The 144,179-nt window shown below is 46.4% G+C and overlaps 1 protein-coding gene across 2 annotated transcripts; it reads left to right on the forward strand.

The window, feature by feature from the left end:
- The first annotated feature begins 15,616 nt into the window (after positions 1-15,616).
- P3H4 (prolyl 3-hydroxylase family member 4 (inactive)) lies at positions 15,617-111,438 on the forward strand. Of its 2 annotated transcripts, XM_069634506.1 has the most exons (8): positions 15,676-16,426; positions 77,573-77,722; positions 84,691-84,862; positions 101,097-101,225; positions 102,960-103,105; positions 106,341-106,389; positions 106,850-106,933; positions 110,764-110,900. In XM_069634506.1, the coding sequence occupies exons 1-7, from the start codon at positions 15,920-15,922 to the stop codon at positions 106,927-106,929; spliced, it is 1,233 nt and encodes a 410-aa protein (XP_069490607.1). In that variant the 5' UTR covers positions 15,676-15,919; the 3' UTR covers positions 106,930-106,933; positions 110,764-110,900. The 2 variants fall into 2 exon arrangements, with proteins under 2 accessions (XP_069490606.1, XP_069490607.1); XM_069634505.1 differs by lacking the exon at positions 106,341-106,389 and having other exon boundaries at positions 15,617-16,426; positions 110,764-111,438.
- The last annotated feature ends 32,741 nt before the right edge of the window (positions 111,439-144,179 follow it).

The raw sequence follows: 144,179 nt of genomic DNA on the forward strand, positions 1-144,179 counted from the left end.
CTCAAGGGACAAGGTGACTCTATCTGTTCTACATTCTCACTCAAGGGAGTTAGACTTGCACCTTCAGGGGATCCTTCACCTCCTTTGAACAGGAGCCTGGTTCCAGTGCAGCAAGCAGTGAGGCACTGGTCCAACAGCAGTCAACCCCACTGTTCCTTGGGGATGGTTCGGGGACCGAGTTCTCCTCTGCCTTGGATGCCTTCTGTCTTCACCACTGTGGAAGAGGATTTTCGAATGAACTGCATTCCCAACAGAGGTCCAAATGTGTAACCTTCTTCTTCTCTTGATGGTCCAAAGACTACTCAACGAACGAGGGGGTGCCCCCTCCTTTCAAAGGCGAATCGCCACAGGGTATTGCTCTAAAACCGAGCAGCTGTGAGGGTCAAATCACTGTTATTGTGTTCTTGACCTTATGACATCACACCCGGAGTACCTTGTTTGCAGGAAATGAAGAGGGAACAGAAAAAGGAAGAGAATCACTACAGGAAGCAAGACAGTGGGTCCCATCTCCAAGCCTACCTTCCCTCTCTCACAACTCGAACTCTATCCCCTTTCCATGCCTGCTGCCTTCAAAGGTATTCCAGTAATCAGCACCCCGGTGTGATGATGGCTTTGTTATGTCACTGCTGCCTCTGAATCTCTGTTCGCAGGAAACCCTTCCGGGAGAAGTTTCTATCCCCTGTGGAAGGTGTGTCTTTCCCTACTGGAGAATCAACAAGGTCGCTGGAGAGACATTCAGACTAGACGCTAATACATATCAGCCATGTAACATCTCAGCTTTGCTCACAGAGTTGACACTGTTGTGATATCAGATAGCTGTGGCTTCTTATTTCTGTGCTTTTATCAGTCACCATAACACAACCAGGCATAGTTTATATTTAGAGATGTACCTGCCATCAGACCGATTAACATAGACAATTAATACAATTTAGATCAGAGGTGCAGATGTTAATTTCTACCTCTGCCTACAGTGACTTTGTGTTCCAGCAGCTGTCAGGGATGCACAGGTGACCTCTGAACCATTTGTGCGCCAGTTCAGAGCCGGTGCTGTAAATGTCAGGGAAGTGGTTACAGCAAGGTAAATGTGCTGTGAAGGCATCATGAGTCAGACACAGACAACAGGTTCAAGTTTCAACTCACAGAAGGTTATTAACTGAAATGTCAGGATGGGCTAAAACTAAGGATAGTCTGTGTCAGGAAGTCCAAATCAAAAGTCAGTATGTGTCCAAAACCTATACTTGCCCTTATAATTAACTGCATACAATGTGTAAGGATATCAGCGTCAAAATAAAAAGTGTTCAAAATAAAGTTCTGAGCTTCTTCCAGCTCTTGGCTTGTAAACAGCTTCTCTTTCCCCAATTCCAACACAGTTCACAAAATATCGGGGTTCCCTTCCCCAAGAGTTCAAATCTTCCCGCTCTTCAAAAACAACACATTTGCTTGGGACACTTCCCAACTTTCTTATCATCATTTCTTATCATTGGTTCACATCACAAAAATAGTTCTGCCTCTTCACTTCAAAATCACATGAACAACTGTGGCAAAACTTCAGCTTCCTTATTGTGACTTTTGATGGCTTCTACCAAAAGGGCCACTGAGTCTAGGTGCAGTTGTCAGACCACACGGTCCACCCATTACAGCTCATGCAACCTGTTGGGGTAGTTTCTACTGAGTATTCCAGAGGTCTGGAGGTCTTTCCGACTCCAAGGGCCCCAACCTCCTTACCCAGAATAAATGGAGGACTCAGTCAATGGCAATGGCAAGTTAGAACTGCAGTGTATTACAAAAGCCAACAGGGATCATATAAGGCAATTGAGATTCTCTGGTAATTCTCAGCTCTCCATCATGTGCAGTCAGGTTCTGTACAACTGTGATGTCATCATCTGTGCCCTTGTCCAAAAACCTATCATCACAGAGGATTGGGTATCGAGAGTACTATTACCTATACAGGTTTCCTATAGAGGTTATTCTACTGGTCCTTGCATGTCAGGTAGCTGGCCTGCCCTGCCCCCAAGACACTATTACATTGTTGCAGAGTAATGGTCTTACATAAATTAGTTTTAAGCCCTGTAGACCATATAATCGTTTATGGCGAAGATGAATAACTGCTCCCACAGATCTCTAATTCCAGGGTCCCTCAGTATGGTAAGGACGGACAGGTTTCCCTGTTCAAGTTGTGGGTATGCTTGGGCCAAATATGATACAATAGCTAGTTAATAAACGCTAGGTGAATGTGCTCGAAATTTGCTTGGTCTTCTAACATTGTGGACAAATTGGTTTGAAAAGGTATCAAGGTGGAATTCAATGGGTTACATAAACAGTCATTAAATATTACAGTTGCCTTTCTCAAAGAATATGTGTAGAGAATAAAATAACAAACAGACAGTGTATCTTCACTCTGGATGTTCAGGAAGTCTGTGCCCTAACTCTGCTTCCCTTGAGCGAGTAACCATTGGGTATCCTCCACTCGGCAGTACAAGTTCAAAATTGTCTTGTTCTTCTCGCTGAGGATCGTTGGCTCTGTTGATCGTGTTGCCAGGTGAGGCCTCTGCTTTGTAGGGCTTGATGTCCTAGAGATGATTCCAGACCATTTTCCCTATTAGTCTGACAGCTTTGTCTGCTACTGCTTCGACGATGTGTTCCACCAAATTAGGATGGAATCAACTTTCTCCAATATGGGCAGAAATTACTTGCTTCCCTGTGTGTGTTGGATAGAGTAGCTGTGTCATTTCTGTGTGCAACAATGCTAGTGGCATTACCACTTTCCCTGTGTTATTCTGTCACCATAGGGCATCTGTTGGAGACACTGTATATCCCATTTTGGTCCACAGATCTTTCTCCTACCTGGGTGCAGCTCCTTGCAACTCCATTATCTGAGTTTCTGGCAATACATTGTACCCCTCCTTCAGTACCATTGTTCTTGCATAGTCATGGGCATGTGATGCTGTCTCCATTTCTAGTAGTTTTCCAAAATATGCTGCAAACTTTGCTTCTGAGTCTGCTGTTTAGTTTCCTCTTGATGTGGGGTCTTCCCCTCTTGTGTGAGCTTGACATTTCACTATCTCTATCTGCGTGGGATAATGAATAACTTCAATCAATTTACCCAGTAAGAGTGCATGCTGTACCAGTGACCCATTTACCCTCCTGAAACCCCTCCTCATCCATCACGACAATCCTGAATGTACTGTTGATGTCACATGCACGGAGTCTGAGTATACTGTCACCTCCTTTCCTCTGATGTGCTCCAAGACTAATATTAAGGCAACTACTTCTGCTGCCTGTACTGAATAATGTGATGGCATTCATACACTGACCACTACCTCGTGTTTTCCATCCTCTTTGAGCCTCACTACTGCAGTTCCTGTATGTCTAACCTCATCTGTCTGGTCAATTGTCGAAGAACCGTCAATGTAAAGCACGTCTCCCCGGTCAAGTGCATCCTCCTGTACTTTGCAGGTGTCACTGAATCCGTGTCCGCTTTCAGTGCAGTCGTGTGCATAGTCACCTTTCTCTAAGACTCCTGCGAGAAAAATTGGCGGGTTAACTACTCTGCACCTCACCACTTTGAGTGCTGCATTTGATAGTAACAGCTCATACCCAGATGCTCTCTGTGTTGTCAGTGCGCTCTATGATTTCTCCAGTATTGCAAAGAGGGCATGCTCCACGTAAAGAGTGGTGCTGCACCCCATTGTAGTACCTGCTGACTTTTCCATCTGTGAATGCGGTAGCAGCCAAAGATTGTTAGCAAGTATAGTGTCCTCTCATTACTGGGTCAAGCTTTCCACTGTAGTAGGCTATCGGTTTGTGTCCCAAACTGGTCTTCTGTGTCAGTACTGCTTTCATCACCACCTCATCGGTGTGTGAGAACAAAAATAATTCATTTTTAAAGACTGGGATCCCTAACATTGGAGCTGTGCATATTGCTTCTTTAAGGTCCTCAAATGCCTCAGTCATCTCTGTTTTCCATTGTATTGTTTTGTGTCCCTTCTGTGCTTCATTCAGAGCCCCTAGAAGAGGCCTGGTGTAAGTGCTGTAGTCGAAGACCCATGCCCTGCAGTAATTACACAAACCCAAGAATTGCTGCATTTCCCTCACTTTCGTGGGTTTTTGTCGTGAACCACTAGAACGATGAGCCTGCTCTAATCACTTCCTAGTAGTTGGTTCAGTCGTAGCAAGTGGACCGATGACAGAAAAAACCTTCCCCTCAAGAGCGCAGCTTGCAGGGTAGGAAATACACCTAAGAGGCCAGGGGCTTGGGTGAAAAGTCAGGAGCAGCAACAGAGCTAAAGGAAAAAAGGGATAGGTTACAAGGTCAATAATCAGAGTACTTGATTACGTAGTTCAAAAGTCAACCCTCCCCCACACAACCTCACTCTTACCTGCAGTGTATGGTGAAACTGTGAAGAACCTACTTAACTGTGATAACAGTAAAAAAAAACAGGTACTTGTATGTGAAGGTAGTGAACACTGAAGAAATGTCCCCAAATGTTGTTCTCAATGAAGAAGTCCGAAATCACCTATCCCGAAAGGCACAAGGGCACAACTAACCAGTGTCCATAACAATCCACCAGGAGCAGCAAACCATCCATTCAGGCAATCCAGGAGTGTAGGAAAAAAACGTGGCAAGAAGGGTAATATCAGCAGAGTACCCTTAGTGGAGATGAAAATGGTGCACAGAATAATTCAGCTGCATAGCGTCCAAAAGGTAGAAGGAGCTAGAAACCTGAGGGAACAGCGAAGAGTAGTGAAGGAAGAGATGGTAATAAAAAGGAGCACAGGCAGTAGTTCAGCAAGGTAAGTAAACAGTGGGTCTCAGAGGTATGGATGTGAAGTAGAATGCTCTCACGAAATAACGATGCAAGCTTCCTTAAGGAATCAGACACACTAGTTGCGGTGTCCAAGCATGAAGCAGGTCACGGCAAGAGAGGAGGCAAATGTTCAGAGGGAATTCACAGAGGCGGTGTCAGGGACGAAGCAGGAGTCGGTAACCGGTAAGTTCAACAAAGGGATTTGCGCTCCGGGTCATGACAGTTTTGCTGTCCTGCGTATTGTCTCCGCCCTCTCTGGCGTCACCTGTCGGCCATTTTGTGAGATCACCTGCCCAATGTATAGCACTACTTTCTGACAGTACTGTAGTTTGGCTTTGTCTACCTTGTATCCCTTGTCAGCTAGCACTGTCAGGATGGGTACTTAGTCATTCCTACACTGTTCTTCTGTCATGCTGCAAATCAAAATGTTGTCTATGTACTTTATGACCGTGGTTTCCATCTGTTCATTACCTAGGTCCATCTGGAGGACCCTGTTGAATATGGAGGGTGACTCACAGTACCCTTGAGGAAGTATTGTATGTTTACACTTAGCATTTCTATACATAAAGGAGTCTGGGTGTAGTGGTATAGAGAAGCAAGCATTCTTTAAATCTATGACCATGAAACCGGCAGCTTCTGCTGGAATGATGCACAAAATTATCGCTAGTTTCTCCAGTATTGCAAAGAGGGCATTTTCTCCACGTAAAGAGTGCAGCTGCACCCCATTGCAGTACCTGCTGACTTTTCTACTGCGAATGCGGCAGCAGCCAAAGATGGTTCGCAAGGATAGTGTCCTCTCATTACTGGGTCAATGTTCCCACCATAGTAGGCTATCAGTTTGTTTCCCAAACTTGTCGTCTGTGTCAGTACTGCTTTCATCACCACCCCATTGGTGTGTGAGAACAAAACAAATTCCTTTTCATATTCTGGGATCCCTAACACTGGTGCTGTGCATATTTCTGCTTTCATCTCATCAAATGCCTCAGTCATCTCCTTTTTCCATTGTATTGTTTTATGTCCCTTCTGTGTTTCCTTCAGAGCCCCTAGAAGAGGCCTGGTGTAAGTGCTATAGTTGACTGCCCATGCCCTGCAATAATTACACAACCCCAAGAATTGCTGCATTTCTCTCACTGTCGTGGGTTTTACTGGCCTGCGTATTGTCTACACATTCTCTGGCGTCACCTGTCGGCCATTTCATGAAATCACCTGCCCAATGAATAGCACTTCTTTCTGATAGTATTGTAGTTCGGCTTTGTCCACCTTGTATCCCTTGTCAGCTAGCACTGTCAGCATGTGTACCGAGTCATTTCTACACTGTTCTTCTGTCATGCTGTAAATCAAAATGTTGTCTATGTACTGTATAACCGTGGTTTCCATCTGTTCATTACCTAGGTCCATCTGGAGGACCATATTGAATATGGAGGGTGACTCACAGTACCCTTAAGGAAGTCTTGTATGTTTCCACTTAGAATTTCTATACATAAAAGGAGTCTGGGTGTAGTGCTATAGAGAAGAAAGCATTCTTTAAATCTATGATAGTGAAACAGGCAGCTTCCGCTGGAATGCTGCACAAATTTATCACTGGGTTTGGAGCCAGAGGATACTCTGCTTCTACAATGTGATTAAGGGGAGTAGTCATGTATAAAATGGCATGACCCCCCTTTTGCATTCTTAACTGTATATACAGCTGTGTTGCATGGGGACTCTGATGGTACTAGAATGCCTCTCTAAATCAGTGCTGCAATTGTCCCATAAATGCCCTTGTCTCCCTCCTTTGAGAGTGCGTATTGTTTGACTCTGGGTAAACTTGCTACTGATTTCAGTTTTATTTTCACTCCCCACACTCCTTTCAGCAGCCTCACATCATAGGGACTGGTGGTCCATAGAATATAGGGCACCTTGGCCAGATCCTCCCTGCAGAAGGATGGTGGTGCTTCCAACGCCATTGCCATCCTCTGTGGTACTTCTCTGTAGTGTATCTTTAACCAGTATGTCACACTCATCTCAAACACTGTCTCGTGTTCTGACCTTTCATCTCTGAATAGTTCTTCATCTGTCATTGTGATTAGCATATACCCTTCTGCTACAGCAATCACTGCTTTCCATGTAGTTAGCATGTATTCTTATGCTACAGCGATCACTGCTCGCCATAATCATCCTGTGTCACCCATCCCATGTACTGCTATCCACACGCCCCTCAAAATGACTGCCTCAATCTCTATGGGTATTATTGTCCCTTCTGCCGCATCCATCGGTATGTCTGAATAAATACTCATTTGGAACTTGCCACATCTTCCCTGCAATCCCTGGGAGCCATGCAATTGCAATCTCGGTCCTGTAATGGAACAGCTCCTCATCCACTGGCACTCCCCTCTGTACCTTCCGTCCACAATAGGCTTGCATGATCTCTTGTACATTAAGGAAATGTATTCCTGGTGTGTAGCACATTGTTCTTGTCTGTGAATTAAATGGTCATGCTTAGTCTGCTCATAATGTCCCATCCCATTAGGTTTACAGGTGTCTGTCGAGAATAGAGTAATGGTAAAGATAGATAGTGTTCTCCTTTAGAAAGGGAGACATCGTCTACTTCTTTAGTCCCTGAGAGAATCCTTGAGTATTCATGGCATTGCCTGACAACCTAAATGTTCCCTCTCGAATGCAGGACCGAGTCGCCTCTGTGTCTACAAAAAAGGGAAAAAATGGTTCACCCATCGTCACCCCTATGCAAGGTTCCTCCGCAGGGTTGGGTGTGATCAACAGGATGGAACACATCAAGTCTGTCTGTGGGATATCCTATTGAGGGTATAAGGACATCCCATTCCCTGAAAATGGATTGTTCCCCACCATGGTGACCCCCCCAACTTCCTAATGGGGGCTGTTGTTATGAAGTCCATGTGTGAAACTGTCCCATCATTCGTCTGCATGCTGCTCTGTGCTTGTGACAGCTGCTGTGTGCTGCCTTGGATCTGTGGTGCTTGCATATACTGTGGTATGGGTGCTTACATTTGTGGTATCTGCGCCATGGGCTGGTGTGCTTATGGTGTCGATCCTTGCTGTTGCTGTTGTTGGTCACGTGCGTAATAGCTATTCTCATCTCCTTGATATGCTTGCTGGTACTGTGCTCCCAAATTTGGTTGCATCCCCCTGCTTCTGCATACTCTCGATATGTGCCCCATTTGCCCACACAACCAACATTGTGGTGGTTCTCTCCCTTGGCTTTGGAAACCCCCTGAGTAATCCCCTGCGCCCTGCTGCACCTGTGGCCCATATCCTCGAAATCCCCCTGAGAAGCTCCTTGGATTGTGATGTATCTGCTGCCCATACCTGCATCCTCTCGGTGGCCCCCCTCTTCTTCGGAACCTGTGCTGCATGTTCTACCGCCCCATGAATCCTCCCCTCATGGGCGGCGGTGTGTGTACTGCTGCTGCTGTGTCCCTTGTGCGTTTGCGCTGGTTAGTACCGCCCGTTCCATGGCGTACTTCAATCATTTTTAATGCTCTCATTTTACTTCCTGTCCTCAGCCTTCTTTTTAAGTTTCTCTTGTAATAGCCTTCAATGATGAATGATCATAAGCTGTATTTCTGGCCAAGATTTTGCCTCCATGCCTACTAATTTCTTTAGCTGTTTCTGAACTGGTTCTGGCAGTCCCTGGCATGATATGTAGTAAAATACTGCAACTGTTTTGACCCACGGTTCTCGTGGTTGTCCCAAAGCTCTTGAATAGAATGAATGTAGTGTACAGGGTCTTCGTCTATCTCCATCTTGCGGGACATAATTGCCCCGATGTCTGATGTGTCTGGGTATTGTGCCCTTAAGGCTTGCCATAAGGCAGCTCTGCAATTTACAAACAGCGAACCATTGTGCACTGTGTTTTGGGTTGTCACTCCGGGAAGCCCCGCCCTCTTCCATCCATCATCAGCAGCTTCCCAGAGAATCGCCACTAGTAGTCCTTTCATGTCCCCCACTGCTAACCTCTGTCCTGCTGTCATTCTTCCCATTTCATATATCCATTGCCCAGCACCCGTGGTCAACGCAGGTAGCCAGCATCTTACATTTTCCTTGTCTGTGTGCTTCCATGGTATATACTGAGGTCGCCCCCCTCTACTTTTTCCAGTAGGGGCATCTGTGCAAATCCTAACTCCCCACTCGCGCTCATAGTCATCCGGATCTGCTTATCAGTGTCCCTGATGCCAGAGTATACATCTATGGGTTCTTATATGGGTATTCGAAAGCAATTGTCAGATCGCCCCATAATCCTCTCTCTAGAACATACTATAGCTGTCTCCCCCTTCCTTCATCCTGCGGGGTCCCTGAGTCTCTCAACGTATGGAAGTACACTGTCTGAGTTGTATGATGCTGCTCTTGTTTGTGGTACCTGACTGCCCCGGTCGTTCTTCGTTGTTCCCATATTTATGTCCCCTTCCTATGTTATACTTCTTCCTGCGCTGTCCCCCGGGGACCTATACGTTGGGTGCCCTCTTTTATCGTCCCCACTTTCCCATGCGTCATCTTTTGATTTTGTCTCCATATTGCTACAAAAATTCTCCACAAAGCTCAATCTCCTGGAAGTCGTGTCTTCCCCAGTCTTCCCTTTTGGATCGATCAAATCTATACCACCCCTATCTCCATAGGAGCCCATGTCCATGCCTCCTGCTTCAGTTGTGGCTCTGCTTGGCAGGGTCATACTACCTGCTTCTATGCGCCTGGCTGCTCCCCCTGTGCTTGCGCTGTCTCCCGTGCCTAGTGTCCATCGCTCTCTAATTTGTTTAAGCGCATCTCTCTTCTCCTCCTGTCATGCACGTTCCCGTGCTAGTCGCTCTATTTGCTACTTTCTCCGTTCCCTGTTTATCAAAATTTTCTTCTCCTTCTCACCTGCTTCCCTCTGGCTCTCTCTATTTCTTCTTGCTCTCTTTTCCTCATGTCCTGCAGTTCCCGCTCGTCTCTCTTCCTTTCTCTGCACTCCCTTTCTAATTTCTCTTCGCGCTCCCTCTGCTTTCTCTTCCTCCCTTCTCCTCTCTCTGCGCTCTCTCTCTAATCTCTCTTCTCTCTCCCTCTCAGTCCATTTCCTCCATCATCTCAGCCCAATCCATTGCTTCACTACTTTCCTTAAGGTCTTCTATTGCTTTGATTTCTCCATCTGCCTCTCCATTCGTCCTCCCTTCCAGCTTTAGGAGGATCTGTCCCCCTACCTACTTGTTTGAGGCTATGCCTACTAGCCCCTCCTTCGAGCCCTTTTGCACCTCGCCGCTTGCTCCACTCTCATTGGTCGGCTGCTCTGACCTTTCTGTCCCTCTTCCTTAGTATATGGTGGCAGTTTATATGTCGGGTTTGAGTACCCCTCTGTGGCACTTAGCTCTCGTAATGGGTACATCCCCTGCTCATCGGCTATGTCTTCTGAGTTCTTACTTGCAGGACAGGGTGGAGGAGCGGAAGGTGGGGGCACGTGCCCCTGTACCTCCTGCTGATTCAGCATCCACTGATGCCGCGCTGCGTCCCCCTCTCCCGCCTGAAACATTCTCCACAATTTTAATATTGCCATGCAGCTTACTAGCTTCTTCCCCTTATAGGTACCCTGTATGTGTGTCAAGAGGGATTTCTGCACATCCATGGAGAAACTTCTGCATGCTGGCCATGGTTTTGTCAATGTACCATCTGTGCTTTTGGTCCATTCTACACTATACTTGCAATCTTGTCTGTATAGGGTGTGAGGGTCTTACACAAGTGCTGTAGGGGTGTGTCACCCACGCACTTCCCTTGATACATTGCCCTTCCTTTTACCTGACCTCAAATTGAGGGTTTGGATCATCCGCTGTTAAGGTAGAAACACAGTGTAATCACAATGCCTTGTAATTCACTACAAGCCTGTCTGGCTCCACAAGCTGTCAGGCGTGATCCGGGCACCACCTCTTTCACAATCGCTGCCTGCTCAGGCACACCCACAATATTGCACATGCACCTTCCGTACATCGCCACTGGTTCACCTAGTCTACCAATCCCAAGCTTTCCAATGCTAGCTCCTCACCGTCTCGTGTTCTCCAAATCCTATGTGCAAACCTACGGGTGATGTCACCAATTTACTAAACAAGGTAGTGCTAAGAAGTCAATTACTGCGAACAATGTAAAAACCTGTTGCCTCAGAATACAGACAAGCCCAACACAAAACCCCCCAGCTGTGTTCCTGCCTCCTAGCAGAGTATACCACTTTTATCTTGTGATCGATCTGTACCTGTTGCATCGCCTAGAAAGCAAAACCTCTCCTCAAGACTTTCGAATCACCTTCCGCAATCTAAGTCAGCTCCCTTGCTAACCCTTACAGGGATACCGTCATCTATGACCCGAGCTAAAACACCCAACCCACAGGAAATCCACTATTTACATAACTTCTATCATCCATACCCGTAGTCTAGGTTGTTCACCAGAACCTTTTACCTCTAAACCCGAATGTGCTCCGACTACAAATACTGACGTCTACCTCCACTCTTGTCCCTAGTAACTTTACAATACTAGACAATACTTTGACAATGCTTAAACAATACTGGACAATGCTAAACGATACTCCACAATACTCGATAGCTCCCCTAATCCCCAGTTGCCCTATGACTGGGTCAATACTTACACTCTGTGGTCTGTTGACACTGCTCGGCTGCCGCATCCCCTAAAGCTGCCACTTCACCTTCCTGGTCTGATGGATGCCTCACGGACTTCGGCAGGATATTTCCCAGGCTGGCACTTGATGGCCTTTCCGCGGGGCACACATTCCCTGTCTTCTCGAAATATGCGAGGGGTCCTGCGCCCTCTCAGGTTCCGTGGTGGAGGAGTCGGCTTTGTGCAGGGCTGGCGTAACAAACCATCCTCTGCTACCAACTTGTTGGGGTAGTTTCTCCTGAGTATCCCAGAGGTCTGGGGGTCTGCCCGACTCCAAAAGCCCCAACGCCCTTCCCCAGAATAAACGGAGGACTCAGTCAATGGCAAGTTAGAACTGCGGTTTATTACAAAAACCAACAGGGATCATACAAGACAATCAGGATTCTCCAGTAATTCTCAGCTCTTCATTGTGTGAGCTCAGGATTTGTACAACTGTGGCATCGTCATCTACACCGTTTCCCCTCTGCTTTTCATCAACAAATGTCCACTGCTTTCCCTTGACAGTGAATATTGTTCCTTTTTTCAGGATTATACTTTTCCAACACTTTACCAGGGCCAGTTTGGCCACCATCATCCACTTTGTTACACTTTCTGACTTGTCTGGCCCTTGGCAATACATGTTTCCTCTTAACCTGCAATCCCTGGAACACTCTGCTCGTGTCAATACTTGTTCCTCCTCTCAAACCCTTCTTGGGATTCTATTGGCTTTGCAACCACTTATATTTTAAACAAGTCACTTTGTGTTATTTGTGACTTGTACCACCTTGCTTTCATTCACCCTACTTGGGATTCCATTGGCTTTATAAACACTCGTTTTTCAACCAATTAATTCTGTGGTACCACCTTCATTTCATTCATCCTTGTTGGGATTGCATTGACATTTTTTAAACACTTGTATTTCAACCAATTCATTCTGTGGTAGTTGCCACTTGTACCACCTTGCTTTCATTCACCCTTCTTGGGATTCTACTAACCTTTTAAACATTTGTATTTCGACCAATTCATTCCGTTCATACAAGTTCATGATTTCTTTGGTTCTGTATGGCATTCAGAAATGCTTGTAATGTCTTTCAGTTCGTTCGGTATTCAAAATTCACCTGTTTCAGCATTGAAACTATTTTCAGTTTGTTCAAGCTTTAAAGGCACTTGTTTCAACATTCAAAAGTGCTGTAATGTGTTTTAGTTTGTTCGGTATTCAAAATGCATCTGTTTTGGCATTGAAACTATTTTCAGTTCATTCAAGATTTAAAGGCACTTGTTTCAACATTCAAAAGTGCTTGTGACAATTTCCAGTTCGTTCGATAGTCAAGAAATGCTTTTTTCATGTTCCCGGAGCGCTTAGTGTTCCCTGTTTACACTCACCGGCTTCACGAGGCAGCTCCCATCGGTCCTTTCCTCTTTCCACGTTCACCTTCCACTGTCTCTGCTCTTCCCTCGGAGGTCGGAGAGAGCACCACTCACTCTCCTGGTGGTACACAGCGACCGGAGTGCTTTGGCGCCCCACAGCTACTGCTGCTTGTGCCCGACATTGAGGGTGGGCAGGCCCTCCAGACCTTTTCTGGGTCGGCCCCAGCATCCCATATCCCTGCTCGATATGGCTTCCAGCACCCGTGTCTCCTGCTCCTGTCTCTCCGGTCCGCCTCTCTCCTGCACCAGCCGACTCCAAGCTCCAGCCTGCTGTTTATCCCTCTTCTTGTGCACAGCCCGCATTTTTATACCCATTGGGCTTGCTAAGTGACCTAGGGTGAGGGTAATTTAGTTCAATTTGCCAGGCCATAGTTATAGGGACATGCCTGGCTGCTCCATCTGACCTCCTCCATAGCCCTCTTCTTCGTCTCAGTACCAGAGTGGTGTTTGGTGAGGTTTACATTAAAGGAAGTGTTCATAACTTTGTGTTGTCTCCTCATGTTGGTCTTTGGCTGATATTGGCTTGCATTAACAATATGAGGCTGATATGTGTCTGTATTAAGAATATGAGGTTGATATATATTTTTCTCACCCAAAGGAGGATGTGTCATCCTAGTTGGTCTCTTCTTTGTCCCAGTGAAAAAGAAATATTTCTGGGGAGCATTTTGCAGGGGAGAAAAGGGGAAAGGCTGACAGTAACCTACAAAGGGTATTGGGACAGAAGGTTCCTTTTGGAAAGGGAATGTAGGATACCATGTCTCACCTAAGGACGTCCTCTCCCCACTCCCCAAGTTCACTCCACCCAGGTGATCCTCCCTTGCATATCCACCCCCAGGATCGGGATCCAAAAGTGATGGCCTGTTGCTGGCCACCCAAGAGGTGGATTCTGGGGGAAAGAAGTGAGGACGCCCTCAGGTTGCTCACAGTGCGTACCATAATTTTGGCATTGAGCATTTATGAAAGTGGAGTCTGATTAGCAGACCACCCATTCATAAATAGAGTTACCTGCATAATTTTACGTGAACAGAAATGCACCTCCTACTGGGGATTCAGGCTGGGAACTGCAGGGCTAAACATGCAGCTGAGCGCACCTGCGTCTCCTCACACATGTATTCTTCATAGGTGGCTTGAAGGACTCGCTCTAGCACCACTGCTCATGCACCGAGGAACCAGACAGCTCTCTCTGCTTCCAGGTTCTTTTTGTGGGCTGCGTGGATGCTGGAGGGCCATTGTGGCAAGCAGGGTCTGGTCCGGGGTAGCAGGTAAAAACAACACGTATGTATATATGTATGTATGTGTGTACATGTCTATGCATGCATGTGAGGGTGTGTGTCTAAGTGTGCGTGTGAATGAGTTTATGTGTATGAATGAGGGAGCATATGTTGTATTTTTGCGCGAATCATTGAGAGAAATGAATGGCTGTATGAATGTATGTTTGTTGGGGAGTGGGCCTCTGTTTGTGGGGTGAGGGGTCTATTTGTACAGCAGCAACCAGGGCATTTTTTTGTGGAATGGCTTTTTTTCCCTAGGCATCAATGGTAAAGCAAACATGATTAGTGTTGTTATGTCGCTAGACTAGCCCACGTACGTTGGTGGCGCTAGTCATTCCATATATTCGTAATGTGGCATGGCATTTTTACTGGCACAGCCAACGGGTTTATGTTCTTATGTAGTCTAAGTGGCATATATTGTCAGAGCCAGCACAGATATGTTGTCTTAAAGTTTCAGGGATATATTGGTTCAGCCAGCATGGCCATGTGTGGGCACAGCGGCCATCATGAACATGTTTTTATACTGGCATATGGCATATATTGTAATGAAAATGTGTCAGAAAACGCTCCTATGCACTGTGTTGGCTTGCATCTATATTAGTTTTTCTTGATGCTCTACAAAACGGATTGCCAACTGTGGAGCTTTTTACCCAGATTCTCACAGAAAGTGTGCTGTAAAATGCACCATTTTAACTTCTACTTTTTAAATGTTCTCAGGGGTCGGGTGAGAAGACCCACGAACCTCCCCTTGTTGGTTCGGGATCCCTCGCTATGTTCGGTCATGCCCGCCTATTTGCAGCAACAATTTACGCCCCTACAATTAAAAAAACTGACTAGCACAGGAGCCCAGTACAGAGGACAGCGGAGGTAACCGGGGACAGGAACCTCGATTTGACATCAAAGCCATGTTTACACTTTTCAGCTTCTGACTGTATTTCCCAAACGAGACTTAACAAAGTGGGGTCTGGGAATCTCTCTACCAGCAGGAACACAGCCCAATGACCTGTTCTTGGGTGAATGACCCCTTTCTAATGCTACCAAGTCTTCAGCTCACTGTCCCTTTCACAGAGAAAAATTGTCACAGCATATCAGTCTTTGTCCTGCCCACATGGGCAGTCCAGCACCGAAATGCTAGACCATTCTACTCTGAACAAGAGTACCAGCAGCAACCCCAGGCCTCATCAGTGAGGTGAAGCTGTGCTTCTAAGAACAGTGAGCAAGGGGTCCACGTCTGGATCGCCCTCGTAACTTAGGGCGAGACCCAAAGTTAATGTATGCCAAAACAAAGGGGGGTGTGGGAATCACTCTACCAGCATGAACACAGCCCAATGAGACTGTTTGTCACTGCTGCAGGAAATAAAAACACTATTTGGCTTTTAAGCCATGTACACCGCGCGCTTCACCGCTCACAAGGAAGACTCCTCTTCCTGGCGTCTCCCATTCAACCGGCCAAGATGCGTTCTCTGGGCTTCCTCCGAGCACTAAGACCCTGCAGAATCCTCCTGCTCATCTCCCTCCCACCTTTTTTTAAAACCAAATTTGGGAAGAAAAAAAAAGTTCCAGATGGGCCCCCAAACTTCTTTTTTTTCTTCCAGTCGTTCATTTAAGGAATTCCTGGAGTTTGAAGCTACGTGCGGGGCAGGAACAACACCCGGGGCAAGAACAGAAACACCACCAGGAGCAGGGCGGTAAGAGCAGTGGGAGCTGCTCCAGCCTCGGCGCTGCCAGAAGCATATCTTACACAGCCTACAAGAGGGTGATCGGGTCATAGCACCCTTGGGTGCTGCCATGGACCGCCTCAGCCCCCGTGCTTGCCACTGGGCTCTGCTGGGGACCGTCCTCCTGCTGGGGAACCCCTGCCTCTCTCAGTACGAGAAGTACAGCTTCCGGGGGTTCCCTCGGGCGGACGTGGCGCCCCTAACAGCCACATACGCCCTGGCCATGGAGAACTACGAGGGGGAGAGCTGGAGAGAGACGGTGCGGCTCCTGGAGCATAGCCTGCGCCTGCACCGCCTGCTGCGGGACAGCGAGGCCGCCTGCGGCCGGGACTGCGGCCGGCTGGGGACGCCAGACCTCCCCGACCCCCAGCAGGGCTGGCTCTGGGAGACCCCCGAGGCCCCGGAGGGATGGCACCGGGAGCTTCTCCTCTTCCGCCGCTTGCTGCACACCGCCGTCTGCCTGCGCCGTTGCAGGCAGGGCTTGCCCGCCTTTCAGGTGCCGTACCCAAGCCGGGACACGCTGCGGGACTTCCAGCGAAGGGAGCCCTACCAGTACCTGCACTACGCTCTTTTCAAGGTGAGCCGGGACTTGTGAGCGCCGAGGGCAGGATTCTAGGCGCTAGCTTGGAGAGTCCAAGCGCAATATAATGGCTTCAGCGTGTTAAATGTGGGCTTGGAAATGCCACACAGGCGACAATCAGCCACCGATGGTCTTCTCGAGACCATTAGGTAATATATAGAAGCTACTGAAGAAGGATGTATAGTTGCGCCTTGTGCTATAGGGGCTCAGACCGTTAAATAGCGCTTTAAGAGCTATGTATGTACGGCCTTCTACTTCCTTTACGGTGGATATATAGAAGCTTCTCGAAGTTATGCATGGCTGCCTATTTGCCCTGTTTTTTTAAAAATTCATAGGCGCCTGTTAATTGTCAAGAGGCTTCTAAATTCTATAGTCGATTCATAGCGCTGTATAGCTCCTTATACGGACTTCTGAACTCAAAATTAATATTTCCGTGCGGTTTATAGAGGTTTTCGCGCGCTATATACACACATTATTATGTGGCACAAAGGGGCATAATGCGTGAACTCTATAAAGCATACCCGTGCTACACGGGCACCCTGGTTGCATGGGGCTTTTAAGCACTATGGAAGCGCTTCTATGTGCTACGTTTGTGGTTTGGATGTCTAGATTCTAGGAAAGGCAATGGCCGCATCAGTAATTCTGTATCCAGGGAGAGGCGTTGGGACCGAATCCCCCAGCACTGGCTCCCGTTGGCTCCCGTATCACCTTTCAGACCCAGTTCCCCACCTACGAGCTACCGACTGCACCGTTACATGCACTGCTCCCAGCAAAGCATTCCACTGGGCCTCAGTTCTCCCCAGGCCCGCGCAGGGCAGTGTAACTCGGTCGTTATCCAAATCTAGGCTGGTCAGCCCTATATTTTGCGTTGCACTCTGGGACGTGCAGTCCTGAATGTATCCCAGGAAAGACAACTAAAAGTACCCAGTGGCAAAGCCAACCATCGCTCCACCAGTAAAAAAAAAAACAAAAGTGAGCAATTTGTATTCTTGATCGATCCCTTTCACGCTCCCACATACTATGAAGCGCCTTGAAGTGATTCCGTTTTCAGAGCTACGCGGTGCAAGTGTGTATCTTAATGATTGAATTCTGTGCGCCTCTTCCCAACCAAAAGTAGACCCCATCCCTTAAATGGCATACATATATATTCAATGAAAAAACGATGTTAAAGGGACGTTATGGTTACAAGCAAAACCGAAAAACCCCAAAAATTCGCCAGTTATGGTAAGCTAAGCAACCATAACTCGCAACACCTCCGTGCACTGCTAAGACTAACACCCAGGACATCAAATATGACATCACAAATGTCATTGATTACATCACATATCTGGCCCACTTGTTTTTCTTCACTGACATATCTAGGCCAGGTGGTTTTGTTCACTGACAGTCAGAATATTAACATTCAAAAGGTGCTGTGTATCTTAAACTTGCCATATGTTCTTAAAGTTTGGTCTCAGCTCATGGTGCAATAAGCAGGCCTCTCAAACACAATTCATTTGTATATATGAAGATAAATTTTAATGCTATTAACATTTTCTGATGATGTTATTTCTTTCTTCCTTTAGTTTCCCTGTGTGTGCCTCTGATGTGTATGCTTTGTTGGTCTTCATATGTATTGTTTGTACTATCACAAGTGTGTAGTAAGTCTTGAATTGTTAGCTAGTTATTACATGTTTAACATTACACAATCACCCCGGACATCGTGTTACCAACATTATAAACACAACCCATTGTAGGGACTTTTCATCAAAATAAATTTCACATGTGATTTCATCAATGACATTTGTGATGTCATCTTTGTCCTGGGTGTTAGTCTTAGCAGTGCACGGTGGTGTTGCGAGTTATGGTTGCTTAGCTTACCATAACTGGTGAATTTCTCAGTTTTTTCGGTTTTACTTGTAACCATAACGTCCCTTTGACAATGTTTTTTCATTGAATTTCATAGCTTTTTATTAGTGCAACTTAACCATAACGTCCCTTTTAACAAAGCTTTTTTCAGAGAATTTTATGAGTTTTTACCAGTGCATGATAATATACTTACACAATATAGCAACATTTTTGTCCAATTTACAAATGTTCACCTTACAACTTTGCCATGTTCCACCTTCTAGCATCATTTTTAACACTTCTATACTTTTCCCACTGTTTTTGCTTCCGTTAACGCCCACGAACGTCTGACGTAATTGCAGACCTTCCAGACAGTGCCACGTGACCATGGGCTTGCGTGCCGCATCATGCCGTGTCCATGAATGCGTTTGCACTTCATGTTCGGGTCCTTGCTTCGAGGACAGTTCGGAACTGCATTTGCTGCTGATCTAGGAACTTTCAAGTTCAAAATGTACCCTTGCACAGATCCTACACCTATTCTTACACATCATCCATTAACAATCTGGTACAAAGCACATATTTGGAAGAATAGTAGCATTTTTCTCTTAAAAATTGAATCAGCTATTGCCATCACTCCTCTCCAAGAGCCACCACCACTCAGTGAAATGCACTGAGTGCATTCTCAGTCGCGGACTACCTGGATATTACTCCTACAGGACCACCTCCATGTGCTGCCACACCCAGTGCCTTAAGTGGCACTAGAAATTGAGCCGGGGCCCATCGAGGGAGCGTGGCCTAACAACGGGGTCTTGATGGGCTGTTAGGCCACGCCCCCTTGACGAGCCCCGGCTCAATGGGCTACTGGCACCCCTGCCAGGCAGCCTTTTGTAGAGATTAGCTCCCTCTCCCCCCTATGGGGGAGAGGGTGCTGATCTCTGCATTTATTTTGTATAGGCTTGCCTGGCAGGGGACAGCGCCTCGCCGATTCAGCCTTAATGGTGGTGCTGCCCCTCGCCAGCTGGGGAGGTGCAGCGTCACCATTAAGGCTGAAAGGGTGAGGCCACTGGAAGCAGAGGCCTTTTTCCTAAAGACTGAAACTCCCGCGAATCCGCGGGAGCTTCAGTATTTAGAAAGAAAGCCCTCTGCTTCCAGCGGCCTCACGTTTCTCCATAATGGTGGCGCCGGCCCACGTGCATCCCTTGATTAAAGGGATGCCTCGCAGGTGCAGCGCCACCATTATAGCTGAAAGGCATTTTTTTCTGAAGCCTGAAGCTCTCGCACATGAGCGAGAGCTTCAGGCTGTAGAAAAAAATGCTTTTTCGTGTAGTGGCCGGGGTTTCCCGGGGAGATTAGTGGGCCCCGGCAGGGCCCCGCCTCAAAACGAAATTTCGGAGCCTGCCGGGGCCCAGCCCCGGCAGGCCCCGGCCCACTTAAAGCCCTGGCCACATCAAATCCAACCACTGCAATGCTCTCAGAAAGATTGTTCCTTTCTTAGCACGTAGTAGGCTTTTTTCCTCCACATCATCTTCCTCAACCAATACTGTAACCACACAGCCTACTTCTGTGGGACACAAAATCCCACCAGCTACCTTGCAAGCAATAAAAGAGGCTGTTGATCTATATCTTTCGAAGACAACAGTCCTCTGTATATACTGCAGCACACCACTCTGCAGGGGGAAGCAATTTCAAAGTGCTTTTGAAGCTGTAATCAAGGTGCATGAGAAACAAAAATAAATAAATAACAAGGGCTCTGGACTATTATCCATGCCCTGCAATGGGAGATAAAGGCCATTGTCACCCCTGGTTCCCAAAGCGGGAACCCGGGTTGCTTAAAAATAGATTTTTCTCCCTACAGCGGGGAAGGAACATCCTTTTCCAAGATGGCCACCATGGAAAGGGAAGCCGGCGCTCTGTACACATACCCTCTTCCCTTTCCATGGCAGCTGCACAAGGTGAAGACAGAACCGTATGACCATATCACCACAAGCACATTTTCTTTCCCTCTTCCCTTTCCATGGCAGCCTGCTGAAGGCAAAGACAGAACCCTATGACCATATTGCCAAGCACATTTTTTTTTTCCTTTCAAACCTATCCCACTTTCGAATACCTCTACCACATAGCCGGTCCTAGGTGGACATTACCACTTTAACTCCATTTTTTGTCCCTCCCGGTCATGGCCAGTAGCCAGATTGTCCGGGTCATGACCTTATACCATGACCCGGACAATCTGGCCACTGTCCATGGCCACAGTCCCCAAAGGTATATCACTATTTTTTTGTACCTACATTATGACACTTGTAAAAAAAAAAAAAAAAAACTGTCACATTTGCAAAATTATGCTTTCAGGTCCTTGCCAATGCTCCACACACGAGTTTGCTTAAAATCTGCCCATGTTTTATTTTTTCAAAAGTGTCAAAATGTATGTACATACAATTTATTTATTTATTTGAATTTGTAAAGCGCACAAACAGCCCGCAGACATCGAGGCGCTGGAACAGTGGTTAAGCGTGCTTACTTGAGGGTTACATTGAAGCCGCCCTAGAAAAAAAATACTTGAAAACAATAGTCATATAATTTAGCCCTCATGCCCTCATTTTGACAAAATCCAATCAGACTTTACAGAACCATTCAAGGTTAGGTCTATAATCTTTCTGAAAACCTTTGTCCACATTCGTCAAATGGAAAAAAGTTATAAGCCATCTAAAAATGTTGAGACCCCCCTCTACTTTAGCCCCCTCTTGAGAAAATCCCACAAACTAACATTTAAATCCAGATTTCAAATTGTTTTGCAAACATTTGTGCAGATTCGTCAAAAGGCACCACATTTATAAGCCTTTACATTATTTTGGGACCCCCCCTCTCATTTTGCCCCCTCTTCACAGAATCCCACCAAACTTTGCAAACCCTTTCAGAGCCAGGTCTAGAATAGAATTCCAATATGTCATGCAGTTTCAATGAGTGGGGCCAAAGTTATATGCCATCCAAGAATTACTTTTCACCAACCCTGTAAGTGTCTGTGAACTTCACAGGACTGTTTGCAAACATCTGGACGGTTTGCAGACTTTTACAGTGAAAAACACCTGTTTTTTGGCTCCTTATGGACATATCCCATCCCATCCAATCCTCATCAACCCTCACCTCCCCAGAGATTGTTTAATAAGTTTGACAAATGCAATGTTGTGTTTTTTTTTATATGTTTTTACCACGAAGTCCGCAGACACCGGCCGATGCCTGCGAATCCAACATGGCGGGCATTTCCAAAAATCTGACACCCTTCACGCTTTTTACCATCCAATTAGTGAGTATGTCCGCGGACATCACGTCACTCCCTGTACCAATCGGAGGCCTGTCCGCGGACTGAACAGGGAAATGGGTCCGCGGACCAGACACAGATATCACACTTTTTTTTAACCCTTCTTTTTGGTTGTTAAAAAAAATAAAAATACTGGACGGATTTCCACCAAATTTACAAAAGTTCACTTTCAGGACCAAGCCTCTGCTCCTGCTGCAAATTTGGTGAAAATCCGTCCAGCGGTTTGGGCTGTAGGCGTGAGCAAATTTCATTCCATTCAGTCTATGGAAAAATAAATTGTTTTGGGACCCCCCTATAACTTTGCCCCCCCTGACGAAACCTCGCCAAACTTGCTAAAGGAATTCAGACCGGGCCATATACTTGTTTTGCAAAGTTTGGTGAGGATTCGTCCTGGGGGAGCGAAGTTATAAACTGCCCAAAAAGTGCTCTTCCTATGAGTTCAGCAACTTAACCATAACTACAGGGCTGCTACCGCAGGCCCTGTAATATGTGTATTTGCAAGTGGTGGAGCACCCTTATGACATTGCTTATTAAATCATCACAAGACATCACTGGAAGTTACACCACATTGGTGACAGCCATGACCTATTGTTGCATTAGGCCCTTTCAATCCATCCAATGTAGCCACTAAGGTTGGCCGCCATTGGCCATGGCCTGTAGCTATGTCCACATGCCTCAGGCCCCACCCAGCCATGTTAAATAGCCATAGTGCAAAGTTTGCTCCCATAAAGGGTCCATGCGCAACTAGCCAGACCCTGTGGCCAGGACCAATGGCCACACTGCCTGGGCCATAGCCTAGGGTCATGAGTGGGCCAAGCTAGGCCACCAATAGTAGCCACTGGGCCTGGCCGCAGTGGCCACTTTAACACCATAACTGCATAGTTCAAATATATTTGCGCCCCTCACACTTTGTGTGAAATTAGTTTTGGGAGAGACGGACTCCACAGCGGCAGCACCGGGGCTACTCCAACCCACTTAGGAATCTTGGCTACTGCACACCACACTGAGGTTCAGCCACTAAAGCACCAGTGGGGGAGGGGGGAGTGTTGGTTTCTAACTACAGAAATGGACAACCACAAGGACCAGAAGTCCCTTCAAAGCTGGGAAAGGATCTAACCATTAAAACCTGAGAAGCGAGCATGGGTCTGGAACGTGCTAGGAGAACACCTCTAGAGGTGCCAGGAATTGGAGTGTGCCCCTAACTCTTTGTGTTACTATGTATGGATACGCAGTGCAGGAAATGGCCATAACAAGACGGAGCACTGGCAAAAATTGTCTTGCCTCGAGCAAACCGCGTTTTCTGACAGGCTGCTCCCTAACCCATTCCTCAAGGAGTAGTGCCTGCCTACAGAGACTCGTACACAAACTGCCAAGCCTCACATACAATTTTGAAGCTGTTCAAACTGGTATATATAGGTATATATATCCTGCATTTTACAGACCTCTCTTTATTAAGGTGATTATTGTGTCCAATCAAAACAGAAGAGTCCATTATTTGCTTAAAAGGTTTTTTTAATGAATCTCTGTAAGACATGTTTAACATTTAAAATTGTGGACATTATGTTGTTCCCCTAATGCTTTTTGCTTTTATGCTAATCGCCAGGATTGAGTTATATGTAAAGATACTGTGCTGCACAACCTGGCTGGGGGCCACGCCCCTCCTTTCCAAAGCCCCGCCCCCTCCTAAGAAGTAACGCTTCCCCCAATAAATGCTTTCCATTTCCAGCCCTGTAGATATGTGGATGCATTATAGCTTGATGCACAGGGGATGACGTGATTTTCTCAGAATCACACAATTTTGGTCAAGCGCCGGGATTAGAACGCAGTTCTTCAAGGTCAGCAACTCCTAATGTACCACGCACACGTACAGTGCACTGAAATGTCCTGGCGTTTCTCACCTAAATAAAACGTGCATTGACAAAGCCAATAGCTATGTCTTTTGCGGTTGGGCATTTTATAGGCACCTGCCAGGAATTCAACATTTGCCATACATTCCCATCATGCGTCAGATACTGCCATTTTATTCTCTGGTTCTCACATTATGTGACGTGCATTGCTGACAATCCCATACAAACTACTGCCATCAACGGTCCAGGAACTCGCTCCATTGCCAGGTTTTGCATCCAATGTCTTAGTACTCACACTGTTGCTATCCCGGCTTCTCCATTCATTTGCACGTATCAACCGTTTATAGAGCGGTTCATCATCATCACAGGCTTCTTGCTGCTAGAAAAGAGAACGTAGCAGTAAACAATGGCTTCCCTGTAGAGCAGGGGTGCACAACTGATTTTGACAGAGGGCCGAAAGTACCTTACATGAGGGCTATAGTGGGCCGAAAAGTAATTGTGGGCGGGGCGGTAGGCGTGGCGTGGCAGGAGGCTTTTTCATCCCCCAATTGGTATTAAACACATGGAAAAAGAATATGTTTTTGAGGGGTAACGATTTTTATTTGCATTTCAAACTTACATTTTGTACTACACATTTTCCATTGTTATAATTTATTTCTATTCAGTTATTGTATATCGTCTGTTTAATTAAATTATATATATTTTATTGACCCTTGATTGGACATTCTGTTATTTTGGACTGCTATAGTTTGCTGTTTGGGTTGCCCAAGAGGAGTATGGCCTTCGTACAGTCAGGTTTCCTCAAAAAGCAAAGGATGTACATCTCCTAACTGTGCCTGTTTTTGCTTTATTATTGGGTTCATTCTTGGAGGTGCAACACTATGCCCCATGGCTCCCACCCCCAACCAAACACTATGCGCCATGGCCCCCTCACCACCCCCAACCAAACACTATGCCCTATGGCCCCTACCCCTCAAGCAAACACTATGCCCCATAGCTCCCACCCCCAACCAAACACTATGCCGCATGGGCCTCCTCGCCCCCAACCAAACACTATGCCCCATGGCCCCCCTCACCCACAACCAAACACTATGCCCCATGGCTCCCACCCCCAACCAAACACTATGCCCCATGGCCCCCCTCACCCCCAACCAAACACTATGCCCCATCAGCAAACAAACTCTCAAGCATGCACCCATACAGACCCAAACCCCCCATCTCAGCACACAAACTCTCAAGCATGCACCCATACAGACCAGAACCCCCACCCCCCAAATCAGCACACACACTCTCAAGCATGCACACATACAGACCCTGCATCTCAACATACACCGCACTTACACTCCAAAACAAACATTCTTGCACACCTGACACCCCCCACCCCTGCATCTCAACATACACAAAACAAACATTCAAAACCAACCATTCATGCACATCCGACCCCCCACCCCTGCATCTCAACATACACAAAATAAAATTCAAAACCACACATTCATACACACCCGACAACCCCCCCACCCCAACATACACAACACAAAAATACAGCAAAACAGACCCGACACACAAACACAGACCACTTACCGGAGACGTGCTGGAAGGCAGGTAAACTGGAACGCTGGCGAGGTAACTGGAATCGTACTACGGCTGGCGTGGTCCAAGGCTGAAATGCCTTCCGGCATCAAGCCTTATGGACCACGCCAGCCGTAGTGCTGGCACTCCATTGGTGCAGCACACACCCACTACGTGGCTCGTAGGAGCGACGTGGTGCGTGTGTGCTGAGCCAATGAGGACCAGTGTTTTGTCCGGCCCGGAAGACAACAAAGACTTTCCTAATGGAGGGCGGCCGATGCTGCTTGCAGGCTGCCCTCCATTAGGAAAGTCTTTGTGCCTCGCGGGCCGGACAAAACAGCATGGCGGGCCGCAACTGGCCCGCGGGCCATATGTTGTGCATCCATGCTGTAGAGGAACTGCTTTTCTGTTCTACAAGCAAAGAGAATGGTCTTAAGCATCTTTTTAAAAGAGCCAGTGGTCATTTTGAAGGCTAATATATGCATGTAAAGAGTTCCATTGGAGCGCTGCATGTGTCGAGAAGGCCCCACCCTGTCTTGCCCTTGTAGCCACTGGAATCATCAGCAGCGGGGAATCAACTGATCGCGGAGGTCTAGAAGGCATATCAATCCTAAATGTATTTGTCAATAATCTATAGCTAATGCACCAAGTATCACGATGGACCAGGCATGCTGTTTTCAAAAGAATCCTGCTGGCCAACAGCACCCATTGCAGGCTTATAATTAGAAAGATCTTTAGGTTGGGCAAGACCGCCCATGTTTCCCCCTCTCGCCGTGCCTTGCACTGGTTAGCAGTGGAAGAACGCATTAGATTTAAGGTGGCTTGCCTTATCTTTAAATGCTTGAATGGATCGGCCCCAATATACTTGGAAGATAAGATTCAACACTACCAACCATCGAGATGTCTACGATCTAAGGACTGTTTGCTTTTGTCCATTCCCCCCTCAGTCGGTACAACAAGGGGAGACAGAAGGTTTGCTGTCTTTGGTCCGAAACTGTGGAGCTAGATTTGCAGAGAATCAGGACCCTCGAATCACTCTATCAGTTTCGCAAGGCCTCAAAGACGTTTCAGTTCAGATAAGGGTCTTTTGCAGTTGTTGCTTTTTTTCTGTGCCTCCGTTCCTGGGCTCAGCTTTGCCTCGCATGAATGTATTGTTTCAGCTGTGCCGCTATACGGTTTGGTCCATCATGTGCGCTACATAAATGCACAAATATAAGTGGAGGAGCGATTTGGAAAGTCTCTTATGGATTTTTTAGCAATCAAATGTTTGAAATGTTAACATTGTTTTGTAATTTTGTATATTCCTATATTCTGTGCACTCTCCCTTAATGTATATTGACACAAAAGGCATTGAGCCAAGTGTTTCAATAAAAAAATGGAAAATGAATTGAAATTGCTGTGGTCCTGCTTAGAAAGATGGTGTAGGAGACTGGGCAGCCGCATGTGGGATCAGTTGGTGTGTCCCAATAGACGCCTTGGCGAGCCGTCCGTGCACCGCGCACAGCGTGAAAAGGAGAACAGGTACAGACTCTGACGCCGTGCTCTGATCTTTGCAACTGACTTAATTTGTCTGACTAGCTAAGGTCTTCATCTTGCTGAATTCCCAAAGTCCATCGACTGCTGAGGAACTGCCTCCAAACTTAGCTATTTTGAAGACACCAACTGGCACATTAGCGGGGCATCCTCAGGGATCGGAATTATGGGGCGTTGGATGCCATAAAGCACGTGCTTTTAGCATAGAAGTACCTGGTGAGCTTGATACTAGCTGCAACCAGGAGCTACTTTTGGCTCCCCAGGTGGACAGATAATGAACAAACACACGTTTGTAACTTTAACTGTGTGCATTTGGGATAATACTTGAACATTAGGACACATCTATATGACATTAATGGACAAAATGGTTATTATATTATGTGGAAGTTAGATTTCTGGAACGCTATGTACTAGCGCCTGGTTCCCCAATGGTAGCTCCCGGTCACTGGTTAACGCTTGATAGCCAAAAGCTGCTTTTAGCTCCTGCTCATCGAATCTTAATCTCGATCTCTGAATCCTCAAATACCAGACCAACCAAATCTAGGCACCCGATGCAAAGAGCCATCAGAAGAATAAAGTTGCCAAAGAGGAGAAACGGAAATGGCACCTTCTCCAGTTACTCAACTAAATGGCAGATCACAGACCCTCAGTCAAGGAAGGCAGCAGATCAGACTCAGTTAGGCCCATCCCCCTTCACCCGTTATGAACTCTTCCTCCTGATGGACAGCAGTGCGACTAACTGGGACCCCCAGGTGGATAGTTTATGCTAAAATGAAAGTCATCCAAGAGGCCTGCACAAATCCCAGGTCCCTTTTCTATCTCCAGGAAACCACCTCACTTCTCCATCGCACCTTACACCACCTACACACACAGCCACCGCACAGAGACATAATCCTACGTGTAATTCCCCTTCCACCTTGATCGAGCAATACCACATCTCCCATCCTTCGCTCTATTTCTTTATTGCCCTTGGGTTCTTTCCTCAGCATAAAACACATACCCAAGCATCCCTGCCACGAACCACATACCCGCACCCCAGACTCTGGCACTTCCAGGCTGAAAGGGGCCCCTAGGGGTCCCTCGTGCTATGGAAACTAGGCAATAACCATACACAAAAAGATGCGCCAGACACGAGGTTCAAATTCCCAATGCTAGGGTTTATTGCAAGCAAAAATAGTCTCAATTGGCCAATTGTGGTCTCACGCCCCGTGACGTGAGTTTCCTAGACCTCGAGGGACGCAAGAGAGCGAATTACGTACATCAGTTACATATATACAAAATGCATATCATACAATCAGCAATGTCATGTTTAACACCCCTCTTCATTATGTTCCTTTGAACTCGGGATGACGATGGACATATCCGATGAGTATGACGATTATGACACTTTCCATGTCTATTCTAGTAACAATGTGCAATTAGAAAGTGCGGAGGCATCTTTTAGTTGTTGAACAGAACACAGTGGTTCTGTTCTTGGAAGCAAGCTGCACACGGGGGAAGAGCCACATTCCAAGCTTTGCTATCTATGAGGTACTATTCGTGTCTTGGGAGCCGACACGTTCTAAAGGGTTTTGCGAAGGGGGGCAGTAGGAAGAGCATAATGCAAGCCTTTAGCTGTTTTATTCTACCATCGTACGAGACTGGCTGGCAGCTGTGAAGTGATTAAATACCCTGCAGCTCTCTCCCAAGGCTACAGAGAGGGAGCATGGGCATTCCTCTCTGGGCTACTCATGAGGAGTTTCAACAAACTCTTCAGTCCCGCGACCTTGTCCTTTCATATTCAGACAACAATGTTAATAGTTGAGCAGAGTAAGCAGAATCCACAAGAATTGCAAGCTGCAAAGCAGTTTTTAGACAGAAAGCAATGAGCAATGGTTAACAAGCAAAATGGCGATTCTTGCTACATTTAAAATGGCCGCTCGTTGGTCAAGCATAGCAGTTTATATTTCTATAATTCGGTGCATAAAACGGTTGGCCCACGGCCATCAAGTTACGTCTATCATTCAAATGAAGGGTATTCATTTTTCCAGATTGACAAACCCTCCTTTTGGCCGTATGCCAAACGTCTTATTTATTCATTGTATCCTCCTCCAATGAGGATACGTCTGGGGTATCTATGGCTGAACCATCTTCATCATTAATGTCTATCACCATGAATTGTTTTACTGCTTTTGTTTCCTCAGTGTCTCTGTTATTTTGGCCATGCGTTTGTTTTCCTCTCGACACCATGTGCATACATCCCTTAGTACATCCATCAGTTATTTCAGTGCAGACTATTGGTAAGCATTGTATGCAACAGCAGCATGTTGTGAATATCCCAAGTACCATCATTGGTATCGAAATTAACTTCCATCCCCAAGACTGCAATAATCCCCAAAACCAGGATCCTATCCCCCAACCCCCTTCTTCAGTAGAGAGTGTGGAACTTATGACATGTAATTTCCGGATCGCTTTAAATATCGTAGGGAAGTAGTCATCTATATACACACAGCATGCAGTTTTTACGAGTTTGCAAACTCCCCCACGACCAACTAATATTATATCGAGAGCCATCCTGTTTTGAAGTGCCATTAGTCTTATTCCTTTTTCTTCTAACGTCATATTCAATAAAATATCTGTTGTGGAATCTATTGTTTTTTGTAATATTCCAGACAGTTTTTTTATATTGTAAGAATTTTCTATTTGGGACAAGAACGGTATAAATGATTTGGCTATATCCATTGCTATCATTCCATCCTCGCTACTCCTTTGAGTTCTACCTTTTGTTAGTTTGGCTACTTCTGCTGTCTCCAAGAGGAACACTCCTGGAAACAGCAGACCTAGGTACCATGTACCTCCCCAGTTCCTAGGTAACCATGGAAATGCTTTTTCTCCACATGTAAAATAAACAGGGTCTCCTACGTACACAGGTTCTATTTCGTGTTTTAAAACCACTGTGTTCAGGCAGTTGCTAAACGTTCCTACTTTATAGGAACCCTTTTTCTGTAGACATAGGGGAGCAGTTTTGGGGCTGTGATCCACTGTATAGGCAGGGGGCACAGCATCTTTGTTCCATTCATCCCTCATTCGAAATGTCATTACTGATGTTTTTTCTGCTGGCGGGGTTGGTCTATTTTGCCTATGTAATCTATCTAGTCTTGTTATCTTTCGTGTATTCTTTCTCATGGGTTCTAGTGCAAACACGCAAGCTTTTTGGAATGTGGAACAACCCACGGGTCTCATGATCACTTCCTCAAATTCATTCATATTGGTCTCATCTAGCTGACCCGTATTACTCTTGTTCCATTTCCCAAAGAACATTGCACTTAATGTTACCTCACATGAATAAATCAATGGCAACGGTTGTACATACCAGCCTGGTAAATGGGCGCAAACCCAGCAATCTTTTTTCTTTAAAACCGCATGGGTCATGTTCATGATGAACAACAATGTATTGTTGCCGTATACTTCTCTATGTCTCTCTTCCATTGGGGGCAAAGTACCAGTGATTACATGAACCGGGCTTTCAGTAGCTGCTTTTGGCAAAAGTGTTTCTAATGGGTGTACGTACTCCAGGAACCATAGTGTTATAGCTGTTATTGTTGGTACTATCATACTTAAGAAACACAGGACCAATGTCCAAATCAGTACCTTATTCCTTTTACCATGCTTTTTCCCTAAATTTACAGTCTCTAAATATATTATCTTTTCAGCAGGGGTGCAGGAGGAGGCTGAAACTGGTCTTGACTTATTCTTCATCGTCATTCTTCTTGCTGGCAAAGTTCGTCGCAAATGTCTCTCGTTCTTGATGCCAGAAAAGTTCAACGAAAAATGTCACAGTTCAATTCTGCCAGCCTTTTCACAGCCTAGATCATTTATCCACTCCGAGCAAGATTAGTTCTTTCTCCCACTGCTCAGACGATTTCCGAACAGTTCTTTATTGATAGAGTACTATGTGCATCCAGCTTGTCCTGCTCTGGCTTAGGACACATGTACTCTATCAGCCTTAGTACTTATGTGCGTCCAGCTTGTCCTGCTCTATCTCCTGACACATGTACTTTTATAAGCGCACTGAGGAGCCGTGAGTCTTGAATTGTCCGACTTGCACAATTCTCACACTTCTCTCCTCTACGCCCCTGGCTCCTACTCCGTCCGTGTGTGGAACCAAAGCAAAAGAAAAGCACCAAAGATCTGTGGATCACTTTGCCTGTCGAGGCCGCAAATTATACCGATTCACTCCTGGTATTGTATGATCCGTGAATAATGCCGTTGCATTTCCAGTATTAGGCTCAGAGTCAGCCTGTGGCACAATGATGGGTAGCGATGAGCGTCGTGGCAATAATGTAGTTTCTTTTTTTGGCTTTGGTGCATTTGCAGAAACCGGTGGGCGCCAAAGGGGTACACGCGTTGTTTCTGCTCGTGTTTGCCATGCAGGGTTTGTGTCGCTCGGCAGTGATGTTGTTTCTGTTGAGCACCGTTGGGGCACTTTTCGCCCTTTCCCCTCACTGGCAGCCTCCTCAGGCTCTGTTTCGAGTTTCACTTCTCGCTTGCGCTTTGTTTCAACTTTCACTTCTCGCTCAGGCTGATGCTGTGGCATTGGACTGCAACAGCTTCTTTAGTTTCCGAGACCGTTTCCTTTCTCTGGTCGTCGGAAGTTGTCAGCAGTCCTGGGAATCTTTTTGCATGTGTTTCATGGATCCATGCCTTTCGTCCATCTATTCGGATGTCCGTTTGCGTCGCCAACAGTACTTGGTAGGGGCCGCGCCACCTGGGTGTTAATGCTGTCTTTCATTCGAAATTATTAATCCGGACCCAGCTTCCAGGCTCCAGCGAGTGCCCCGGTCCCGTATATCGCACTGGTAACGCCTCCTGCACCTGCTGATGAATGAAACGCAACTTCTGTATTAAAAGCCCACAGTACGTGCTTAACATAGGATGCTCGACCACACATAATCTTTTGGGCTGCGGTGCGCACCATACATTTGCTGGTCTCCCCATTATAATCTCATAGGGGGAGAGCCCAGTCTTAGCCTGCACAGACGTGCGCATACATAACAGCGCTAGGGGTAATGCATCCACCCAACTCAACTTGCTCCCAGTGCAGATTTTTGCTATCTTTGACTTCAAGATTCCGTTATGTCTCTCCACAAGCCCAGCAGAACTGGGATGCCTGGAACTGTGGAATCTCTTCTCTATCTGCATACCTGCACAGATCTGTAGCACTACTGCGCCCACAAAGTGGGGGCCGTTGTCTGACCACAGGACACGGGGCAACCCAAACCGGGAGAAATACTCTTTTAACATTACTTTTGCTGTGGACATGGCAGTACACTCTTTTAAAGGATATGCCTCCACCCCCTTGCTGAATGCACAAATTACCACTAACACATATTTGTAGTTCTGGCACCTTTCCATTTCTATGAAATCAAAATGGACCACCTCAAATGGCATAGAGGGTGTGCCGAAACTACCTGCTGGAGTCTCGGGTCCCTTCCCTACATTGTGTTGTAGGCACGTAATACAATTCTGCATTAGTCTTTCTGCATTCTTTTTTATGTGCTCATTCTTCCATACTGTGGATAAATGCTGTACCATCTTCTTCGCGCAAATGTGGGTAGGGCTATGCGCCATTATAACCATTGCAGTCACGTAACAATTTGGCAACATCCAGTTCTTTATTTCCTTGTCCACCCAACATCCTTCCAAATCTAACTCAGCAGAGCCCTCAGCCAACCCCTGAATCTCTTCGGTCGTGGCCTCAGCCTGCATTTCTTTGACTGTGGCAACTCCATTCTCTATCATACAAGGTACTTCCTCAGTCTGTACTGTCATCATTTAATTCCCCAAATCTGTGGCTGTTTGCTTCGCAATCCTGTCTGCAAATGCGTTTCCCTCTCCCACTCTACATGTTACTTTCTTATGCGCCTCGCACTTCACTATAGCTAGGCGCTTTGGAAATGTGAGTGCAGACAACAATCGCACAATCAAAGGGCCATGCTGAATCCTGGCCCCATGTGATGTCAAGAAACCCCTCTCAGCCCAAAGTCGGCCAAAGTTGTGAACCACGCCAAAGGCGTACTGGCTGTCAGTATAAATATTCATGTTCAAATTCTCAGAGAGTTCACAGGCTCGGGTCAATGCTATTATTTCTGCGGCTTGCGCCGCATTGTAGGGGATTCTTCTGCTTTCTACAACACTCTTTAGGGTAGTAATTGCATATGCGGCCGCTGATGTGCCATCAGGTAATTTAAAACAAGAGCCATCACAAAATAACTCCCGATCTGGCTCTTTCTGTGGGATATCGCCAAATCAATCCTTCCCTTTGTTTCTTCTTCAGTGATCATTAAACAATCATGGGGTGGTGATTTGTTGTCACCAATTTCTTCTATGGGCAGTGGCATTAATTCTGCAGGATTCAATGCGCTACACCTCATTATTTGGATGTGGGGTGCAAACAAGATGAGCTCATATCTTGTCAGTCTAGCTGAGGTGAGGTGTTGCGTCTGTGTCCTATTTAATAGAACGTCTATAGCATGTGGCACCATCAGAATTAAAGTGTGCCCCAATACCATTCCTTCCGTTTGTTTCACTGACGCAGCAGCCGCTGCGACAGATCGCAAACATCGTGGTAGTGCACGCACTACAGGGTCCAACGCGCAAGAAAAATAACGGCACGGCCTATTTCTACCACCTTGTTCCTGTGTCAAAACCGCCAATGCACATCCTTCACTCTCACTCACAAATAGTCTAAAGATCTTTTTATAGTTAGGAGTGCCTAAAACTGGCGCAGCACACAATGCAGCTTTCAATTGTTCAAACGCTTTCTGACATTCCTCATTCCACTGTAAAGGCATCTCTGCATCCTTTTTAGTCAACTTTATCATCGGCTTCACAATCAACGCAAAATTACTGATCCACTGCCGACAATAAGAGGCCATGCCTATTACAGCTCTCACTCCTTTTTGAGTTTTTGGAATAGGCATACTAGAAATACTTTCTATGCGTTCTGGTGTTAATCTTCTCCCTTCTTTCGAAAGTAGGTAACCCAAATAAGACACCTCCTTCTGATTATACTGGAATTTCTTCAAACTTGCCTTATGACCATGGGTCGCTAAGTGTGTCAATAGTAATATAGTACTTTCTTTACAGATCTCTTTTGTGTCAGCAGCTAATAACAAGTCATCTATGTACTGCAAAAGTACGCAACCTTCGGGTAATTCTAGCATGTCTAGCTGCTCTTTTAGCGCTCTGCTGTAAAAGCTCGGGCTTTCTGTGTATCCTTGTGGAATGCGTGTGAATGTGAATGATCGACCTCCTAGAGTGAACGCGAACAGATATCTACTGCTTTTATCCACTGGAATGCTGAAGAATGCGTTCTTCAAATCGACTACACTAAAGTATTCTGCAGTGGCCGGTATCATTGTCAGTATTGTTGTGACATCTGGGACCAAAGGGAATTGTGGGTCTACCACTTTGTTTAATGCGCGCAGATCAATTATGAAACGATAGGGCACCTCATTGCCTCCTTTCTTGTAAACTGGAAGAATCGGGCTGTTGCACGTGCTACCTGCAATTTCCTCAACCACCCCCAATCTCACCAGGTCAGTAACAATGCTTTTCAATCCCTTCTCACCTTCAACAGAATTTTTATACTGGGGAATTCGTGGTAGTGTGACACCTTCTTTCAAAGTTATTTTTGCTGGCTCTATTTTCAAGCATCCTACATCGTTATCATGCATTGCCCACAGACAGGTTGGTACTCTACGTAGCTCTTCTGGCAACTCCTTTGACATAAATTCCGTCACCGGTGCATCGTGAGGCCACATCGTGAGGAACACCCCGTCTGCTGTACAATGCATGACTGCCCCCAATTGTCTCAACAAATTTAATCCTAGCAAGTTCTCTCCACAATTTTCTGTCAAAAGAAATGGACACTGTTCCGTAAATGGTCCTATTGTAATTGGGACAGCTTCGGACATGGGGTTAATTACTGGTGTACCTGCGAACCCTACAGAAACATTCTTTTGCCCCGACAGTGGTATCTCCGGAACCAAGTGGTGGTCTATCGAGCACTTCTGTGCCCCTGTATCTACAAGGAAATGGTGCTCCTTATTCCCGACTCTCATTTCTACGTAGGGTCCTCTCTGATTCACGGGAAAAGACACTGGTTCCGATCCCTGCCGTGGGCTGTCCTATCGAGAAAATAACACATCGTCCGATGTGTAGTCACCGCTACTGCTATAATACGTGTTTGGTTGTGTATCAAAAATATTCCCATTTCCCCCTCGATGTCCTCCACTCTGATCATTTCTCTGTTGGCCCTGCCCGCCCTGATTTTGGTTCGAAACACTGTGGTTCAATGCCTGGTTCTGTTGCGCTTGGTTTTGACCATAGGATTGGGTTTGAGTACCTCCATTGGTATATCCCTGCTGCTGCTGCATGTTATTTCTGCTTGGGCCGTTTGACCCCTGATGTCCTCTATGAGGCCTTCTCTGACCAAACCCACCTCTATTCTGTAGATGCGGGCATTGTGCTCGCCAGTGTCCTTCCTCCTTACAATACGCACATTGATTTAATCCCAATGACGCCCCATGCATATTATTCAAATTTCCTCTGCCTTGTGCGTTTCCTCTAACTCTATTGTATCCAATGACCTGCTGCAGTAACACCCCTACTATCGTTTGCATCGCTTCTTTTCTCATCTCCAATGGGTACCCATTACATATCTCACTTACTTCCTTTACTGACGTTCTTTTGTTCGACATCCATCGCATTGTTTCCCCTACCCATACCTGCAATCTTTATTTATCACCTATTTGTCCCAGTACCGGCAAATGCTTTGTACCACCTGGAAAAACTCTCGGCCATGATTTTTTCATATTCAACCTTGACGCCTCCTTCCTACCTTTCTTAATAAACTCTCTACTATACTCAGGCGTAGCAAACATCTCAGCATATCTGTCTTCCATTTCATTTTTTACTTCAATGAGTTTGTGCACATGTTTTCTTACATCCTCATCTCTTTGCTCACTGCGTGCTAACTTATTCAAATCAAACAATCGCTGTGGCGGTAAATTCCCAAGTATCTTTTTCCATTCTCCCACCAAAATTTCCCCCATGCATTCCAACACTACCTGTCTCTCGTTGCTTCTTCGGTACCCATACAATGAGGCCAATGCTGCCGTCTCATCATTTCCTTCTATGTACATTTCTGCCTCTTGCCGTAATTCAATCTTTCTTTCTTTGCTGATCGCACTTCGAGTTACCCGTCCAAATCCTGTTCCTTCAGCCCCGCCTCTCGCCTCCCCTGTCTCAATTTCGACTTCGGGAGGGGCGGATGGTGCTGAATCTGTCTCTGGAGCGGGAGGTGCGGATGGGACAAGTGACACAGGTGGCATCTGTGAAGGGCCTTCCTGGATGCTAGGAAATTGTGTGTCCGCAGTCTGCACTTGTGGGAGTGCTCGCGCTGTGGGTGGGGCTTGGGTTAACGCTTGCGTGAGGGGAAGTGCTTGGGCTACGGGAGGGGGTATGAGAGCTACTGGTTGGGCCTGCGCAGTCACTGCTGGCGTGTTTGGTTTCGATTCTGGTTTTGGGCCTCGACTCGTGTTAGTTAAAAAATGTTCCATTAATTCTGCTATGTGTAGTTCCCGCTGCGGGTATATTCTTTCTATGTTCATCTGGTCACGTCTCCCTTCCCGTCTTAGACTTGCCGTCCACTCCTCCTCTTCCTTTTCTTCTGCTACCTCAAGCTTCGTTTTGTGCCTACGCGCATGCTTCTCTCTACTCCTAAATCGGAGCATTGCTTCCCTCCTCCAATCTTTGGACAGTCTCATAAGCTGCAGGTCGTGCTTTCTTTCTAATTGGCTCCCTTTCTAGGTTATCAATCCTCCCAATCTCAAAACTACCATTAATCGGCCACTGATGGTCGGGTTGCTTTCTAGTTTGCCTATGCCAAATTTCATAAAATATTATCGCACTCACACCATATTTTGCATACATATCATAATCCGGCGTTCCCCCAAGCGGTGCACTTTGGCCATATTCCAAGGACTGTCTACCGCAGCTGAAAAGCCCAGCTAAAGTGGACAGTACCCCAGGCATGTTTCTTTAACCTTCCCCTTTGGTTAGCTAACTTTTACCTGGACGTTTGAATTTGCAAAATCAACACTCTACCAAAAATCAGGTTTCTCTTTGAATCGGGGAATGACTCACCTGATAAAACAAGTCGCCTGTCCTAACGCAACCTCTCCCAACGTCGTGTCTGCGCTTCTCTGGCTTCTGCCTCGTCTCGGGACCCTCGCCTCCTTTGCCCTCTGGCCCGGTACATCGATCAGGGATCAGATGTGTGCAGATCTGCGGAAGGAATCTCTCCTCACTTCTACAGGGCGCCCCGTACACTGCTTGATCCCGGCTCGCCATTCTTCCGCCTTTACTCCGTTACAACGTATACGATGGGGCAAGTGGGGGAGGGTCCATATTCGGGCGCCATCTTGAAAGGGGCCCCTAGGGGTCCCTCGTGCTATGGAAACAAGGCAATAACCATACACAAAAAGATGCGCCAGACACGAGGTTCAAATTCCCAATGCTAGGGTTTATTGCAAGCAAAAAATAGTATCAATTGGCCAATTCCGATCTCACGCCCCGCGACGTGAGTTTCCTAGACCTCGAGGGACGCAAGAGAGCGAATTACGTACATCAGTTACATATATCCAAAATGCATATCATACAATCAGCAATGTCATGTTTAACACCCCTCTTCATTAAGTTCCTTTGAACTCGGGATGACGATGGACATATCCGACGATTATGACACTTTCGATGTCTATTCTAGTAACAATGTGCAATTAGAAAGTGCGGAGGCATCTTTTAGTTGTTGAACAGAACACGGTGGTTCTGTTCTTGGAAGCAAGCTGCACACGGGGGAAGAGCCACATTCCAAGCTTTGCTATCTATGAGGTACTATTCGTGTCCTGGGAGCCGACACGTTCTAAAGGGTTTTGCGAAGGGGGGCCGTAGGAAGAGCATTATTCAAGCCTTTAGCTGTTTTATTCTAACATTATTCTACCATCGTACAAGACTGGCTGGCAGCTGTGAAGTGATTAAATGCCCTGCAGCTCTCTCCCAAGGCTACAGAGAGGGAGCGTGGGCATTCCTCTCTGGGCTACTCATGAGGAGTTTCAACAAACTCTTCAGTCCCGCGACCTTGTCCTTTCATATTCAGACAACAATGTTAACAGTTGAGCAGAGTAAGCAGAATCTGCACGAATTGCAAGCTGCAAAGCAGTTTTTAGACAGAAAGCAATGAGCAATGGTTAACAAGCAAAATGGCGATTCTTGCTACATTTAAAATGGCCGCTCGTTGGTCAAGCATAGCAGTTTATATTTCTATAATTCGGTGCATAAGACGGTTGGCCCACGGCCATCAAGTTACGTCTATCATTCAAATGAAGGGTATTCATTTTTCCAGATTGACAAGGCGTATGCACCCACACTTCAGGTATCAATCTGCTTCCCCCTGCATCCGCTTACCACTATGGCCCCCGCCTTTTCTTACAGAGCCACGAACAATGAAGCCACTCTCGTCCCGTGGGGCATTACGAATTTGCATATTTAATATTCATGCTATAAATTTGCATACAATGGATCCTAATGGGGGTTATACTTAAACCCTGACTTGGTGTGGCCCTCATGGATGGTCAGCAGGTAACTATAGATTATATACAGGGTATGAAGTCCCTTCCCTATACACACTGCTAGCCGGTTAGGGAGGCTTGCCTGGATCTGGGCCTGCAGTTCACGTAGCATATGGCACGTGAGGAGTACTGAAATCATTAAGGACATATGCCCCTACGGAGCCAAGGTATGTAGCGCTTTGATGAGGCCTTGCAGCGTCCCGCTTGCAGGCACCAGACAGGAAACATGCTCTCCCCCTGCCTCTGTCTGGGAGCATGTCTTCCACTGGACACCTTGCTGTGTGCAGCCTTTTGCAGGGCGCAGGTTTGCATATAGAAGAATGCACACAGTGTGGAGTGTTTGGTATGCAGTACTGGCCATCTCCACCCTTTACCAGGTACATGCCAGCGAGTGCTTATTGGTGGTGCAGCCACCAAACAGGCAACGCTAAACTTAGAAGGCAGAAACTGGCCTTATTTTGGATGAAGATTCCACCATTATTTGAGCGGAGGTGCTAACCCTATACATTTGGGTGGGGGGCTAACTTCGGAGACTGCGGGGGAAGGACACATTTACTTGTGTGGGGGTATTTAACTTCTTTACACATTCTAATGAGACTATTCTGGTGCAGCTTTGGTGTTACAAACAGTTAACTCTCTCCTTCACATCTGAGACCACACTCTTAAGGACTGCTGTGAGAATGAGCGGTGTCATGTCCCCTCTACCCTTGCAACCACTGCCCTGACATGCAAGTACTAGCAATCCATCACAGTTTCAATTGCCTACACATGCATGCATATGAATGCAGTTGTTAACTATGAAATGCTTTACATTAGTAATTGCCGGGCCTTTGTTAAACGTCCAGCTGTAGGGACTGGTTGTCTGTGGCCTATCCTGCCACAGCTGTGCAGGTCAGCTAGGGCAAGTCAACATAACCCCAAGTTTCAGGGGGAGGGGGTCTAAAGCCCAATGTAGCCATTGGCCATTGCGCCTTAGGCAGAGGCATAGCCAGGATTATCTAACAAGTGGGGCCTGAAGCCAATGTCGTTGGGCGCATTGCAGTGTCATTAACATCTGTAATTGCCCACAGAGTGCTGCTGAGCGGGCATTTACAGATTTTGGGTGGGCCTGCTCAGACCCTACCCTGTCTACAACTTTGGCCTTAGGTGCCCAGAAGCCTGTTTTAATGGTCCCAAACAAAGCAAGAGCCTCTAAGGAGGTCTGAGGGCACCGAAGCCCTGGAATATCCCTAGAACCATGGTGCTATGCATTCTAGCACCCCTGAATGTGGCAGAGGTCTGGGGAGGCCAAAAACACATTCAAACTCTCGTTGCCCCTGGCATGACTGAAAGCATAAAAGTTCTGTGAAGTAACCACCGATGTAAATGACAATGCGAGTTTATTGGTAAGATTAATTGTATAAGTAGAAGAGTAGAATTAATACCGGGACATCCACTCCCAGCCAGTACAGCAGCTCCAACTGTCAACTCTGGAATCCCTGAACCCTAACACCACCACCCTTCCAGCAACCCTTAAGGTTCCATCATGACCTCACAGACATCACACACCCAGCAGCAAGAAACCCAATTTGAGATTACTAGACTTCTCCCTCCCTACAATAAACAAAGAGAGAGAGAGTCATCCTGAGATTACAACACCCTGCATATGACGTTTCAATTAATGGTGTGCCTCATTTTCATTCATTTGTATGATGGAGAAGAGGGACAGAACATAACTCACATTTCCAACGCTCCACCATACAAGTAATTCAGCATTTGAGCCGGCATGGATTTTCAAGCTGTTGCAAATGCTGGGAATTCCTATGGACTCTGTCTGCTTTTTGCCCCAGCAGAAACCAAGCGTATCCATTGCAAATGCCGCCTGCCATGCGTACATAGCAGGCAGCCAGGGCCGGTCTTTGCATCAGGCAGCCCAGGCGGCTGCCTGACGTCAGTCAGCCTGTATGGGGCGCTGCACCAGCAGTCCACAGTGCCAGTGGTAGAATACACGTGTTACACGTTCGTTTCCTAACATTATAAAAATGAATGTGCCTGTTCATTTTTATGATGTTAGGAAACAAACATGTTACACGTGTATTCTACCACTGGCACTGCTGCAGGCTATGGCCTCAGCCAGGGCAGTTTCTAGTCCTTTGGTGCCCAGGGCGAAACACTAGGAATGCGCCCCCTGCACCCCATCCCATGCGCCACTCCCACCCCACCCTGTGCTCCACTCGCCCCGCGCACCACTCCCACCACACCCCGCACACTACACCCACTGCACCCTGCGCGCCATTCCCAAACTACACTGTTAAGGAACTCCTACCCAGAGTCAAACAGTCCGTCACACAAGGAATGAATTGCCATTTGCAACGGTGGGCCACTTTTTCACTGGTGCCCGAGACAATTTTATTCCCCAGTCCCACTTAGGCTGCAGATAATGAGGACTGGGCACACCAACCAAGAGACCATGAATATGGCACAGGATGCAGTATATACAACCAACAAAGAACAGAAGATGCTGAAGGGGGTTTGGAGGCAACCTAAGCCAAAAGGGCAATGACAAGGCGACACCTGAACCCAATAAACAAACACTTTAACATTCTTTGAATGGGAATGAATTGTATGCTTTGATACAGTAAAGTCTTGACTGTTGTAAGGATACATGGACCAGGATTATTTATTTATTTATTCATGCAATGTTTGTCGGGTACCTGCATGTTTATTTATTTATGCAATGTGTATCGAATACAGGTAATAAACCGGTTTGTGGCTTAAAGAATATTTACTCAGCAACACTGGTCAAAACTATTATCCACATAGTGAAGTAACTCATCACCAGTGCCATGGAAGTGGTTTAAAGTGTAATTGATATATAGTTTGGAAAAGAAGCGGCATGAAAGAAATAGCGCTGCTTTAAACTATTATTTTGGCCATTTTCTGGGCTTGCAGGGACGCACCATGGGCCCAAACGGGTCTCTGTTTGTACTGTGTTGGGGCCCACGGTGCGTTCCTGCAAGGCACGCCCACTCCCCACAGCCCACTGCACCTCCCCTCCCATTTCAATGCCAGCACGAAACCATTTAGTGACTAATGGGCCACCATTAGCAGTTTCCTGCCGGCATTGTGATGGAAGGGCCTGGTCTTAGCTGCAGGGGGACCTCAAGTGTTTTTATTGGTGTGCTTATGCCCCCCACCCCAGGTGGCGCGAAAGTGGTCAGAGGGAGTCTCTGACCTCTGTACTGTCACGTAGTGCATTTGTACTATGTGACATTACAGTCGGAAGGGGCAACGCCAGCACCTGACCTGCGGAACTTTCCCAACGTCAAAGCGCCGCCCCACAAACTGGGGAATTCCATCCCCTCCAGAGGCTCCAGGGATCAGGGTAATTGAGCCCCACGGGGCTATTGCGCCCTGGGCAGTTGCCCACCTCGCCCGGGCCAAGAAACGGGCCTGGCCTCGGCCCTCAGGCAGGGCAGGGCAATTGGCAAATAAATTAGCAACATTTGTTGCTTTATTAGCTTCCCCCGGCCCCGTGTGGCGTCGGCGCTGCTGGCTCAAGTAGTCATGAAAAAGGAAGCAAGCACTGGTGGTGGGCTCTCCTCAGCAGATCAAAAGGCCGGTTCTCGAAAGACCTGGGCAGATTGTCACCGTCAGCAGATCTTAGTTGCACGTTCCAGCGGGGTTGGATTGGTCGGTCCGTTGGCTGGGCCAAAATCACTTTGAGGGCGAGGCCATGTGGGCCGGTACCACGCTTGGGCCGGTTTGGGTGTTACTACGCCCCCCCTAGTTCCCGCTCCCGAGCATATTGTTCATTGTTCCCTCTTTCCTGGGCATGCACTGCTGACTTTATTTTAGTGCAAGTGTTTCATACATTTCACTGTTCGCTCAGACTTGTTTTATACTCTTCTTTGTCGTTGTGCTTCTTTTGTTTGGAATAGCAATCACGCTAGTCTAACGAGATAAAGAAACACCTACACGAACGCGCCTTGTGAATGATGGTGTGAAGGATGGTTGCAGGCGCTGGACCAAAAGCTGAGCGAAGTCTGAATAGTAGCTGGCTTGGGAAAGCGACCCAGCAACTACAGTAGAAACCGTCTCCGTGGACGGTTGGCCCGTCTTCCGTATAATGCAAATACCCAGACTTTCAGGATGCATGCTTCACTTTCTTTGTTCCATTGGGGGCGGCATGCTGTAGCATCAATTTGTGGCCTTTAAAATACCCTGCACGGTGCAGCTTCCAATCTCCTTTAACACAAACACTGGGAAATGGCCATGACTAGCTAACACCACATTAACAAAGCCAGGTCTCCAATGAATGGTTCAAGTGTCGGGGAATCACCTGGTCACACGTTCTGTCGTGTGACCAACCAGTGCGCAAAAGATGTTTCAGAGCATGGGGCTCTTGATGCCACCCATTTCTGCATTTTATACACCAGTAGCTAAACACATGCTCTGCGTAGTCCATTTCTCTCCCAAGCTCGGGACAATGTTCTTTACCATAATGGAGAATGTGAAAAAGCGCAGGGCTTCAAGGCTGGGGGGTGAGGGTGGGGGGCGAAGCGCACTATGCTTGGGGTACACTGGAGATGCTTCCCCTGATACCTGCAGTACTCCAAGTGCCTTGAAATGAAATTTGTCTATACACTGCACAATGTGCAAGGGCCGCTGTTATTCAAGCAGCACGCGACTAGTAATTTGCAAAAAAGTAAACTTAACGAGTCCCAAGAAAAGGTCATCTTCCACCCTTTAAGAATTTGATTGTTTTTGTTTTTATGTTGGGATTGTAGACGTCGTTTTTCTTTGCGATCTTAGTTTCATGGTGCTGTCGGGAGCTAAAAAGCGTGATCAAGAAGGAAACATTTAAGAATTTTGAGAGTTCACAAGCAGGAGCGAAACAAACCCCAATACTCAAACTGCCATTTCTCTGCCGCGGTAATGCACTGCAGTGTGTTTCAATGTAAAGTCCACATTGTAATGTCATAATTTTAGAACGCCACCTCTCCAACATTAACATTGGGAGCTATGTTGAATTGTACATGCATGTTAACTCTCTGCATATGTTTAAAGTAGACTTTACCACTCACATGGAGTAGTGATATTGTTTACGTGTGTCCCTCCTAAATATATTTAACTTCCTGTGAAATATTTGATGCAATACATATTGCATAAATGCATGTATTTTAATGCTGAGATAGACGGGCTTGTACAGCTATTGGTGGGTATGTAGCTGCTGCTTGTTCTTGGAGGTTCGAGTAACACTGTTCAAGACCAGTTCATCACCTTTTAAGAGTGGCTAAATGTTTGAGGTCATACAAATGACATTAGTGTAGATCTGAAATTGTCGATTCTCTGACCTGAGTCACAGCAGCAAACTGGTCATTGTTACTAAAAAATGAAGAGCAAAAGCAGACTAACATAACCAGGCCTGTTCGAGTTTGACCCTCTTATTGCTGTTTTCTGAGGTTCATGAAATTCAGCAGATGCCAGCATTGACAATTTTGTTAACTCATAGTCCCCACTCCCGCTGCTCAGCCCATGACACATGCATGAGATCACAGGTCGGGGAGGAGGGGACCCCAACGATGCTTCCCGCCTGGGGTGCAATCTGTTGTAAGACCGGCCCTGCAGGCATCTTTTACTTCATTTGCACGGCAGAGTGCAAAATGGCGACGTACAAGTGTGGACTCCAGTGGGGACTTGTGTGCGTTGAAGCGGACACATAATGGATCTCTGCTGTCTTTTTAGGGGTGACTCAAATATGAGCTTTACTGAAAAATAAGAAAGGAGGATTGCGCGGTTCCATGTTGCTCTGGCGAGGTGGTGCCGTGTAGAAACAAAAAGAGCACTTGAAGCGCTGGTGAGGCCAGCGCACAGAGGGAGGCGGAGGAAGGGGCACCAACGTCTGGGATGGAGAAGAGGAGCAGAGGCTGCATGTCACAGGTGAGGGCCCCTTTTAAGAGGAGGGGCTGGTGCGGCACCACATCACCACAGGGCCGGGGGTCCACAGCAGTGAAGTGAGCAGCGCCCCACTTGTTCACGGGGCAGTGTGGATTAATCAATGTCCCTGTGCTGCGGAAGCAAGTGTGGCACCCACCTGGTTCACAGGGTGCTGCAGGAGCGGTCAGCAGCGGGGCAGTAAGCAGGGCCCCACAGGAACATGAGCCTTTGCGCAAAGGAAAAACAGCTGAATCTAACATGTACAGAAAGTGGGGGTTTGCATTGGTGGGCAGGGTGGTGGAATTCCAAACGACTACTGGACATTAGTGCCTGGAATCCTCAATCCTGATTGGCTGAGTCAAACCCAACGTTCCAACATGAATGCTTATAATATATATATATGATTTGGGGGTCCTTTTATGGCTCCAAAAACACACTGTTCCCTTTACAATTGTCTGTGATTATCTATGATTTATATAGTTTTACACCCACTAGGCCTTACACGTAATCGGCATATCAGACACTTTTATTCCCAAAAAGGCAAATAGAACCAGAAAATAGGGAGTAAAAATATTCCTAACTAAAAATGGGCAACAAAGGGCACATTGATGTTGATATTTTATTTCTATCGCATTCGTACACAAGTTTTTCAGAGCGCGACAAAGCAAGGGAGGGGAACAGGGGAGAACAAAACAGTGATCTTACTAGGCCTAGTGACATTGAGAACGCGCAAGTGCGTGGGAGAGGGGGAGGGGAAAAGTGCATGGAAGGGGGCAGAAGTGGAAAGTGCGAGGCAGAGGAGAAACAGATAAATAACAATAAATAAATAATAAAGGCAACAAACAGTGGCAGTGCAGCCAGTAATTTGCAAGTGCTAGGCTTAATGCAGCAGACAGGGTAGGTCTGATAAGTGCAGGAAGAAAAAGGGGGGGCTGTATGGGTACAGATACAGACCCCAGTGCAAGGGGTGGCCTGGAGGCAGTGCGGGAGGGTGGCGGGGTGAGCAGGTACCTGGGCCCGGAGGACAGAGAGTGGCCAGGTGCAAGGTGCCAAGAGAGAACAGATCAGCAGGGGAGAGGGGCGAAGGCAGAAGAAAAGAGGAAGGTCTTGAGGTGCTTCCGGAAACGGAGATGGTTCTCCTCAAGTTTTAGAGTGGCAGGAGGCTGTTCCAGAGGGAGGCCCCAGCCAAAGACAGAGATCTACCCCAGCTCGTTTCTTTGGAAAACGACTTACCTTGAGGCAGTTGGAGGTAGAGGGGCGAAGAGCTCGAGAGGGGAGGTATTTGCGGAGAGATAGCTGAAGGTATTTTGGACCCAGGCCCCAGAAAGCCTTGTGGACAATGCAGAGGGTTTTTGGCACATGGCAGCCTGCGCCCTATTTGCACACACAAATCTGCATGGATATGTTCCGATCAGTGGCACCTGCTGGGCATTACCACAGGAAGGAACTCTCTCATCGTCAGTGCCCAATTGGGAGAACACGTGAAAATACGCCCCCAAGAGGAACTTCATGGTAAAGTACATCTTTTAATTTGCATGGATTACTTGGTGCCAAAAAGTATGTATTCCCAAAATGCATGTATGCTCTCTAGTCAAAATATATCAGTACTTGCCTTTTTCACTCTAAACAGGACCCCTGATATGCTGACCAAAAGCCCACACAGTCTCTTCATACGCCTTTCCACCAAAACCTAAACTCGCTAATGGAGAGGTCCATCGCATTACAGCAAGAAACAGCAGGCTATGTTACAGGACATGCACAGGCAGTTCCCCACGCCTACCCCCTACTAAGGAAATACAAAGTGCCTGTTTAGGCACCTGATCAAATCCCTCACTCACAATCATTGAACCTAAACGTGCTTTCAAGGCGGTGCGCAAATTCCTACATTGACTCCCCACCCTGCTAATACTCCTAATAGCATTCACCCACCCATGAAATTAACTGCTACAGCCAATTTTAACACACAACAACCTATACACCCCAACCCACACACCCCCACCCAGGGCCAGGCTCATGAGTTGCTGTCTAAGAATGTGCCCAACCAGTCAAGATCTGCCCCTGCGAACACACCACATGCCTCCCACGAGGTAGTGGATCCCGTAGCCCCTATCACGGCTGCCCTTATCAATGCTAGATCCATCTCCGCCCACGCCCTCAATATCAACGACTTGATCATTACACAACATCTAGATCTACTTGCCATAACAGAAACCTGGCTACATCAAGACTCCGGCCCAGCCCTAGCACTAACTATCCCTAAGGGCTTCACCATCCTGAGGAGTGACAGACTCGATGCTAGAGTAGGAGGGGTTGCCCTCGTCTTCAAAGACACCCTTTCCATCAGAACTCTTACAACGCCTAAGTCAGACAACAATGAGTTACTATCAACCAAAATGACTTCATCCACAAATGACTCAGTTAGCATCCATATCATTTACCGCCTACCGGGTCCTAGTGGCAGCTTCGAAGAAGACCTGCTACTTTCCATATGGAGTAGTATTAAGCCCACCTCTAGATCAATCATATTAGGGGACCTCAACCTCAGACTGAAGGACCCTACCAACCACCAAGCCTCCTTCTTTGCTAAGACACTTTCTGACCTAGGCTTTCTGCACTGTGTCACAGCCCCTACACACAATAAATTTAGAACTTTGGATTGGATTGCGGACCTGAACTCCCAGATCCACCTCTCTGCCAACACCCTTTGCCCGTGGTCAGATAACCATAGCCTCTCATTCTCCTTCCTGCCAGTCAAGACTCCAATGCCCTCATCCAAGTCCCCCCCCCCGAGTGGACGCGCAGTGTCTGTAGGATAACTAGGGAGACCATTGCCCCCACCTCACACCCCTCTGTCTTCAGCTCACCCCTATCTCAGACTCCAACGCACTAGCAGCCCTCTACTCTGAGACCCTGACCAAAACAGTGAATGCAGTAGCGCCACTGACCTTGCTAAAGCCAAACCCATCTCCCATATCAATGCATGATTCTCACCAGACATCCAGGCCTTATGCACTAACTAATGACAAGCCAAAGCCGCTTTGAAAACAACTCCAGACAAAACAAATAAACTGGCCTTTCACAGGATTGCAAAGGAATACAAACATGCCATCATTTCAGCTACATCATTAGCCTACAGTACCAGAATTGCAAACGCCTCCTCGAGCACTCAAGAAATATTCTGTATCCTTAGAGAACTTGAAACCCCAGCCCAGTCCCCCTCCCCTCCACCATCAAGAAAGACTAGCTATGGTGTTCTAGCATCCAATCTGCTATGAAGGCCAAACGTCACCTATTACAGGATAAAATCACTGTGAAACAAAACCACATCATGGCCAAGGCGCACCTATTACAGGTACCAACTCAACTCCCCCTCCCCCCACACTAGTCCACCTACCAATCTATTCCACCTCAGGGTAATCTCAGTTGAAGAAACCGCTAATACTATCCAGAAGTTGAAACCGTCAAGATGCAAAGGTGACACTTGATCTGCATCTATTTGGTCAAAGATTGCACATACATCTTAGCCCCATTCATCACCCACTTCATCAATGCTTCCTTCCTCTTGACAAATTGTGTCCCCTCCAACCTGAAAGAATTCTGGGTCCTCCCACTACTCAAAAAAACCCATCTAGGCCCCACAGACCTGAACAACTACCGGCCAATCACTACAGTACTGTTCCTGCAGAAGATTTTGGTCCGTGCAGCCTACAATCAAATTCAATTCTTCCTCAAATCAAATCAAATCAAATATTAGGGAAACACCAATCTGGATTTCGACCCAGCCATGGAGCCAAATCGCCCTTACTAGACTTGAAAATTCAGTTGGACGAGTTCAGAGATGAAGGCAAGGTAGCATTACTCCCTCTCCTTGACCTATCGGCCACCTTCGGCTTGGTGGACCACAGAACCTTGTGCCACCACTCACTTCAGCAGCCAACTTCTCTGAGGACACTATGACCTGGGTTACCTCATTCCTAGAAGACAGATCTTCAAGAGTCTTCTCAGACTTGGCGAACGCCCCACCCAAACTCATAATGCGGAGTCCTGCAAGGGTCATGCATCTCCCCCACCTTGTACAATATCTTCACCAAACCCCTGTTCGACCTCCTGGATGACCTTGGCATAGTCTACACCAATTACGCCGATGACACACAAATCCTTCTTCCACTGTCTGGGTCACAGATTCTACTCTGATCAATGAAATCTACCTCACCATCTAGACTTGGATGGGCATGAACAACCACTGCTTAAATGATGACAAAACGGAAATTCTGGTAGTAGGATCACCCATGATGCTAAAAACGACCCCCTTTTAACTCATCATTCCTTATTGACGGGATCAACATCCCTGTTTCGGACTCTGTGAAAACACTGGGAGTGCACCTCGATGCTAACCTCTCACTTACTAAATAAGTAAATGCCATTACCTTATCAGCCGCATACACGGCTCAATGTAGCTAGCCAATACCTTTCATCCGCTAGCTGTCCAGCTATTGCAAGATCGATAACCGGAGCGACACTACAAGAAAGGATTCACTTTCAAATCCTCACCATCACCCTTAAACACCTTCAAAACACAGCCCCTGGATACTTAGCTCAGAAAATCGTCAAGGTTAACCCAACCAGACTGGTCAGAGCCCCCTACGCTCACCAGATTATCCCACCGAAATATGAAATACAAGCGTGCCAGAGGAGGAGGGACGGGTTTCCCGGCCATAGCAGCGTCCCAATGGAACGCCCTCCCTCCCACCCACGCTACGAGCAGAAAGCTCACACCGGGCGTTCAGAAAAACGCAAAAAATGTTCCTCGTTACCTGACTTTATCTTGCCAAGCTCCAGACTTCAGAAAGCAACACGTCCTTACTGTGATACATCTCAGTCCCCCTATTTTCTCCTAAAATCCTCTTTTCTCGAGTTGATGTTTATGTTCCTCTGTCAAGTATGTGTATCATGTAACAGGTTCGCAACAGCGCCCTGATGCTCCAGGGCTTAGGCGCTTTACAAATGCAAATAAATTAAATGAAATGGCAAAAGTGACCCACCGTTGCAAATGGCACTTCACTCCTTTTGTGACCCTGTTTGAATAGTACCCCAGGGGGCGTTTTTTGATAAAATGTGATGCATATTGTGCAATTTAAAGAACATGTATTCTGCAACACTGGGCAACACTTGCAGCCGCGGAGTAAAGTAACTCGTCAAACTGGCCCACACTGCCCAATTGACCAAACAAACTGGCACACACTAGCGTTTTGTGTCTTTGGTTGGGGCATTGCCCTATCGGCCAGTCCGAGCCTGCTGCCATACACCGCCCCTGTGGACATCCTGAAAACGTGGCGAGTGCTCGAGACGACAAGGGCTCCATTGTGCGCTTCAGATAAAAGGCCCTTGTGCCGGGCCATATGTTTGCCACCTGTGGCCATCCTTTGCCTCCCCCTGTGGCAGGATCCTGTTGGTTCTAAATAAACAAACAGATGTAAGATCTGTATTTTATTTGAAAGATGAGCTTGAATCGCAAACCCATGTACCCAGGACTCAGACTGAGTACATTGTACTCCCCAAAGTCAGGCTACGGCCCCAAAAGTAAACAAAATGGGGAGGAAGAGTATGCGTGGGGTGTGGGGGGGGTCCGAGGGGGCTTAAATGAGATCGGCACTGGTGTGCTGCGTTCAAACCAATGGCATCGAGTATTTTTAATCAAGTAAATAGACATTTCTGTGTTGATTGGCATATTTGTGGAAGGCTTCAGTGGCCCGTCGTTGCCTTCTACAAATATGCCAATCATCACACGAATGTCTGTTTACTTGATTAAAAATACTCGCTTCATTATGAAGGATGACACTTAATGCTCCCTAAAATTCCTTCTTACTTCCAGATGAGATGTATGCCTCAAAATCCTATCTGGCAAATGTATGTACAGCGCCTAGAAACAGACCTGTGTTCTAAAAGCACTTTCCCAATATCTTTCTCCAGGGTCTTTTGCCATCCCAGCTCCCACTAATCTATTATTGCAACAGACACATTATTCGTATCCCTGACTGCAGTCTCTGGAAAGAGGCCAAGAACCGAATGGGCATGCAGTCTGCCCTTGCCTCTCATCTGCCCTAAACAGGATTCCCTTTCCACTCATGGGCAAGATGATGAGCCGGCACTGCTGCGAGGCGCCCAGGCCGCCAGTACTCTCAATCCAGAATGGGCACCGGATCCATCCATGCCCTCGAGCCGAAAAGCGATTCACGTCTCATTGGGCGCTATGCGAGTTCATTCACTTTTACAATCCGGCCTCAGCTAGCAGGGGTGCACTGGGAACCAACAGTGACCCTGAAAATGGAATTCAAAGTATCCCCATGTCACACTGTGAGCAAGCCCAGCCCCTCTAATTGTCGTTTGGGGGGTTCTCCCAAAAGAACATTTGGAGCAAAATGGTATTCTATAGAGAATGTTAATGCACATTTGCCCATATATAGGGATTAAAAAAGGGTTAAAGATAACATAACTCTGGCCTGTAACATTTGTGAAGAGTGAGGAATGACATACTGGGAGAGCTGTGTCCATTTCTTGACTTCAAACTGATGTGGGGGATTTGGAGAGAAAAAAGGAAGGGGGAGAGCAGCAGGGAACTAGGGTATCCATACAAAAGAGGCACATGAGGCAGAGGCCCTACAGCAAATCTCCAGAGTTCTCTGTAGGCCAGCCCTCCACCACCTTAGCCCCCCACCCCCCGTCACCCCTGTGAGCAAGAGCCTAGAGTCGATTCGGTTGACAGTGTGGGGCATCCATGAAAACTCACTTTTAAACCCCTTCCTCTCCCTAGCCAGCACCTAGAGGCGATTTGCTCCCCAGTGTGCGCTAGCCAATAAACCTCACTCGCCTCCTACTTTTACACTGACGTGAGGCCAAGCACTTCCAGATTATAGAGAAACTGGGACTGATTTGCAAAGCCATTTTCAATGGGAAAATCCAATTGGAAAACGCTTTGCAAATCAGCCCCACTGCTTTTAATGCATCTAGTGCTGCTACAAAAGCCACACTGCCTGGATGGGCCCTCGGGCTGCACTAGGCGCTGTAATGGTGACCACAGTCCAGTGCAAAGTTTCTATTGGGAAACTAGTGGCATTGCACTAAAATGCCTGCCAAGTCTCCTCTGAACAACAGTGCCATCAGCAACCCCAGGCACGTGGTGTTTTGGCCTGGTGGGGCCCCTCAGTGAGGTGAAGCTGAGCCTCTCTAAGGTTCAGTGAGTAAGGGGTACGCGCAGTGGTGAAAGTGGGTGAGAGCGGTTGGGAGCGGTGCTCCTCTACTTTTTTTATTTTAGGTTTTACTGTTCCTATACTTTTACTTTAAAAAGAAACCGTTCCGGAATGGGTTTGTTTTAAATTAAAAGTGCACTGAACATTCCCTTAAACAGCAGGTGTGGTTGTTTGGGGGTTTCGATTTCACATGGGAGGGGCGTGGTGATGGGGTTTGTGGGGCGGGGAGCAGGCCAGCAGGGAACGTAGTTCCACTACTTATTTGTGTACACTTCGACCCCTGGGTCCACGTCTGTATTACTCTTGCAAATGGATAGTTCTCCTCTGAAAGGTGCAGTGAGCTTCAAAGTAGTTGGAACCCCCCACCCCGGGTGGAAGCAATTCCACAGAACAGGGTATGTGACCCATGTTGGTTCTCAGTAGAGGGGCTCTCACACTCTTGCTTAGGTTTTCAGTCTAACTAATAAATATGATCCCCCTCCCCCCATGAGGGTCCAATTTCTGCAAATTTGTGGCATGAATCTTAATCGTGCAAATTCTGAATGCCCTCTGGGGCTTGGCTCAGATGAGTCGAGTCTCACTTGTGTTTTTTCTTTTTTTTTAAAACGTATTTTATTGATTTTGGTGGGAAAAAAAACGTGCAATACAACGAGAAATCAAACGGTGGTTCAAACAAGGGAGGGGACGGTGCAAGGGGGACAGGGGAGGGGGAGGGCCAAACAAATCAACAACAGTCTTCATGTTGCAGCGAACTTACAGTGGACGGATGGGTTAGGGCCTGCGACCCAGAGTTTCAGGAAGCAGGAGGGGTCGCATACAAGGGCTGTCCTTCCAGTGCTGGCATCAGGGGATAGTGCCAGTGTGATGCTACGAGATTTCAGGGGGGTTTGTGGTCGGCGCTGAAGCGTATGTCTCTGAGGAGGGCCTTCCATGATTCCAGGGTGCCGCACTCGGTTTCGCCGCTTGACGTGATTCCTTCTTGCCAGGCCCTGGTTTCAGCTACTGTCCATCTCTCGAGTTCTTTGAGCCATCGTTCATGCCTGGGGCCCGACGGCGTCTTCCAGGCCATTGCAATTGTTCTCTTAGCCAGGATGCATGAGATGTCCATTAGTCTGACAGCATGCTTGGACTTGCTAGGTCTGGGGTAATTCCCCAGGAGGCACTCGCCGGGGGTCCATTCGTACCTCGTCATTCCGGCGTCCATGCAAGTCTGTTTGGCTTTGGACCATAGTGTCATCGCCTTAGTGCAAGTCCAGAACATGTGGATCATGTCCGCTTTATCATTCCCACACCATGGGCATGCAGTGGAGGATGTCTTATTGAAGGAGGCGACCCTATGTGGGGTCATGTATGTCCTATACAGGACGTTCAGTTGAATCTGGCCGAATCTGGTATTCCTGGACACTTTTTTGGGAAATATTAGCGCTCTCTCCCATTCTTTATCCGTGATCGGGGTCTCAAGGTCCGCTTTCCATTTCGCCCTCAGATCTTCGCCTTTAGGGTTAGGTTTGTCGCATAGTCTGCTGTAGAGCCTGGAGACTGGTCTCCAGCCATCCGAGAGGTCATGCATTTCTTGAAGTAGAGGGTCAGGGGAGGGTTCCTCCGGCCAGCCGGTCCATTGTTTCTTGGCAGTCTGTTTAAGGCGGTGGTACCAGAGGAACTGGCCAGGGGGTATTCCTTCGGCGGCCTTAAGAGATTCAAAGTCCCTGAATTCCCCTTCCTCGTACATGTCGCCCCATGTGTATATGCCGGCTTCTTCCCACCTCCTTGCTGTGGAGAGGTCTGCATCCGTTCGGCAGTGTCTGCTAAAATGGGGTTATCCGGAGAGTATGGGTGTTGTACTCGCCTGATGTAGCAGGACCTGGCCCATATCTTCCTTCCCAGGTCAATCACTTGTGAGGTGACCAGGGATTGCCGTGTGGGGTGCCACAGGGTTTCCTTGGGGATCACATTGTTCGAGGATTGCCTCAGTAGTTCCGTCTCAGCCGAAGGTTCGTCCGAGAGCCATTTCGTTATGTGACTCAGCTGGGCAGCCAGATAGTATAACTGGAGATCCGGTAGCTTTATTCCACCCTCTTTGTGTGGCAGGGAGAGAACAGATAGCGACAGTTTGTGCCTGTGGGGGCCCCAAAGGAAGTCCCTGATAATAGCCTCCAGCTTCTTGAAGAAGGGCGGTCGAACGTAATGGCAAATGTTCACGAAGAAATATAGGAATCGGGGGAGTACGATCATCTTGACTATCGCTGCCCTGCCCACCATGGCCAATGGGAGCTTGGACCAGAATTTTATAGAGCGTCGAAGACTCATGATGGCGACCTCAGGGTTGTGTTCGTGCGTGAGTAGCGGGTTATGGCTTACGTTGATCCCCAGATAACGGAACTTGACCAGTTGCCAACCTATTCCTATCACTGGGAGATTGCTTTCTGGAATGTTGCGTAGGCCCGCCAGGGGGAAGGCGGAGGACTTGCTCCTGCTGAATCGGATCCCCGAGTACTTCGCGTAATTATCTAGTACCTCCAGTGCTGTCGGTGCGTTAACTTCGGGAGTGCTTAGGTAAAGGAGGACGTCGTCTGCGTATAGAGATATTATGTGGTGTACAGTGCCCACCTTGATACCAGCGTCGAAAAGCTGCTGCCTGAAGTATAGTGCAATCGGCTCCAGGCCCAGTATGTACAGCATGGGCGATAACGGACACCCCTGTCTCGTTCCCCTTTGTATTTCCCAGGCTGCTGATACCATTCTTCCCGTTTTCACTCTCGCCATTGGGGAATTATAGAGGACCTCGATCCACCTGATGAAGCCCCCTCCGAAGCCAAATCTTCTCAGGACCTCCCTGATCCATTCCCAGTATATGGAGTCGAAGGCCTTGATAGCATCGAGCGACAACACCGCCAGGTCCTCGTCCCTCTCGTGTGTTTCAGCCATTACATGCTGTAGCCTCCTGAGGTTAGCAGTGGTGTTGCGCCCAGGTACAAATCCGTTCTGGTCTTCATGGACGATGGATCCCACCACTCTGGCCAGCTTGCGAGCTAATATGGATGTGAGGATCTTGGCATCGTAGTTTAGCATGGCCAGAGGGCGATAGGACTCACAGTCGGTGGGCGATTTGTGTGGCTTGAGCATAGGGACGATTATGGTTTCTTTCATGGTGTTGGGGAGAATCCCGTTCGTGTATGCCTCCTGGTAGACCTCGTGGAGAACTGGGGTGAGGATGGACTCATACGTCTTGTAAAACTCAGGTGGGAGGCCGTCGCTGCCAGGGGCTTTGTTGTTAGAGAGGGACCTGATCGCCCCTCGTACGTCCTCAAGAGTGATCTCCATCTCCAGTTCCTCTCTCTGCTCGAGTGAGATGCGGGGAAGTTCTATCTCCTCAAGTGTGTCTATAATGTCTTCAGTAGGAATTTGCGTCTTGTGGGCATACAGTTCGGTGTAGAATTTGGCAAAGGCTTCATTGATCCCCAGCTGGGTCGTGTGGGATGTCCCATCGGCGTCCCGTATCTCCACTGGGAGGTGTTTGGGGTGTTCCCGCTTGCAGAGCCAGGCCAGTAATCTCCATGGTTTGTCCGATTCTTTGTGGGATCGGGTGGTATGCGTGGTGAAATCGAATTTCTCCAGTCTTTCCCATGCTTGTTGGCATTCTGCACGGGCTTCCTTCAATTTATTTTCGGCCTCTGTGGAGTTGTCGTGAGCAGACTCTAGTCGGGAGATCTCAGCTTCTTGTGCTTCGAGCGTTCTCTGCAATTGCCTGCGAGTACCGCCGGCTCTCGATATGATTTCACCTCTGGTCACCACCTTCATAGCTTCCCATAATGTGCCCCAGGAGGATACCGACCCCATGTTGATTTCCAGGTAATCTTCCAATTTTTCGGCAAGGTCTTCCCTGAACTCGAGATCTTCAAGTGCTGCAGTCGGCATCCTCCACATGGGGATCGGGGGTCTGGGGCCCCTCAACTGCCATAGCATGGTCAGTGGGGAGTGGTCGGAGATCGATCGTTCGCCCTAGGTACTCTGTAGATGCAGCACGTGGGGCGAGCTCCTTGTTTATAAACAGGTAGTCAATTCTTGTATGGACTCTGTGTGGGGCTGAGTAGTGGGAGTAAATCCTGTCGGCCGGATGGTGTTCCCTCCAGATGTCCACTAGATTGAGCTGCTCCAGAGTTTCCCTCAGGGCACGGGATGCAAGGTTGCTCGGGTGTGGGGGGGGCAGCGATCTGTCCGCGCTTGCGTCAGCAACACAATTGAAGTCCCCTCCCCATATGAAGGTGCGGTCCCGGTGCCGAATCAGCTTTGTAATCATTGTGGCGAGGTACGCCGGTATTCCGTGATGTGGGAAGTAGGAGTTGACCAAGCACACTGGGGTCTGTTCCATTGTGCCCCAAATCACTACGTATCTCCCTTCCTTATCTTGTTCACTCCCCTCCATCTGGAAGGGCACGTCCGGGCTTATCCATATTAGCACCCCTCTAGCGTATTTGGAGTAGGGGGACCCTCTCACAGTCCCAGCCCATCGGTCTGCAATCTTGGACATGGCCTCCGTCGTGAGGTGAGTCTCTTGAAGGAGTGCAATCGAAACTTTCTTCCTTTTGAGATAGGATTGTATACGATTGCGTCTGAGGTATGAGCCCATACCCCTCACATTCCATGTCATCACAGTGAACTGTGCCGCCATCGGGTCTGAGTTTCGGATTTGATGCGGGACTCGGTCTCCGGAGTCCGGCTCTGCTTTAGTCCTCCGTAGGTGGGCTGCGGGGGGAATATCACTGAATTCCGGTCGTCGGGTTCACGTCCTGGACCCATCTCGGTCTTTGTTGGCGAAGGAAGCATGAAGACTGTACAACTAATAAAACTAATAACAAAACTCAAACTGGTGCGCCCAGCGACTACAACATTGTTGCGGTGCTCAGGCGCTCTCGAGCCATCGGAGCCCATCCGGGAGTCTGGCGCGAGCTGGGTCAGGCAGGTGCCCAGACCGGGTGAATTCTACGCTGGGGGTGGGGTGAGGGCCTGGCGGCGGAGCCGAGCGAGGCCGTTTCCAAGTGAAAAACTGAAGTTGGATTACCTTCTGTGTTCCAGCGTCATGTACGATAGTTCTTACTGTTACTCGGGGGTCGCTTGTGGGATCAGGGGGGGTTAGGCCTCATTCCGTGAGTTGTCCTTGCCATCCGCCAGGTTATTATCCTCTAGCCACATGTTGGCTGCCTCTGGATTATCAAGGAATACCACTCTCTCTTTGTAGACGACCCTGAGGCGTGACGGATATAGCAATCTATATTTTAGGTTCAGTTGTCGGAGCCTAGCTTTTATCGGGACAAATGAATTCCGCTCTCTCTGAACCTTCTGCGTATAGTCCGGATAGATGGAGATTTTGGAGTCCCCTCTTTCGATGGGGCCCCCCTCCCTGGATCGCCGTAAGATAGTTTCTCTGTCCTGAAAGTTCAGTATCTTAGCGATTATAGGTCTGGGGTGCGATCCAGGGGGAGGGCGCCTCTGGAGGGATCTGTGGGCCCTCTCGACTGAGAATCCCTGGGTCAGTTTGCCGGCCCCTATTTCTTGCAGCAGAAGGGTTTCGACGAAGGATGTGGTATTTGCCCCCTCGTTCCCCTCTGGGACGCCCAGGATCCTGATGTTGCTCCGTCTGGCCCGACCTTCGGCCTCCTCCGCCCTTTCCTCCAGGAAGGCAACTTTCCTCTTCAGGAGGGCAACTTCTGACTTCATGGCTGTGGTGGCCGTGGATGTTTCCTCCGTCGACTGTTCGACGGTCGTGACCCTCTCCGCTAAGTTGCGAGCGTCTTGGCGGATCAGTTGAATATCAATTTTGAATTTGTCGATCTTAGAGTCTATATGCGTTTTTAGTGAGGCTATGGCATCAAGTATCTGAGAGTAGTTATCGGCGGCCACCCCTTCGCTCGTCCGGGCGACTTCAGAGGAGCCGGCCCTGGCTTGAGTGGGGGTCTTCACCTTGGTGGAAACAAAGGAGTCCATGGTGGCGGCTCTGGTCTTATTCTTGGCGGCCATCTTGAGGTGATGATTGCGGATGTCCTAGGCCTCAAAGGATAGATCGCTTGCGGGGTTGCTAGTGAGGCCCTCTTCTGGTTGTGCGGCCCACAGAGGCGGGTATCAGAAGAGTAAGGGTAGGCGGGAGGCCCCCCTCGCGGGTGAAGCGGGATCTCGCGCACCTTATCTTGTGGGGCTGGATCGGTAGAGTGACCCGAGCCAGGCCAGTCCTCTGTCAGACGGGCGGCACCCGGGGGAGTCGTTTTCCTTTCTCGTGCTTCCGCTTCTCCCCACCAGGCCTGGAAGTCCGTTGGGGGAGGGATACCCCTCGTAGGCTCCGCTATGCGATGCGAGGCGCCATCTTGGATCCGATCAGAGCGGCAGGGGGGGAGAGCCGTTTTAGGGCCGCAGCTGCGTCTGGGGGGTCCAATTCGGCGGGCCCAATGGTTATTCAGATGCAGAACCGCTTCCCCCAACCGCACATTCCTCTGCAAGGGCTGGGGCCGCACATGAGCCAGAGAGAAAGGATCAGGAAACGGCGTCTCGGCCGGAGCTCGGCAGATCAGCTACTGCTCGCCATCGGCGCCAAGCCACGCCCCCGTCGAGTCTCACTTGTTGTGCGAGAGTCGAGCTTAGAAGCTTTCTTACTTGTAGCCAGGCTCAATTGCCCCGTTGCCTTCAGTGGTGTGTACTCGGACATGAGGTTCCATTCTTAATGAAACATCTTGGCTTTTGGTCTGACACCTGCCTGCACACTCAGCCATGCAGAGTCATGAGTCCAATACGCGAGAGCTCTTTGTGCGGCTGTCCCAGAAACACAAGTAGTTGCAATGCAGTGCTTAAGTCCTGTGCAGTTAATCGGTGGTTATCCTGAAAACCTGGCAAATTTTGGGCCCGGGAGGACTGGAGTTGGTGACCCTTGATGGGAGTTACGATCCCTGCAGACTCCAGAAAGGGTTTTCAACCAAAGAAAGGTTTGTCAGAGGTTGTCATATCATGCGTATTCAAAGCGCATGGCAAACTGATTGATCTGTGTCACAAAGTATAACGGTGTGGGCCTGTGGGGGGGGGGGAGTGTGTGGGGGTGTATTGGGTTTCATATGGTGCAACCAGCCGGCAAACAGAGCGTATTAAAACACCTCTGCCTTGCACCCCACAGATTCCAATATTTCTCCAATCCACCCTTTCATGTGCTCCAGCTCCCCAAACTTGTCTTTTCTAATGCATCATTTTTACTGGACCAGTGTCCTCACACAGGGCCTGTCTTCCCACCTCCTTCGCCCCCTCCCCCTGCAAAGGCCTCCACTTTCTTTGGTATGCGGGGTCAGAGGGCAGCAGTGCGGAGTGGCAGGGAACACACACGTGACTGACTGTGTGTGCGTGTCACTGTGTCTGAGGCTGCACACCTAGTCCCGTTTCCTCCCACACGGCCTCCGAAGACAGCTGAAGATGCAGTGCCGGCGGCGAGCAGCGCGGGGTGCTGGTGAAGCCCCCCCCCCCTCTCTCCTCACCCAGGCCTGATTTATGAAGGAGGGCGGAAGTGCCACGTCCCCCGTGTAAGATCTCCCTGCGCCGAGCGCGTAGTACATTGCAGCTTACACGCTCCTATAAAACCTTCACAGGCTGCGCAGAAAAAACGCACACACAAACCACAATTTCATTCACTGCCACGTATCAAGTCAGAATTCACAACTTTGAATAGGGTAGGGTGACCAGATTTAAAAAGTAAAAAACCGGGACAGGCGACCTAACATAAAAGTAGGACTAACTCTTGAAAGTGGCTTTCAAGGCGCTACGCTTCAGTAGCGTTTGGAAGAGAAGGGGGTTTAAGTGTTACCTCTCAAAGAAACACATTATAATTAATTTATCGCAAACTTACACCGTCTTAAATTGTAAAATGCAGCATTTCTTCTGTGTGAGATTGTGCATTCCTGCCTGCCAGCTATGAAGACCTACTACCAAAAACCAGGACCACTGCAGTTTCCAATGTGAATATAACCTTGAGAAAGTGGGACAGAGCACCAAATACGGGACGTCTCGTCACTCTAAAATAGGGTGACCAGACGTCCCGGTATTGGGCCCTCGGCTAATGGCGGAGTCATAGGTAGGAGGGCGTGGGACCTGTGGGTGGTGAGTGAGTAGTCCTCCTTTTATGTTGTTGGCCATCACTGTTTTTGTCTTGAAAATCTGGTCACCCTTTAGAAGCCTTCGATCTGTCGTCTAAAAATGTTTATAAACGCCCTTCTTACTGGGTGGAATGTCAATTGTCCCTCTCGTTTCATTTTTGCACCCGCTCTTTCACTGCTTATTTCAGGAATGCCAATTCACCAAAATGCCAGGGGTAGTGGAATTGACATCACATGACCCTTCTTGACCTCTGATGACATCAACGGAAGTGATGTCATTTGACCCCATCCCGAAGAGACATGACGGCAAGCGATGGAACACGACCTTTCACCCCTTGACAAAACAGCAAGTGGCATCACATAGCATTGTTCCTAAGTACACTACGAAAAATAGGGTTACGATATCATTGTAATATGATATCCATTTTATACACGAATGGATCACCATATGTATCGTTAATATCAGTGTGTACAGGCCCATATTACCAAATTACTGTGAATGCAAGCAGACGTCCAAGGCCAAATCATATTGTATAGCACTTATGCTGAAGTGCTCCACATGGAACAAATATACATACAATATCACCCAACCTGTGTTGATACTCATTTATCAGCCTCAGAAGGATGAAAGGCTGAGTTGGCATTGCCGGGATTGAAACCTGCAGATCACACACACATTGCACCAGCAAGCACTCAACCTACTGAGCTATCTTACCTGCTATAGTAAAATGAGCAATTACATGTCTGAATGTTGTCAAAGTCAGAAAGTAAATTACACTCTGTAGTGGATACCATTAAACTGGTAACTGAGATGTAACAGCACGCCACTTCATCTGCAGGTCTAGCGCAAAGTTGGCCACATGTCAAGTCTGCATGGATCTACTTTTCAGGCTTCAGAGGTTGGCAAAATACATACCATTGGGAGGGTTCATAACTGTGTATTAAAAATGTTAGAGTAGCGCAGGGAAAGCAGCGCACTCACATGGCATCCCGTATGCTGGGCACTTATTACCTCATACATGTAAACAAACATCCTGAACAGCATGCCATGGAGATAGGAACCAAGGACACATTACAATGCATTCATTGTGGCAAAATGAAATCAAGGGCCACTTTATGTGCTGTGGTCAAACATTTCTACACTGTAAACAAGCTTTTAGGCACAAGGATTTTGTCAAGTGAACGAGGACACCGAGATGGAATGTCTTGTGATCATTGTAACGGAGACTAAGGCAGTAAAAAACATGCTGTTACTGCAACTTGCGAATAGCGAAATGCATAGTCCGAAATGTATGCTTATTCTACTCTAAATGCTTTTTTGAAGTTGCTGTCTGCATTGTGAATTTGAGGTATTAAGAACAGACTAAATCAGTGACTCAGCCCCTACAGTGTGCCTGAAATAAACCTTTAATGAGTCTAGCAATTGTTGTATAGAATTCCAGAAAGACAACTGATTTGCTATTCCTATTCTTTCTTATTTATGCTCAGTGTTACACTGCATTTTAAAGAGGCCTGAACAAGAAAGCTACCCACTCCAGAAACAGAGAGCCACATGGTGTTGGCCACAGTCCAGGAGCTTCAATTTAAGTTAAAAAAAAAGAATAAAAAACAAAAAAACACGTTTTGCTGTAGCAGGAATGGGGAGTCAGGCTTTTTCCACCTACTCGTGGCTTTGAGGTGGAATACATTAGCTACAGTGTTCCTTCCTATCCTTTTAGTTTAAAATCCCAGAATGTACTCCTGTGTGGCTCACGGTTTCCAGACAAACTGCTCTCACTGTTTGGGGCAGTTTGATCTTAAAGGCAACTATTTATTTTATGTTAATTGGCATTTATGTTGCACTCAAATGTGTCTGGTGTGCCGAAAACATGGTTTGCTGGGGAACCAAAACTCCAAAGTTCCTGATGGTATTGTGTATTGGTAAGTATGCAAACCTTGTTTATGAATGGCGCTGGGGAATGGATGGGGCCATGTTTTGCGATTGCTTCTTGAAAGAAATCTGCAGCACTTCACACACCACTTGAACTATGTACATACTGTCAATGCCAGTCAGCACAGTGAGTAGAGCGCTTGCATTGACATCTGTGCAGAGACTGCCGTTGCAGGTTCGAAACCCGGCAGGGCCAAATTCAACCTTTCATCCTTCCGAGGTTGTTAAATTATAAACAGTGCTCAGATACCTGAGGGTTTGTAGCGCTACATAAAAAAAAATGAATGTATTTGATGTGTGATCCAAACTTGTTGCGTCGACATGCACCAACCCTGTCACCAATTCCCCACGTATTCACAGCCTTGACAAAGACTTTGGTCGAAACACGTGTTGGCATTTCTCACATGCACCTAGAAATTCATGCTGGGCCACTTGCTCTCTCCTATATTCAACAATAAACTCCACATGTGAACATGAACAAAGTGTTGCAGATTTCTTTCAAGCAGCAATTGCAAAACATGGCCCCATCCATTCCCCAGCGCCATTGCTAAACAAGATTTGCATACTTACCAATACACAATACCATTGGGTACTTTTGAAAGGGGCCCCTAGGGGTCCCTCGCGATATGGAAACAAGGCAATAACCATACACGAAAAGATGCGCCAGACACGAGGTTCAAATTCCCAATGCTAGGGTTTATTGCAAGCAAAAATAGTCCCAATTGGCCAACTGTGGTCTCACGCCCCGCAACGTGAGTTTCCTAGACCTCGAGGGACGCAAGAGAGCAAATTACGTACATCAGTTACATATATACAAAATGCATATCATACAATCAGCCATGTCATGTTTAACACCCCCCTTTATTAAGTTACTTTGAACTCGGGATGACGATGGACATTTCCGACGGGTATGACAATTATGACACTTTCGATGTCTATTCTAGTAACAATGTGCAATTAGAAAGTGCAGATGCATCTTTTAGTTGTTGAACAGAACACGGCGGTTCTGTTCTTGGAAGCAAGCTGCACACGGGGGAAGAGCCACATTCCAAGCTTTGCTATCTATGAGGTACTATTCGTGTCCTGGGAGCCGACACGCTCTAAAGGGTTTTGCGAAGGGGGGCCGTAAGAAGAGCATAATTCAAGCCTTTAGCTGCTTCATTCTAACATATTCTACCACAGTACGAGACTGGCTGGCAGCTGTGAAATGATTAAATGCCCTGCAGCTCTCCCTCAAGGCTACAGAGACGGAGCATGGGCATTCCTTTCTGGGCTACTCATGAGGAGTTTCAACGAACTCCTCAGTCCCGCGACCTTGCCGTTTCATATTCAGACAACAATGCTAACAGTTGAGCAGAATCCTCAAGAATTACAAGCTGCAAAGCAGTTTAGACAGAAAGCAATGAGCAATGGTTAACAAGCAAAATGGCGATTGTTGCTACGTTTAAAATGGCCGCTTGTTGGTCAAGCATAGCAGTCTGTATTTCTATAATTCTGTGCATAAGACGGTTGGCCTTCGGCCATCAAGTTACGTCTGTCATTCAAATGAAGGGTATTCACTTTTCCAGATTGACAAACCCTCCTTTTGGCCGTATGCCAAACATCTTATTCATTCATTACATCATCTTCCGATGAGGATAAGTCTGGGGTACCTATTTCTGAACCTTTCATGCTATCATAAGTATCATCTTCATCATTAATGTCTATAGCCATGAATTGTTTTACTGTTTTTGTTTCATCAGTGTCTCTGTTATTTCGGCCATGCATTTGTTTTCCTCTCGACACCATGTGCATACATCCCTTAGTACATCCATCAGTTATTTCAATGCAAACTATTGGTAAGCATTGTATGCAACAGCAACAGCTTATGAATATACCAAGTACCACCATTAGTATCGAAATTAACTTCCATCCCCAGGACCGCAACAGTCCCCACAACCAGGATCCTATCCCCCAAACCCCTTCTTCAGTAGAGTGTGTGGAACTTAGGACATGTAATTTCCGCATTGCTTTAAATATCGTAGGGGAGTAATCATCTATATACACACAGCATGCAGTTTTTACGAGTTTGCAAACTCCCCACAATCAACTGATATTATATCGAGAGCCATCCTGTTTTGTAGTGTCATTAGTCTTATTCCCTTCTCTTCTAACGTCATATTTAATAAAATATCCGTTGTTGAATCTATTGTATTTTTTGAATATTCTAGACCGTTTTCTTATATTGTAGGAAATTTCTATTTGGGACAAGAATGGTATAAATGATTTGGCTATATCTATTGCTATCATTCCATCCTCGCTACTCCTTTGAGTTCTACCTTTTGTTCGTCTGGTTACTTCTTCTGTTTCCAAGAGGAACACTCCTGGAAACAGTAGACCTAAGTAGCATGTACCTCCCCAGTTCCTAGGTAACCATGGATGTGCTTTTTCCCCACATATAAAGTAAACAGGGTCCCTTATGTACACAAGTTCTATTTCGTGCTTTAAAAGCACTGTGTTCAGGCAGTTGCTAAACGTTCCTACTTTATGGGAACCTTTTTTCTGTAAACATAGGGGAGCAGTTTCGGGGCTGTGATCCACTGTATAGGCAGTGGGCACAGCATCTTTATTCCATTCATCCCTCATTCGAAATGTCATTACTGATGTTTCTTCTGCTGGCGGGGTTGGTCTATTCTGCCTATGTAATCTATCTAGTCTTGTTGTCTTTTGTGTATTCTTCCTCATGGGATCTGGTGAAAACACGCGAGCTTTGTGGAATATGGAACAACCCACAGGTCTCATGATCACTTCCTCAAATTCATTCATATTGGTCTCATCTAGCTGACCCGTATTACTCTTGTTCCATTGCCCAAAGAACATTGCACTCAACGATACTTCACATGAATAAACCAATGGTAACGGTTGTACATACCAGCCTATCCCTTTCCCACCGTGCTGTGGTAAATGGGCACAAACCCAGCAATCTTTTTTCTTTAAAACCGCATGAGTCATGTTCATGATGAGCAACAATGTATTGTTTCTGTATCCTTCTCTGTGTCTTTCTTCCATTGGGGACAAAGTACCAGTGATTACATGAACCAGGCTTTCAGTAGCTGCTTTTGGCAAAAGTGTTTCTAATGGGTGCGCGGACTCCACGAACCATAGTGTAATAGCTATTATTGTTGGTACTACCATACTTAAGAAACACAGGACCAATGTCCAAATCAGTACCTTATTCCTTTTACCATGCTTTTTCCCTAAATTTACAGTCTCTAAATCTATCATCTTTTCAGCAGGGATGCAGGAGGAGGCTGAAACCGGTCTTGATTTGTTCTTCATCGTCCTTCTTCTTGCTGGCAAAGTTCGTCGCAAATGTCTCTCGTTCTTGATGCCAGAAAAGTTCAACGAAATGTGTCACAGTTCAATTCTGCCAGCACTTTCACAACCTAGATCACCTATCCACTCCGAGCAAGATTAGTTGTTCTTTCTCCCACTGCTCAGACGATTTCTGAACAGTTTTCTTATTGATAGAGTACTATGTGCATCCAGCTTGTCCCGCTCTGGCTTAGGACACATGTACTCTATCAGCCTTATACTTATGTGCGTCCAGCTTGTCCTGCTCTGGCTCCTGACACATGTACTTTTATAAGCGCACCGCGGAGCCGTGAGTCTTGAATTGTCCGACTTGCACAACTCTCACACTTCTCTCCTCTACGCCACTGGCTCCTACTCCGTCCGTGAGTGGAACCAAAGGCAAAAGAAAAGCACCAAAGATCTGTGGATCACTTTGCCTGTCGAGGCCGCAAATGATACCGTTTCACTCCTGGTATTGTATGATCCGTGAATAGTGCCGTTGCACTTTCAGTATCAGGCTCAGTGTCAGTCTGCGGCACAATGATGGGTAGCGATGAGCGCCGTGGCAATGATGTAGTTTCTTTCTTTGGCTTTGGTGCGTTTGCAGAGACTGGCGGGCGCCAAAGGGGTACACACGTTGTTTCTGCTCGTGTTTGCAATGCAGGGTTTGTGTCGCTCGGCAGTGATGTTGTTTCTGCTGAGCAACGTTGGGGCACTTTTCACCCTTTCCCCTTACTGGCAGCCTCCTCAGGCTCTGTTTCGAGTTTCACTTCTCGCTTGGACTTTGTTTCAACTTTCGCTTTTCGCTCAGGCTGATGCTGTGGCAGTGGACTGGCAACAGTTTCTTTCGTTTCCGAGACCGTTTCCTTTCTCTGGTCGTCAGAAGTTGTCAGCAGTCCTGGGAATCTTTTGGCATGTGTCGCATGGATCCATGCCTTCCGTCCGTCCACTCGAATGGCCGTTTGCGTCGCCAAAAGTACTTGGTAGGGGCCGCGCCACCTGGGTGCTAATGCTGTCTTCCGCTCAAAGTTCTTTATCAGGACCCAGCTTCCAGGCTCCAGCGAGTGCCCCGGTCTGGTCTATCGCACTGGTAACGCCTCCTGCACCTGCTGATGAATTAAACGCAACTTCTGCATTAAAAGGCCACAGTACGTGCTTAACATAGGATGCTCGACCTCACATAATCTTTTGGGCTGCGTTGCGCACCATACATTTGCCGGTCTCCCATTATAATTTCATAGGGGGAGAGCCCAGTTTTAGCCTGCACAGACGTGTGCATGCACAATAGCGCTAGGGGTAATGCATCCACCCAACTCAACTTGCTCCCAGCACAGATTTTAGCTATCTTTGACTTTAAGATGCTGTTATGTCTCTCAACAAGCCCGGCAGAACTGGGATGCCTGGAACTGTGGAATCGTTTCTCTATCTGTAGACCTGCACAGATCTGTAGTACTACTGCACCCACAAAGTGTGGGCAGTTATCTGACCACAGGACACGGGGCAACCCGAACCGGGAGAAATACTCTTTCAACATTACTTTTGCCGTTGACATGGCAGTGCAGTCTTTTAAAGGATATGCCTCCACCCACTTGCTAAATGCGCAAATCACCACTAACACATATTTGTAGTTCTGGAACCTTTCCATTTCTATGAAATCAAAATGGATCACCTCAAATGGCATAAAGGGTGGGCCAAAACTACCTACTGGAGTCACGGTTCCCTTCCCTACATTGTGTTGCAGGCACGTAATACAATTCTGCACAAGCCTTTCTGCATTCTTTTTTATGTGCTCATTTTTCCATACTGTGGATAAATGCTGTACCATCTTCTTTGCGCAAATGTGGGTAGGGCTATGCGCCATTGTAACCATTGCGGTTACGTAACAATTTGGCAACATCCAGTTGTTGGTCTCTTTGTCCACCCAACATCCTTCCAAATCTAACTCAGCAGAGCCCTCAGCCCACCCCTGAATCTCTTCGGTCGTGGCCTCGGCCTGCATTTCTTTGACTGTGGCAACTCCATTCTCTATCATATGAGGTACTTCCTCAGTCTGTACTGTCATCATTTTATTTCCCAAATCTGTGGCTGTTTGTTTTACAATCCTGTCTGCAAATGCGTTTCCCTCCCCCACTTTACATGTTACTTTTTTATGCGCCTCGCATTTCACTATAGCTAGGCGCTTTGGAAACGTGAGTGCAGACAACAATCGCACAATCAAAGGCCCATGCTGAATCCTGGCCCCATGTGATGTCAAGAAACCCCTCTCAGCCCAGAGTCGGCCAAAGTTATGAACCACGCCAAAGGCGTACTGGCTGTCAGTATAAATATTCACGTTCAAATTCTCAGAGAGTTCACAGGCTCGGGTCAGTCTTATTATTTCTGCGGCTTGCGCCGAATTGTAGGGGATTCTTCTGCTTTCTACAACACTCTCTAAGGTAGTAATTGCATATGCGGCAGTTGATGTGCCATCAGGTAATTTAAAACAAGAGCAGTCACAAAACAATTCCCCATCTGGCTCTTTCTGTGGGATGTCGCTCAAGTCAATTCTTCCCTTTGTTTCTTCTTCAGTGACCATTCAACAATCATGGGGTGGTGATTCGTTGTCACCAATTTCTGCTATGGGCAGTGGCATTAATTCTGCAGGATTCAATGCGCTACACCTCATAATTTGGATGTGGGGTGCAAACAAGATGAGCTCATATCTTGTTAGTCTAGCTGAGGTGAGGTGTTGCGTCTGTGTCCTATTTAATAGAACGTCTATAGCATGTGGCACCATCAGAATTAAAGTGTGCCCCAATACCATTCCTTCCGTTTGTTTCACTGACGCAGCAGCCGCTGCGACAGATCGCAAACATCGTGGTAGTGCACGCACTACAGGGTCCAACGCGCAAGAAAAATAACGGCACGGCCTATTTCTACCACCTTGTTCCTGTGTCAAAACCGCCAATGCACATCCTTCACTCTCGTTCATAAATAGTCGAAAGATCTTTTTATAGTTAGGAGTGCCTAAAACTGGCGCAGCACACAACTCAGCTTTCAATTGCTCAAACGCTTTCTGACATTCCTCATCCCACTGTAAAGGCATCACTGCATCCTTTTTAGTTAATTTTATCATCGGCTTCACAATCAACGCAAAATTACTGATCCACTGCCGACAATAAGAGGCCATGCCTATTACAGCTCTCACTCCTTTTTGAGTTTTTGGAATAGGCATACTAGAAATACTTTCTATGCGTTCTGGTGTTAATCTTCTCCCTTCTTTTGAAAGTAGGTAACCCAAATAAGACACCTCCTTTTGATTATACTGGAATTTCTTCAAACTTGCCTTATGACCATGGGTCGCTAAGTGTGTCAATAGTAATATAGTACTTTCTTTGCAGATCTCTTTTGTGTCAGCAGCTAATAACAGTCATCTATGTACTGCAAGAGTACGCAACCTTCGGGTAATTCTAACACATCTAGCTGCTCTTTTAGCGCTCTGCTGTAAATACTCGGGCTTTCTGTGTGTCCTTGTGGAATGCGTGTAAATGTGAATGATCGACCTCCTAGAGTGAACGCGAACAGATATCTACTGCTTTTATCCACTGGAATGCTAAAGAACGCGTTCTTCAAATCAACTACACTGAAGTATTCTGCAGTGGCCGGTATCATTGGTCAGTATTGTTGTGACATCTGGGACCAAAGGGAATTGTGGGTCTACCACTTTGTTTAATGCGCGCAGATCAATTATGAAATAATATGGTACTTCATTGCCTCCTTTCTTGTAAACTGGAAGAATCGGGCTGTTGCACGTGCTACCTGCAATTTCTTCAACCACCCCCAATCTCACCAGGTCAGTAACAATACTTTTTAATCCATTCTCACCTTCAACAGAGATTTTATACTGGGGAATTTGTGGTAATGTAACACCTTCTTTCAAAGTTATTTTTGCTGGCTATATTTTCAAGCATCCTACATCGTTATCATGCATTGCCCACAGACAGGTTGGTACTCTACTTAGCTCTTCTGGTAACGCTTTTGACATAAATTCCGTTACGGGTGCATTGTGAGGCCACATCGTGAGGAACACCCCATCTGCCGTACAATGTATAACTGCCCCCAATTTTCTCAACAAATTTAATCCTAGCAAGTTCTCCCCACAATTTTCTGTCAGAAGAAATGGACACTGTTCCGTAAATGGTCCTATTGTAATCGGGACAGCTTCGGACATGGGGTTAATTACAGGTGTACCTGCGAACCCTACAGAAACATTCTTTTGCCCCGACAGTGGGATCTCCGGAACCAAGTGGTGGTCTATCGAACACTTCTGCGCCCCTATATCTACAAGGAAATGGTGCTCCTTATTCCCGACTCTCATTTCTATGTAGGGTCCTCTCTGATTCACGGGAAAAGACACTGGTTCCGACCCCTGCCGTGGGCTGTCCTATCATGAAAATAACACATCGTACGATGTGTAGTCACCACTGCTGCTATAATACGTGTTTGGCTGTGTATCAAAAATATTCCCATTTCCCCCCCGGTGTCCTCCACTCTGATCATTTCTCTGTTGGCCCTGCCCGCCCTGATTTTGGTTCGGAACACTTTGGTTCAATGCCTGGTTCTGTTGCGCATGGTTTTGACCATAGGATTGGTTTTGAGTACCTCGATTGGTATATCCCTGCTGCTGCTGCATGCTATTTTTGCTTGGGCCATTTGACCCCTGATGTCCTCTATGAGGCCTTCTCTGGCCAAACCCACCTCTATTCTGTAGGTGCGGGCATTGCGCTTGCCAGTGTCCTTCCTCCTTACAGTACGCACATTGATTTACTCCCAATGACACCCCGTGCATATTATTCAAATTTCCCCTGCCTTGTGCATTTCCTCTACCTCTATTGTATCCAATGACCTGCTGCAGTAACACTCCTACTATCGTTCGCATCACTTCTTTTCTCAGCTCCAATGGGTACCCATTACATATCTCACTTACTTCCTTCACTGACGTTCTTTGTTCGACATCCATCGCATTGTTTCCCCCACCCATGCCTGCAATCTTTGGTTATCACCTCTTTGTCCCGGTACCGGCAAATGCTTTGCACCACCTGAAAAAACTCTCGGCCACGATTTTTGCATATACAACCTCGACGCCTCCTTCCTACCTTTCTTAATACACTCACTACTATATTCAGGTGTATCAAACATTTCAGTATATCTATCTTCCATTTCATTTTTCAGTTCAATGAGTTTGTACACATGTTTTCTTACATCCTCATCTCTTTGCTCACTGCGTGCTAACTTATTCAAATCTAACAATCGTTGTGGCGGTAAATTCCCAAGTATCTTTTTCCATTCTCCCACCAAAATTTCCCCCATGCATTCCAACACTACCTGTCTCTCGTTGCTTCTTCGGTACCCATACAATGAGGCCAATGCTGCCGTCCCATCGTTTCCTTCTATGTACCTTTCTGCCTCTTGCTGTAATTCAATCTTTCTTTCTTTGCTGATCGCGCTTCGAGTTACCCGTCCAAATCCTGTTCTTTCAGCCCCGCCTCTTGCCTCCCCGGTCTCAATTTCGACTTCGGGAGGGGCGGATGGAGCTGAATCTGTCTCTGGAGCGGGAGGTGCGGATGGGACAAGTGACACAGGTGGCATCTGTGAAGGGCCTCCTGGGTGCTGGGAAATTGTGTGTCTGCGGTCTGCGCTTGTGGGAGGGCTCAAGCTGTGGGTGGGGCTTGGGTTAATGCTTGCGTGAGAGGAAGTGCTTGGGCTTTGGGAGGGGGTATGAGAGCTACTGGTTGGGCCTGCGCAGTCACTACTGGCTTGTTTGGTTTTGATTCTGGTTTTGGGCCTCGACCCGTATTAGTTAGCAAATGTTCCATTAATTCGTCTGCTATGTGTAGTTCCCGCTGCGGGTATATTCCTTCTATGTTCATTTGGTCACGTCTCCCTTCCCGTCTTAGACTTGCCGTCCACTCCTCCTCCTCCTTTTCTTCTGCTACCTCAAGCTTCGATTTGTGCCTACGCGCATGCTCTCTCTACTCCTAAGTCGGAGCATTGCTTCCCTCCTCCAATCTTTGACAGTCTCAAAAGCTGCGGTTCGTGCTTTTTTCCTAATCAGCACCCTTTCTAGGTTATCTATCCTCGCAATCTCAAAGCTACCATTAATCGGCCACTGATGGTCCTGTTGCTTTCTAGTTTGCCTATGCCAAATTTCACAAAATATTATCGCACCCATACCATATTTTGCATAGATGTCATAAGCTGGCGTTCCCCCAGGCGGTGCACTTTGGCCATATTCCAAGGACTGTCTACCGCAGCGGAAAAGCCCCGCTAAAGGGGACAGTACTCCAGGCATGTTTTTAACCTTCCCCTTTGGTTAGCTAACCTTTACCTGGACATTTGAATTTGCAAAATCAACACTCTACCAAAAATCAGGTTTTTGTTTGAATCGGGGAATGTCTCACCTGATAAAACAAGTCGCCTGTCCTAACGCAACCTCTCCCAACGTCATGTCTGCGCTTCTCTGGCCTCTGCCTCGTTTCAGGACCCTCGCCTCCTTTGCCCTCTGGCCCGGTACGTCGATCAGGGATCAGATGTGTGCAGATCTGCAAAGGAATCTCTCCTCACTTCTACAGGGCGCCCCGTACACCTCTTGATCCCGGCTCGATCGTCCCTTCCTCGTCGTTCTTCCGCCTTTACTTCATTACAACGTATACAATGGGGCAAGAGGGGGACGGTCCCTATTCGGGCGCCATCTTGAAAGGGGCCCCTAGGAGGTCCCTCGCGATATGGAAACAAGGCAATAACCATACACGAAAAGATGCGCCAGACACGAGGTTCAAATTCCCAATGCTAGGGTTTATTGCAAGCAAAAATAGTCCCATTTGGCCAACTGTGGTCTCACGCCCCGCGTCGTGAGTTTCCTAGACCTCGAGGGACGCAAGAGAGCGAATTCCGTACATCAGTTACATATATACAAAATGCATATCATACAATCAGCCATGTCATGTTTAACACCCCCCTTTATTAAGTTACTTTGAACTCGGGATGACGCTGGACATTTCCGACGGGTATGACAATTATGACACTTTCGATGTCTATTCTAGTAACGATGTGCAATTAGAAAGTGCGGAGGCATCTTTTAGTTGTTGAACAGAACACGGCGGTTCTGTTCTTGGAAGCAAGCTGCACACAGGGGAAGAGCCACATTCCAAACTTTGCTATCTATGAGGTACTATTAGTGTCCTGGGAGCCGACACGCTCTAAAGGGTTTTGCGAAGGGGGGGCCGTAAGAAGAGCATAATTCAAGCCTTTAGCTGCTTTATTCTAACATATTCTACCACAGTACGAGACTGGCTGGCAGCTGTAAAATGATTAAATGCCCTGCAGCTCTCCCTCAAGGCTACAGAGAGGGAGCATGGGCATTCCTTTCTGGGCTACTCATGAGGAGTTTCAACGAACACCTCAGTCGCGCGACCTTGCCCTTTCATATTCAGACAACAATGTTAACAGTTGAGCAGAGTAAGCAGAATTCGCAAGAATTGCAAGCTGCAAAGCAGTTTAGACAGAAAGCAATGAGCAATGGTTAACAAGCAAAATGGCGATTCTTGCGACGTTTAAAATGGCCGCTTGTTGGTCAAGCATAGCAGTCTGTATTTCTATAATTCTGTGCATAAGACGGTTGGCCTTCAGCCATCAAGTTACGTCTGTCATTCCAATGAAGGGTATTCAATTTTCCAGATTGACACTTTGGAATTTTGGTTCCCCAGCAAACCATGTTTTTGGCTGCAGGACATAACAGACTAACCATGCAAACTAACTGATAGCGCAGGGGTCCAACATTCCTCCAAACTCCAGACACCCCATTGAAAACAAGCAATGGCAAAGCCAACAATTGTGGCTTGTGTATAAGTGGTTATATACGAATTGTTCGTTTTAAAACTGTTCGAATTACAATTGACCTTTTCGCAATTGACCGAATTGTGAAGGTCAATTGTAACATATGCGGGGGAAAACCCTCCCCCCCACCCAACCCAAACCCCCAAACCCCAAACCCCTTATATATGGTCAATTGTGAAAAGGTCAATTGTGACCCTTTAAAATCGGTCAATTGTTCATTCGAACAATTGTAAACGAACAATTTGGTGTATACCGTATAAGTATTAGGCATTTGCCGGGCACTGCTATTATAGGCCCAGGTACCCGCACCATTTAGCAGCTTCCACTCCCCATAGGCAGTAAATACCACTATGGCAGGGCCTTTCCCATGCCTACACAAAAGCCCGAACTGTTGGCATTGTTATTGCTTGTTCTTTAAGTGTCTTCTAGTCTCAATGCTGCTTAATGCACATTCCCAAACACCTAAGGGGTTCATTTTAATTTGAATAGTAAATTGCATGGAGGGGACCACTTACATATGTATGCAATTACCTCCAGCATGAAAATTATAATCCGGTGGTAATGGAGGTGGATTTCTCACGTGGAGGTGGAAAGGCAGACTGACTTTTTAAGTGCGCTCTCCAAATCCACCTTATAAATGAAAGCTGGTATTGGAAAAAGTGGCGGTAAAAGTGTACCACCATTTTCATTACCACTTTTCCTGATCTGACGGATTTGTAGAGTTAATGTCCCATAGGCATATTTTTATGTCCCCACTTAGCATGGGGTGTCCAAACGAGCTCCAACCAGGAAGTAAATAGCTCCCAGAAATGTACATCCCTGTTGCAGGGATAGTTTGTTGGAGTGTGTCTTTTATTTAGTAACCCGCAGATATAACGATTCTAGCCAAAACTAAGGCAATACCTGACACTAATTGTCCACTTTCATATCAGAGTCAACTTTCGGGTGATCCCAGCGGTTGCCTGGTTCCAAATGAGGCAGGTTCCTGAACCTTACTTCCAGGTGGCCTTCCACCATCACTGGGCATTCAAAGTCGGGGATGCATGCCATTGCTGGTCTTGATAACTTGAGTGGCATTTACCACCCTGGGCATTCGCAGCTGGGGATGCACAACACTTTCAGTTGTAATTACTTGTGGGTGACTTTTTATGTCACATCCGGGAACAGTCCTTCACAGTTAAACCCCGCCACTGGTAGTTTTTTCTGCCGGGAGCCGTCTGTTCACCCCAGACCTCGCCATAGGCACTCTAGTTGATGAGAAGTCCAACTGTCCTTAGTGTGAAGAGCGCTCATCGCACCTGCCTAGGCCTTCGCTGGCGGCAGGGCATCCTTGCGACTGCCACTATGGCGTTGTTCCTCCTCAGCTAGGATCCCCCTCTAACTCCGCACTCAGTGACAGAAGAAAAATAAAAGAAATTAGTAACAATGTACACTTCCTAACCTACTTTCTATCTCTTCCCTATCACTCCTGCCCTACCAAGAGATTAAAGTGGGGTAGGAACTTGAGGGGGGCCCCTCATTTGGGGGCGTGGCTTGCATGATGGGTGTGGCCTGAATAGCACACATGCCATAGTAAGGTGCAACAAATATATAAATGTATGTAAGCAATTATATATTATGCGTACCGTACTATGATTTGTGTACTTTGCAAGCCATCTTTTATAAACATAGACATAGGTTGCATATTTCTATGTGTATAAAAAAATGGCTTGCAAAGTACACAAACAGTAAGGTGTGCACATAAATACACAAATGCTTCCATTTGTATATTCTAACATAGCATTAATATATTTGTGTGCGTACCTTACTATGGTTTGCAAACCATAGTAAGGTGCGCACATATATATATATATATATATATATATATATATATATATATATCCAAATGCTTACATTTATATATTTGTTTGCGTGCCTTACTATATGGTTTGTGCACTTTTCGAGCCTTCTTTTTTAAACAGAAATATGTAACCTATTTCGAGGTTTATAAAAGATGGCTTGAAAAGTACACAATTCGACAAACGCGTCTTTGTCTGTCACATTTCAAGACATCTTTTATAAACCGCGAAATATGTCACGCAGTCTCCAGGTGAACTCATTGTTAAAGACGCCTAAGTGAGCTGGGTAGGGGAACAAAAGGACAGTAACTTTCTCTGGTGACGCCTAGAGCAAGGAGTCCCCTTGCCTGACTCAATGGCGGATGCATGTCCGCCCATTGTGGCCCTGGCGGGATAGTGTGCCGTGATGTGATGTGGTGGGACCGGGGGACCCCAGTAGGGCCCCGGCTCAGCCTCACTTTTTGGAGACTGCCGGGGTCCGGCCCCAGCTGGCCCCGGTCCACTTAAAGCCCTGGCCCTATCTCTTAATTAGAGTGTGGGTGGGAGGGTGAACCATCCCTGCTGCCAAAGCAAGGGCTTGCCTCCTGACGGTCTACATTTGTAAAGGCCACCTGACTGGAATCCAGCTACCCAGCATGCCCCGGGTCCTGCTCTTAACCCCTCACTTCGGGTTTCCACTCCAGGAGCTGAGAAGCTGGCTCCTGGCCAGACGGGCAGCCCGCTACTGAAGCTGCATCTCAGTCGCCCCCTATTGGTGGGGGGTGCAGCCTCTGAGATACTGTCGGGTGAACAATTTATCATTTCATTTATACATTTAAATATTTGTGTTTTTGAGAAATCCTGTGGAATGAAATGTGTTTTGTGATGAAAGAAGTGTTTGTTTGGGCCAGCTCCTCCTCTCCAACAGGCATCACTCCTGCGCGACTTTGTCAATATCCTTTTGCAGCCAAATATTAGTATTTTGTGCCATGTTGTGTGATGATAATGTATTTAGCCAGATAAGATTCTGAGACAGGAGTATTTTCTCTATTGCTTTTTGGAGTACCCTCAGGAGGGAAAATGTGACGGGAGCATTTTCATTCAATTAGCACCCCGAATTCTTTGCGGCCAATCACGAGCTGCGCTTTCAGGGACAAGGCCGCATTTTGCTTGTTCCAATCAGCCGCCATTTCACCTCGCCCCACCATCAACTTTTATTCCAGCTCACGTCCCTTGACAGACGCTATCCTGGAAGCTCCTGTTTCCCCTGTGCGCCCATGTTCTTACAACTCCCTCACCATCCGCCTGGCCTGGCCGCATTCCACCACCCCCCTGCACCCGGTTATGGCACTCTGTCTAAAGTTGTACCCATGCTTGTCTCCATTTTTTTTTTCAAAACACCCCCTTTTTCTTGCCAGCCAAGGCATCCAGACATCTGTGTGTTGCCCAATTCATCTTCACCTCACAGAATTGTTTCACACAAGAATCTTGTGTCTAGAATCTGCATGCGTTATTACCACACTGTTTTCTTGACACGCCTTATGTAACCAGCGCCTATTGTCTTTATTAATGTCTGTACTGTTCTCCTGCTCTCACAAAGACGCTCTCCCTTTAACCAGCGCCTTGATGCCTGCGGATTTGGTGCGCTATACAAATGACAAAATAAATAAATAAATAAATACACTCTGCGGTCCCTTCACGAGAGAGTGCTTGCAATGCGACCTGCTTTGTGAAAGCTGGGTAAGGATGTCTGCTGTACCTCGCCCTCTCCCATACCTGCATTTGCTGCTGCGCCCAATGGGGCACACACGCCAAAGCCGAGTCATGCATATTTCCAAGGCTGCCCATGTGAAGCTGATTGCGCACACACCGTTTGCCCTGCTTCAAGTTTGTACATAAGGCACAGGATTGGTTTAGCCCCAGCACACTGCTGCATTTGCATAAAGTTGTCCTGCAACTCGGTCACATAGTACATCTTGCTGCAAATCGGTATCTTCTCTGCAGCGTTGCAGCTTTCCTGCATCAGGGATCTAGAACCTTTGGCTCTCCAGATGTTTTGGAATGCAACTCCCATCAACCACAGCCAGCAACAACAGTGGTGAGAGATTATGGGATCTGTAGTCCGAAACTTCTGGAGTGAGCGAGGTTGCAGACTCACTGCCCTAGACGAAACAACCGATTGGCTGATCAGGCAATCACAGCATCCAATCACCATGCAGCCAGATCTCCACCTTGACACAAGGGCCGCGAAGGGGCTACAAGGTGACAGTTGGTCAGGCAAAAAACACCTAAATAAAAAAATACAAAAATAAAAAATGCAGGGTGATTGACAAGATAATTGAACTGAAATCCATCCGCTTTATCACCAAGATTCAAAATGTGAGCCCCTTGTAGTTATGGTCCTCTCCTCTGGCTGTTCATCTCTTTTGGCGACACATAACTACCATGTTTCAACACTCAGGAGCTGTTCCCCAAGTGTCACGTGAACCTCCCTGCATTGATCTCATCCCTAAAGTGGCTGTTTCGGTTTTGTTTATAAAATGACAAACCCCATGTTTTTTAGAAACGTTTTTGTTGATATTGTGTTGTGCATATTTTCTTTAAAAAATCTTAAGTACGCCCAACAGCCTTCCATAGATTCATCTCCAGCTCTTTTGATGACATTATTCGTTCATCCTTAAAAATCCTGGCATTCCTGTGACCTACACTGGGCAGCCGATGCCAACCTAAAATCGAACTGTGACGGCTGTGTGAATCTAAGAAAAAATAAGATTAAAAACTAAATATTTTTTAGAGAAGCGACAAAATTGATAAAATTGATAAAAAGAATAGGCGGGAAATGTAACTTATGAAATTGATCAATTCTAAATTAAAAATGATCCTGTGTATTTCTATCTACTATGCATATATTCTGCATTTTAAACTTTACACTACAAAATATGATTTCAACATTATTGCTATACATTTCTGTGAACTAAGATTTTGCTAGTCAGGGACTCCTACGATTTAAAAGGATGTTATGTTGGGATTCCTTTAGAAATCTTGTAGTTTGTAGCAATTGGTCCTCTTTTTGGCTGCAATTGCTATTGTGGGCAATACTGCAGTTCTTTAAACTGAGTGTGGTTCCATCTTTTTCCCCAGGCTAACAAGATCGAAAAGGCCGTCTCGGCGGCGCACACTTACCTGCAGAAGAACCCCAAGCATGAGATGACCTTGCGGTACATGAACTACTATAAAACCTTGCTGGATGTCGACGAGTTTCTCGTCGATCTGGAGGCCCAGCCCTATGAAGTAAGTTGATGATGACTGGAGTGGCGGGATGCTGGGAGACGTCATTTCACATGCAGTTTTTTACTCCTACTCTGTCTGTTTCAGTGTTCATGCACTTCCTGTGCGCCCCGCCTAACTGTACCAGTCCTGGGGTGTGCAGGCTGGTGGCCTGCAGTGCTTTTTCCCAAGACCGGCCTTGGGGCAGGGCCACCTGGGCAACCGTCTAGGGTGCCCTGCCATTAGCCGTCGGGGGTGGGGAGAGTCTTTCAAGGGCTCCTCCGAGCTGGCGCGCTGGGAGAATGCGCGCAGGCGCCCTATTGAACCGAAAAGCACTGCGCTCTCGATGAGAGCGGGATGGATTATTATCACAATAGGGTGCAGCTGTCAAACCAGCATAGGACGGCCTTTGAAAGGCAGACCCATTCTGGTTTGACAACCGTTGCTAAATTGAAGCGATTAACTCCCCGCTACAGCACGGAGCGGGGAGTTCATCACTTAATTAAATAGAGCGCAGATGCTAGATTTTAGCAGCACTCAATTTATTTGTTGCCCACTCCCTGCTCCCCGAGGGACACGGTCGAGGAGAGTAAGGGCACCACATTTTGTTGACTCTGCCTGGGTGCTGTTAATGCTAAGGCCGGCCCTGCTTACTCCTTCAGTGCAGCCACTTTCACCAGTGAGGCTAAAATGAAGAGATAACATTAAACCAATCATTAAATGCATTCGTTTTTTGGAAATTAGATGAATGCCTAACGAGTGCAGTTCTCTAGCTATTTTTGACTACAACTACCATGATAACTCACCATTGTCAATGCTGGCTAGGGCTGATGGAAGTTGTAGTCCAAAACATCTGGCGAGGCAAAGATTGCAGACCCCTGCCCTAGGGTAAGAGTGGCATACCACAATAAAGGTCAAGGTGATGTGGGCATATGAAGGGCTATGCCCAGGATCAGAGGAGCAAAGAGATAACATTAACCATGTGTAAATCATGCACCTTGTAACCCACGAGCCTGTCCACGTATTCCTGTAACTAAGACATTTTCTTGCAACAGCGCCTCGATGCCCTTGGGCTGCAGTGCGCTTTACAAATACAAAATAAATAAAATTAAAAAAATTAAGCCAATTAGTAAATGCATTCGTTATTGGAGATGAGATGAATGCCTAACGGGAGTGCAGGGTAAGAGAAGCATAACACATTGAAGCTCAATGTGATGTGGGCAAATACATTGATCTGCCCAGGATCAAAGGAAAAATCAGAAGGGGTTTTCATTTATTTTGTATATAGGTTATTTGTTTAGAGTTGAATACTACCTTCCAGATGCTTCAAAGTACTATAGGGGAAGAGGATAAAGGCAGGTGGCGGGCGATGGGAGCACTGGAAAGATGGGGGATGAGCAGGGGGTGAGGTTGGAAGAGAAATCGGGGGTGAGAATGAAAGAAAACGGGCCTGTCATTGGGTTAGAACTTAGTCATGGCGCACAGCAAGAAGGGGACTAGGGGAGAGAGGTCCAAGTAAATCTGTTCTCTCCGGCTTGCCTCAAAGTACTTGCAGAAAGACCTCACCACCCCATGGTATGCTGCCCCTCTCCCTACTGCCCGCATCTACCTGGAGAGCAAAGGCATGAAGTTAGTTAATTGGAGGGGGAGCAGGGGCACTGATCAGTGCACGCCTCTTAGTTTCCCAAGGTCAGTGGTCTTCAAACTGTGGGGCTTGCCGCCCTAGAGGGGCCCAGAGGATATCAAGAGGGGGATGGAGGACCTTCCAAAAGGGGGGACAGTAACTGTTTTTAATGGGAAACATAAGTAGATAAGGCATTTGGGTACTTGCTTAAACTATTCTGATCAAAGGGGGCTCAGCATAAAGATGTTTGGAGTCCACTGCCCTAGGTAGACTGGGAGGAAAATGACATTGGAATTAGAGGGACGTCCCAAGTCCCTGGCTGCTATGGGAAAGAGTGAGGCATACCCTTAGCCCTGGCCAGGCCTATGCTGCAGAGCTCAGGTCCTGACTTTCAGCCGCTTGAGCAGACACATTGTAGAGGCTTCTTGGACTGCAGGTTGTGCCTGACGAGGACTGAGGTCACATTGGGAACTCTGCCTCTTGCCCTCCAGGATTAGGCCCTAGCTGTGCAAGAAGGGCAGGCGGCAGCAAAGGGAGAGAACAACTGAGCCTGGCACGTGAGACTGAAGGGCGCATCAGTTATATCATGTGATCCGGGTATTTGTAAAGCGATAAACTGCCATGAGTGTGCCCTTGTAGCGCTGTGCCTGTCTGCAGGTTTAGTGGTGCACATTTCTGGGTTTCCAGTAGGCCATAGTCTGGAATGGTTTAGTAAAATAACAGTGCAATCACAGCCCAAGAGAGACACAGAGGCAGAGATGATGGCAAACTTGTCCAAATGGTTTAAAGTTGGCTTTGCATGAATAGAAAAAACACTGAAAATGGGATTTATTTCACTAAAATGGGTTCAATACTAGTGGGAGCCACTTTGTATGGTATCAAACAAACACTAGCAATGATTATTGAGTAACTAGCAAGTTGAAAACTTAATTCTGAGGTCAGATTCACTGAACAGCTATTTCACATGTGATAGATTTGAGCCAAACGAAAACATTGCGGCAAACATTTCCGCACGCGGTAACCACGATTGCGGAAAAACTAGAAGGAGTTTCTAGCATGAATCGTGAAGAAGTTATGAAGGTTTTTGTAGAGGTCGTTTTTTCAGCAACAGTCAAAATTTGTAAAACAAGGTTGCGCTTTTTAAAATTACAAGCAAGGTTTCTTACACTAGGGATACTATGAAGCCGCAAACTACACGACAGCACAGCCGCCAACCCAGTGACGCCTCTGGATGGTTTCTGCCTGCCGAGACGCTCGCCTTTCTTCAGCAAATATATTAGCGCAAAGATGATTTTAACACTACTATTACAAAGGACTGTAGGGTTGAGAGAAAGAGGTCCGGTAAGACAAAAGATTCTAACAATGCAGTTCTGGAAATAAGAGAATGGGTTTGGATAGGATGACTTATGGATAATAGATATGCTAGGGAGGATCCTATGCTATGGATACTCACTACCAATCTTTGGAATGGACCCGTCAGAGATCTGGTCAGGGATATTTGCTGGACTGGAATTCTGCTAGCACACCGGACTGGACTCAAGGCGCTCTGGTTCTGCAATCAGCAAGGCTTTCTGGACACTGCACGGTGGGACTGGACTGGATCTCACGGGTTCTAGTTCTGGCTCGCAGCTATCTGGTCACAGCTCTACTCTACTGGTTTGGATCTTTGGATTCTGGCAATAATTCTGAGCAAGAAAGCAGCACAGCACAGCCAGGCTGTTCTTTTTGTTCCCCTTAGAGGTCTGGGGTAAAATCTGGTTTCAGGATTTTAAAGGCCAAGCTGGGAAGGGTTCAGCTTTGGAAATGGGCCTTTCTGCTTTCAAAGGTCTGGAGTCTGGACTCTGGAATCTGGAATATGGTTTTCTCTTGCAAAGTGCTCTGCCAGCAATCAGTTGATGGGTGAATGTGTGTCCCTCTAGGTCCCAAGCTATCTCTATTTATGTATTTTCTAAAGGGGTGGGTATGCTGACTTATGCTAGGCACACCCCTAGGTATTCTATTGGTTAGGGTCTTTCCTCTCCCTGATTTGAGAAGAAAACAGGGTGTCATCATGACGCTATGTTTTATGGTACAGGGAAAACCTCCCCTTTGTTTCTGAACATGAAATCTATTTTTCATACAAGACCCATTTACAATTTTTCAAACTTGATACCAAGAGCATATTTATATCAGATATTTGTTGGAGCAAGTATTCATTCGAGCCCCGTCGCGGTGAGAGCTTGGGTCTAGATTTGGCAATTTTTCTCACTTTTGGTCCGGTACCCAATGTCGGATTTGTCCACAATTTTACCCATATGTGCGCATGATATCTGGGCATAATCATATGAAGTTTCATGTTTCTGACATCACCACAATTGCTACAAAACCACAAATTCTGTAGTCATGTCCCTGAACATAGCACAGAGTTCTGAGTACTTTTAAAACGTGACCAGAAATTTCACATTAACAATACTGTAATTTTACAATTTTGCACAGTTCTGTGTCAGTCCTTCTCAACATATACTTTTCTGTGCTTTCAGAATAAAAAAACTGTCTGTCCCGCCCCCAAAGGTTTGGTAGCTCGAGAGCAATCCCCGCCCCTTTCCTCTGGCAGAGGTTTCTGTTGATACTTGCATCTGCATATTCTTTTCAGCCAAGAAAATCCTTTGTCTCTTCTAGGAGCAGCAGAGCAAAATCCCCTCCCCTCTTCATTAACACCTGGTTGGGAGTTTCTGGGCTTTGATGAGAAACGGGAGAGGTGGCTTTTGTTGGGGCAAACTGTGGAATTTGCTTTGAAGTTCTTTGGCTGGCATCAGATTTACTTTAAAGTCAATTATTACATTTTCTTAGTTGAAAAATAAACTTATAATTTCAAAACAGGCAAACAGATCTCTAATTCCAGTCTTTTTAAAACATAGAGATTAAATAGTTGCGCCCTAGATTGCTTTTGATGGAAAGTCACTTAATTCCAACCATTTGATTTTAACTGCACAAGTTTAAGCTTCCAGTGTAATTAAATGATAGCTTTCATACAGGCGGTCGACGGTACTGCGCCCATATTTTACAGATTTTCACAGGCAAGCACGCTTTTTAATGTGGATATTCTTATGATTGATTCTGCTTCTCCTGACATTGTGTGCTTCTGTTAATTCTTTAAATGAAGTGATGGGTAACACCCAGCAAGGATGTTGGACATTTTCTGATGTTTTTGAACCATTATTTTGCAATTTCAGCAGCCAAGGAAAAAAAGTATTTCAGAGCATCTTCGGGTTCCCTTGCAGTAAAGCGCTGCCTTTCATGAAGTTTCCATTTGCGCTCTGTGGGCAGCCCAATGACAGGTTTCAGCAGTGTGGTCTCCTGATCTACCACTGGCACAGGCAATGTAGATTGGCAGCCAACTTTCTGGTTTCACAGCGCAATTTTCATAGGTTTAGCGTGCATAGGGCTTCTTGCGGCTATTGTGCTGGTTCTGGTTCCACCAGCACACAGTGATGTCGCAGGGCAGAGCCTAGTGGTTCAGTACATCCCACAGCAGGCTGCGGCCAGACACCTGGCACCTCTGCCTTTAAGAATAAGGAAAGTATGAGGCCAGGAGAAAGAGGCAGCAAGAAGGCATCTTTAGGCCGTAGAGCGAGCTCTCTAGTGAAACGTGCATTTGATCCGTTTTTTAAGAATAGTGCGTTCTTTATTTACTTTAATGGATATTGCAGACGAAATGATAAGCTGGCTTTGCATCTACTCTAAACTCTTGACATGCTTGCCTCTCTCGCACTACATGGCCCAGGCACAATGACAAGCTACTGAAATTGCACTAACTTGATTCATGGCAATGTGGAGCATCTAATAGTTCATTCCATATGGGCCCACTGCATAAAATAAACCAGCCCACACAAATGTCTAATTTTTCGGCCCCTGGCAGAATGCCCGATGGGACAATCTGACCCTGTTCACCAGTGCTGGAGTCCTTAAAAAGTGTTTTTTTTTAAAGTTGCGGACTCTAACGTATACAGTGAGACGTGACATTCCACGTTATGAATGTAAATTGAAAGACATTCACCTATTTAGTTTTAGGGTGTATTTCCCAACTCAAGAAAGTGCACAGGACAAATGGGCATTTGCCACGATAACCTGTTTTCTTAAAACATTTCTTGCTAAATACAAATAGTGCGCACCTTTTGTTTTGAAATGTCTAAAAAAAGTATCCTGCACAGCAAAGGGTGAGTAAGAGCTTTATACAGTCATCTGCTTATAGATTCTTGTCTCACGGCTAAGTTTCTTGTCTCTCAACCGCAAGACTAGTGTTCAATTCACGCACACAGCGCTCTCTTTATCCATTTTTTAAAATTAATTGAAAAAACACAGGGAGGACGGCGTCCACCCTATGAAAAAAGAGGGCGGACGCCGTCCACCCATGTGTTTTCTCAACTTGATCCCTGCTGTTCACGTTTGAGACCATCTCATCACCGAGGCAATAACGACTCCTCCCTTAATCTATAAGGCTACAGTAGTGAATCTCTTCCTCAGATCTTGCTACTTTCCAGTGATGCTTGAGTACCTGGTGATCTAACAGCCAGACGTGCAAGTATTCAACATCTCTAAATCAAAGACATGCTGAAAGCGAGAGCTGGACACCACAGTGGCATTTAAAGCACTGCATACACTCCACACTGGCTGAGAAGTATCAGTGCTGCTCGTCGGCTTCATGTACGGAGATTAGGAGACCCTGTCCAGTGCAATCAACATTCTTCAGGGCATAAATAACAGACGATTAGGAGTCAGAAAGGAGACCACGGTGCCGCCACATACCCTTTTAATTTCTCTTGTATTTGGCTGTAGTGCAGTATATTTGACATGAGGGGCTTAGTAATCAAACACTAAAGGATTCTGGCAGCATGCACAGACAGGATCACAGCACGCAGCAACTGTTTTTCAAAACATAGCTGCCAACTGACCCCATGCCATGAGTGCCATCCTTTGCCAGGCCACCACCACCCTGCCAGATTCACAGTTTAGACCCATTCAGATAACGCAAAACATGAATCTACAAATCCCAGAAACCCAAGAGGCTGTTAGCCAGGAATGGCTGATGCTAACTCTCCTGACATGTGACAAGTTAGTATTTGTATTTATTTGAAGAACAGCGATGCCAATTTTGAGCAGAAATGACTTACAATAACACATTTTCAGATGGCGGAGGCATTCCCACGAAGGGAAACCTGTACAATAGCAGAAAGAAGAGGGGAGCCAGTTTATTAGGGTATAAAAAAGTAGGACATAGACCAGGGACAAAACTAAACGAATAGAAACAAATGTACATAACACAACAGGTAGCTATGCCTTAAATCTCTTTTCTGCAGATGAATAATTGTTGTACTCGCTTCCCTGCTAGGCGATCTTCGTGAAAGCAGTCAAGTCCTACAACAGCGGCGACTTCAGCAGCAGCACCACAGGCATGGAGCAGGCGCTGTCGGAATATTACAAGGTCTACGAGAACTGTTTGGCGGGCTGCGAGGGCTCCTACGAGGTGAAGGAGCTGAAGGACTTCTACCCCGCCATTGCTGGTGAGTGCCTTCGCCGGAGTCTAATGCGGCTTGAAGGCGACCATTCCTCAATTGATATTTTTTTTTTTTTTGTGGCTATGCTGACAAGCTACCTGCCATTTTGAAAAATTATGTGCATGGCTTATATTTCATTGCATCTTATTCTTCATTGATACAAAGGGGATATTAGCATGACAGTGGGCCGCGCTTTTGCAACGCAATGCATCTTGGGTAAATATGATGTAAGGGTACAGAGCCAATAGTCAATAAGACACCGCTTGCAGCACACCCCTCCAAGCAGGCCAACGAATACAGATACCCCCAGTAACACCCAAATAAAAGATGGCCACCACCTCACATCATGAAAAGCAGCACACACTATGTTTGAAATGCGAGCTTGCGCTTGGCTTTAGCTCACTCAGATTTATTTTCTTTAGCAGTGGTCCGGTGTAGCCTACACCAGCCTGGATGTGTTGCGATTGCAGTGTTAGAAATTAGGATTCTTTTTCTTCTGGTGGTCTCCCGGAGGCTGGCACCCGTATTCCTAGCAGCCTGCATCGACACTGAGGACCATTCAGTATTATAGTACTGAAAACAGGGAACCTGCCCAGTGCTTAATTTTTGTAGGGGTGTTTGCCGGGGCTCAGCCCTGGTACCTATATTTGAGCCCTGGCACTTATTGTTTCAGACTCAGTTTATGAAGTGGTGACAGTTAGTGCATCCATCAACCTCAATGAACAGGTGCTAACCGTAGTTTAACCACAAATATGTCGACACTGTGGTGGGCAGCTTTTGGGTGGTGGCAGCAATGGTGGGGAACTGCCCTCCCGCAGTGTCACCGGTGTGATGGAAAATATTTGGCTCTGGCACTTATTCCTCTTCAAATTAAGCACTGATCCTGTCATTTTTTTTGACACACACCCTAAAGATCCCTGTACTACAGTCCCTCTATACACTTTCATTCACACACTGCACACTTTCGGTCATTCTCAGCAGTGCCTGGGCCAAGCATTAAGAGCTTTCACCCTTTTCAATAGAAATGGGCACCACACATGGTGAAGAACATTTGATAATCTAAGTGCTCATTTTGAGTTTCAGACCCCCCTGCTGGCTGCCTCCTTTTGTTTTGCCGTGCAGAGGCCGACACACCTGCCTCTTGATAAGCCATAGCCATTCACCCCTCCCTCCATTGCTTTACCTTTTCTCAATTATAATGTTTGCAGCAAACAGCTGCCTGCCCCATCTGAAAGAACCCATTGTTCCCAATACTTATAACATGTTGATTGTGTGATCAGGGACACACAACTTCATCCAAACGCATATTTAACACTTTTCCACAGCCCTTTTGCATTTGAAAACCTTAAACTACTACAGATCAATGAATGTGTGTTGTTTGCATGTGCAGGCAGGTTTTCCCGGTTTGGGAAAAGGGGGACCCCAACATCATTTTGCAATGGGCCTGCCCCGCACATCTTTGGTCAGTGCTGGTAATTGCATGCAAACATTCAGCTGTGCTCCTCTGCCCTTTCAGTTCAGGGAGCAAAGGAGCAGAACTTCATTCACAGGTAGTTCCCAGGGAGGGAAGACTGCATTTTGCTTTACTGCCACCAGCTATTGTCTGTGAGTAGCTGGATGACTCACACTCTATACATAGCGCCCTAAAACAGAAATGGTATCAAGGAGGCACTGGAAGGATCCATGAGCTGCATGGGTGGTGTGTCCATAAAGGGTGAGACGGCATTGACCCACCAAAACCTTTGCTCATCATGGACGAGCTGCGCCAACAAAGGACTGCACTCTCAGCTGCTTACTGCAGCTGAGGGAGCACTCTGTGCCTTGCTTGAACGGTCCTCGGGGAAATACTGTTTCCCCTTGACAGTTCGTACCCCAGCTGCGCATGTCCAATGGGCCATGCAAGGCTGATGTGTTTTGCTCCCCAGCCTTGCATGGGCCAGTGGAGATGCAGACCGGGATACTGCCCGTTTGTTTGTGCGAGGGGGTGCTCCTGTGTCCTGTGCCTCCCTGCACATACATACAGAGAGGCTCTGAGCAGGGCGCCACAATCGCCAGTGCTCCGGCTCCTGTTAGCCCATGATCAGGAATCAGGAAGCCCTTCCACTTCCTGGTTCCCTTCTCATGCGTGAGCAGGAGCCGCAGCGTTGTCCAGAGGCCGCTGTGGAGCTTCGGAGGATCGGGCTGCATGCAGGTAAGATTTTTGTTTTTATTAAAAAAAAATGTGTGGATGAGTGCGTGTATGATGTATGGGTGCGAGTGTGAATGAGTGAATGAATGCTCTGTGTATGTGGTGCGTGAATGTGTGTGTGTGTGTTTGTGCTGGGTGGGGGAGCGGGATTTTTTTTTGGGGACATCTATCATAGATGGGCATTAAAAAAATTATCATCCTTTCTTATATCAACCTCTAGTTGATAAAAGAAAGGATGATGTGTTATTACGTGACTAGACTGGCATTTTAGGGCAGCCTGTCTAGTCCTTTCATACTGAGGCAGGGTATTTTATTCTGAGCAACTATAATCCAGCATAGTAAGTGTTATTGTGGTAGACTGGAATTTTGGAGGCAGCCAGACAAGCCCCTTCCTACTGTGGCATGATGTTTTTTACTGGGCATCTATGATAATCCAAGCATTATGTGTTATTACGGTTCTATGTCATTTCATTGACACCCGTTTTCACGCCAGATGTTTTTCTGTGGAATTTCTGGCAAAAACATTTTTCGAAATGTTTTCTTCTCCCAAGCCTCTTGTCATTTACCAATTTTCTTTTTATTCCAGACCCCCTCAAGCCTTTATATGTACATTCCCACCCCCCCAAAAATCCCAACTTTCTGCGGGAAAAACACCCGTCATAAAAACGGGTGTCGATGAAAGCGCGTCATAGCGTTATTACTTGGCTTTATTGACATTTTGGGGAAGCCAGTCTAGCCCTTTCCTACCGTGGCATGATGTTTTTCTACTGGGCATCTATGATAAGCCAAGCCTGATGTGTTATTACTATATTGACATTTTGGGGTAGCCAGTCTAGCCTTTTCTAATTGTTGCATGGTAGTTTATGCTGGACATCTATTATCAAGCATGTTAAGTGTTATTATTTGGTTAGACTGGCATTTTGATGAAGCCAATCTAGCCATTTCTTACTGTGGCATGGCATTTGTTTACTGGGTATCAAGGATAAAGCAAACATGATGCAATGTTATTATGTGTTTAGTTTGGACTACATTGATCTGCCAGGTCAGACATGTTTTCGCATTGTGGCATGGGATTTTTAAATGTAAAGCTAACAAGAGAATGTCCTTGTGTGGGAATACAGCCATATATTGGCAGAGCCCATGCTTTCTTATAGTATGATTATTGGCATTATGTGCAAAACAAATGTTAGTATGTTCTTAAATAGAAATTCTGGCATATATTGGTGCAGTCAGCATGGAAATGTATGGGCACAGCCAGTGTGAACATTATTTTATACCAGTATATATTGTGGGCAAAGGCATCATACAAATACATTGGGAAATGCTCCTGTACATTGTTGGTGGCTTGCATCTATTGTATTTTTGGATTGGAGTTACCCTACAAAACCAATTGCAATCTTGCTTTTTTACAGTTTTTCACAGAAATTGTTCTGTATAATAGGGGTGTCACGGTATTAGTTTCATGACGGTACAATAACCTTCTTGCCAAATGACGGTATATCATGGTTATCGCGGTATAGCAGGTGGAGTTAACTAATCTTAACAAATATTTTCTAAAAGGTCATAAATTGTCAGATTTATCATCACAAACAACACCAGTCACCCAGGGCCAGAATTGGGCTTTTCAACATACTTTCCACTGAAATGCCACCCCTTGCTTCACCAAACACACGTGTGGAGAGGAGACAAACACACGTGTGGAGAGGAGAGGCGGAGGGGAGCCCTGCTGCGACTGGCAAAGCAAACTGAATAGCTTTTCTTAAGTGGTCATTTAGGCTTTTAGCTCCCCCACTGGCTACTGGTGAAGATGAACATGTTGATATCTTGATAACCTGCATGCCACAGATCAATGGAGTCTGATGGTAGTATACGCTTGTGCGCATACACACACACACACACACACGCACTCTCTCTTTACATTACAGCCTTCAGTTTACTTGCGGGCCAAAAGGTGTTCAGTAATCACGGACATGTTACACTTTGGCAGAGAATACCCATAGAGATGAGTAAATTTCGCACTGTGACTTATTATATGTAAATTCAATGATGGAACCAGGGAAATCCCCCATTGTCATATGTTTAGAAAACATTATCCATTATAAATATATAAACCCCAAACCGCCAACCCAAAGTAAACACTTTTCCTTCTTGGCACTGTATTTATTCTTCCTATTGCTAACATATTGATTTTGTGTCAGGCACGTGTGGTTTATGGAATGGCATTAAAAACTGCTCCAACTGAAACTACTTGGCAGACGGCACATCCAACAGTGCAAGACCAAGACTGCGCAGCACTTGCTTACTGCAGCCTTTCCAAATCAGATTGAAAAGCACACTTTACGGTATGAACGGTATACCGGTATAAACAATGTGACGGTTATTATTGTTCAATGAAGTGGTTCACGGTATCTTTAACGGTATACCGTAATACCGTTACATCCCTACTGTATAATCCACCATTTTAAAAATATTCTCGTGGGGAAAGATTCCCCTGAACGTCCTTTCATTGGTTCCACCTCCCTCAGTTCACTCGGTTGCTCTGCCATATTTGAGTGAAATATTTACACCCCTCCAATTAAAGTATTCACCGGCCGCCCCTGGTGAGCTGCCCCAGCCTCAGACTCAATTATAGCTCACCAAAGTCTTTAGCTCCTGCCAGCTGGAAAATGGAATGAGCCTGCTGGGCTACCCATAGAGGTGTAGCAGGGAGCCCAGCCTGCAATGTAACAGCACGTTAAGATGAATATATAGATTGGATCGGAGGCATCCGATTGGCCACAATACCCGGCCTCTGAGTGCCTCCACACGGGTATTTCTCCAGTTTTTCAGGGGAGGATAGCGTTGGTGTTCTACTCTTCAGCACTCCTTTAAGGAAAATTCACTTGTTGTTAATAGTTCAACGACTTGAAAGCTAACTGCTGTTTTGCTTAAAAAAACCTCCAGTCGGAGAAGCCAATCAGAAGCGTCATATTTGTGTCTAATCATAAATGGCGATAAGGCAGAGCCTGTAGGCTGCAACTCACACACCCGGTTCTTTCAGCGCTGCTGCGTGGGCCCTGCTGTCCTCGGCCTAAAAACATCATGGGCCCTTGGACCATGAGGATGGCACTGTGTCGAAGCATAACATCAGGGGGTCTGCCAACTGGCTCGCCTGATGTTTTGTACTACGACTTCCAGTGTCCCTGATATTTGACTGCTAGCTAAGACTGATGGGACTTGTAGTCCAAAATATCAGGCAACGATTGACCCTGCTCTATAATTTGCAAATATTCAAGAAGATTTGTACTCTCTCTAGGGTTTGGATTTTGAAAAATGCATAGCTCATTGTAAACATAGATACATGCTTATATGAGTCTTTGTCCTACTCCGAGTGAGGCCCTCACTGTATAGACGCCAGGACCTTAGTTGTTCACACATTGCTGCGGCATATCTTATTATTTCCTGCAGAATCCTATATGTAGTACACAGGGGAGCATCCAGCATTGCAAGAAAGGGGGAGGGCGAGCCATGAAAAAAATCCTGCTACTTTTCCCCCCAAATGCAGTGCGCGCCATTCCATATGGTATCATTTGCATCCTCCCAATCAACATTTTTGGTAACATTAGTGGCAGATGGCATTTTAACACATACACAAAAAACAAACAACAGCAGGACCATTACAGATGCAGGAAATCCATCTATTAGAGGTGTGTGGGACAAACAATATGCAAATCTCCTAATTTGCATATGGATTGCACCAACAGAAGGGACTTCATAGAAAAGGACATTGCAAGGAGCATCATCCGTCTTTGATACTTGGAGGCACCCTGGAAGTGATTTTAGATTAACTTGCCATAAGTAAGCCAGTTGGCAAATACCTTTGTGGTGCAAAATAACTAAATTGCGCTGTTTTATAGATGGAGCAACTCTATAGTTATGAGGCTTTTTTTAATGATACCATTTCTTAAGGGACAAAAGTCCCTGCTAATAGTCCCCCCCACCCCCTCCGTCCCATCAGTGCCTAAAGGCTCCCATTGTAACGCTCTGTTGACACAGGCAAACGTGCCACGTCCTCGGGAGAGCCGCTCTGCTGCCCTGAGCTCTGCGGTACATTGTTCTGGAAGTGGGACACCTCTCCTGTTCGGCACGCTCAATGACACTGAAGGTGCCGAACTGGAAGCTTGTCCTGCTGCCAGGACAATGAGGGTGCTGAGCAGGAACACGCCAGAGGCGTAGTCAGGATGGTCTAACAAGTCGGGCCTGAAGTTAATGTAGTTGGGCCCACTACATTGACGTTAACTGCAAAGGCCCTCACAGCTCTGCTGAGTGGGCATTTGCAGATTTTGGGTGGGCCTTGCATGCTCAGGCTCTACCCTGTCTTCACCTCTGACCGAACACCTCCTGCTCGGCACCGCCCATTGTCATACCAGGAGGACACCTTTCCTGTTCGGCACCCTCATTAATGAGGTTGCAGAACGGGAGAGGTGTCACACTCCCAAATGTCCCGGTCTGGCTAGTGAAGGAGCCACTGGGCGGAGGGGGGCAAGCTTCCCCTCTTGCCGCCCTGCTCGGTACGCCACCGGTAGGACACGTGTCGGGTACCGCTGGAGGTGACTTGTGAACACGTGACGTTGTGCTAAGAATGCAAATTTAATATCTTTCCTATTAAAACATATAATCCAACTAGGAAAGAGCGAAAAGCAGATTGGGAAACAAATCAAAATGCAAAGTGACCAAAAATAGAGTTAAAAAAGGAGGAAGGGAATAAACAAAGGAATAAGCAATCACATCTGTATTTTATTCTCCCATTGCTACTGCCAATGTATTCATTTAAAGCGCGTGTGGTTTTTCTTTAACAAAAAAAATAAACTATGCTCAGAATGTAGACCAGGTAGGAGTTGGATTCTCTTTTTTCCATCTTTTATTGGAGGGGGCAGGGAGGGGGCAGGAAGCGGGCTGGGGAGCGGTCCGCTTCTGCGATAACTCATTGGCCAGGCTTACCAGTGGTGGCAGTCTCGAGGGGGGCTTTGGAGAGCGATTAAGGGGCGCTGCCCTTTAGCATTTCAGGCTACCTCTGCGTTGCTGGTTTTCAGAGCCTTCTGAGTATCTGCTCCGAAGGGCCACAGTGCAGGGCCTGACCGGGTCCTCGCTCGGGGGTCATCAGACCTGTAAAGGAGTGGGGACAGGACTTACTGCTCCTTCCCCAAATTAGAGATCCTGTGTTAATAAAAGTAGGGGGGGCAAAGACAAAAGTGGGGGGCACCTATGAAAGGTAATGTGACGTCACAAGCACTCCTGCAGAGAAGCTTTTGTGCACACCAACTACCCACACCCCTCTGCACCTCCCCTCCTCTCCCATCAGAATGCAGGCACAAAACCATTCAGTGACTGATGGCCCATCATTAGCAGTTTTGTGCACTACATTCTGATGCGAGTGGCTGCAAGCTGCTCTGCACACTATGGAGGTCGCTGTGCAGAAGCTGGGCAGGAACACCTGAGAAGTGGCTCTTGCTCATGTTCATACCGATGCCAGAATGCATAACAAGATCACTGCTAGCTTTGAGACAAAAGGAGAGTATTTGCCACGTGTGATCTGCAGAAATTTGCCTTAGTGAGCGTCACAAATAACACAGCGAACAGAGAACATGGTCACTGCTCGCCTGAGGTAGGGAAGGCACATGGGGGAGCCCAGGATTTCAGAGGGGTCACTGGCCCCCCAGCCCACCCCCTAGCGCGCCTCTGCGTATTAGGGACTGAGAGGGTTAACCCTATTTCCCTTCCCAGTGCTCGACATACTGGCCCTCTCCATCATGACATTGTGTGCTGTGGAGTCACCCGCACAGGTAGAGCAGCGTCTTGCTGCCAGCCAACGGTTGCATTCGCCCTTGATGAGGACGCTAGCCTTACAGTTAACCCTTACCACATCCATTGCCAACTTGACAATGTGAATATGCAGACGAAGTAAAAACAACACGAAATGGGTACGGATAGGGACAGCCTGCATTTGGAAGGAGCTGCTGGCTCTCGGATGTGACAGGCAGCATTCTGCCCTTGTGGCTCTTGGCTCTCCCTGATGCAGTCCCCTCCTGTCCTTCCTACCCCTCACCCAGTTCAACACCCGCCACCCTCACCATACTGCTTCCCTTCTGACTTATGGCCGCCAGAGACAGCGACAATGGCTGCACTTCTCAGCCACTGTCACCTGTCACATGGCGGCTATTTTTGGTAAGCCACACCTTCCCTTTTATGATGGGGTGCACGGCCACACATGCTCCTTCATCAAAGGGAAACCTTTACTTTTTGGGGAAAGGGAGACACAGTTTGCACCACACACAACCTGCCAGTGTGCTTATAGCATTGATACCTGTGTTGGTGGGCGGCTTGGCCATTAACAGCCCTGAGCCCTCGCCTAGGCCTTTGCTTCACTCGCGTTTACTTTGGTTTGGGCTGGTGGGCCATTTATGGCCAAGTCCACCCACCAACATGGGTATTAATGCTACATTAAGGTGGACATCCAGGCGAAAGGAGGACATCCAATTCCAAATACCACATCCTATAGCACAACAGTTTCCAACAATAGGAATTCCAGAATGTTCCTTTTTTTTGTTTTTGGTTTGGAGACCTATTGTGACATCATTCCCTAGATTGCCCCTTTAACGCAGACTGTAAGGGTTACACCTAGAGTTTTACCTGACACCAGCCGCACATATTCCAGACGGCCAACGTCATTGAGCTAATCGGGCTCCAGCCCCATCCTTCGGAATTGTGATTTGAGGGGCGGGGCTTCCACACCAGTGTTGCCACTTCTATGTGTGCTAATTATTGTGCTTAATTGCTGACCACCGCTTTCACAGGGTAATTTACAGATGAACGGAGAACTTGTCGAATTCTTTCCATCACATTTTGCTGCAAACGTATGTGGGGGATGGGGTAGGCTAGTAATAAAGGTAAGGGGGAACTTGGGGGTGGAGACATCGATAAAATGTCCTATAAAAAAAATAGATTAATTCTCCCACGATGAAAAATTCTTGATGGAATCACATAGAACTAGAGATAATGACTCCATGCCATGTGATAAGATCACCATGTTTGTAGTGATTGGCTTTCATTTAGCGCAAGTGCATTATAGGAGTTCTTGTCCGTGTTAACTCTATTGAAATAGGTTTGACTTGAGCACCTAATGCCTATGATGACAAAGTACCACGTCTGGAGAAGTGGTGTCCCGGTGACATATTGTCCACTGATGACTCTTTGTGCAAGGGTCTATTGGGGTTAAATAATTTCCTTTCCATTTGGGCGCTCCATGTCCTTGCATCCTTTGGCAGGAACTTTTGGAGTTGTTGACAGAATCTGGGAAATTGCATGCCGGTCAGGCAGCATCCTGGAAATTCAGGAAACAATTGTGCTGACCGTTTACGGCCCTGTACTTTACTTTATTTATATTGCACACCACTGACCCAGAGGCTTAAGGGCGCAAACAAACAAACAAACATCAAACATATATAAGCAAAGCCTATGGGCTAGGCCCAAGGGGAGCAACATGGGATCTATGAAAGGAGTCCTTAATTTAAAGCTAAGATGAAAGCAAAATATCTAATCAGCAGTGTTCAACTTCTTTCTAAACATTACAGTGGACTTTAGTACCCTAAGATCAGGCAGGATGGCATTCCAGGCCCTCGGGGCAGCCACTCAAAAGGCACGTGTCTTCACCTGAATCAGTTATATGCAGTAGTTTGAGTTAGTTGGTTGGTGTTGTTGATCTGAGAGTACGAGTATTTGATTTGGTCATCAGTGCCTCACTCAGATATAGTGGGCTAGACCCCACCAAGCATTTATGTACAATAAACAGAAGCCGAAAGTCCATTCTTGCATCAATAGGTAGCCAGTGCAATCCACACCTGGCCTCAGACACATGATCTGTCCTGTTGAGGCCAGTAATCACTCTTACCACACTATTCTGTATAGTCTGTAGCCTATTGTACTCCGATTTAGCTACGCCCACCAGTGGGCCGCTACAATAGTACATTTTAGAACTAATTATCGCTCTTGCCACAGTCTCACAATTAGCTCTAGAAATGTAGGGACTGTTAGAGACCTTTTTGGACTATGGGCCTCATTCCGAGTCTGGCGCTAACCAATGGCCCTATTCCGAGTTGACCAGGGCGGTAATTTCCCATTCCCCAGGGCTCTTCCCCATTCCCAAATGAGCCCCCATAGGGCTCAATGGGAATGGGGAAATTGCAAATAACGGTGACCGTACTTTACGGTCACCGTTATTGGCTTAAAAGCCCCTTTGCGCCCTCGTTTCTAACGCCTGCTAAAAGCAGGCGTTAAGGACGAGGGTGCAAAGGGAACTCGGAATGTGGCTGTAAGTGATTACCGGCACCGGTCTCGTTAACGGTGACCGGTATCCCTTACCGCCATACTCGGAATGAGGCCCTATATCTTTTGTATCTTGTGGTATTTTTTTGTGGTATGGTGGTATTTTGGTATAATGGTAATATATTGTTGTAAGCTTGTTGGGGTATTTTTATAGCAGTGAGACTAATTTTAGAACACTGCCTAATAACCTTTTTTTTTTTTTTACCAAGGTCACTAACGGCAAGCAATTACTGGACTTAGTACACTCCTATCTGCTTGCGGTGTCTTATGTACAATACCACTTTATGCCCTTTTGGCTTGCATCCTAGAATACATTAACCATGCAAATGAAATACCAAACATTCATTCAGCCTCTCAGAGTAAAACACATTATAGTGACTGACTTTACTTTGATATTTTTCTTACTGTATGTTATGCATCTCTATGCATGCCAACCTAATGAGACTGAGTGCAGAATAAATACAGTGAGACTAAATCCCCTTTTCAAATTGTTATTCTTTATCAGAAACTAGAAATATGCAAGTTACACAAAACGGCATCGGCGCCCACGTTGTAAATCAAACATAGCAAAGTCTTTCCTGCATTGGGTTTCAACACTCTATTTGCGATAATGCCCAGAGTTCTGCCTGACATTAGCCTTGAACTTCGCAACAAATTGGCAGGGCACAGTTTTGACACTCTGAGTGTTATCGTAGCAAACTTGGAGAAATATGAACAGATTTTACATACGCATTTCAAATGTTATTATGCAGTGCCTAAAAATGAAATTACTTATTTAACCTACGCTGCCTAGTATCAAACATCCACTTTAACACGATCCTCAATTACAGCATAGTTACCTAAATCTTTTGTCTACTGGACAGGACAGTAGAATTCTTATCACGTCCACTCCCTTTTTTGCCTGCAACGAATGAGTCAGCCTTTCAGCTCCCCGAAGTCAGCAAGAGATAAAGGCCCTGGAGTCTCTCTCTCTGCCAGTCCTTCTGCTCCCTTCGCCAGTGAGTGAGTGAATGACCAAGCCCTATCTGCTCCAGCCCTTTTTCTCAAACCCATGTGTCGTTCAAAGATAACCTATGAATCTGTTATATGTTAAATGGGCAAGGGAAATTAGTATATTAGTTTCATGTTCGTTTTTATAGTGCAACTCAGCATACAACTGTGGTATCGTGGACCAAAATGATTATTTTCTATGATGTGTACTGTGCATTCCCAACATTGTCATGTATTTACATTCAAAAAGACTATTGGTGGGTTCCCCTACTTCACTGGCACTCAGGGGTAGCGTACTTATACATAAAAAGCAGTAGTTGTGCCAGATGGAACTGGGAAAAAACTGGAAGGTCGAGACCAGAGCTGCAGCTTAGTTAAACATTATTTTGTTATATTTTATTTTCATTCTTATTTAATATGAACATATTTATAAAAAATTACAATTCCAGATTAATAAAACATTATTGCAAATGCATTAATTCATAATCCATACATACCATTCAATTTCAATGTTCTAAAACCGATAATTTTTCTGAAAACTAGAATTTAACATATAAACTTTCTATTGCCATGTACCTGGTTGCAAATTCAATTGACTAATGATTGTCCACATTGTAAACCTTATCAGAAACTAGAAATATGCAAGTTACACAAAACGGCATCTGCGCCCATGTTGTAAATCTAACATAAGCAAAGTCTTTCCTGCAATGGGTTTCAGTGGGTTTCAACACTCTATTATCTAATGTTTACAATGTGGACAGTCATTAGTCAATTGAATTTGCAACCAAGTACATGGGGAATAGAAAGCTTATATGTTAAATTCTAGTTTTCAGAAAAATGATCTGTTTTACAATATTGAAATTGAAGGTGGTAAGCACTCTCTGTGAGGTACACCATGGGTCAATAGGACCGGTTCGACTTCTGCAGCCTTACTACTGACCCTGCACCAGTGGTTACTCAAAAAATACTCAATCCAGAGGGCAGCGCTATCTGAGAACCCAGCCACCTCCTTCAACCTGGAAACCAACAAAGAGTGGTCCACCAGGTCAAAGTCGACAGAAAGGTCCAACAGCATTAGCATAGCCATCTGGCATTTATTCAGAATTTTGTTAGACTTCAAGTGTTTCACAACTTGCGTATATGCTAAACGATCCAGGATCTACAGTAAAAACGGTGTATTGGTAATTGGTTGGTTGTTCAAAGATGTTAGTGGGCATAACCCAGGCTTCGCAAGCAGGGGCGTAATCCAAGCATTCTTGATACACATAGGCACTTGATTGTCGCTAAAGGAGGCATTTACACATTTACAAAACGTGCCTATCAGTCTGCAGGAACATGATTTATATCACCATAGTCGGACAGACATCCCCCTTACAGGATATTGGTTTAAGATTGTTTATAATCAGAGCCAATTCAGATTCCAAAATGGGTTTAAAATGACCCTGTTGTTCTAATGCCACAGGCGTAGCTATTACTGCTACACATTTCTCTATAATGGGATCGAAGGTCTTCTTAGCAATTTCAATGTTATGTTTGATCCGATTGAGTTTTCCAAACATTGCTTCCTATATAGATGTGCACCAGGCAACATCTTTAGTAATAACATCTGATCTATTCTGACGTGGGTGTTCTAGTTCTTTCAGAATTTTAAAAAGCTCTTTGGACTCCAATTGTGCTTTGTCAATCCTATCTTAATATCTAGCTGCCTTCGTATAGGCATCCTTATCGTATTCCTCTTGCGAGGACGTCAGACACTGAATTTTGACGCTTTTAAGGGTTCGTAAATCTGGAGTAAAACAAGCCTGCGCCTGTCTTTGCACCACCTGCTTAGTCCTCAGTGGGACTAAAGTATCTGCGGCCTTCTGCATAGTTTGCTGGAAGACATCAATAATATTATCAGCCAGTACCAAATCGTTAGCTTTTACAAACAGTGGGTTAAGCTAAGGTCCTAATGCCTCTGGAGTAAGTTTCCTAAAATCCCTTGATTTGTTAATTATTTTTTTCAACCTCCCTTTTCCTTGGAGCCTTATCACATCTGATTGTAAAATGTGCAAAGAAATGACCCGACCAAGGGCGAGGGGAGATCAACAGATCAGCAGTATCAATGTTGTGTAGGGACACCCAATCCAGAGTATTCCCTTTAATGTGCGTAGATACTTAAACAATTTGTTTAAAACCTAAATCTCCCAGCGCATCCTCCAGCTGTTTTGTCTGCAGATCGTTCACATTCCCCAGCCAAAAATTCAAATCTCCCATGGCCAGGGCCTTGGGAGTAGGTTTAATAATAGGGAGTATGGAATTACAAAGTTTGAAAAGCTGGGCATAGAGGATGGCGGTCTGTAGACCAAGAGCAAATTATATGTAGTCTCGGCCTTTGTTCTTATTTTAACATGTAACAGTTCACTTCCCTAGATGTCCAGGCTCTCTGTCCTCCATACGTCAAGCGTGCTTTTAAAAATAAAGGCAAACCCCCCTCCCTTTCCCACTACTCTATCCTGACTGAACATATCGTAGCCAGCAGGAGTGGCAAGCACCAGCATAGGGCCTGCAGCAGGATGACCCCATGTTTCTGTAAGTGCACAGACATCAATATCATGAAGAGCCACATAAGTCGCCACATCCAGAGCATGTTTCAACAGGGACCTCATATTAAGTAATAGTATTTTCAGGGAACTCCAGCAGATAGTTTTTTTTTTAAGTGAGTTGTTGCTCTCTGGTAATACAATGGTGGTCGGTCAAAAAACCGAAAACAAAATCTCGAACTGCAAAAATATCGAATCCAAAATCTCGAAAAACAAAAATCTCAAATTATTTATTTATTTAGTTATGTGTTTTTGGGGTCAGGTAAGTAAAAAAAGGGTTAAAATAAAAAAAAATAGAAAAAAGGGGGGTTGGGGGGGAACCCCCCCATTTCGAGATAAAAACGTATTAAAAAAAAAATTCGAGATTTTTTTTTTCGAGATTTTGAACTCGAGATTTTTTTTTTCAAGATTTTGTATTTCGGTATTATCACTATAAACCAATACAATCTTAGAGAGAGCAATCACCTTCTGATCCTCCGAGATCAGCGTAGTGCATTTATCCTGTGTAGTTGTTATAACTCCTTGCTCTGCATTAGTTGAAGTGAGTTGTTGCTCTCTGGTAATACAATCTTAGAGAGAGCAATCATATTGTGATCCTCCGAGATCAGCATAGTGCATTTATCCTGTGTAGTTGTTATAACTCCTTGCTCTGTATTATTTCTGTTGTTTTTTTGCAGAGTAATGTTCTGTATTCCTGGGGGTGCAGATTGAATTCCTGTCATATCTTGAACTGAGCTACTCTCATTAGCAAGTGCTACCGGGCTTAAAGGCTCCCTTATATCAGCTGACAACGTTAGGCCCATAGCTGCGTCATCCAGATATCGCTTCACTATAGCGGAGGACCTTGAACTAGGCAATATTTGCTCCCCCTTCAGGTCACGGGCAGCTAGCTTATCCTTTTCAGCCTTAATCAATGCTAGCACATGCACATTGAATAGTGTAGGACATCCCGAGGTTATATCTAACCGGTATACTCATCACTTGTTCCACGGAGCACCATGGACCGCCACAGACCTGCTGGTCCCTCTCGCGCATGTTATGCAAATGAATATGCTCAGAGAACTACAATGCTAGTGGGATTGTAGTTCGATTGCAGGGTGGTCAAAGTGAGACAGAGTTCTACACCGTTTCACCTGACAGTGCACAGTTGCACGTTAACTAGCTAGCATAAAAGCCACACACTCGCATCAACGAAGTGATATGTAAAAACACTATGGGCCTCATTACATGGTAGGCAGTAAGGGTTTACCGGTACCGTTATTTTACCGGTACCGGTAAACCCTTACCGCCCTACTACGAGGTCCCTTTGCGGGTTGGTGAATTTAACGCCTGCTTTTTGCAGGCGTTAAAAACCAACCCGCAAAGGGACCAGGGAGCTAATTACGGTACCGCAATTTGCGCCTTCCCCATTCCCATTGAGCCCTATGGGGCAAAAATGGGAATGGGGAAGGGCAATGGGCGAAAGGGGAATTACCGCCCCGCCAACCTTGGAATAGGGCGGTAATTCCCCTTTCTTCCAAGGTGGTGCCGGTATTTTACCGGCATGGACCAAGGTGCTAATAGCACCTTGGTCCACCGCCATCCATGTAATGAGGCCCTATATTTTTAAAAAGAGGCCTGGGCGAACTAGCAGCAATTTAACTTAAACATAGAATACATTGTTAGCAATTCGGATAAAAGCAGTCCCGCATTACATGGCAGTCAGAATATAAGAAAGAAAAGCAGAGTGGTGGAGAGTAGGATCTGGTGTCATCTGCATACATTTGGAATTGCACTTGAACCGGGCGCATCGCCGGTGGAAGGGGGCGCATGCACATGTAGAAAAGCATGGGTGACCGTGGGGTGAGGGGTCTAATCTATGGGGTGCTTTCTATTGATTATCTACGAGGGGATCCCTGGATCCGGTTGATGCATGGTTCTTGACTCGCAGCACTCTGCATTCTCTTACTAAGCTGAGCTCACCTTCTGTAACAAGCGCCACAATGCCGAAAGGCTGCTGTGCGCTCTACAAATGTGAATAAATAAATAAATAAATTCCGTAACATGAGGCCTTTTTGGAACCCAGGTATTTTAATATGTCTCGCTATTTCTGTTTCTTTCTCTTTTGGTTGAACGCTAGATCTCTTTGTGGATGTCCTGAAGTGTAAAGTGGACTGTGAGTCCAACCTGACCCCGAACGTGGGAGGCTTTTTCGTGGAGAAGTTTGTTGCCACCATGTACCACTATCTGCAGTTCGCCTACTACAAGCGTAAGTTCCTTCTGTCGTTTTGCCTCCGGGGCTCCTACATAGACTTTAGGTTACCACACAGGACAGTTGTCATCAGAGGATGTGTGGTGCCAGAGTGACATGGAGCACAGTGGCCTTTTATGCAGCATTAAACCACTTGCATCTTGCAGTGCGACGCTTAAGATGGATTCACAGTGTGTGTGCAACATGCGCCCATAGATCAGGATGAAATGCAGGGATAGAAATAACTGTAAGGTGGCCAGCTTCTGCTTATAGCTTGAAAGGGCCTAGTAAGCTTAACTTAGGCTACTACCTCGAGCTAGGCTTCACTCTGACTAAACGGGTGTCATACAAATATATGCATGTGATGTTACACTTGCCCTTATATGCATCTCTATTACGCTTATTTTCCTAGAAGTAAAATTCCCTTTCATTAGGTGTGCACTGACAACTGAGCATGTGTACAGCCATCCTTACCCTGAGAGCCCACTAGAACTTTGTCGGGGAAACGAAACATTTGTAGCATTCATATTATCACATCCAGACTATGAAGCTGTCCGATTCAGTTTATATGATTTGGTTTTCCAAATATTTTTATATTAGGGTGAATCTTGAAATACCCAGTGTACATTATGTACATAATGAATCAAGCGTACAGACCTTTTATCACAGACATGTTTGTCAAATACGAAGATCTGTGTTCATTTTTACAGTCCCATAATGCCCTATGATTTTATGCAAAACAGGCTGGCACTAACAGGACTTGTTTTTCCCCTTGCCCGTTCTCATAGGGGTATTTCGAAAGACTGTACATCTTGGAATGACAAATTTCTGTTAGAAGATATATGGTTATTCTAGGTTTTTATATGCTTTGCTCAGTAAGACAAGGGTATCGTTTTTATTATGTTTACAATTTATACTGGAAGTGATCATGACCAACATTTGCAGCCCTCTAGAATGCACTCATAACCTAGTGATAATAATTGTTATTATACCTGATGGAGAAAGTGTGATTGCTTGTATCTTAAGTTGAAGTTGGATACTCATGACTGGGTCCTTGTTCTCCAAAAGCGGCTCCTGCTCGCTGGGCGATGTCCTAAAACCAGGCGACAAGTTCAGCGCTTCCTTGTTGACCATTAATTTTGATCTCTGAAATGGTGCTTTTAAAAGATGTGTTTGTGAATTATTTTGTCCACGACAGAATAGGTCTTAGAGGCATTTGTAAGGGGATTGACATTGGACCTCATTACGAGGTTGGAGGCAGCCATGGTGCTCTTAGCACCATGGCTGCCTCCAAACCGGGCTCCATAACCGGATTCCTGCAATGGGGCCTTACCGGGTCATTCCGACATAGGAGGACCCAGTAAGTCTTCCTTGCAGGAACCATTCCCCATTCCCATTTGAGCCCCCATAGGGCTCAATGGGAATGGGGAGGGAGGTAACAACGGGCACATTACAAGTGTCCCATTGTTACCTCCCTCTTCCCCTCGCGGGACCCGGAAAAGACGTCTGGTTTTACCAGATGTCTGATCCGGGTCCCACAAAGGGAACCTCATAATCAGCCCTGACGGAATGAAGGGGGCCGGACCCGTACTAGCCCCCTTCATTCCGTCAGTGCCAGGGTCGTAATGAGACCCATTGTCACGAGCTTCCAAAACCCCCTAGATATCACTAGTCCTTGTGGTCAGTGTGAATGTAGTTCTTTGGAGTGTCTCTTGATCCAGGTGGGCTAGCTTTTCTTTACTCTGCTTGCAGTGAACGACATCAAGAACGCCGTGCAATGCGTGTCGAGCTACATTCTCTTCGACTCCAAGGATGACGTGATGCAGCAGAACCTTGTGTACTATCGCTTCTACAAGGAGCAGTGGAGCCTGCAGGAGGAGGACTTCAATCCTAGGCCGGTAAGAACCGCCCACTGCGCGAGGGGTGGACACAGCAATATCCCTGACGTTCCAGGCCAGTGGTGGAAGTGGGCAGCAGCGGTTCAGAGCAGTGCTCGTCCACTTTTTTAATTACGTTTTACTGTTCCTATACTTTTATTTAAAAGAAACCGTCCCGGAATGTTTCTGTTTTAAAATTAAAGTGTAGGAAGAAGTTGACACTTGCACTTTCAGTCCGCTGCACTGAAGGTTCCCTTAAACAGCGGGTGCATGTGGTTGGGTGTTTGTACTGGGTCTACGAGGGGGTGCGGTGATGGGGTTTGTGGGGAGCAGGGTCAGGCCAGTAGGGAACATAGTTCCATTATTCATTTTCGTACACTTCGACCACTGTTCCAGGCCGTGTCGGTCTGGGCGTGAGTGGACGACATGTCTACTCATACCGTGCGCTAGGGGTAAAGGGCTGTGAAGCTGATTAAGCACCTCCTACTTACTGCCGAAATCCCAAGACAAAGGCCACTGCAGTCTCGCTCACTTTTAACAAAATGAGGTAGTTTCGTGTCAAGGTACTTGTACAATGTAGATGCTATTGCCATTAGCAAATTATGTGGATATCCACCAGCTGCTGTTCCCAAGAGAAGCTACTTTTTCTAAGGCTTACCATCCACTCCTGCCTCTGCCAATATCCTCATAATCATATTACTGTATAGGTGGCATCACTATCTATGACTTGTAAAGTCAGCTTCTGTTGCCATTATTCTGGCTAGTTTTCTATGGAAATCACACCAGAAACTACTGCACCTTTCTTCCCTATCTTTTGGTTTAGCTTTTTAGCTTTAAATACAGTCCATGATCATTGTTCAGTCTCTGTGACATATTTCCAAATCATCTGTATGACATCTGAGCAGCAATGATGAATGTGCAAGCGTGCTTCTTTCTCCCAGTTCATTCACCTAATGTTAATCACTGGAATGTTTTGTATCACATCAGTGCATCTAGTGCACTTTAGAAAATGGAGAAGGCATCTTGTCCTCCATATTTGCGAGGGTAAGCCAGCTTGCCTGCTGTTTTGCTCTTGGAGAATGCATCTTGTCCTCCATTTTGTGTCCTCCATTTTGTGTCCTCCATTTTGATGACGGTAAACCAGCTTGCCTGCTGTTTTGCGCTTAGAGAATGCATCTTGTTCTCCATTTTCTGTCCTCCATTTTGATGACGGTAAGCCAGCTTGCCTGCTTATTTGCGCTTGGAGAATACATCTTGTCTTCCATCTTTGCGAGGGTAACCCAGCATGCCTGCTGTTTTGCGCTTGGAGAATGCATCTTATCCTCCATTTTGTGTCCTCCAATTTGATGACGGTAAGGCAGCATACCTGCTGTTTTGCGCTTGATAGATCACACCTTTTTTGGGAGGGGGTGCTATGGTTTTTCAGCAACCGGACTATCTGGACAGATGATTAGTGAGAGGTCTTCTATGTTGAGGAAAAAACACTGGAAATATGCTTTATAGCCAGTGGGAGAGTCGTGGGATGAGAGCCGCCCTAATGTCACTGCCCGAACTGAAGCTGGGGTCTATAAATTGGGGAAGAGTGGCTGTCCCAAGTGATAATGATCACTCCCAGGGTCTGGAAGTCTATTGGCACATTGAGTTGTACAACCAAAAAGCAAAGTAATTGTATTGCACGAAAAAATGAGCACACACCAGAAACTTGTGATGTTAATATAATGAACATGGAAGGAACTAGTAACAGAAAACTGTGCACATTTTGTGCTTCAATGTAGCTTGTTAGTTTCTGGAATTGAACTGCCCATGACCCTTTCTACCATGGGTGTAATTTTAGGGGGGACAATGGTGTTTGTCCCCCACAACTTTTGTGACTCACCATTTTGTCTGACTCATTTGTCAGGGCCCCCTTTCATTTAGATGACATGCCCCCCCCCCAACATTTTCAGCAAGGTTACTCCCCTGCTTTCTTCCTTCACACAGCCAAAGACAATTGTTTTCTGTGCTGCTTCTCTTGGCGCTGCTCAAGTCAGAATTATTAAAATGAGGTCTATTACAGAGATTAAAGTCGGCATTCCAATCATTCTAATTGGCTGAGAAGAGGTCTGTAATGGAATTCAACTGCTAATTGACTCTTTCAGACTGAGAGTGTGGTCATCCTCCCGGGATAATGGCCCTCCCCCAAGTTTTTTCTCGAGGCATTTCTGGAGAGGAGCATCTGCTACCTTTTTTGAAATATTTGCAAGGAACTTGCGGTTGGTCACCTTGAGTTACCTGGGGGAACCCAGACGTGGACTCTCTGCTCACTGTGTTCAGAGAGGCACAGCTTCACCTCACTGATGAGGCCCAACAAGGCTGTAACACATGTGTGTGGTTGCTGTTGGTACTCTTGTTCAGAAGGGAATTGCCACAGCATTTCGGTGCTGGACTGCCCATGTGGGCGGGACAAAGACTGATATGCAAATGGTTATTTCTCATCTGTGAAAGGTACAGTGAGCAAAAAGCGTGTGCTGCAAACTCTCATCTCAGAACAGGTTATCATGCCATGTTCTTTCTGGAGAGGAGCGCCTGCTACCTTTTCTGAAAGGTGAGGGCCATAAGTTTGGGGAAGAGACAAAGTGATAATTACCCCTCCTGAGGTCTAGAAGGCAACTCACACATGCAACTAAAAATGACAGTGCTTTTTGTGGGGCAAAAGCGAGCACTCCCAAGTAACCTGAATAGTGAATTTAATGAAAATGGAACTTGTAATAATAAACTTCACACATATTGTGCTTTATTGTTTGTTAGTCTGGGAAATGTAACTGAACACCACCCTCTCTGACTTTACACATTGGGAGATAATGGTTTGTGAGCTGCCTGTGTGGCTGCTGCTTAAGTCTGAATTCTTGGAACGAGGTATATACCAGAGATTATAGACTGCATTCCAAACATTCTGATTGGCTGAGAGGAGCTCTATTACGGAATCAATTTGCTAGTATAGGGTAAAGTGCTGTTACAGGGGGTAGACTTGGCCGATATCAGCCTGCCAGCTGTGAGGGCCACAGGGAGAGTCAGGGCTGGTTTCGGCCAAGTCTACCCTGCCCGTCATGGCCCCTAACACTATTAGCACCCTGGTGCTCCCTCTGGGGAGCTAATTTAGTTTTAGTTTTAAATGAAAATGGGTGTTGAACTGCAGCGCAAATCTAATTTCCTTTTTTTTTAAACAAGATGGCCACTTTGTTAAGAAGAAAATGTTCTCTGTCCCTATTTTATGTAGCTGGTGGCCTTCTCATGGAGCAGAGAGAGACCAGAGCAGCGCTCTGTAGGTAAGGGGGATGGGCTCAGCAGGGGGATGGCAATCAGAGGTATGGGAGAACATGGGGTGGAGGGGCGAAGGACAGAGTGCCACCAACAGCCTGTGGTGGAATGCAAGTCTATTCTGATTAATCCAGTCTGCATTCCAGTCAATGGTTTTTCTGGGTGCCCCTGTCCAGGATTGTAATATTAATTAATTTTGAGGATATCTACGGTATATCTGAGGAACTTCCTTCAGAAATCGAAATGGGATTTTTACTCTTGAACAAGTAAGGACAGGGCTAGTACAAACATTTCTCATTAACTGTCGAAAAACACATTTTTTGTACAAACCTTGTAAAACAGAGTACAGTGGACCATAGTGCTTTCATGAAGCCACTTCCCTGCGGCGTGGACTCCTGACACTGAAGCTGATGATGTGAGCTAATCATAAGGTCACCCATGTCACTTTTCTTATTTTTCTCCACCCAGGAAGCTGTTCAGTACCACAACAGGACCACCATCCAGAGAGCCATGCTGGACTTCGCCGAGCACTATCTCCAACCGGATGATGAGGTGATGACCAAGGACAGCTCTGCATGCCATGCTCCCGCCAGCGCACAAAGGGCTCTGTAATAGGAACCCGTGTTCTCTTCCACTAAGCTGCTAATGCAGACTTTAGCTATCTTTAAGTTACTTATGCACTCTCTTATGTTCTCTTCCACTAAGCTGCTAATGCAGACTTTAGCTATCTTTAAGTTACTTATGCACTCTCTTATGTTCTCTTCCACTAAGCTGCTAATGCAGACTTTAGCTATCTTTAAGTTACTTATGCACTCTCTTATGTTCTCTTCCACTAAGCTGCTAATGCAGACTTTAGCTATCTTTAAGTTACTTATGCACTCTCTTATGTTCTCTTCCACTAAGCTGCTTATGCAGACTTTAGCTATCTTTAAGTTACTTATGCACTCTCTTATGTTCTCTCCCACTAAGCTGCTAATGCAGACTTTAGCTATCTTTAAGTTACTTATGCACTCTCTTATGTTCTCTTCCACTAAGCTGCTAATGCAGACTTTAGCTATCTTTAAGTTACTTATGCACTCTCTTATGTTCTCTTCCACTAAGCTGCTAATGCAGACTTTAGCTATCTTTAAGTTACTTATGCACTCTCTTATGTTCTCTTCCACTAAGCTGCTAATGCAGACTTTAGCTATCTTTAAGTTACTTATGCACTCTCTATGTGGGTCTACCAAAGTATAGTTTCTGTAGGGTACTTTGGATGCTTTGGGGGCTTGCCTTTTAACCAGTGTTCTAGCTAGAATGTCTCTCCCCGGTGGGCCTGTACCATTCTGACTTGGTCCTAGGAAAGGAGGCTCTTTTTAATCGAGAGAGATACATGTAGTTAGAGTGCTTTCTTTTGCGCGCTGCCACTACGCAGTCAACGCTTGAGCTCTTATAGGCTCTCGTCATTGCACTGAAAATAACAAATGTTACTGTTTCTGAACTAAATGCTTCTCATTTTCTTGACACCATATGGATGAAAGAGAGAAGCAATCCTTTCTTTGTCCGATCTTTGTAGACCCCAGGGGTGATGCTAGGTCTGGAAAAGATCTGGGGCTAGGCTAATGTTGGGACTCGGGTGCTAGCTAGCATTTTGGTTACTCCCTGAGTTTCTATTGGGGGCTACAACCAAAAGACCCGGGGGAATAGCCCCTCAGCTCCCCCCCCCCCAACGATGCCTCTGATAGACCCCCATATGTGGGAACCTTGGCTGGAGAGAGGGATTGGCCCCCCCATTTCCCCCAATACTCTGGAGCATTCTCTCTGTTTTCACACCTTTTTTTACTACTAATAAGGATCACACTATATATGCCACACGTGCATAAGTAAACATGTTTTCTCTTCTTCTGTACAAAAGTAATCTGCATGCCAAGATATTGATTACTCTGAACATCATCAAACTAGCAATGCAGAAAACACTGCCCACTTTTCTCACCCACTTACTTAATTCACACTCTTGTTTAGTAAAATATGACAACGTTCTTACCCAGGTTACATGTCTTTATATCGAAAGTAATATATAACAAATGGCCATATATCGAATCTTTTATATTGAAAACTTTTATAGTGAATGCATTTTGTTTTTGGGGGGTTTGAGGGGGATCCCCCGCCGAACCCGTTTCCTACCCGTAAAAACCCAGCCCGACTATTTCCCAAAAATATTTAACCCTTTACCCCACGCTAAATCCGTTCACTATAAAGGTTTTCAAGATAAAAGTTTAGATATATGGGCATTCAATATAAAGGATTCGATATATACTGTATACCCATTTTTTCTGGTCATGCCATGAGGTCAAACCACCCTAGGGTAGCATTGAGATGCAGCTGGGCAAAACTTTCCAAAGTGAGTGACACCAGGATAAGGCAATCAGCCTTGCTAGAGTGGGGCAACCTGGGAGATTTAGATTGGCAGGACAAGGGGTTATTTTACATATGGGGATCCCGGTGCCAATGAGTGTAATTGCTTCAAGATGAAATCAGATGCACCCCCAAGCAACTTGAAGTAGGGGGACAAAATTAATTATATCATACACCTAGAGAATGTTTTTGATATGAGAAATCAGCTACATAATAACTTTAGGAATTTGGGGGAAATACATGATACATTTCTAGAGCGTGTGGAGGATTAGTTGTGAGAAGTGGAGTGCTGGTGAGCAAATTTGCTTAAACAATTAAGGGTGCTAGCTTCCCCTAATCTGCACAGTGCATGAATCATGAAGGAAGAATAGTTGATTGACATTCGCACCTGGGGAAGGGCGCTCAGCCAATTAGGTGGCTGGAACAGCAGGCGAGATTATACAATCCCCACCCGCTGTCCCAGCCACCCGAGCCTTTCCCCGGGTTGCGCATTTCTTTCTTTTTTCATGGCAGGGAGGCAACAGGGAGCGGCTCCTTGTTACCCCATCCCCTTTACTTAAATGCGGGACTGGAGAATTGCGCTCCGGTCCTGGAGCTCCTTTCATCTGGCTGGCGCCATAGAGATGGAAAAGGGACATTTTCCATATGGCAGCGGACATCTTTTGTTTTTTTTCTTTTCTTTTTCATTCTTCATTGGAAGATGGGCTGCGCTAGCAGCGCAGATCTCCCAAAGAAAAACTGTGAAAGCCATTCGCACCCCAGACAAATCCCAGGGTGTGAATGTCTTTCATGCCCTGCAATTGGGCCCATGTGGCCTTTAACGGCCCACAGCCCAAGCTGAGGTCCTCGCTTCGCTCTGGCATGCCTTAGTTCGGGCTGGCGGGCCATTAAAGTCCATGTCTGCCCTCCTTGCAGGGCATGAAAGCCATAAGAGGGGAAAAATATATTACGTTTGATAACTTTGTATCCTCTATATATAATTCCCTTAGGATGTCTGTGCTTTGAGAACTGAGCATGTGCACAGCCATCCTTACCCTGAGACCTGGCTAACACCCCTTGGACTCCAATGGCAAGACTGATGTTGCAGCTATTCAATCCTTAAATCCAAGTCACAACGCTTTCCGAATTAGTATATATTGGTCAATGTTGAAAATCCTTTGATGTTAGGGTGAGTTTTGTGAAATGAGCACCGCACCCACTGTGCATTATCTACTTAGTGATTGAAGCCCACAGCTCTTTTCTAACAAACTTATTTGTCAATTATAAACATTTGTGGTCATTCTTCCAGTCCCAACATGCTCCTTGATTAATGCAAATTGGGCTGAAACATTCACTAGTGTTTTTTTGTCCCCTTCCGCTTTCTTTAAAGAATATTTTGAAAGATTCCAATAGGAGTGTACCAGACCGACTATAGCTAACTATGGCTTCTATCAGAAAATAATGTATATGGTTATTGTAGGATAACGTGCTTTTCTTAGTAGCAGGATGGTGCCATTCCTATTATGATTAAAACGTATACTAGAAGGGATCATTGGCAATGGAGATTGTAAAATGGTTAAGAGATCCAGTGTACAATGTTAGTACAGTTAAATAATTTCTTTTTTTAATAGATGCTTATGCAAAAAAGTACATCTCCCATCCACCTACCCCAAGTTATCGGTTTTCCTCTGGTCGTGCAGCTTTCAGCAACAGCTGGGGTGGCTCTAGAAAACATATTACAAATGCTTTGAATTCTAATTTAAAACATTGCAAAGAAATATGTGGTGTAGACAGTCTGACAATTGACTTCTAGTCTGTGTTCACATATTATAGGAAGACATGTCTGGCCACATGGTGCCCAGCCAGTTGTTATGGAGAATTTACAAAGTAATTTTTAAACCGCTTAAAAACTGTAAGACTCTCGCAAGGCAGCAAGGGAAAGTGCTCCTGTTTTCTTGTATCTTTGTTTAGTTTTATTCATTTATTTGGATTTCTTTATCTCCAATTAGATGGAAATAGGAAGAGAGGAAGACGGACAGGATGAGGAGACGCTGTCGGACAGCGAGTTTGAAGGTGAAGGCGATTACGAAGAAGGGATCTACGTCGAAGGGTGGCGAGACCCCAAGGTGAAAGGAGACAAAGCAGATAGGACCCACTGATGATGGGGCAATGGAGAACATGTTACTCCCAGTGATGCTCTGGGTAGGTATGCACCCAAAGCCGCCGGGATCTCATTGCCGGTATCCTCTCCTGCCGGGATGCCTTGCAACACCTTCCACTGGTGGTGGGATCAAAAGAGGAGCCTTTAAACCCCAGGGGCCCATGGAGCAGACTTTGCCCCAAGTGCAGGTGCAAGCTGAGACATTGACTGCTTGTTGAAGCAGGTGTTATAAAGTTGGCAGGTGCATAGACTCTGTCTTAAGATGACATGTAAGAGGTGGGTCCTGCAAGATTAGGGTCTCCGGTTCTTCCATTCCAGCTTGGATGCTAAGACTATATTCTCCAAGAAGCTAACTAAATTGCAAGGAATCCTGTGCCTGAGCCTCCTTGGGGAGTGGTCTCTGTCCTCCCACCCCTACTGTAAAGTGTGAAGCCTGATGAGACGCGGAGGCCTGACAACTGTTCAACCACCTGTTGCCATTGTATTTTACATCAACCTTAATATATTTCCTTTTGTGGCCAAATTTCTTTTGTCTTTTAGCATGGGTTGAGCCCCTCACTGTATTTTCTGTAGTGCCCTAAAGTATTGTGGAATCGTGCGCCCCTCCCCCCACAACTGCAACCATTGTATATGGTGTACCCGGGAAAAGTACCTAGTCTCTGGTGTTCCGAGGAAGGGCTCCAGCAAAAGTATCTTTCGGGTTTCGGACACTGTTAATTAATAGAGCCATTTTATGCAGACAGTGTCATGAGGGTGAACATGTACACATATTAAGCAGTTCATTGTCCAGGCTGATCATGGATCCGCTGCATACATCCAGTGCCATACAGACCAGTATCACCCCAGGATAGGAGTCACCCTGCTGAGGTGCTACGTTCATTCATTCCATGTCGCTAGCGCTCGGCGGATCCTGAGCTGCCGATGTCAAGGCACTCCTTGGATTATTCATGGATCCACGGCCTGCAGGGGCTGTGAAATAGAGCCTGTGTATCTATGTATGTATGTATGTATGTATGTAGGTATGTATAGGATTTACAAAGCACAAACCTAACTGGGGATCAATGCATCTCCACAAAGGGTACGCACCTGGGGGTTACATGGAGGGTAAGAGCATCGTCGACAGAGTAATGAGCTCCTGCCTCTATTCCCCATTGGCCTTTAGCATACAGCTTGTGCCCCCCACCCCACTTCCCAGACCCGTCTTACCCAGGCTAAGCCACTGCACACACTCATTTCTTTTATCCAATTCATGAGGTTGGTGCAATCTCCATCTATGGCTTTCAAGGTTAAGTCACTGCCCACATTCTCATTGAGTTCACTGCGTACAGACACTGCTATACAGAACAACAGATGTCACGAATAAGAAGCTCCCTGCTTATGCTTCTCTGGCCGTGGAGCACTGACTGGCCTATTGCATGCAGTCAGTGCTCCACGGGCCATAGCCGTGCTACATTAAGCCACTTGATAGAACCTCCTTGTATCCCATGAGTGATATTTGTAACCTTTATAGCAGTGCCTGCCCTGTTTAAGTGACTACCCAGGCTCTCCATGGATCCCATGCATGTAGTTGATACCATACTGACCAGCATCTCCCAAGATTATGCCACAGCCCATCGTCCTCATGGACAATTCAGTGAGAGCCATACAAGCCAGTATATGGCAAAGGCGAGTCACTCATTGTGTCCTTTCTTGATTCAAATTGTGCAACTAAACTACTTTATATCAGTAGCTGTATGGGCCAAATCTCTGCCCTGGATACCAAAAGGTGCACTACGACCAATATCGGCCCCAACGCAAACAATCAGATAGGTTAATTTTATGTATTTATTGGACAATTTTACGACGCCTATACACAAGTGTTTCCAGGCGCTACAAGACAAGATGGGGGCGGGCATGGGAATCACGAAGTAGAACAACAGAAAAGCAGTTATATTGGCCTTGTGAAAATCCTACTGTATAAGCGCTTGAAAAGGTGGTAAGTGCAAGGGGGCTGGGGGCTGAGGGAGAAGTGCAGGTGTAGGATGCCCCCAGAGAAGGGGGAAGGAAGTGCTGGGTGGGCGAAGGTGGCAAGTGCCAGGGATACAAGGGAGAAAGGGAGGATGAGTGTGATGGACACGAAGGACCAAGTTGGGCTAGTCTGGGAAAGGGAGCCGAGAGCAAGTGCTGGTAAAGAATGCTGGAGGGTTAGGGAAGGAAGAGGAAAAAAGGAAAGTCTTGAGAAGTTTCCAGAACTTTAGAAGATCCAGCTCGAGTCTGAGGGGGAGAGGGAGGCTGTTCCAGAGGGAGGAGCCAGCCGAGGAAAGGGATCTAACTCCCACTCTCTGCTTGGAGAAACGTTTCCCCTGCAGAGAGTTGGAGCCAGAGGACCGAAGGATTCTGGCTTGGAGGTATTTATGGAGGGATAGCTGGATAGAAAGATACCCCGGGCCCCAGACAGCCTTGTGGATGATGGAAAGGGTCTTGAATTTGACCTTTGCAGTCAACGGGAGGCAGTGGGAAGATTTTACAGGTGGAGAGATGTGGTCCCTTGGCTTGAGGCCAAGGATATGTCTTGCAGTCCTATCCCGGATTAGTCATTGTGCCTCTGGGGAAAGGTGAGGAAAGGTCCATGATGTGTGGAAAGAAAGAGAGAGAAGTCCAAGATGATCCCACTTTTTTTTTTAGAAGGATCTTTGTCTTACTGGCATTAAGGCAGAGATAATTGGCAGAGCACCGTGCCAGGAGGAGGAGGAGGAGGAGGATGATTTGTGTCGTCTGCCTAATACTGGAAATGAGGGGTGAAAGTGGAGTTGGGCCATCGGTGTCAGGTAGGTGTTGAAGAGCCATGGCGATAGGATAGAGCCCTGAGGGACACCAAAGGTAGAGAGTGTGGTGGAGGAGAGAAAAGGAGGACCCCTTTGTACTTGGGAATGTCTATTAGAAAGGAATGAGGTAAGCCATGCCAGTGCACTGTCCGTGATGCTTAGGGTATCATGGAGATGGTTTATGAGGATGGAGTGGTTGACTGTGTCAAAGGCAGAAGAAATATCCAAGAGGATCAGAAAAGAGGGAGTGTTACGAGTCCAGGTTAGAGAGTAGGTCTTCATGGGTGTTCAAGAGAGCAGTTTCCGTGCCTCTGGCTGCCCTGAAACCGGACTGGTGGTCATGGAGCAGCCAGCCACTTCAGTGTTGAGGGTCAGTTGGGGGATGACCAGCTTCTCCATGAGTCTGCCCAAAAAAGCGGTGATAGATATAGGGAGATAGTTAGCCGGGCAAGAAGGGTCAGTAGACTGCTTTTTTAGGAGTGGGTGCACAAGAAAGTGCTTTAGAGGTTGAAGGACGGGTCCAGTAGCAACTGAGTGGTTGCAGAGGTCCGCCAGGGCTGGGGCAAGAGAGGTGATGTTATCCTTGATGGTTCTGGAGGAGCAGGGGAGCACCTGTTTAGGGAAGACTTTTTCATAGAGCGGACAACTCTAGAGATCTTATCTGGTGCAATGGGAGAGAAAGAGGAGAGTATGGCAGGTAAGGGGGTCAAGGGAGGTGAGAGAAAGGGATGGGGGAGCAGATGATGGAGAGGACAGGATGTCCAGATTTTTGGAGAAAAAGTGGGTGGCCAATGCAGAGCAGAGGGCCTGGGAGGGAGGAGGAGGAGGAGGAGAGGAGGAGGAGGCTGCGCTAGGATTGGCAAGTTCCTTGCAGATTTTAAAGAGTTCAGCCGTGTTATTGGTAGCTCCGGAGATGAAGGCTTGGACATGAGCCCTTTTCTTGGAGCAGATGGAGAGACGATATTGCCTTTGGAGTAGGCAACAGGCCAGTTTGTCAGAGGATGAGTTAGATGCCTACCACTTCCGCTCAGCAGCTTTGCAGTTGTATTTCAAGGCGGCCAAGTTGGAGTCATACCAAGAGTTGCATTTGGAGACAGGCTTCATGCAGATCCTCATGATGGGGGCAAGTATGTCCAGGGTGTTGGATATAGAAAGGTGGAGGTTAGCTAGAACAGAGTCAGAAGGAGAGTCAAAGGAAGGGGCCAGAGGAGGGATGAAGGAAGAGGCAAATGCAGCGACTGACACACGCTTCATTGGTCGAATGATGGAGAAGGAGACTGGCAGTGTGGGCAGAGACATCATCAGGGACAGGGGAGGTCAAGGTGGGAAGAGAGGAGGGAGGTCACATCAGGATAGAGGGGTAGTGGGAGGGTTAGAGAGATGGATGTCTGTTGAGATGAGAGCATCCAAGGTGTGTCTGGCAGAGTGGCCTGGGCCAGAGGGAAGAATACTGAGGGAAAGAGTGTCGCAAAGATTGTGAAAGAGAACAGTGGCCACATTGGGAGATTTGAGGTGGATGTTAAAGTCCCCAAGAAGATAAGTTTGGAGGAGGAGGAAAGAAGAGAGGAGGACAGGTCAGCCCATTCAGGGGAAGAGGGAAGTTGGTCCAGGGGGCCTGTAGATGGTAGCAAGAGTAAGAGAGAAGGAAGGCGAGACAGCCTGCACACTAGGCTTTCAAAGGATGAGCAGGTTTGAATGGGGATAATGGAGGCAGGAACCCACTCATGGAAGATTACAGCCACTCCACCACCAGGCCTGGAGGGCCTGGGAATGGCCAGGCTCTTGTAGCCCTCTGGGAGAAGAGTGTCAAAGCAGTGACAGAGATGGCTTTGAAAAACGTCATGCTGAGAGCAAGGACGTTAAGGACTTCAGGGCAGGGAGGTGACAGATGTCAGAGGAGAGTTTGATAGCAGAGTGAGTATTGAGGGTCACTAAGTGGAGCTGGTTGCCCCCTTTAAAATATTTGAGAGTGGGGCACCACTGGGGGAAGAGGAGACGGGGGATGAGGGGTGTAGGGGTGGCAGAAGAAGGGGGGAAGTTGAAGAGAGATGCAAGATGCCAGTCAGTAAGGATGAGGTTGGGCTGAGAGCCCTGTGCCATTATAGTGCCATTGTGATGGACATTAATGGTGCATTTGGAAGATACAAAATGAGCCAAGAACACTTCCCATCTGGTGCTGCTAGTAATGGGTGAGGAGAAGAAAGGGGGAGAGGACAGACACCATATGGGGAGTCCATAAGGCAGAAGAAGGAACAGAAAAGAGGATGTCAGTGATAGTCTGTCTGGAGGAAGCACTGATGTGGGTGCTGCAATGGGCAGACCAGGGTTGGAACTAAGGAGTGCCTTTAGTTTCTTTCTCCCAGACATCTTGAGAGAGGGAATGATAGGTGATGGGGAATTAGTTAGAAAAGATAGGGGAGACAGAGAGCACCACTGGGGCAGAGACAGATTGGGGATGGGATATCGGAGGATAGCAGGGGAGAGAGTCAGAAGCACTGCAACAGTAGAATCTCACCAGGTGGCCATGCAGACAATACCAATGAGCATCCTGGAAATGCCCAGATTTACAGATCAATAAGAAATTGGAAAGCATCCCTAAACTCGATTTATGCCAGGAAGCACTAAAAAGCAGTACAAGCTGATGGATGCACAGTTGGAAGCACACCAGATAATTATTTGTTTTCTTTTTTCATTTTGAAGCAGGGAATTAAGAAAGCAGTAGAGAAGCAATCAGTAGGAGCCACATCAAGATGCATAGTAAAGATGGTGCTGAGATTAGAGGTTAAAGATTAGGCAGGTAGGAATAGGAGCAGGTAACATATTGAGCAGTCATAGTGCCCAAGGACGTAGGGTGGACCAATGCGATCATATTGCTCACCAAGGACAAATTGAAGACAAGATTTTGATTGTGGTCATAGTGTTCTGGGGACCAAGTCTGTGTGTATCATTTGGGAGTGTGGCAGAGAAGCTTCAGGGAGGGGTGCTCCCTCCAGCTCCGGACAGGAACAGACATGGGCCTTAGGTGTGGGCTTTGGCTGGGGGCCGGCTCAAGGCCTGTAGACTCCCGGATTGGGCAGATGATTCCAACAAGGGCCAATCAAAAGCAGAGGATCAGGCAACAAGGAGGCTCCCCTGAGTGGTGGATGGTGGCGGCCTTGCTGACGAGTGTCCGGGTCCAAGCAATTTTTCAGGCCCACTGAGCTATGCAGAGACTGGGACCCTGAGCGCAGCCTGCCCCGCATGGGCAATGAGCCAGAGTGTGGAGGGAGAAGCCCTACTGAGGCGCACTGCAGTTGCAGTGCAGGATGTAAAAGATTGTTACAATCGCAGTGCACGATGCACACACATGGGCAAAACCCGCGCTGTCCTATCGCATACATTTTCATTTCTCTGTAATCTATGCAATCTATGCTACCTGTTCCCAAACAACATCAAACCTATTAGCGATGCAAGAACCAGGTGTGCTCCAGTGAACTGTAATCTTAGTAAGGACAATCACACCTTCTCACATCTGTTCCATATGACAAAAAGTTATTTTTACTTGTTTACTAAATAACCATCACATAATTCCATATATATAAGAATTACAAAACAACTACAACATCATTTCTGAATTCATCAATTTCTCATCTTACAAAATGTCAGTATTGCCTTGAAATAACACAAAATGTACCCAAATTGACCTTTTACAATTGACCTTTTGCACAGTTGACCTAATTATAGTGGTCCTAATTGACCTTCTGCACAATAGACCTTTATATTATTTTAGTTATTTTGTATATGTATTGGGTTGGCTTTGGATTATAAATAATATAAGGGGATTGGGTGGGGGGTTGCAGCGGGTTTTGGATTGGGAGGAGGGTTGCAGCGGGTTTCCCCCCCCCCCCGCATATATGTCCTAATTGACCTTCTAAATTAGGTCATTTCTCCCGAGGCCAATTCCCCCGAGGTCAATTGTGAAAAGGTCAATTAGTATACAACCTGGCTAGCACGGGTTTCACACATATGCAGGGCCAATGTGCTGCTCTAGTGCTTCTTCAGAGCCATCAACAATAGTTCCCAAGTCATGCCATATATCCGAGGGCGATGCATGCATCTGTATATAGTCTTCATTCATGTGCAAAGAAAAAATCATGAAGTCAAGATCGGAAAAAAAATAAAAAGAGAAAGTAAATTGAAACAACCACGAGAATCCTCAAAGCAATAAATAAGGTCCCTGAACAATCCAATACATTCAATATTGCTACTTTCTTAATTACCTTAGCATTCGTCAACTCGCATGTTCAGTTTCAATTATATTACAGTCATGTGATGCAAAATTAACTAACATTTCTGATTTGTCCAAGCAACTTCACCGGTGAAAAAAAATCAATATTTTGATTTCATTGATTAATAACCAAACTTCAATCAACTAAACATATCTCAATCAGTAAAAACACAAGGCCGCACCAATCATGGCTTCCTTGCCTTCAAATTTCAGTATACGTCCTACTAATTTAGTTCCTCGACTTAATATGTGTACTGAAAAAAACACAATCGAAACCATTTCTTCACAATTTTAACCAATTCTGAATGGCGTCATTAAAATAATTATAGGAGCCACTATACTCACTCACCTTCCCTGTCAGGTTGCGCTATCTTTCAATATGTCACAATGGCCACGCAGTAGCGTTACTGCGCCACCATTTTGAATTACCTATTTATACATGCATGAGCAAGGAAAGTAAAAGAAGACTCGTTTTGCCGATCCAGTCATTTAGTGAGCCATCTTGGAGCATGCGCCAGACCCAGTCAAGTCACTGCTTGACATTCAAATGCTTCCACTTCATGCATCCATTGCCATACAGCCTGTATCTGCCTGGACTATGAAGTGACTCCACTCCATGGATTCACTCTCTGCCTGGATCCCAGACTCCATGGATCCACTGCAGGCATCTAGTGCCACCCGGTGCAATATCAGCCTGTGGAGCTGCTGCATACTGTCTTCCTAGGTAAAGTCTTTGTGCAGTATCTCCTTGGAGTAGCTACAAGCAGTCAGTGGCTACCCAAGCAGTTGTCACCCATTTAGTCTCCTGATGGATACCCTGCCTTCAGTGGATGCTACTTAGACCATGATCTGCCCAGGCTAAGTTCACAGCAAGTCTCTCAATAGCAGTCTGCATGCAGTTAGGGCCTTGGAGAACATTATCTTCTCATATCAAATCCCCATGCAATTAGTTCCTTACTGACCAGTAAGTACCCAGACTAGCTCACGGCCCAGACTATCCATACATCTAGTTCATTACTCTGATCATCGTACATCATTGGTCTGTCCTTGCATGGATGGACTGTATGGAGTCGGAGCCTTGCAGGCAAGCATCTTTCCAGGTTCAATCACTGCCGCAGACTCTTAATGCATCCACTTGACACAGTTAGTGACTTACAAACCAGTATGTGCTTCGGTTAGGTTACTGTCAAGGCTTTCTTTGAAAGTTATTTCTATGCATTGCCATTTGGCAGGGTTCATGGAGTAGATGTTGGGGGCCATTACACCTTTGTATGAGTGGCAAGACAGGTTTTGGAGGTCCTTGAGAAGGGGATGAGTTGGATCTGACCTTGTAACTGCAAAGGAAAACCATTACAGATTTTGTCAGCTCAGAATTATAAATCGCCCCCTTGACGGCCCACAGCTTTGGAGGTTGGGTGAGAGTGAAGTGGACGAGGTTATTGTGAGGGTGATGGCCTTTGGTAGAAGCAAACTAGGAGAGCTTTAAATATTGGTTGCCCTCTGTTTACATTTGTGAGTTAGATAGAGCACTTGAAAGTTGACTTGGCCCTCACTGGAACCTGTAGAGGGTTTTCAGCATGAGGGCAAAATCTTCTCCTTACCATAAGTCCTCAAAGTGAGTTGGCAAATACCATACTGGTCATTTTATTGTTGGGGTGTTAAGTCGGTAGCCATCTTGTGATGGCCTTTGTGTCTTCCAAGGGGCCTAGGCTCAGTAAGGATACTAATGCTGCCAGTCTTGCATCCCAGGCCAGAAATAGATTTCTTCATCAAGGTTCTACGATGCTCTTTAAAGCCCCCAAAATCGCTGAGCTCAAATTAGCAGCATAGCGATGAACAATGCGGTAGATCGCAAGGAAGGTGGCTGATTAGGACTTTACGTAGAGGCTACGGGTGAAGGGAATGTAGGATTACATGCCCACACAGGTGAATTTATGGAGTTCATGGATAACTGGAAAAGGGGGGATTGCAAGAGGCTCCTTGATGAACCACTGCAGATTCGTCATTTGGTTAAATGCAAGGCACACCTGCAAACAGTCTCCCTGTTCTCAGGGTTGTAGCTACGCTGAGGTAGACAGTCTCAGTGTCCCCAGTGCTGAGATTCTCCGTGCCAAACAGAAGCAAGTGGCAGATGTTTCAGTGTATATAAATCCAGCCTTTCCAGCGCAAGAACAATTGAGGAATAGCAACCGAAAAATATGTCTAAATTTAAGTCTTTTTTGGTATAGTGCTGAATGGCTATAATTGTGCTGTGGCGCTATACTCAATGCGGAATGCATAGATGGTGTCGTTGCCTTCTGCACCATCGCCGACACTGGGGCAAGGAGCACATCTCTTGGGCCTGTTCCTGAATGACTGCAGTCCATGGATTTGATTCCTGATTGTTCTTGGATTCCATCCCGATTCCTCCTCTAGGGAATCAAGGGATACTTCTTAGTTTCTTCTTGCATCAGGTGGTTCTCTCTAGCCTTAGGAAGAAACCACACATGCATGCGCTGGACCTTAGTTTTTTCAAGAGCGGGGGCATGGCTGGATCCTTAGTACAAGGCTTGATTTATCTGCACTGTCATGCTGCTTGAGACCAACAGCTTTGTAGAAAAAATTAAGGGTGATGGATGGACGGTTTTAAATTAATCATACCCACAGGCTGCTTTAGGCGAACTGCCAGATCATCATTTCGCAGCATGCCAAGCCATTACAGAAGTGAAAAGACCATATGAAAAGCAGTCATGGACCCACCCCAAAAGAGGTGCTCCAGATCGAACTGCTAGGTCACATCCCTTCTGCACGAGACCACAAGCATCCCCAGACATGTTTCAGCCTTGTTGGGCGTCATCAGTGAGGAGTAGCTTGGGTCTCTAGGCTCAGCAGACTCGGGACCCATGTCTGGGCATACCCTTCCCACTCAGGGTGATTTTGTCAAAACGAAAAGGTGATGGCTGGAAGGTTTTGAATTAATCATAACAACGGGCACAGCTCTCCAGATCATCGTTTTCCAGCCTGCCAAGCCATTACAGAAGGGGAAAAACCATATGCAAATCAGGCTTGGTCCTACCCCAGACGGAGCAGTCCAACCCAAACTGTTAGGTCACATCCCTTCTGTACGAGACCACAAGCATCCCCAGACATGTTTCAGCCTCATTGGGTGTCATCAGTGAGGTGTAGCTTGGGTCTCAAGGCTCAGCAGGCTCTGGATCCACATACCGGTCACTCTGAAACTGGAGGGTGATGGCTAGAAGGTTTTTAATTAATCATGACTACAGGCAATATTTGGCAACCCTCCAGAGCATCGTTTTTTCAGCCTGCTAAAGCATCCATACTATCTCGACTTCAAAATACCACCTATCACTGTTGTTCTGAGCACATTATTGGGAATAGATGGCGAATTTGATTAAAGCAGTGGTGTGGTGCTTCCAATGACATTGCTAGGGCCCGCCTGTCCATTAGAGTCAATACTGAAAGGCCTACAGTTCTTCATGAAGGAATCTTCAGGCCGCATCCTACCTCCATCTTTTCTCCGCTCAACACAAGATCTCAGATTAGCTTTGCTTCTCTATATTGGTTATTGGTCAAGAGGAAAGAGATCTACAGAGATGAGTTGTCTTGATTGGCCAATTTTCTGATCTGTCTAAGAATTGGGCAATGAGCGTTCTAAGAGGCAACCAGTGCCCTGCCTATATCATGCATTATTCAATTGAGATACAAATTGCTAGTTATCGTGACAGATAGACACTTGGAAAGAAAGAGAGGGGGAGTGGGTGGCGGAGGGGGAGGGGGAGTGGGAGGTGGAGGGAGGGTGAGGTAAATACACCTCTCGGCCACAACTCCTGTGATTACCTGTTATCCACCTGTGCTTTCGTTCAGGCAGGTATGGTGTAGTGCATTGTGCACATGCTCTTTTTGCATTGGCTGGAACTTTGAGCCATAGTTACTAAAGCTAGTTGCTGCACCACTAAACCAATTAGCTGAGTTCATTTATTATGCACCCTGGTGAACCCTTATGGTCCTTTTAATTGAGGTAACACATTGTACGATGGACGGGATGCAGAATAACTCTTACACCAAATAATAAAACCGGCTCAGCAAACGTATGTGACATTGTGAATGCTTAAGGGGAACATCTAAGTACACTTTATATAAGCAATTGGATTGTGATTGGATCTCTGTCAGGTGGACAACCTATGTCCACCCCTAGTGCAAGACATCTTCAACTATTATTAAGTACACAACATCTTATTGGCTCTCAAACTATAGGGCTCTTCATTATACAGCCCTCTATAATTGGTTGGCACGCTTGTACCCCTTCTGGAACATTCGACTCACTAGCAGCATGTAAGCTGGTACCCCAGGTGTCAGTGGGTGGACTTGGCCATGTCTCCCCACCCAATTATCCCAACATCTATCATCACTCATGATATTATAGGTTATTTATAACGCGCTTAGTACCCATAGGTTTCTAAGCGCGGACCCGGGAATCGAACCTGTGTTGCTCCGTGTCATCTTGCTTCCAAGTGTAGCACATTGCCCCTGAGCTATCCTCCCTGCCTTCTGCCATTCGAATTGTCTTTGAACTTGGCCTTGCTAAATACCACTTCTCCTGAGAAAAGAAGGGAGTGCAAGCATGTTCTTATCTTCAAGTCTTGTGCTGCATGCCCAGTTTCTATTACCATCTAACCCATGTGACAGGAGACTGTGCTTTGGCTCCTTTTTTGTATTTAATAGTATTAAATTAATAAAATGGGGCACTTAGGGTGTCTTTTCTTCTTTTCTTCACACCTTAACAGGGGCTCATCCTGCTTCTCACATTCTTTGTATCTTCAAGGATAGATAACCTGTTCTTGGCTGCCCTAACCCTTGACACCAAGCCAGACAGCCTTCTCGACCCTTCCACAATCTTCAGCTGTTTTCCTTGCTGCACCACACTTTCAGCCATCATTCCTTAATTTTCCATAAATCTGAGCATAGTAAAGTTGCGACATTGAATATCCAGATTCTCTATATATATTGACGGCACCGCCTGCAGCCTATTCACTACGTATAGCCAGCCTTTACGATTACTTAGTCTGCTTGCGTTGCATCATCTGTACAGTTCTAAAATGGCTTGCATTTTCTGTAGAGCTTCATCACACGTGCAATCTTCATTCCGCACATGAAAGTCTTCTCGATTCTTTACTTTGTCATCAGATTCTATAAGGTCTATGCATTCTCTTCTTCGGTCATCCTTCCCAGTGCGTCACGCTCATTTCTTGTGATGTCACCAGCCTCTCCTGTTCATAACTTCACACTTTTTGGGGATATCCCTCAGGATACCGTCATCTCTTCGGGGATACATCATATAGGGTTTTCTCAGTGGATACCTTGTCTCAAAGGCTCTTTGTGGTATAGGTACCATTTCTGGCGTTGCACATGTCGCAGTTTCCGATTTCCAACACATAGGCAGAATAGGGGCGGGACCTCCTGCAGAGGCATTCAGCTGCTCCTCTACACTGGGAAAGCGAGACACGAGTATGACAGGTCTTTCGCGAGGGCAAGGGAGAACATTCCTTTCCCACGGCAAGATCACAGCAAAACAATACAAATAAATAATAAATGTTGTTGATTGATAGATGGATGGATTTCTACCACTCGCTTAGAGGACAAAGTTATCCATGACCTCAGTTTGCTGGTCTGGCACTGTTGGAGTCTTAGTTGAAAGATGGCTCCACTTATTGTGACACTAGTTTGATTGTTCAAGTTAAGTTTGTTATCGGAGTAGAAGCGTAGGATTTTGGTGGTTTGAAGAAGGGGATTTGGTGTCTAAAAACAGAAAGGATCCTATTTACAGCTCTACATTGCTTCCCGGCTAGGTTTGCGCTACATCTGAATTCCATAGATACAGACATGCGTAGAGAGGGCAAGTGTGGCAAAGCAGAGGGGCCGTTTGTTGGCCTGTATGTTGGCTAAGTTATCTTAAAAGTAGCTCTTCTTTGTCTATTCCTCCGGGTGCCCCCGGCCTCCTGACACTGCGGAGCAGCTTCCATGGAGTCCACTGACTCAAAGGTAGATTTGGGTGGGGTTGGCCTGGGGATAGAGGAATAGTGCCAGGCTCATGAGGTGTTCCATGGGTGGCAACATGCCCACTCAAACAGATGTGGATTGAATGCTGAGCCCAACGGGAACATGCCGGTGACTGAGGTATGGTAACACCGAAAGGCGTCTAGTTTGACCAGCTGCATTCTCCTGGAGAGCAATCACCTGCACTGCCAAACAGTGGCACATGATTTGGGCAACACCGCTTTGATGTGACAAAAGCAATCCTATCAAAGGTTGCTGACAAGCTGAAGGCAGGTCCACGGTCTGTGACCATTTGAGTCTGTGTTTTACTGGTCAGTATATACCATATTCAGTCACTGCCTAGATCAGCGGAGTGCCACCTTTGGTTCTTCAGGGGGTTTGGAATGCAATTCCCATCAGCACTAAGCAGCATATACAATGTTGAGGGATCATGGGTCTCGTAGTCCAAAACATCAGGCTGCAGGACACTGGGTTGGAATTTGTGTGCCTCCACTGCATGCTGTCTGAACTTTCCACACTTGCAGTAAGTATCAGTACCCCCACTCTGTGCAGTTGTTGCCTTACAGTAGCTGGTCGGTTTAAGTCACCATCCAGACTCCCCATGGAAGAACGTCAGGGAGTGTGTGCCTCACTGACCTGTTTATTGGTGAGGTTATGTCACTGCCCAGATGCTACATAGTGCCACTTTATGCTGCCAGTGCAATGCATATCAAACCATCACAAGTGTAGTCTATACCCAAATTCTCCATGTTTTCACTCTGCGCAGTCTGCGCCAGACAGTCAATAATCTCCCAGGATTAAGAAAATTCCCAGATTCTCTACGCGACCACTTCATGCTGTCAGTTCACGTATATTGGCTTCTGCCATGGATAAGTCACTGCTCACTTCTCCATGGCACCGCTTCATGCTGTCAGTTCCTATACACTGTTTTCTGCCAGGGTTCAGTCACTGCCGACATTCTCATGCTGTCAGTTCCTATATACTGCTATCTGCCGAGGTTAAGTCACTGCCCATACTCTCCATGGGATTTCTCCATGCTGTCAATTCACGCATACTGGCATCTTGCCCGGTTCAGCACTTCTTGGGCTTCACAGGTACCTAAGTAATGCATTCAATGCCAGGCAGGCTAGTATCGAGATTGATATTATGCGCTGGCGCTGAAGGACCCATGGACCGATTCATAGAAAAGTGCAGAGAGATCCCACAAAGTCAGCGCGCTAAGAACCAGCAGGGACATCATTCGGGGGTCACCGGGGGTGTCCCTTGCTAGCCCTGGGGTCTCCCTTGCTACACCTAAAAAATTAAATGAAAAATATACATATATTTTTAAAGGATGTTCCTGGGCTTTGGCAAGCGCCATGTGGCTCTTTGGTTCTGGAGTGGCTGCCTTTCTTGTTCAGGCTTCTTAAAACACTTTGAGCCCTGACCCTAAATAAGAAAGAATAGGAATAACAAATAATGTGCCTTTCTGGAATTCAATGCATTAATTGCTAGACTCATTAAAGGTTTATTTCAGGCACAGTTCAGGGGCTGAGTCACTGATCTAGTCTCTTCTTAAACACCTCAAATTCACAATAATGACAAAAACTTCCAAAAAGCATTTAGAGTAGAATAAGCATCAATTTCAGACTATGCATTTTGCTTTTTGCAAGTTGCAGTTATAGCATGTTTTTTTCTGACATTGTCGCTGTTACGACCATCACAAGACATTCCATCTCGGTTTCCTTGGTCACTTGACACAGTCCTTGTGCATAAAAGCTTGTGTACAGTGTAGAAATGTTTGACCATAGCACAAAAAGTGGCCCTTGATTTCATTGTGCCACAATGAATGCTTTTTTGCACTGTGTCTATCTTTCCTATCTCCCTTGCATGCTGTTCAGGATGTTTGTTTGAATGTATGAGGTAACGAGTATGGGATGCCTTATTAGTGCTCTGCTTTCCCTGTGCTACTCTAAATTCTTTAATACACAGTTATGAACACTTCCAATGGTATGTATTTTGCCAACCACTGAAGCCTGAAAAGTAGATCCATGCAGGCTTGACATGTGGCCAACCTCTGCAGATGAATTGGCCTGCTGTTAAATCTCAGATGCCAGTTTAATGGTATCCACTACAGAGTGTAATTTGCTTTCTTACTTTGAGAACATTTAGGCATAATTGCTCATTTTACTAAAGCCAGTAAGATAGCTCAGTGGGTTGAGTGTTCGCTGCTGCGATGTGTGTGTCTTCTGCAGGTTGCAGGTTCGAATCCTGGCATAGCCAACTCAGCTTTTTATCCTTCTGAGGTTGATAAATGAGTACCAACACAGGTTGGGTGATATTGTATGTATATTTGTTCTACATAAAGTGCTTAAGCGTAAGTGCTATATAATAACACATCATGATTTGGCCTTGGACCTCTGCTTGCATTCATAGAATGTTGTTAATAAGGGCCTAAACACACTGATATTAAGAAAACATATGGTGATCCATTCTTGCATGAAATGTATCACATTACATTGATATTGTAACCATATATTTTATAGTGTACTTAGGAACAATGCTATGTGATGCCACTTGCTGTTTTGTCAAGGGGTGAAAGGTTGTGTTCCACCGCTTCCCATGATGCCACTTTGGGGTGGGGTCAAATGACATCACTTCCTGTGATGTCATCAGCGCTCAAGGGACATGTGATGTCATTTCCGCCACCCCAGGCATTTTGCTGAAATTACCTCTCTGTGAGAACGCCTCTGTGCAAGCTTGCGTGCAGACATTTTCCTGCGTGCTCGCGTATTCATGGAATTGTTCGCGCAAAGTAACCGTATATGCAAGTTACGGCCGGAACACCCCTGACATGCCCCCACGCAAAGCAAAAACAGCCAGAAACAGCAACCTTTGGGTGCTCCCCGGGCGCGGATACATGCACCCTTAAAACTGTGTGTTGGGTCCCCTGGAAGCAGACTTGCATGTCGGGGATCCTACATGGGGTCCCCCGTAACTGTTACCTGCACCCCGACAACATGCATACGATTTATCGTAACTCGGGTTAAACTCTGAAAATATGCGTGCAAACACCCATAAACCGTTCCTGCACCCCACTACACTGCGTACACACAACCCTAAGTTAGTTCGGAACCCTGGCTGCATACTCACACCCCTAAATCCGACATCCAATCTTACCGCTGCACAGTGATTCCCATGCGCGAGTCTCTCTACACCTACTTTCGGGTGGCAAATCGAATGAGGGCTTCGCATGGGCATTCCCCTGTCGAGAGGTTGTGCGGTCGGATCCATAAATGCGTATCGTTTTGCGCAATAGTGGGCGTGTGATGGACTGCCTGCGGGCTGTACCTCATAACGCACACATTTTCCCTTGTTCTTCCTCATTTTACCAGTTGCGCCCCCTTCCCTACCCTCTGCGCAAGCCACGCCCATGATCTGCGTGGAGTCTTGCACATGGCACTCAGCTGCTCGCAGAGACATGCCAGGCCCGCGCAAAGTCCCTGCAAGGTACGAAAAGTGCTGCGCAGTCGATTCCATGAATCAACAAAGGGATTTTGCACGCAGTTTGGCCTGCAAATTCCCCATTTACTGCGCAAATAATTTCATGAATCGGTCCCACAGTAACTTAGTGAATGAATGACAATGTAATTTAAGTTTATGGGATAAATACAAGGTGTATATTTTAAAATAAAAATGCAGCAAAATAAAAAAAAATAGAAAATCATGAGATACCCATCACAACATTCTAGAAACCAAAATTTATATGAAATATAGACCACCAGACCCATGCCATCTATTGCTCACTCTTGACATACGGCCCTCACACAGTCTTCACAGTTCTCTGCCTGTATTTGATGCACAGGCTCTAGCTGATTTCCAGTTTTACCCTTGTTTCCTAAGACGTTTCTGGTCTTGTACTGCCATTTATATATTAAGAAGACATATTTCTTCCACATAGATGTAACCTAAACACCAGCAGAGATGTCTGTTATGCAGGTATCGAATTGTACTGATACTTGCCAACCGAACCCATGTTATCAGTCACGTCTATTGAGTAGTGGCTGTTTTGCCGAAAGAGCTGTCTGCGCTTGGACTTCAAGTCCATGCAAAAAGGAAAAATACTGGATCCAGAATGCAAATGGCTGTTGTCTAAACTAAACAGTACCCAATAAAATGATGGGTGGAAGGTTTTGAATAAATCTGAACCACTGGCACTGCTCCGGGCAAACTTCCACACCACCCTTTTTTTTTAGCCCTTCTGCACCATTGCAAAATCAGTGCAGCCATATGCAGATCAGTCAGGTACTTCCACCAATGTTAGCCCGAACTGCTAGGCAAGGTCGCCTTTGCAAAGAAACACAAACAAACCTGACATATTGCGGCCTAAATCTTCTAGCCATCACCTTTTGGTTTTTCTTATGTCACCCCGAGTAGGACGGGTATGAGACCCAAGCTACTCATCACTGATGATGCACAATGAGGCCGAAACATGTCTAGGGATGCTTGTGGTCTCGTGCAGAAGGGATGTGACCAAGCAGTTCAGGCTGGACTGCCCCTTTAACTTGATTTGCATATGGTCGTTCCCCTTCTGTAGTGGATTGGTAAACTGAAAAACTATAGTCTGGCGGGTTGCCCAGGGCTGCGCCCTTCGTGGTTAAGAAAAAATCTAAACCTTTAACCCGCCACCTTTTTATTTTGTCTAAACTAAACAGGCCTGGAAATAGGTGACCTTGATGACATGGAGCTAGTTACCATCTATGATTAAATTAAAATGAGAAGAGGATTGCTGTTGGGTGATCTGTTTTGGACTTGGAGTACCTGTGTGGGTTTCAGATCCTAGAAACCCTGTCCGCCTGTTTTAGAGTGATTTGAGCCTGGCGTGGAATGTAGGTTAGAAGCTCATTACTGCCACAAATCATTCCCGCTACTTTATGATCCTATGTTGCTGGCTTTCTAGTGGCTACTGTCATTACCGCTATTTCATTAGCTGCAAACGTGTTTGGCGATGCACAAAAGGCTAAACATCCAGATTAGGCCTTTGGGCAAGAATATTTGGGCAATGTCCAGCAATACGAGAGCAATGAAAACCTGGTTTTACCTACACTTGGTGTTCCTGTGGAGTCGGCCCCATCAACTATATCGGGTTTAAAGACTTTCCAGTCCAAGATTTATACACATAGGCATTGGCCAGGGCCCACTTTCTGTTTTGTGTGCCCATACATAACTTGCCATAACCATGTCCCTCAGCAGCACCAAAGCTAGACTGAGTATTTTAGGTTTGCTTCAAAATTAGACTAACGTTTATTCTGTCTTCTCTTTCCATGATACACTGAATAGAGAAGATGGCAGCAAGCCCTTCCCTTAAGTTCTGAAAGCACCTCAAGACTCTCCTCCTTTCCCCCTCCTTCACTTCTTCCTTCCTTTGCTAATCTCACAGTTGCTGTGATTGGTGTCTTGGACCTTTATGCATCCCCGGGGCCTCTAACCATTCACACCCAATCTCCCCAGCTTCTGTTTTCCTTCAGCACTTGCCTCGGCACACCCTCCACACTGGAGATACGCACTTTCCACCCAACGCGGCTCCTGGCCGTGTAACACATACCATACCTTGCACTTTATCTGAGGCGCACTCTCGAGCACAGACACCACAGCACCTACCCCAATGCCCTCTTCCTTGCAGCACTTGCATGTTCTGAGTACTCACAAGGCATAGATGGTTCAGCCGTCCCTTCCTCACTGTATTTTATTTTGTATTTAATTGCACTGATATCTCATGTTCCCTCCCTGCTGCCCTGTGAGCGCTTTGAAACAGAATTTATTTCCTGAATAAGCACCTAACAAGCAAACAATAAATACATAAATAAATAAATAAATAAATGCAAGGATGCAGAGTGTTTAGACTGGCTGGTCATGAGGAAGAAGTGCTTCTCCTGCATCTCCTGCCGCCCTGCTGCCCTGTCATTGAGTCACGTGTGTGGGTAGCTGATGGAAATCCTTGCCAATGTGGCAGGTACATGGGTACTTAATGGCAATACTTAATGAGGCGTGACCGTACGTGCATAGGTGCTAGTGACTCTTGGTTATGGGTCAATTTGCACTTGCTGACAATCTTTGCCAAAGTGGTCGCCCTAGTCTTCTCTGGATTCACTACCGGGGAGCTGGGAGGCAGCTTAGCTACCAAAGGAGTTGGCCACACAGAGGCCAAAGGTGTTGGGTTTGGCAATGCCTGTTTCTTGCATGGGCTCACAATTTTGTGGGATCGCTATTGGATTGCGTGCGCTATTTACCACTCTAAAATCCTAAATGAAAAGTCGGCAGCAAGTTTTATCCTTCCCTCAAGCTTCCCACAAAGCTTGTATCAAGGAAACAGAAAATAACGTGGTTCGGGCAGATATCTTGCGCTCACACCATATGATTGTGCTTAAGTAACAACAAATTATTATTTTACAAGTCCAACATCCTTATTCATAAAGTCCTTTCAAATCAATCCAAAGAATCAATTGGCATAATGCTTCTCATTAATGAATGGTTTTAATTCTTCATGCAAAGAAAACAGCCGACACGTGTTTCGACCACCGGTCGTTCTCAAGGCCCATAAATACTTCTTATATCTTTTTGGTTTGAGATCTCAATGCCAGTCGATCTCACTTAAACATTTGTTTCAATCCTGTATGGATGAGTATATTGGATCAGATATTAGGTGAGTATTGTAAGCTCCCGTAATCTTATACTTGCAGGTTTTAGGCTCCAAGGTACAAAAACACCATGTAATGGGCTAGATCCCAGGCACTAATTCACCTAATATCTGATCCAATATACTCATCCATACAGGATTGAAACAAATGTTTAAGTGAGATCGACTGGCATTGAGATCTCAAACCAAAAAGATATTCAAAGTATATATGGGCCTTGAGAACGACCGGTGGTCGAAACACGTGTCGGCTGTTTTCTTTGCATGAAGAATTAAAACCATTCATTAATGAGAAACATTATGCCAATTGATTCTTTGGATTGACTTGAAATGACTTTATGAATAAGGATGTTGGACTTGTAAAATAATAATTTGTTGTTACTTAAGCACAATCATATGGTGTGAGTGCAAGATATCCGCCTGAACCACGTTATTTTCATGTTTCTTGCATGTTTGGCAACCTGATGTCTGAAACCCATTTACTGCAATGATCCTAATTTGAACTGCTCAAATGCTTTTGCCATATGCACAGGGTAGGGGTCTGCAACCTTTGGCTCTCTATCTGTTTTGGACTATAAACCCCATTAGCCCTAGCCAGCATAGCCAATTGTGAGGGATCATGGGAGTCATAGCGCAAAACATTTGATGAGCCATAAATTGCAGCCCCCTGGCATAGAGGGACTGTCATCGGAAAAACCTAGCTGGATAGCAACGGAGCGCTATACGAGGGAAGAAAAATACAGGCAGTGAGGGGCGGCGTGGGTGATCTTAGGAAGAGTGGAACAGACTAATAAGGTGGAGAGATGGCAGCATTAGTACAAGGATGGGAAGGCCAGATTGGGCAGAGTGAGTTGCTCTCTAATCATCACCTGGAATAAATATGTTGTTCTTTCATGTGCCCAGCATTTTAATTTTTGGAATTTCGTTTATGTTCTGTCAAGTTGCTTGCTTGTATAGTGCTTATGTTGCCACGGGGCTGCTTTAAGGCACTCAGGGCAAGGATAGAGATGGAGAGTAGATGGGGCTGGGGACAACATGTTGTTTTGTTATATTGGTTGCTTGTATAGCGCTGAACTGCAGTGGGAAGAATTGCAAACCTGGTAATAGGGGGTTCCTTGTATAACCAGCGCTGGTCATTGGGCCGGCTCTCACCGGATCTGAGATCCGGCACCAGATCTGTAGCCGGATCTCGGGATCCGGCCAGAGTCAGCCCTCAGGCCTATGCTGTGCTCTGGCTTAGTTAAAAAAAAAACAAAAAAAAAAAAAGCCTGTGACGGCAGGTGAGCAACTACTTGCAGAGCCCGCGATTTAATCTGCCCTGTACTCAGCACTGTAAGAGCCCCACATAGAAATCTGCAGACAACAGATGAACCAGCATGTTGTGCAGGTGTGTGCTCATGTGTGATGTGCTGCGAAGCATTGGAATATGCAAATAAAGGAATGCACATTCCAAACCAGCGTGTGAGATGGTCTGGAGTCACACACCCAGTGCCCCTCATTTTCTGTGCTGACAGCCTTTCAAGTGGCGCAATTTATAAGCGATTTCCCATATAACGGGCCATTGTTTTCTACAGTATGTGCTTAACATTTCAACGCCTGACTGCTGTTTTCCATTGCCGTGGGCAAGTTGTTTGCTAAAGGCCTTGACCCAAGTGACCAGGTGGTGCAATCTCCACAGGTAGTGTAAAGGTTGGATATCTGCTTGGAGTGGATCTTGCAGAGCTAGCACACGTTTGGGTCTGGCCTCTGTAAAATGCAGCACATCAGATACGTTATATATTATGTGATATGCTGCATTTTCTGGAGGCCGGATTTTAACATGTGCTGGCTCCGGTGACCCTGTGTAATTTGTCTTGTCTTGGTTCGTGCACGGAGCAAAAGTCTGGTTTGTGAGTGATGCTGTGGGGCAAATTGTATGCGTCTACATACTGTCTGCCACGGTCGGACTGGGGCATAAAATTGTCTCAGGCACCAATACAAAAGTGGCCAACAGTTGCACATGGCCATTCATTACTTTTATGCCAGAATGTTTGATATTGCCGTTTTAAACTATTATTTGGTACATTTCCTTTGATCGGAGGTCAACTGCCAGCTTCGCCCCCCTCTAAACCCTGCCTATTCGGGCACCTCCCCACACCCCCAAACTCCACCCCCACCACAGCCCTTGTGAGATCTCCCATCAACTTTTTTCCATTTCCACTACTGTGTATAACGAGTACTGACGGACAGCAGACAGGTGGGTGACGTGATATGATGTTGTTCTAAGCACTATGAACGGAATCGTCTCTAGGTGCCGCTGTTGCCATCAGAAGACACCAAGACCAGAGTGTGACTATGAAAGTGATCTGTGCCTCTGACAGTGGCGCAACACCATTGTGACCGCCCTGAAGTTTTCAGCTATGTTGACACGACCTGGCTGACCTACAGAGCTGTGGCCGGACAGAACAGTACACAGATATTAAACAGCGCCTTGGCTTCGCTGTTAACAAAGGCCCTGCAGTTACTAACGAAAAGCATTTCATTGTTAACACCTGCATTCAAATGCATGCATTTTTAGGCAATTGAAATCATGATGGGAGTTTGTACTTGAATGTCAGGGGAGTGATTGGAAGGGTAGGGGGGACAGGAGATGGCTCATTCTCTCAGCAGTTCTAAAGTGAGTGGTTTCAGACGTGACGGAGAGAGTTAACTGCTTGTAACATTGAAGCTGCACTAGAATAGACTAATTAGAATATGTAAAAATGGTAGACACCCCCAAACAAGTATACAAAAAGGTAGCAGGCGCCCCTCTCTGGAAAGAACATGGCATGATAAACTGTTCTGTGTTTTTTCCCCACTTTGAGAGTCTGCAGCCATCGCTTTTTGCTCACTGTACTTTTCACAAAGGAAGGATATTCATTTGCATATCAGTCTTTGTCCCGCCCACATGAGCAGTCCAACACCAAAATGCCAGGCAAACCTCCTTTGAACAAGAGTGCCAACAGCAACCCAAGACACATGTTTCATTCTTGTTGGGCCTCATCAGTGAGGTGGAGCTGTGCCTCTCTGAGCACAGTGAGCAAGGGGTCCACGTCTGGGTTCCCTCAGGTATCTTAGGGTAACCAACCCCAAGTTCCTTGCAAAAACCAAACAAGTATGTTTGCCCCTCCCCCCCTGTCTCTGAAGTTAGGGCCTCTTCCAACATTTGAAGGGTTGGCACCATCCCCCCCCAAATGTAGGTTTTGTTGCACCTCTGTCCTGTGACATGGAATCAGATGTCTTTTAGGACAGTGCGAGGAGGCCAAGGTGCTGAGAGTGATCACAGGAGGCAGGTGGGAGCGAGCAACCAATAAGTGCACGTTTTCACCCTCCATCTCCAATGTCTCAGAAGGATAGACCCACCTTGTCACTCTCTGGTGCTAGGCCACCGAGCGACTTTATGAGAGAGCCTGTTGACAGGGCTATCTTAAGCAATTTTGGAGCCTGGGGAACAGACACCTTTGTGGCCCCCTCTACAGAACCAAAGAAGTTGTGGAATACAGGATATCTTTTTCCTGCCCCCCACATCGTGCTCTCAACCCATAGCTTGGTATGCTGCCTCGTAGCCATCAAGCTATCAAAAGTACAATACTCCCTTCCAGTCCCCTTACCTTCTTTATCCTTGTTGGAATCAGAGTAAAAAACAAACAGCATTTCAAGTGCAACATTAGCAGTCTGGGACGATGGTACTTGTGTCCCAGTATAGGGACAGACACGTTTTAACAATTTTACCCACGAAGAAGCATTGCAAGCTGAAATATAATAGAAGGACACAGATTAGTGGTCATATGAAAATGGTGTACATACTCAGAAAATACATAGGACTCATATTAGCAGTCTCACAGAATGTAAAAGTTCTTAAGCATGGATACAGGAGACCAACTGGAAGCAACGAGAAAGGTTCACATACCGTAGAATAGTTAGCCGACACAGATTAGAATCTACAAGGAAGGTTCAATCGTTCTGAACTTCCAGACATAGACTGAGATAAGAAGAGGGCTATGGTTTTTAAGTGGTGTTGCCATTAGAGAGCAAAGAAACAAATGGCTGTGGTGTGCAATATATCAATGGTCACTATCATTTTATATGAGATAACAATATACACAGTTAAATCAAGAGTGAGGCTTTTTTGAAGAGCATATCTTCAGAAGAAAATCACTCTTGTGGGCTGATCATTTCTTTTTTTTTTTTTTTTTTTAATGAAGGGCACTTTTGTCTAGTTAGGCAATATGAGATTAAATGAGTAGCCCAGGATCACACACATTAAGTGGTCAAGCTGGGATTTTAACCCAGTCTGCAATTTGTGTTCTTTACCACTTTGGTTCCCATTTCTAATAATCCCATTTTGTAGAACTGACTTGGAAAGTACACAACTGACATGACCCAACATGACAATGTTTAAAAACAAAATGATATAAGAGCATGTTAAGCAAAATCGGAATCATTTTGGCTCCATCATCAGTGACAGTATAGTAGTACCAGAATACTAAATAATAGGAGCTTAAAAGATTTCATCTATGTTTTTATTTTCTATTTATAAGCTTTAAATAACCCAATACATAGCCTTGTGGATTGTTATTCATGATGGGCAGAAGAGCCTTTTAAATTGTACAAAAAAGAAAAAAAAATGTGTGTCAAATAGGTGGTCCACTCTCTTCTGCTTAAGACCCCTTCTACTCAAATGGCCTTCATAAAAATAAAGGTCAGGCAAAGGGCTAAATAATGACAGCAGCAAGTGGGAAGGCAAGCCTTTTCAGGGAAGACTTTAGAGTACTATACAGTGGTATTAGATATGTGTCCAAGCTCACTGTGCTGTCCGCTTTGGTTCCACAGTCTCCAATGTGGCTACCTAATCACCAGCCAACCCTTTATGCTCATCATTGCCGGTTTCTGGACAGGTTTTTCAACCCCCGTCTGGAGGAATCGAGTTCTAGACCTTCGCCATACTGAAGCTATGACAGTTTTTAAAGCGTCTTTGTGTAGGTCAGTCATGTAGGGGGCCCTCTCCAAAGTGGGAGCCTTTTGCCCTCCTGCAGAAGGTATTTTTAGTCTATTGTTTTTCCAGCTAATTTAAGAAGTGTTAGCTGTAGAACATATCGTGTTGGCTAGTGTTAACATTTCCGGAATCCTTAAATGTATTTAAATATTTGAGTGTCTCTGTTTTTGTGTTGAACGCCGAATGCTTCAAGTAGTGGGATTGCTGCGAGAGTGCCTTTTCTATGGTCGTTCTCGAGGAAGCTTCGTAATTCGTCGCCGGTCGCGAGCCCCGGTGCTTGGCCCAAAATCACCCAGCTGCTTAACTCTTTGATGGGCGAAGCACACCACTACCGTATTGTTTTTATTTTAATGATTTCAGTATCAAAATAGGATGCTCACCGAGTACGTTTCAATAGTTAACCACGAGATGGCGCTGTCGGACAAGCTGAACGCAAGCACAAGTGTCAGCGTGTTGAGGTCAAAATGGCCCACTTCTGACAGTCCGGGATATGAAAGCGATTTCCGGGGAGACAGACCCTGGAAGGAGCGACCCCTCATTGATATCTTGTAATCAACAGATACTTATTTAGAAACCATGCAGGACTGTCTGGGCATTTTTGCCATTTCATTCAGATTTGGGGAAGTTACGGATAGTTCGCGTAGTTCTTTTGAATCGATGGAGACTTTTCTGTTAACATCGAGATGAGGGTGACTGTGAACTAGTGACGGAGTTCTTTAGAGGGAGGCATAGAATGCCCGCCACTTGCATATCAAATTACACAGCATCAGCAATTTCTGCTAACAACTATCATTTGCATGCAATCCCAAATGTACAGTAGCATGAAATGTGCACGTAACGTATTGCCACTGCCAGGTGTCTGGCTAGATCTGGAAAAAATCAGGGGCTGAGCTAATCTAGGGACTGAGGGGACTCGGGGCTAGCTGGCCTTTTGCTTGTAGCCTCTGAGCTTCTATCCGGGGGTACAACTAAAAGACCCGTGGCAATAGCCCCCTCAGCCTGCCCCCCAACCCCCCCCCCCCCCCAGCAGCGCCTCTGGCCACTGCAATCACCTGCACGAGGGTTGTGCATTTACACGCTTGCTGCAACATTTAGTGCAGCGTCCCCTGATTAGATAACTAGGCCCCACTTCAGCGACCAAATATTGACTGGCACAGCACGCCACGCATCCACCTGCAGCCAGCACATACACCTGCTTATCATAGCGCTTCAGGGCTAGTCATCGCTGCCACAAACCATCATTTATCCATTATCCCACGGCGTACAGCCTGCGGCCCTCTCCTCCCTCCATGTTTCCCTTCACATTCACCTGTCACAAAGTCTAACCCGGCCTTGGTCACTCCTGGCCGAACCACCCGGCTGAAGCGCTTTGAGGCGAACATAATGGCAGTTGGGTGCTATTCAAATATCACAGTAGATGACATAGCATATGCATAGCCTAGAAATGTATTGATTTACTTATTCATGTGTAGAGCGCGCACAAACCCGCGGGTATCAGGGCGCTTTTACCGGTTACATGGGGCCCAAGGTCGGGCGTAGGCCCAGGTACATATACATACATACGGGTGTAGAAGCACAGGTTCAGGCATTGCAATAGTTATTGGGGCATATTTGGGTAGGGAGATTCGATTAAATGAACAGCCAGGTTTTGAGGGCTTTGCGGAAAACCCAGTAGGGTTCTTCTGCTCTAAGGGCAGGTGGAAGAGAGTTCCAGTACTTACCAGCAAGAACAGGGAAGCTGGACTCTCTGCTTTGGCTCGTTTGAACCTAGGTTGGACCACCCTGTGAGAGATTGGGGCTCTGGTAGGCCTACTAGAATGAACTTTGGCAATTTTCTGAAACAAGTAGGGCGGGGCTGCGCTGGAGATGCACTTGTGGGTGATTGATAAGGTCTTGAGTAGGATTCTTTGGTAACGGGTAGCCAGTGAGCAGCTCTGCGGGCGGCCAAGATGTGCTATGATCGTGGGATATTGAGGGCAGCGCGTAGCCATTATTTTTGAGGGTTTGTAGTTTTTGTCATGTTCCGTGTTGATGTGCCAGCGAATAGGACATTGCAATAGTCCAGCCTGGCGCCCACCACTGCCCCGGCGATCGTTAGACAGTTGTCTCTAGCTAGGAACGGCCTGGCGGCATTGAGCAGTTTCATTGAGTACGCTGCTGCTGAGGAGATGTCACTTACTTGGCGTGTTAGGAAGAGAGTGGCATTGAGAGACTCCTAGTGTTTTTACCGAGGAGAACACAGGGATCACAGATCCATCGATGTTGAAGGTGGAATATTGAGAGTGAAGGGTTTTTAAAGCCACTGCCGGACCAATAATGAGGAGTTTGGTTTTCTCATTGTTGAGGCAGAGGCCGTGGTTTGCCATCCACGATTGGATAGTGGCGTAAGTGGAACTGAGGGTGGTGGAATCTTTGTGGTAGGACCCTGAGAGTGGGAGGAGAATCTGTGTGTCATCAACATTGTTAGTGCAAGCTATGCCGAGCAAGTCCAGGTGGTCAGAGAGGGGCTTTATCAAAACGTAGAGCGTGGGTGAGATGTAATATCTTTGGGGAACCCCACAACTAATGGGGCAGGGTGAGGCACAGGCCTTATCAGGAAATACTTTATCACTCTCCCTTCGAGGAAGGAGGCTATCCAGGCGGCATCCCTTCGAGGAAGGAGGCTATCCAGGCGGCAGCTTCCTGGGACAAAGCAGCAGAGGAGGTGAGATGGTGACATAAAATGTTATGGTCAACTAGATCGAAGGCCGTGGACAAATCGAGAAGAAGCATGGCCAAATTTCCTTCATCCCTAATAGCGTCCAGCTGGATTTTCAAGTCCAGGAGAGCAGTCTCGGTACCGTGGCCAGGGCGGAAGCCTGATTGGCAGATGCCTAGAATTTGGTTGGTTTCTAGATGGCATTGAATTTGTTGGTAGGCTGCTCTGTCGAGAATCTTTAGGAGGAACATTATGGCAGTAATGTGCCGATAATTATTTGCAATGGTGGGGTCGAGCATGGGTTTCTTTGATAAGGGAAAGAACCAGACTTACTTGCGGCATGAGGGTACTACACCCATACTGAAGGAGGCTTTAATAAAGGCTGATATGAAGTGGGCAAGTTCGAGGGCACAGTCTTTGATCAGTGGTGCTGGCAGATATCCCCTTTGCATCTGGATGGCTTTCAGCTTTGTAGGATGCAAGACGTTTCTTGTGTAGTGACCTTATTGAAACTAAACATTGGGGTGACAGAAATGTCAGTGCTGAGCATGTAAGTTGGCAGAGGCTGTTGCAAGAGGCATGCTTTTTTACCCAGATTTTTCTTTTAGCGTGCCAATTTTGATCAGAAGGGCGTTCTGAATGGAGTTACACAGGGCAGAGTCCTCAAGGATCGTAGAGGCTTGGGGGAACTGGTGTTTCCAGTTCTTTGAGAATGGTAAATAATGTTTTCAGCTCTAAGGGTTGAGAGCGCTTGGGTGTACCAGGCGTTAGTGCGGATAGCTGGTTTGGCTTTTTAGGCAGCTAGAGGAACAATGGTGTTGATGGCGTTGGTAAGGGTGGTGGAGTAGTGTTGCACTAGGAGCTCTGGGACTATAATCACCAGATTGAGGGCACTGAGGAATGGGGTGAGGGTTTCCTTCATGAGTTTGCATGAGCTACGGGTTAACGGCGAAGGGGTTGAGCTAGTGGAGGGTTTGGCGGGTGGGCCTACTGGGAGTGAAAAACATGATGGTCTGACCATGGGCAAGGTGAATTGGTTTTGATGGAGATGCGACAATTTCGTGTCAGCGAGCCAGTCTAGTGCACGTCCTTTATTATGAGTGGGCTCACAAATGCTTTGGTCGAAGCCAAGAGAAGTGAGAGCAGTGGCTAGTCAAGGGGCCGGGAAGTCAAGGATGTCATTGAGGCCCAAGTTGATATCCCCTCGAAAGAGCAGTTGTGATGTGGACATGAGATTGTAACTTAGTGGGAGGAGTAAGTCCTCTTCAAATGCGAGGGTGGGACCTAGTGGGCGATAAACAAGGTGATTATTGATTGTGTTGGTGGGGGAGGTGGCCCATTTGGGAGAGAGGATGTTGCAGTTGTTATTAAGAGCAGAGGGTACTTGTCTGATGATCTGGTGGGCCTTGGGAATAGGAACCACCCCACCTCCTCTTGCGTCAGGTTTGTCACATCTATAGATGGTATAACCTGTGGGAAGGGCGAAGGTCTGGATGCTGAGTGCAGCCAGGTCTCGGTAATGGCCAAGGCATATAGGTTATTCATAATCAGGAGGTTGTAGATGTCTAGGGCATGTGCAGAGAGTGGGCATTGATTAGAGCTAGATTAAGGTTGTGAGTGGGGTTAGAGGGAGACCTTTGTGAGGAGTTGGGAGTAGTGTTATTGCTGGGGGGGGGGGGTTGAGGCTCAGGTTGCTAGAATTTGTCATGGGAGCATTACTAGCATTTGGCATGGAAACTATGCTAACAGTTGGCAAGGATACAGTGCTAACAGTGGGCGTTGGAGCAGTACTCGGATTTGACATTAGAGCAATACTAGCATTTGGCATGGAAACTGTGCTAACAGTGGGCGTTGGAGCAGTACTCAGATTTGGCAATGGGGCAACACTAGCATTTGGCATGGATGCTTTGCTAACAGTTGGCATAGGAGCATTACTGACATTTGGCAAGTGAACATTTCTCTGTTTAGGTATGGAGCCATTACTCGATTCCAACATACAGGCATGGGTGGGACTTAGTTTATGATCATACCTGTAAGGCTGGCATAGTTCTTGTGTGTGAAGGCAGGAGAAGTGAGCATAGCTGATAGTGGGTGACAGGGGGGGGTGCGAACATTGTCTCGGTGAAACCCATGCTGGGCTTGGAGCCATCAGGGTTCGGGAGTCTACTGGGGATATGGTTGCAGCAAACGGGTCCAGGGCAGTGCTGTCGAAGGGCTTCCTACGGATGGTAGTTCTGGAGCTGACACGAGTATTCCTGATCGTAGTTTAGATCGGTTTCCCTCAGTGACGGAGATTGAGCGTGGTGTAGCTCGAGAGACGTACATTGCGCAGGTGGGTACAGTACGGTGCCAAGGTCTTGGGCACAAACGGCGGTGAACAAACTTTAGTGGTGGCGAGGGTGGACCTGGTACAGATTTGTCTGGCATCGGGTAGAAAGAGTGAAGGAGGGACCGAGTGATTGGATGGTAGTGCGGAAGGAACAGATAGCCGGAATGAGAACATTGGGCATCGTACATACCGTAAGACCTGGATCTCTGGCATTACCCAGCCGCAATCCGGACAGGGCCAGACAGGGCGTTCATTGGGCCATTGGTGGGGGCTGGCAAAGCCTGCTGGCCTCCAGGAAGTCCTGCATGAAGAAGGGCCGGTAGCCTAACTGGGCAAGATGGAAGGGGGCTAATATATAGCAGGGCCATCACCTCTGCTGGACGTGGATGCTGTTGCGGCGGCCATCTTTGAGCTAATCAGCTTTTCGTTTCGGTAAAGCCCCACGAGGCTTACCTTATCCGTGCTGCACATCAGGCATGGCGAAGGGCGATGAAGAGGGCACTCCGATGCCTCAGATGAACTGCAGGGCCAGGCAGGGCTTTCCTTGGGCCTGTGATAGCATATCCGCCTACATATCCGCCTACATTTGATTGCAATGCGTGAAAAGTGCTATGGATTCCGTCCGAGCTAATGCCTCCCACCATGAACGTACACAACAGGGGCTGTTTACGATTGCATGCACTAAGAAGTGTAAACATGCACAGAAACCCAGGACAGCCCAGATTTCCCATGAATTGTTTACACAGCCTATTGCAAACAAAATCCAATGGAGGGGACTGCATGCAAAGTGCACACGTTTGCATCCCCGCCTTGCAATCTCCGGAGATTTCAAAGATGACCCCTTATGTGTTTCTCTCTATAAAGGCTAATCAAAGCTTATCAGGCGTATATGTGCCACATGTGTCTTCTTGCCCCTGGTCCAGTTACCCTGCAGCTGCACAGAGATTACAGATAGCGATTTTGCATCTTCCAGAAATGTAGATGGTGTTTAATTTGTCTGATCAGAGTAGAAACATGTTCTAGCGGGCACAGACCAGAGCTGCAAAGGGTCTGCCAACTATTCTGCTTTATCAGGAGCGTGCCACAGAAAGGTATCTAGATGCCCACTATTGGAAGAACAAAGACATCGGGAAGATTGGTATTTCTTAAGGCAAGGTTCCAGAAATTCCAGGGCAGTTGTAAGAACAAGCATTGGCAAAGCCAACAGCTTGGGCTTTTGTGTAGACATGGACAAGTGTGAGGCATTGCTGTAATGTACTAATTGGCCATTAATGGTAGACGCTGGAAAATGGTGCACATACTGTTGAGACTGTTGGCTTTGCCAATGATTGCTTTTAAGAGGACCTTAGTGATGGACACACATATTGCTTATAAATTAAGTGGCTGAAGGCAGACCTGGTAAAGACATTTTTATCACACCACTAGCACGTTTAAAGCACTAATTAAACTATTAGCGCTCAGAAGACTGCTTTTGAAAAAACCTTGGCAGGCACTTCGATTGCAAATTTTAATAAGACATCTCAGAAGGGTGTGTTTTGGGGCGGGTAGAGGCATGAAGTGGGTGGGAATGGCCATAGGGATCAGCATGGCCAAGGGCAGTTAATGGGTGGGCAAATAACCAAACAACACCCACAAGCATGGCATCCCTCCTCGTACTTGAATACAATAGTTCTCGCTCATAGTTGGCACAATAGTCCAAACTAACAAGCATAGTGCCCTATAAAAAGAGTTGTAAGAAGGGTACGTTTCTTGACTGTGTGCCAATGCATGGCCCTAAGGGCAGGGGAGAGGTGACTCTGTATAGAAAGATGTAAAAGAAGACTGGCCTCCCACCTCTGCAGCCTTGACACAGCCTTTCCCACCTCTGCAGCCTTGACACAGCCTTTATGTACATTGTCAAGATCTGGAGCCTCACAGAACGTGTGTCAAAGGTGCTGCTCACTTTCAGGGAAATCATTACAACACAGGCTCAACACTGTCCCCCTTTAATGCGCCTGTGAGTGGGAATTAAGGTGCATTGGCGGAGGCCGCAGTTAGTGCTGGGCGCTAGGCGACTACTGAGGGAGCACGGCCTTTAACAATGATTCAAAGTCCATTTCTGCTAGCGATTTCCAAGTAGGGGTGTGTAATATTTACCCCTGAATTCATGGGCATGACCGAAAGTTACGAGCGTGCCCACAACTAAACTAGTGGGGGGGTGGGTGGAGTTCTCTCTAGGGATTTTCTTCAAATAAATGGTTGAAATGGAGGAAAACTAGGAATTATCATAACAATGACATCAGCAGAAAATTGACATCAGATGAACTTTGAATTGAAGAAATCACAGGAAATCACATCACCTGACCCTTGTTCCTGATCAGGTGACAGGAAATGACTGTCTGTTGGCGCGGTATATCCCAGATCCTCTCACCCATCACAATAAATCCGGTAACCAAATGAGTGACCTGTGACCCCCCGACATTGCTATGTCACACACAAAACTACATACAATAGGGTCACAGCACATGCGCCTTCCCAACAATGCATGCTATTTTTAACGATCCGGCACATTTTCTTTCATTTTCAGGCAAAGATGGGGAGCAGGGAGGTCATCCATATCACACCTGCCATCATTTGCTGCTCCATCTGGCAAAGGTGGACGCCTTACCGCTAGGACGGATTCTCATCCTGCCGGTAATTCTATGAATTCCCATCGAATCCATCGAAATTACCAACTGGTCAAAGTAGGCAGATCCCATTGCAATCCATTGAACACTGCTGCAATCCTAAATTGCGGGAAACATTTATACGTGCCCATCAACGTAGTGGAAACGTGAACAGTAAAGGCGACTTTGACTCTGTTTTATACTTCACTTTTATACTATGTGGTGGAAAAGTTGAAACTTGCACCGGGGACCTTTTGCACTTCAGTGCAAATGTACGTGATCCCTCCGTGCAATTAAGGATTTAAATGAATACTGTCCTTATAATGTTACATCTAACATCAAACGATGCAAACTCCGATCACAGCCCAGCCAACCATATCTTTCCTTTTTTCTCAAGGTCTTACTCTAAAGCACCTAACAGTTTTCCAGCCCAGGCAATCCAAGCAACAGGGAATATGACATCACTCAAACATGAGACTGCCAACTCTCCATATCCATGCACACACACCTTATCTTACCCTTGTGTTGCTGTAGGGGAGGGATGTTCAACTCCAGCTTGAATATTCACGAGAAAAAATGTACATACATTTAGAATCATTGTATGCAAATTTATCTCATGACTATTAATGAGGGGCTATCCTGAAAATCCGACATGGATCCGGCCCTTGAGGCCTGGAGTTGGACATGCCCGAATAAGGGAACTTACAACAGCAGTCCTTGTCGATACAATGTACAGTCTCACAAGTGAGCCGTGCAAACGCACGATTAACACTGCCTCCG

Source organism: Ambystoma mexicanum, chromosome 13 (assembly GCF_040938575.1).
Source record: "Ambystoma mexicanum isolate Mex_15411 chromosome 13, UKY_AmexF1_1, whole genome shotgun sequence".
NCBI classification, from domain to species: Eukaryota; Metazoa; Chordata; class Amphibia; order Caudata; family Ambystomatidae; genus Ambystoma; species Ambystoma mexicanum.

What these genes read in the sequence shown, in the direction of transcription:
- P3H4 (XM_069634505.1), top strand. Translation starts at nt 15,920, where the DNA reads ATGGACCGCCTCAGCCCCCGTGCTTGCCACTGGGCTCTGCTGGGGACC. An exon ending in CTTCTACCCCGCCATTGCTG is followed by an intron (nt 84,863 to 101,096) that starts GTGAGTGCCTTC and finishes GTTGAACGCTAG; the next exon opens with ATCTCTTTGTGGATGTCCTG. An exon ending in AGGACTTCAATCCTAGGCCG is followed by an intron (nt 103,106 to 106,849) that starts GTAAGAACCGCC and finishes TTCTCCACCCAG; the next exon opens with GAAGCTGTTCAGTACCACAA.